This window comes from Artemia franciscana, chromosome 17, assembly GCF_032884065.1.
Source record: "Artemia franciscana chromosome 17, ASM3288406v1, whole genome shotgun sequence".
NCBI classification, from domain to species: domain Eukaryota; kingdom Metazoa; phylum Arthropoda; class Branchiopoda; order Anostraca; family Artemiidae; genus Artemia; species Artemia franciscana.
This window is the reverse complement of record NC_088879.1, coordinates 8706799-8850977: the sequence shown is the minus strand read 5'-3', so window position 1 is coordinate 8850977 and position 144179 is coordinate 8706799. Positions and strand designations below refer to the sequence as shown.

The following is a 144179-nucleotide window of genomic DNA, read 5'->3' as shown; positions in this document are numbered from 1 at the left end:
ATCATAAGGGAGAAAAGGTTTAAGAAGCCTGATCATACCGACGTTCCTTGCAACCTTTACCCTCAGGCAATTTATGTGCTCCTTCCAACTTAAATTCGAATCAACTATCACTCCTAGATACCGAAGATGGTGGACTCTGCTGATCGTAGTATCACATTTTTCAATTGTTAGGGAATTAAAAGTTGGCAATGCTTTTGAAATCCGAGAGAAAATCAGAAATTTGGTTTTAGATGTATTAATACATAAATTATTCGCTGCGAACCATTCAAGCAGATATGTAAAAACTTCTTTCATTTTTAAACGTAGTACAAGTTCAGTAGGACCACTAATATTGAGGGCTGTGTCATCTGCGAATAGAACCGTGAGGCCGAGATCTTTCATAGAATTATCAATATCGTTAATATAAATTAAAAATAAAAAGGGGCCAAGGATTGACCCTTGGGGAACTCCGACTTGTCCATCCAAAGAGATCAGTTCAGATCTCGTAGTATCAGCATCAACATACTGGCTTCTCTCAGACAGAAATGACATGATCAGGTTATTAGCAGGTCCTCGAATACCGCAATTCTCAAGCTTTCTCCGTAAAATCTTATGACAGATTGTATCGAATGCCTTTTTTATGTCAATAAATATAGATGCTGGAATTTCACTTCGATCAAGAGCATCATGAATATATTGCGTGACCGCTAGAATAGCTTGTTCCGTTGAATGGCTTTTCCGAAAACCGAACTGTGACTTACTACAGTATTTGTGTTTTTCTAGGAAATTATTTACTCTCTTGTAAATGCACCGTTCAATAACTTTCTCAAACGCGGAAAGGATTGAAATAGGTCTATAATTAGATGGGTCTTTAGGGTCTCCTCCTTTGTGCAGAACAATAACACGTGCAGATTTCAAACATGATGGGAACTTCCCGCTCCTGAAACAAATATTCACAATATGTACAAGGAGGTCAGCTACATTAGCAATAATTAGTTTTAACAGTCGGGTAGATGAACCGTCTATCCCTTCAGCTCCACCAGGTTTTAGAAGATTAACTATGTTTATCAGCTCTTCTTTTGAAGTCGGCGTTAAAAATAGCGAAGACAAAGAAGATGGAGGTAGGTAATCTTCAAACTTATTTCTTTGTTCAGAATTATTAGCAGCTACAGACTCCTTTACCGTACGTATACCAACATTAGCAAAATGCTTATTAAACACGTTTGCTATACCAGGTCTATCAGACACCAGTTCAGGACCATGATTTATAGATTCAGGAAATTTAGACATTTTTTTCTTTCCAATAATTCCATGGATAATCTCCCAAGATTTTTTGGGGGAACCCGAAGCTTCTGCAAAAAGTTTCGTATAATGTGACGCTTTTGCTGCACGGATCACTTTAGTTAAATTGTTTTTATAAAATCTGAATTTTTCCTTGTTATCTTCACTTGGGTTCTCTATTCGGATTTTATAAAGTTGATTTTTTATTTTAATTGATCGGACAATCCCTTTAGAGATCCAAGGTTTTCTTGGCTCTTGGCGTCTTGATTTACTTGTTTTCGCAGGACACGCACGATCAAAAGCCTTTTCAAATTCTTGTATAAAATAATTAGTTGCTTGATCAACATCCTGATTATCCAAACACGAACTACGGTTAATATTATTTAATTGGTTTCTAAGAGATTCAATCGATTTTGCATCAAGCTTTCGAGTTTTCCGTTCAGGATGTTCTACTTTTGGCTTATCAAGTGTAACTTCTGAAAGGATTAAAAAATGATCAGAATCATCATAAATAATCACATCACATGTTTTCAGATCCAGGCTGGTGAATAAGTTATCAATTAAAGACGCGGTAGTGTCTGTGACGCGAGTAGGGATACGGCATGCAGGAAGCATTCCAGTACTAAGGAATGAAGAAATAAATTCATTTGCTAAGCTAGAATTATTTTGAGCTTGTTTGAGTTTAGACGGAGCAAGGAGATCGATGTTAAAATCCCCCATAAATAGTAGTTTTTTATACCGACTTAGCATGGAAGATAACAGTTTATCGAGAGATTCCAAAAATTTGGCTGGTGACCCACAAGGCGGTCTATATAACACACAGCAAAGCAGAGTTTCACTCTTAGTTTCAATTTCCACAAGGATAAATTCAAAAAGCATTTCTTCATAAAGGTTATCAAAATCCGTAATAATTTTAGTTGCCAGTTCATGTTTAACAAACATACTAATACCACCGTGTTTCCGTGTTTCTCTGTTCTTAAATAAATGTTTATACCCATCTATACGAGCGAGGGGGGCAGACGACTCAGAAAGGAATGTCTCACAAGCCCCAAAAATATCAACTCCGTGATTAGCAAGGAACAACGACAATTGGTCAAGGCTTTTTAACAATCCCCTACAGTTAAGGGAAGCGATTCTTAAACTTCCAGGCGTAGGTCGGTATTTAGGGACTTTTTCCGGTAACAAATAATTATTTTCAGGGAGGTTATCAATAAAAAAATCACGATCATCTTTACTATGGATTCCCAGCTTTGAAAAATGCTTTGCAAGATCCAGGGGACTTTTTTGGAGACGGAGTAGTTTTTTAGCGGTATTTCCCAACTCATTTAAATTACTAAATATAATGACTTACCAAAGAATCCGGGGGTTTGAATCTGGATGGATGGTTACTTACACGAGACTGTGTACCAAACAGAAATACATGTGATGACACTGAAAAATAAGAACCAGGACAGAAACGGAACTTGATTATTTCTACTACTACTACTAGGTCTAGAAAAAAGCACAAAGAACGTTCAACAGAAACACCCATCACAGTGTTTAACTCAGTGCGTTTACTTCAATTCAACAGCTTTTGTTATCCTTTAAGATACAGCAACATCATCGTATGCAATCCATTGATCATTGCTAGCATTTCTCACTTCCAACTTTAAAGACGAACCATTTTGCTTAAGTCGAACGAATGCAAAAGACTTTGACTCGCGTATTTCTTTTGCTTTTGCCAGTAACAGGTTTCTTCGCGCGTTGAGTTCAGGAGGCAGGTCAGTGCATATCCGCATGCCCGATCCTTTTAGTTTCCCAACAGATTTTAGTACAGTTTGAACCTCCCATTCATTTAGGCATGAGAACATAACAGGCGGTGCTGCCTTTTTGGTGGAATTCGATGCACGAACGGACACATTGTCGAGCCTTTGTTTAATTCGGAATAGCCTTGTTATCTTGGGGCTGTCTTCGAGACCAAGGTTGTTTTTCATGACTTCTTCGAAATTAGCTTGTAGAGTTTCGCCATGTTTTTCTTTCGTTAGTCCGTGTAATATCAGGTTCAGCCTCCGATCTCGTACTTCTAGCTCCAAAAGTCTCTGGTTGGTCGAGTCAGTCGCTTTTATTTGAACATCTAGTGTAGATTGAAGCGCAGCGATTATTGTGTCCTTTTCTTCAATCTCAGACTTCAGTTTTACGATTTCCGATTTTAGCTGATTAAATTGCGACGCAATTTCCGCAGATAACTGATCTTTTGTTGCTGTCTGACTCACTGAGATTGCAGATAGCCTGGAATCAAGTTTAGCGACGGCCTCCTTCAAAATCTTTTCCACGAATGCCTCTGTTACCACCATTCTTGCTATAATAGCTGTTGAATTTGCTTAGAATGACATGAAACGAGACTTACTCGCAAGGGGGGCTTCTATCGGAATTCTAATATCGGAATTCTTCACCACTGAATAATTAGTTATTCTAATGAATAATTAGTCTCGCCACCTCTATCAGAGCGTGATTTCCTATAAATATCGGAATTCCTAATTATATTCTTACTGCTTGATGGCTAAATGAAGTGTCTAATTTCTTGCTAAAAACTGGACTTACAAATATCAAAGACGACGTAAAATTGCTGTGTTTCACTTGTGAACTGCTTACGAAGGTATTGGCAGATTTCTCCTGTAACATATTTGCCAAACACCTTGCTTTTCGCTTTATAAGGTGGAATAAAACAGTATCGTCAAAAACACTGAAATTGGCGGAAGGTTTCTCGGTTATAATTTCGGAAGAACAAGTTGTGAACAGAGCTACAATATTAGACTTCGTGCCGGATCTCAGATAACCAGGATCAGAGATTGAAGGAGGGAAAGGCTGGTTCTCGTGATCTAAAACTCTTCTTTTAAAACTCTGAATTGGCGTTCTTTCTTCAACCTTTGTCCGATACATAGCCTTTCGCGCTTTTGTGTGTAGAAGTTTTCAATCTGTTTGACTTACAAATGTCAAAGACGACGTAAAATCGCTGTGTTTCACTTGTGAACTGCTTACGAAGGTATCGACAGATTTCTCCTGTAACATATTTGCCAAACACCTTGCTTTTTGCTTTATAAGGTGGAATAAAACAGCATCGTCAAAAAGACTGAAATTAGCGGAAGGTTTCTCGGTCATAATTACGGAAGAACAAGTTGTGAACAGAGCTACAATATTAGACTTCGTGCCAGATCTTAGATAACCAAGATTAGAGATTGAAGGAGGGAAAGGCTGGTTCTCGTGATTTAGAACTCTTCCAAGTCAGTGCCTCTAGTGTTGCATCCAATATAGAGTTTGGAAAGTAGGACCGAATCCGACTTGACCATCTGAAGGATAGACTTCGGCTTCAGTATCGATGATGGAATGGGAGTTGAAAGTAATGACGTCTTGTTTTGGCCTATCGGTGAATAAATGAGCTTTGTACGTTTTACAAAGTGCTCTTCTAATAAAGTATCATACTGGAATCTGCGAACAATTTCTAGACTTTGGTAACTATTGATGGCAGGAGAAGGGGGTACTCTCCCGAAGTGGATAGAAACAAAGACTGTCTTACGTATTTTCAAAAGGTTTAACCCATTCTATTGTGGTATTCTCAAGGATTTTGGTATTTCCCTGGAACCTCTTCTGAAATACCGAGCCCATTTCGTGATGTTCTGTAATTCCTCAGTCACACTTACGATTTACGATGCTGCAATCTTGAGTCCCCTCATTGCAGGAGAGTAAGTTCATGCTCATGCGGGAGCAAGTATGACTCTCTTATTGGACAAATACTTGTATGTTAGTTTTTGGGAAGGCATGCCCGTATAGAGTCTCAGGCAGGTTGACCAAGAATTTAAAATCGACACAAGATCGTTATTCTGCCTAGGATGACAGGCAAACAAGGAAAGCCCGCCTTTGGTCTCAGGTTAGGTTTACCAAGAATTTAGAATTGAAACAGGGCCGTTAATTTGCCTGGAATTACAGGTGAACAAGCGTCCAAGGCCTTATTTATAAAAGCCTTACTCTTTACTATTTCTATTTGAAAAAAGGTTTTATCATCAAACCTTTCCCCAGAGTGTACTTTTCACCCTTTTGGCCAGGAAACGATACGAAGTCCAGGAAACGATACGAAGAATGACACCGATCTGAGTTCTGACTACTAAACGATACGACTAGGAAACGATACGAACGATTAAGTCCAGGAAACGATACGAAGAATGACACCGATCTGAGTTCTGACTACTACGCTGAAGTAATTAATTTACACGGAGATTTTTGGGATTTTTACGTGCTAAATGTGAGTGAAGTCTTCACTGTAACAGTCATACTTAACTTGCTTATTTTTAAAGCTTCGATTGCTTTAGTGTTCTAAAGAGCAATCGCTCGCCTTGCTACACATCATCATTAACGCGCTTTGACACGCAAACTGGAGCTACTTTTTGTAATTGCCCTACTTCTAGTACTCTAAACTATGTTTTTGCCAGTTTTTGTACTCCATGGAATTTGCGCTTTCATTTGGGCTTTACGCGCTTTCATTAGCGCTCTATTGCACGCTTCCGAGCCATTCTTTGCTTTTGGAAGTTTTGATGCTTTTGTAGCGAGGCTAGTAAACTTGCGCTTTTTTAGCACTTCGGGTATTTTATAGAGCGCCATAAAGCAATCGCTCGACTTCGTGCCGATTATTACTGGGTTCCCCATATTTCGTACTATATTTGCACTTTTTCCAGAGTTTTTCAAAAGTTTCATCAGTTTTGCGCTTTTCGTGCGCTTTCGAGCGCGCAAATACACGCTTGGACAGACAAGCTCGAGGTGCTTCTTGTAATAGTCGAACTTCTAGTACTCCAAACTATGTTTTTGCCAGTTTTTATATTCCATGGAATAGGCGCTTCCATTTCGTGCTATACGCGCTTGATTTAGCGCTACATTGCGCGCTTCAGAGCAATCTTTTGCTTTTTATTTAGCCACCATTGGAATATCCATATTTTAAAAAGTATTGTTAGAAGTTTTGATGCTTTTGTAGAGAGACTGGTAAACTTGCGCTTTTTTAGCGCTTCAGGTGCTCGTAAAGGTGCTTTGAGCTTTTGCTCGACGTGCTTCCCGTCACCATAGGATTCCCGGTGTTCTAATTTCTATCTCCACCAATTTTGGTGCTTTTTACTAGAAGTACATGATTCTGGTGATATTTTTTCGTTTAACGGCCCCACTAAAGTTTCACAATCTTTGAATGGGAACCATTAAAAAAAACGCAAGGCACAGTTCAGCTCTAGCTGATTAGCTTTAATATAGCAGTTTAGTGTCTTATTAAAAAACATAAAAATAATAAAAAAGGAGTTGGTTGAATTTATTCTTTGTTTAGTTCATTAGCTATAGCTTTTACTTATGTGTGTTACAATGCTCAGGCCTTAATTTACTAATACGCCCGGGCCTAGGGGCACAAAATGCCAGGGGGAGTGATTGCTTATCACTGAGCTAGATTTTTCTTACCAAAAAATGGACTGATGTGCTTTATTGTCCAACTGCATTCCGCCACAGTGCTGTCTATTCATAAAAAAGTAAATTTAAAATAACACAGTAATTTCAGGATATGGGGAAACCACATAAGTGAAAATGGGGGATATAGCAACAGTGTTACATTTCCATGATCTGAAAACTTTAGTGTGAACACTTTCAACTTTATGTAAGATATAGTATATGCCAAAACCATAGAAAAAAATAAGTAAGAAAAAATAATAGCACTCAGGAAAAAATAAATAGGAAAAAATAATAGGAAAAAAACAAATATACTACAAATATACATAGTAAAAAAAGTAAAAAAAAAATACATAAAAAGTAAATAGTAAACAAAATCATAGTAAATATACTATAAATATACATAGGAAAAAATAAATATACTCAGCTTCACTACAGGTTCAGATTTGTTGACGTTATTAAAGAACTAGAAGCCTCAGAAATCACAAGAGATTCAAGTGAGCTGGTGAGTGATTGAGAGCTATTTAGTGCAATTGAGCTAAGAAGTTAATAACTACATCCAGTATTTGATTGTTTTAGCAACTTAATGCGTATATTCCAACCTATTTGGTCTTTTAGTTCAATGCCCAGGGCCCTATCCATGATTTTTTTTTTCAGATGTGGAGGATATTTTCAAGGATGGGGTATCCAAAACAAATTTCATCAAAAACATTGTTTATCTATATTTTGTTACATTTTTACGAATCGAAAAAAATGGGGAGGGGAGGTAAACCATCCCCCAATTGAGGTACACGACCTTGTCCACACTCCGAAATACTACTAACTTGTATTATATTTTTTTAAACGTAGGGAAGGGTAACAAACACATTTTCTGTCGTGGAACTCTGTGGCACAAGTGGCATTTTGAGATATTCCCAAAGTAGTGGCAAGTGAGTGTTTCCTTGATTCTCCGTTTAAGTACCTGTATAATGTGTCTACTCTTTTTTAGCTGTGATTTTGAATCAATAAAATAGGCGGTAGTAACGTGCTGTAAGTAAAGAGCCATCCGTACTGATAGTAAGCAAAAGTGTAAAACTGTAAAATCCGGATTTTGGTGAAAGTATATGCATCAAAGATCTTGCGCTTTATTTTGATTCCAACGTCGTAAAATTAGTTATTTTCAAGTGTAAAACTTATATTAACGTTATCATTGTATTCCTTTTTTATTACGTTATTATTTTATTATTTTAATCATTTGACATTAACTGCCTAAATGTAGATTTACTTTCTAGCTATGGTTTCAAATGAATCTAAGTGTTCATGGTAACGAGCTGTAAGTAAAGAGCTACACGTGCCAATACCAAGTGAAATTCCTGCTCTCTAAGTAAACTGGATTTTGAGGAGTGTACCCAGTATGGTTTAAATGGTGCCAAGGGTGGCGAAACTCTGCAGCATATGTGCCACTCTGAGATGTATCCCAAGTGGCGGGGAGTGGGTGCCCCCTTGGAAACTCTCTTTCCAAGGCTGTTTCCAAAACTGTATACCTGTTAATTCAAGTATCAAAGTAAACAAAGTATCAAAGTAACAATAAGCACCTTGCATAACCTGATATGTCCCTGAGTTATAGTTCTTTGAAATTCGGACTGTTTTTAACAAAATAGCTATTTCAAAACTTTAAGCGGATGTATTAAGGAAAAAATATATTTAGGGTGACGGTCTGATTACTTTCGAAATAAAAAGGGCAAAAGAAAATTCAATATAAAATCCAATGGGTCTCTTTCAAAGTTTAAATTCGATCATAGTTTAATTTCTTTCAAAGTTTAATTTGAATTTCGAGGACGAAGTGGTAATTAAAAATAACACAAAATTATTTAATTGGATTTCTTGTTTTTTTTTTAAGAAGAGACTCTTTATTTGGTATTTATTTTTGTTTTAACCCCTATGTAACGGGCCATGGAGCCTTGTAGGGGTAGAGAGTTAATGTTGTCCATTTATTCTGATGTTAATAAACTGAACTGAACTATATATATATATATATATATATATATATATATATATATATATATATATATATATATATATATATATATATATATATATATGTATATATATTTTATGAGCTCATATGGCACTTGTGACGAGAGATCGATTCTTGCCCGGTTTTTTCAATCACGCGTCTAGAAGTTGTGCTTATCGTTGAACTCACCAAAGCACTAGAAATCCCCTCAACTACACCAAAGAGATCGGATCTGGTCCGGTTATGTCAATCACGTATCTAGAATTTGTGCTTATTCTTCCCATCAAGTTTCATCCCGATCTCTCCACTCTAAACTTTTTCCAAGATTTCTGGTTTCCAAGATTTTCTTTTCTCCCCTCCATCCCACAATGTGTCTGGATCCGATCCGAATTGAAAAAGGATTATCTGAGACATGTTTTCATCGTCCTAGCACGTCTTGAAGCATCGAACTCGCCAAAGCACTGGAAATCCCCCTCCCCCAACTCCCCCAAAGAGAGCAGATCCGGTCCGGTTATTTCATTCACGTATCTAGGACTTGTGCTTATTCTTCCCACCAAGTTTCATCCCGATCTCTCCACTCTAAGCGTTTTCCAAGATTTCCAGTTTTTCCCTTCAATTCCCCCAAATGTCACTGGATACAGTAGGGATTCAAAATGAGAGCTCTGTGACAAGATGTCCTACTAAATATTAAATTTCATCAAGATCTGATCACGTATTCGTCAGTTAAAAATACCCAATTTTTTCTAACTTTTCTGAATTAGCTGTCCTTCCACTCCCCCCTCCCCCAGATGGTCGAATCAGGGATTTTTAATCAATCTGGTCCTGTCCCTGAAACGCCCGCCAACTTTCAACGATGGCTATATTGATTACATATCTAGTTTCGGGTCTACTTTATTTAAAAATTGGAGTGTTCCGGGATTCAAGCCTGAGACCTCTCGCACCATATGCGAGAATCGTTCCAATAGAACAGCAAGCCAAACTTAAGAACAATAATCATCTGTGATATTGACCAACAAAATGCTTCTTAACTATCTCGTTCGGTCGCCCCTCCCCCCATATGGTCAAATCGGGAAAGCAACTATTTTAATTTCATCTGGTTTGGTCCCTGACATGCCCGCCAACTTTCTTCGCACTAGTTTATCCGAAAGTACTCGAACTAGCAAAACCAGAACCGACAGACGGACAGACAGACCGACGAAAAGAAATTGCGATCGCTATATGTCACTTGGTAAATACCAAGTGCCATTAATACCTTAAACTTGATCAATAGGTGACTAGGATAATTTATTGCCCTTTCCTCAAGGGATGGAGGGGGGGTTCAAACCTGATAAAATATTTATTTGACTTTGAACTGTTTTGAACAAAATGGCCATCTCAAAATATCAACACGATACATTTGAGGAAAAAAAGACATTGGGGGGCTGTGGACTCCAATCACTTTTGAGCATTAAAAAGGAACTAGAACTTTCAAAATCAAATCAAAATCAAATCTAAATTTTCAATCAAACCAGCTTCCTTCAAAGTTTATACGACCAACCCTTCCATAAGAACCTGATATACCACTGAGGCATAATTTACAACCCCTGTTCAGAGATCTGGGGATTGTGTCAACCCCAAAGGCATTTTTATATGAAATTGGGAAATGTTTGAACAAAATGGGTACCTCAAAAGTTAAATATCCATGTGGGGAAAAGAGAATGTGGGGGGGGGGATATGTTTGTCCTCTGATCACTTTTGGTTCATAAAATTTGGAACTAGAAATTTAAGTAGGCAATATTGACGAACTGGTGATTTTATATCCTCACCTACATCTAAAAGAATAAAATACAAGTTTGTTGCATTTCGAAGTATGGAGCTATTTAAAAGACCAAGAAGTTTTGAATACATGCGTAAAGTTCATAAGTCACATATTAGATGGTGTTGTTAATTGCATATTGTTGCAACTAATGTTAGCTTTTACTATTATCGGCCCCCCAAACTCCATGAGTATATTAAAGTGCCAAGACTTATTTTTACGATAAACTAGTCAGATTGATGAGTTGAGGAATAATTTTTGTCATTTATTTCAACACACTTTTGAAATCTTTTTGAATTTTCAAAATTGAGGTTACATCAAAGACGAAAGCTTTAAACCACAGTTTTCCTACAAATATGATATTAATATGTAATACTTGGAATAAAATGTTCTAGATGACAAAGGACTGATGTGAAGGAAACAGTCTGAACAGGACCCTATTTAGGCTCCTGCAAGAAAATACTTTCTTGTACCTTTCGTCTAGCCTACGTCTAAAACTAATTTTGTGGGATCCAACATTTTTCTCTGTCAAAATCTCATTTTATTTTACCTGCTACCAAGGCCGCATCCGTGGGGAAGATAGGGGGTTTGAACCCCCTGCAATGCTTGTCCGACTCGTAAAAACGTAAAAATTACATAAAACAAGTTTTTGGTACGTTTATTTGTTTCCCCCTCAGAAAAAATTCTGGATATGACCCTGTCTACAGCCTATTGTCCCGGTAAGAGTATTCTAACTCACTTAAGGGAAAGCTATAACTTATGGAGAAAAAAAAAACAAAGAACAAATTCAACTAACTATTTTCTTAACAATGTTTAACTAGTTTTATTATAATTCTTAATAAGACACAATACTACTAACTTAAAGCTAATCAGCTAAAACTAAACAGTCACTAGAATTGACGTTAAATGATTCCCATTCAGAGACTGGGAGACCTGGTAGATTGGATCTTATGCGATTGAGCAGGAAAAGACTGGAAGTACAACCAGCAGCTGCACTGGTAGATCTGTTTGTGGTAAACTTTAAAGATTGTTTTTATTTCTGATGGTCTATATTGAACCGCGTTTAAAAAAAATGCAAACATTTCATATTGAAAAAGATTTTGCTACATAAGACAACAATTTTAAACGTTATTTTTAAATATTAAGATGTTATCATTGTGTTAACAAAAAATTAAGTCTTTGTAAATAGTTGCTTTAAAAACCTATTTAATAAATTTACAGTTTCAACTGAAGGTCTGAAACTGAGGTCACTGAGAGACTAACTGAGGGTCACTCTTACCCTCCTTCCAGAGATTGGATTTGCACTCTTTTACAAAATGGTGATAGAAAAAGTGTTAGCGAAATAAAAAGTCAATTGTTTGAGAGCTAAAGATAGAACAGTTAGCTGGTAAGATCTCTGCCTATGCCGCCCCCCTGTCATCTTCCGGTGTTTCCAACCATTTACAAAGACAAAGTCTAAATAACAAGTGAAAATATGGTAAATAAAAATTGAATTTTATAGAAGAAAGTTAAAAAGCGGTTATGCGCAACCATTCTTCTTGGATATGGAAAAGTGAGTATGCAACTTGCAGTAAGGTGATAGAGAAGCAACAACCAAAACAAACATTTTCGAAGTCTACTCTCAAACTAATAAATGTTTGCAGACATTCGGTCTCTGCATTATTTTGAAGTGTGAATGGCCCACTCTCGGCTTGTGATAGCCATTTTCTGGAAAAGAATCTTATCTTACCAGCCATGGGCCCAGGAGTTTGCTTTGGTTGGGACCAATACTGTCAAAATGACAGCAAAGGATGCATTTTGAAACTAGCAAGTAGCCTAGAGCTGTAGTTAAGGCATTCTTGCTACCTTGGACGGTAGATGAGCTATGCGAATGACACGTGTTGAAATGAATTCAGGGCCGAAGATATTTGAGCCAATTGAAAATGATAATGAAAAATGAGCCATATGTACCAAAAAGGCAAAGGTATACTAAAAAAAAAACTGATGCTTTTCTGTGGATACTTGAATCATGCTGGCCTTTCTTAGTTTTGATAAGATTTTTTACGAACCTGGGCTTGAATGTAAGCACGCCGAATGTGCTGGTTTAGCTTATCCTTAGTAGGTGGAAGTCTGTCCATGGATGATTTTTTTGTGAACAGATACTTCCTTAACTCGATTACCGATTCTTTCCCAAAGGATCAGTCATATATTTTCAATCTGTGCAAAGGTGTTTTCAGTGAGCTCTTGAAGAGGAGAAGACAGGCGGTTGAAGACTAATATTATGGTGTTGTGTGTTTCCATTCTAAAGACCTCCTTTTCCATGCCACAGTAATGCGGACATAGTGTCGTAGCCACTAAGAGCTTGGAAAAAAAAAGCAGTGATTGCGCCTTTTCTTCGCAAAGTGCAGGTGCTTTTTTGTGAATAGGAATCTGGCAAAAACTTTTTCCTTGTCTGTAGGCTACATACAGCTGGTCAACTCCAATAAGAAATTACTTTGCGATGAGCAGAACAACAACATCTGAATCAACCGTTTTGAAAGTGATGAATTTCATGCTGCAGCATGAATTTTAGCCAAGTCAGTTGGAATAGTAGGCTAATTCTTGCACTATCACCTGAAGTCACGACAACTAAATGACTGGCAATAGTGTCGAATATTTGTTTACCAAGGACTCGAATAGGCTCTGCTTGTCGTCTGAACACTGAAGGAAACTAGTCCAGTGTTTTGGAATTGGCGTTCTTTCTTCAACCTTTGTCCGATACACAGCCTTTCGCGCTTTTGCGTGTAGAAGCTTTCAAGCTGTCGGTCTTACAAATGTCAAAGACGACGTCAAATCTCTGTGTTTCACTTGTGAACTGTTTACGAAGGTATTGGCAGATTTCTCTGTAACATATTTGCCAAACACCTTGCTTTTTGGCTTTAAAGGGTGGACTAAAACAGCACCGTCAAAAATCCTGAAATTGGCGGGAGATCTCTCAGTCATAATTTTCGAAGAACAAGCTGCGAACAGAGCTACAATATTAGACTCCGTGCCGGATCTCAGATAACCAACATCAGAAATTGAAAGAGGGAAAGGCTGGCTCTCGTGATTTAAAACTCTTCCAAGTCACTGCCTCTAGTGTTGCAGCCAATATTGAGTTTGGAAAGTAGAGCCGAATCCGGATTGGCCAACTGAAGGATAGACTTCGTCTTCGGTATCGATGATAGAATGGGAGTTGAAAGTAATGACGTCTTGTTTTGGCGTATCGGTGAATAAATGAGCTTTGTTGGTGCTACAAAGTGTTCTTCTACAAAAGTATCATACTGGGATCTGCGAACAATTTCTAGACTCTGGTAAATATTGATCGCAGGAGAAGGAGTTACTCTTCCGGAGTGGATGTTTCCACTCCGAAACATCCACGTTTCGTGATTTTCTGTAATTCCTCAGTCACCCTTATGATTTACGATGCAGTAATCTTGAGTCTCCTCATTGCAGGAGAGTAAGTTCATGCTCATGTGGCAGCAGGTGTGACTCTCTTATTGGAGTAATACTTGTATGTTGGTTTTTGGGAAGGCATGCCCGTAAAGAGTCTCAGGCAGGTTGACCAAAAATTTAAAATTTCACAAGATTGTTAGATTGCCTGGGATGACAGGCAAACAAGGCAAGCCCGCCTATGGTCTCAGGTTAGGTTTACCAAGAATTTAGAATTGAAACCTGACCGTTAATTTGACTGGAATTACTGGTGAACAAGCGTCCAAAGCCTTATTTATAAAAGCCTTACTCTTTGCTATTTCCATTTGGAAAAAGCGTTTGTCATGAAACCTTTCTCCAGAGTGTATTTTTCACCCTTTTGGCCGGTAAGTCCAGGAAACAATACGAATAATGACACCAATCTGAGTTCTGACTACTACGCTGAAGTAATTAATTTACACGAAGATCTTTGGGATTTATCGTGCTAAATGTGGGTGAAGTCGTCACTGTAACAGTCATACTTAACTTGCGGTCTTTTAGAGCTTTGGTTGCTTTAGTGTTCTATAAAGCAATCGGTCGCCTTCCTACCCATCATCATTAACGTGCTTTGACACGCATACTCGAGCTACTTTTTGTAATGGCCGGGCTTCTAGTACTCTAAACTATGTTTATGCCAGTTTTTGTATTCCATGGAATTTGCGCTCTATTGCACGCTCCAGAGCCATTCTTTGCTTTTTGTAAAGCCTCCATTGCAATCACCATATCTTAAAATGTATTTTCAGAAGTTTTGATGCCTTGTAGCGAGGCTGGTAAACTTGCGCTTTTTTAGCACTTGGGGTGCTTTATAGAGCGCTATAAAACAATCGCTCGACTTCGTGCCGATCATCATTGGGTTCCCAATATTTCATACTATATTTGAACTTTTTCCAGAGTTTCTCAAAAGTTTCATCAGTTTCGCGCTTTTCGTGCGCTTTCGAGCGCGCAAATACACGCTTGGACAGACAAGCTCGAGCTGCTTCTTGTAATAGTCTAACTTCTAGTACTCCAAACTAAGTTTTTGCCAGTTTGTACATTCTATAGAATATAAAAATAATTTATTAAATACATAGAAATGTTTCCATTTCGCGCTTTACGCGCTTATTTTAGCGCTCCATTGCGCGCTTCAGAGCAATCTTTTGCTTTTTATTTAGCCACCATTGGAATATCCATATCTTAAAAAGTATTGTTAGAAGTTTTGATGCATTTGTAGAGAGACTGGTAAACTTGCACTTTTTAGCGCTTTAGGTGCTCGTAAAGGTGCTTTCGAGCTTTCACTCGACGTGCTTCCCGTCACAAGAGGATTCCCCGTGCTCTAATTTCTATATCCACCAATTCTGGTGCTTTTTACTAGAAGTACACGATTCTATTCTAGTGATATTTTTCCGTTTAACGGCCCAACTAAAGTTTTACAATCTTTGAATGGGAACCATTTAAAAAAACGCAAGGCACAGTTCAGCTCAAGCTGATTAGCTTTAATATAGTAGTTTAGTGTCTTAGTAAAAAACATAAAAATAATAAAAAATGAGTTAGTTGAATTTATTCTTTGTTTAGTCCAATAGCCATAGCTTTTACTTATGTGTGTTACAATGCTTAGGCCTTAATTTACTAATAGGCCTGGGCCTAGGGGCACACAATACCAGGGGGAGTGATTGCCTATCACTGAGCGAGATTTTTCTTACTGAAAAATGGACAGACGTTCTTTATTGTCCAACTGCATTCCGCCACAGTGCTGTCTATTCATAAAAGAGTGATTTTGAAATAACACAGTAATTTCAGGATATGGGGAAACCAAATAAGTGAAAATGGGGGGTATAGCAACAGTGTTACAATTCCATGATCTGAAAACTTTCATGTGAACACTTTCAACCTTATGTAAGATATATTATGTGCCAAAACCATAGAAAACAATAGGTAAGAAAAAATAATAACACTCAGGAAAAATAAATAGAAGAAAATAAATAGAAAAAAATAATAGGAAAAAAGTAAATATACTACAAATATGCATAGTAAATAAAAAAAATAGATTAAAAGTAAATAGTAAAAAAATACATAGTAAATATACTATAAATATACACAGGAAAAAATAAATATACTCAGCTTCATCCAAAAACATTAATTACATCAAAAATATTGTTAATCGATATTTTTGTTACTTTTATACGAATCGAACAAACATTTTGGTGGAGGGGAGGTAAGCTATCCCCCAATACAGCTACACGACCTTATCCACAATCCAAAATACTACTAACTTGTACTATATTCTTTGAAAAGTAGGGAAGCGTAACAATCACATTTTCTATCGTGGAACTCTGTGGCACAAATGGCATTCTGAGATGTACCCCAAGTAGTGGTAAGTGAGTGTTTCCTTGATTTTCCGTTTAAGTACCTGTATAATGTGTCTACCCTTTTTTAGTTGTGATTTTGAATCAATAAATTAGGTTGTAGTAACGTGCTGTAAGTAAAGAGCCATCCGTACCAATAGTAAGCAAAACTGTAAAACTGTAAAAAACAAGATTATGTTAAAAGTATATGCATTAAAGACCTTGCGCTTTATTTTGATTCCAACGTCGTAAAATTCGTTATTTTAAAGTATAAAACTTATATTAACGTTGTCATTTTAATCCTTTTTTATTACGTTATTATTTTATTATTTTAATCATTTGATATTAACTACCTAAATGTCGATTTACTTTCTAGCTATGGTTTCAAATGAATCTAAGGGTTCATTGTAACGAGCTGTAAGTAAAGAGCTACACCTGCCAATAGCAAGTGAAATTCCTGCTCTCTAAATAAACTTGATTTTGAGGAGTGTACCCAGTATGGTTTAAATGGTGCCAAGGGTGGCGAAACTCTGCAGCCCATATACCACCCTGAGATGTATCCCAAGTGGTGGAGAGTAGGTCTCCCCTTGGAAAAACTCTTTCCAAGGCTGTTTCCAAAACTGTATCCAAAAGTATAAAAGTAACAATAAGCACTTTGCATAACCTGATATGCCCCTGAGTTATAGTTCTTTGAAATTTGTACTATTTTTAACAAAATGGCTATTCAAAAACTTTAAGCGGATGTATTAAGGAAAAAATATATTAAGGGTGACGGTCTGATTACTTTCGACTCAAAAAAGGCAAAAGAACTTTCAGTGTCAAATCCAATGAGTCTCTTTCAAAGTTTACAAGATCACATCTTTCATAACAAGAGCTAAGAGCTCATATGGCAATTCTCTTTGGGGTATTTGGAGTCTTTGGGAGAGTCCATCTCTCCACTCTAAGCGTTTTCCAATATTTCCAGTTTTTCCCTCCAATTCTCCCCAAATTCACCGGATCGGGTCGGGATTTAAAACAAGATTTTTGAGACGCAAGGTCCTTCTTAATATTAAATTTCATCAAGATTCAATCATCCGTTCGTCAGTTAAAAATACCTAATTTTTTCCAATTTTTCTGAATTAACTGTCCTTTCATTTCCATTAAAACTGTATACCTTTAAATCCAAGCATCAAGGTAAACAAAGTATCTAAGTAACAATAAGCACTTTGTATAATATGATATGCCCCAGAGTTATAGTTCTTTGAAACTAGGACTATTTTGAACAAACTTGCTATTTCAAAACTTTAAACGGATGTATTAAGGTAGAAGTGTATTAAGGGTGACGGTCTGATTACTTTCGAAACAAAAAGGGCAAAAGAAAATTCAAAATAAAATCCAATGGGTCTCTTTGAAGGTTTAATTTCGATCAAAGTTTAATTTCTTTCAAAGTTTAATTTGAATTTCAAGGACGAAGTTGTAAGTAAAAATAACACAAAATTATTTAATCGGATTTCTTGTTTGTTTTGAAGAGACTCTTTATTTGGTATTTATTTTTGTTTTAACCCCTATGTAACGGGTCATGGGGCCTTGTAGGGGTCGAGTTATTGTTGTCCATTTATTTTGATTTTAACAAACTGAACTGAACTGAACTGAATGCCTTTCATAACAAGAGCTAAGAGCTAATAGGGCACTTTTGACGAGAGATCGAATCTGGTCCGGTTATGTCAATCACGCATCTAGAAGTTGTGCTTATCCTCGAATTCGCCAAAGCACTAGAAATCCCCCCAACTACCCCAAAGAGATCGGATATAGTCCGGTTATGTCAATCACGTATCTAGAACTTCTGCTTATTCTTCCCATTAAGTTTCATCCCGATCTCTCCACTCGGGATGAAACTTCTGGTTTCCAAGATTTTCTTTTCTCCCCTCCACCCCACAATGTGACTGGATCCGATCCGAACTGGAAAAGGATTATCTGAAACAAATTTTCATCGTCCTAACACATCTTGAAGCACCAAACTCGCCATCCCGATTTCATCCCGACCTCTCCACTTTAAGTGTTTTCCAAGATTTCCAGTTTTTCCCTCCAATCCCCCCCCCCATTGTCAGTGGATCCGTTAGGAATTCAAAATAAGAGCTCTGAGACACGAGGTCCTTCTAAATATTAAATTTCATCAAGATCCGATCACCTATTCGATAGTTAAAAATACCTAATTTTTTCTAGTTTTTCTGAATTAGCTGTCCTTGTACTCCCCCCAGGTGGTCTAATCAGGAACGCGACTATTTTTAATCAATCTGTCCTGTCCCTGAAACGCCTGCCAACTTTCAACAATGTCTATATTGATCACGTATCTAGTTTCGGGTCTACTTCATTTAAAAATTGGAGTATTCCGGGATTCAAGCCTGAGACCTCTCGCACCATATGCGAGAATCATTCCACTAGAAAGTATAGCCACACTTAAGAACAAAAATCATTTGTTTTATTGACAAATAAAATTCTTCTCGACTATCTCATTCGGTTGCCCCCCCCCCAGATGGTCAAATCGGGAAAGCGACTATTTTTGATTTAATCTGGTTTGGTCCCTGACATGCCTGCCACCTTCCATCCCCCTAGCTTATCTGAATGTACCCGAACTAGCAAAACCAGGACCGACAGACGGACAGACAGCCTGACGGACAGATATTGCTATCGCTATATGTCAGTTGGTAAATACCAAGTGCCGTAAATACCTTAAACGTTATCAATAAGTAACTAGGATAATTTATTGCCCTTTCCTCGAGGGATGGAGGGGTTGTTTTTTAAACCCGACAAAATAGTTATTTGACTTTGAACTGTTTTAAATAAAATGGCTATCTCAAAATATCTATACGATATATTTGAGGAAAAAAAACCATTGGGGGGCTAGTGGACTCCAATCACTTCTGAGTATTAAAAAGGAATTACAACTTTCAAAATCAAATGATAATCAAATTGAAATCAAATCTAAATTTTTAATCAAATCAGCTTCCTTTAAAGTTTATACGACCAACACTTCCATAAGAACCTGATATACCACTGAGGCATAATTTACAACCCCTGCTCCGAGATCTGGGGATTGTGTCAATCCCAAAGGCATTGTTATATGAAATTAGGAAATTTTTGAACAAAATGGCTCTCTCAAAAGTTAAATATCCATGTGGGGAAAAGAGAATTTTTTTTTGGGGGGGGGATCTGTTTCTCCTCTGATAACTTTTGGTTCTTAAAATGTGGAACTACAAATTTCCATTTCCAATCCATAGATCCTCTTCCAAAGCTTGTACGACAATTCCCTTCCATAAAACCTTTTATGCCCCTGGGTAATAACATGCAACGCTTGACCTTAGGTCATACAAGGCTGTGTCCAGAGACTTTGTGAGGCTTTGTTATATGACACATGGATCCCAAAGTTTTGACTAAATTCATTTCGATAAAAAGTCTTGTAAGGGGAAGAGGGGGGTTGACTATTTGCCCTCGTATCACTTTTTACTCCAAAGTTTAAGTGACCAAACCCTCCAAAAAAACCTTATATGTCCCCGGTTCATAACTTACAACACTTTCTCCCAGCTCTGGGGTTTATGTTAACCTCGGAGGTTTCGTTATATAATCTTTGGTCTATTTTGAACAAAATGGCTATCAAAAAGTTTGATCGGATGCATATGGGGAAAAGAGGGCTTCGGAGACTAGTTAACATACGGTACCTTCTGACTCTTGAAAAGGGGACAAGAATTTTGATTCCCAATTGAGTGAGCACCCTTTATAGCTTATAAAGCCACTCCTTCCGTAAGTTCCTTATATACCTCCGGGGCATAATCTACAACACTTGCACCTGGGTTCTGAAGAATTGTGTAAACCCAGAGTTTTTGTTATATGATTTTTAGTATATTTGGAGCAAAATAATTATCTCAAAATTCAAATCAGATACTTTTAGAGAAAAGTCTTGGGGGAGGAGTTGCCATCCGATCACTTTTGACTTTAAAAGAGGAATTAGAAGTTTCAATTTCTAATCGTTTGAGCGCCGTCCGAAGTTTATACTACTACCTTTTACATATAAACCGTGTAGGCCTCCAGGTTATAAATTATAACCCTCCCCCTTAAGCGTTTCGACTCTTAAAAAGAGAACTAGAACTTTCAACTTCCAACCAAACGAGCCCCGTCTGAAGTTTATACGACTACCCGTTCCATAAAAGCCTTACATGGACCAGAGGTATAACTTATAGTACTTGCCCGTGGGCTCTGGGGGGGTGCGTCAACTCACGTGTATTGTTATCTGATCTTTGTACTATTCCTAACAAAATGACCATATCAAAATTTTTATTTGATGCATATCGAGAAAAAGAACTTTGAAAGGGATTCCAGTTCCCATCCGATCAATTTTGACTCTTGAAAAGGGCACTCAAACTTCCAATTTCTAATCGATTGAGCCCCACCTGAAGTTTATGCGATCATTCATACCATAAAAACTCTATATACCTCCAGGATACTACGTACAACACTTGCCCCAGGCTCTGGGTTTGTGTCATCCAAAAGGGTTTGTTATCTGATCTTTGAAATATTTTCGACTAAATGAGTATCTCAAAATTAGTATCAGATGCATTTGGAAAAAAATGTCATTTGGGGATAGTTGCGCTCCCATCGCTTTTGACTCTTAAAAGTGCACTTGAACTTGCGATTTCCAGCCGAATGAGACCCCTCCGAAGTTTATACGACTATCCATTCCAAATGAAGCGCCTCTAAAAAAAAAAAAAATAAAACATTGAAGCCTTATGGTGTTAAAGCTGAAATTTCACTTTCGATAATAATAATTAGGAGTAGGCCTAGGTTAGCTTGGGAAAATCTTGATAAGTTAAGCAGGCTAATTGACTTTAAGTAGGCGGTATTGACGAACTGGTGATTTTATACCCTCACCTACATTTAAAAGAATAAAATACAAATTTGTAGCATTTCGAAGTTTGGAGCTATTTAAAAGACCAAAAAGTTTTGAATACATGCGCAAAGTTCATAAATCACATATTAGATTGTGTTGTTAATTGCATATTGTTGCAACTAATGTTAGTTTTCACTATTATCGGCCCCCCAAATTCCATGAGTATATTAAAGTGCCAAGACTTATTTTTACGATAAACTAGTCAGATTGATGAGTTAAGGAATAATTTTTGTCATTTATTTCAACACACTTTTGAAATCATTTCGAATTTTAGAAATTGAAGTTACATCAAAGACGAAAGCTTTAAACCACAGTTTTCCTACAGATATGATATCAATAGGGAATACTTGGAATAAAGTGTTCTAGATGACAAAGGACTGATGTTAAGGGAAGAGTGTGAATAAGACCCTATTTAGGCTCCTGCAAGAAAATACTTTCTTGTACCTTTCGTCTAACCTACGTCTAAAACTAATTTTGTGGGATCCAATATTGTTCTCTGTCAAAATATCATCTTATTTGACCTGCTACCAAGGCCACATCTGTGGGGAAGTTAGGGGGTTTGAACCCCCTGAAATGCTTGTCTGACTCGTAAAAACGCAAAAAATTACATAAAACAAGTTTTTGGTACGTTTATTTGTTTCCCCCTCAGAGAAAATTCTGGATACGACCCTGTCTACAGCCTATTGTCCCAGTAAGAGTATTCTAACTCACTTAAGGGAAAGCTATAACTTATGGAGAAAAAAAAACAAAGAACAAATTCAACTAACTATTTTTTAACAATGTTTTTTAACTATTTTTATTATAATTCTTAATAAGACACAAAACTACTAACTTAAAGCTAATCAGCTAAAACTAAACAGTCACTAGAATTGACGTTAAATGATTCCCATTCAGAGACTGGGAGACCTGGTAGATTGGATCTTATGCGATTGAGCAGGAGAAGACTGGAAGTACAACTAACAGCTGCACTGGTAGATCTGTTTGGGGTAAACTTTAAAGATTGTTTTTATTTCTGATGGTCTGTATTGAACCGCGTTTAAAAAAAATGCGAACATTTTACATTGAAAAAGATTTTGCTATATATGACAACAATTTTAAAAAGTTATTTTAAAATATTAAGATGTTATCATTGTGTTGACAAAAAATTAAGTCTTTGTAAATAGTTGCTTGAAAACCTATTTAATAAATCAACAATTTCAACTGAAGTTGAATAGTTTGGTGTTTCATATTGACTCTGCATTAAACAATTTTTGAAGGGTTATTCCAGAAACTGGGGAACCCGAAAAATAAGTTGAGGACACCAAAGGTGTTTTCACGAAACTGTGTATGACATGACCATAAGACCCTTCCAATTCGTTCGAAAATAATAAAGCTTAGCATAGAGAAATCTGTTAGGCAGGGTTGTAAACTTGCGCACTTTCTGTCTCCACACTTTTTTTTATTGCACTCTTACCCTCCTTCCATAGATCGGATTTGCACTCTTTTACGAAATGGTGATAGAAAAAGTGTTAGCGAAATAATAAAAGTCAATTGTTTGAGGGCTAAAGGTAGAACAGCTAACTGGTATGATCTCTACCTATGCCGTCCCCCTGTCATCTTCCGGTGTTTCCAACTATTTACGAAGAATTAGATCAAAGTCTAAATAACAAGTGAAAATGTGGTAAAGTAGAAAGCTGTTAGGCGCAACCATTCTTCTTGGAAATGGAAAAGTGAGTATGCAACTTGCAGTAAGGTAATAGAGAAGCAACAACCAAAACAAACCGTTTCGAAGTCTTCTCTCAAACTAATAAATGTTTGCAGAATTTCGGCCTCTGCATTATTTTGAAGTGTAAATGGCCCACTCTCGTCTTGTGATAGCCATTTTCTGGAAAAGAATCTTATCTTACCAGCCATGGGCCCAGGAGTTTGCTTTGGTTGGGACTGATACTGTCAAAATGACAACAAAGGATACATTACAAAACTAGCAAGTAGCCTAGAGCTGTAGTTAAGGCCTTCTTGCTACCTTGGAAGGTAGAGGAGTTATGCGAATGACACGTGTTGAAATGAATTCAGGGCCGAAGATATTAGAGCCAATGAAAATGATAATGAAAAATGAGCCATATGGTACCAAAAAGGCAAAGGTATACTAAAAAAAAACTGATGTTTTTCTGTGGATATTTGAATTATGCTGGCCTTTCTTAGTTTTGATAAAAATTTTTACGAACCTGGGCTTGAATGTAAGCGCGCCGAATGTGCTGGTTTAGCTTATCATTGGTTGGTGGAAGTCTGTCCATGGATGATTCTTTTTTTCGTGAACAGATACTTCCTTAACTCGATTACCGATTCTATCCCAAAGGATCTGTCATATATTTTCAATCTGTGCACAGGTGTTTTCAGTGAGCTCTTGATGAGGAGAAGACAGGCGGATGAAGACTAATATTATGATGTTGTGCGCTACCCTTCCTTTCCAAAGCCCTCCTTTTCCATGCCACAGTAATGTGGACACAATGTCGTAGCCACTAAGAGCTTGGGAAAAAAGCAGTGACTGCGCCTTTTCTTCGCCAAGTGCAGTTGCTTTTTTGTGAATAGGAATCTGGCAGAAACGTTTCCCTTGTCCGTAGGCTACATACAGTTGGTCAACTCCAATAAGAAATTACTTTGCGATGAGCAGAACAACAGCATCTGAATCAACCGTTCTGAAAGTGATGAATTTCATGCTGCAGCATGCTTGATGAAGGCAGTGTAGGACTATTCTGTTATCTCCCTCCTCGTAGTTGAATTTTAGCCAAGTCAGTTGGAATAGTAGGCTAATTCTTGCACAATCACCTGAAGTCACGACAACTAAATGACTGGCAATAGTGTCAAATATCTGTTTACCAAGGACTCGAATAGGTTCTGCTTGTTGTCTGAACACTGAGGGAAACTAGTCCGGTGTTTTGGAATTGGCGTTCTTTCTTCAACCTTTGTCCGATACACAGCCTTTCGCGCTTTTGCGTGTAGAAGCTTTCAAGCTTTCGGTCTTACAAATGTCAAAGACGACGTCAAATCTCTGTGTTTCACTTGTGAACTGCTTACGAACGTATTGGCAGATTTCTCTGTAACAAATTTGCCAAACACCTTGCTTTTTGGCTTTATAACCCTGAAATTGGCGGGAGATTTCTCAGTCATAATTTTCGAAGAACAAGCTGTGAACAGAGCTACAATATTAGACTCCGTACCGGATCTCAGATAACCAAGATCAGAGATTGAAAGAGGGAAAGGCTGGTTCTCGTGATTTAAAACTCTTCCAAGTCACTGCCTCTAGTGTTGCAGCCAATATAGAGTTTGGAAAGTAGAGCCGAATCCGGATTGGTCATCTGAAGGATAGACTTCGTCTTCGGTATCGATGATAGAATGGGAGTTGAAAGTAATGACTGTCTTGTTTTGGCGTATCGATGAATAAATGAGCTTTTTTGGTGTTACAAAGTGCTCTTCTACAAAAGTATCATACTGGGATCTGCGAACAATTTTTTGGCTGTGGTAAATATTGATGGCAAGAGAAGGAGGTACTCTCCCGGAGTGGATGTTTCCACTCCGAAACATCCACGTTTTGTGATGTTCTGTAATTCCTCAGTCACCCTTACGATTTACGATGCAGCAATCTTGAGTCTCCTCATCGTTGGAGAGTAAGTTCAAGCTCATGCGGCAGCAAGTATGACTCTCTTATTGGAGTAATACTTGTATGTTAGTTTCAAACAGTTCGTGGTAACGAACTGTAGTAAGGAGCGACCCGGCTCAATAGTAACCAAAACTCTAAAAAATGGAATTTTGATACCAATACCCATCAAAAGTTACGAGCCTGAGAAAATTTGCGTTATTTTAGAAAATAGGTGGAAACGCCCCCTAAAAGTCATAGAATCTTAACGAAAATCACACCATCAGATTCAGCGCATCAGAGAACCCTACTGTAGAAGTTTCGAGCTCCTATCTACAAAAATGTGGAATTTTACATTTTTTGCCATAAGGCAGATCACGGATGCGTGTTTATTTGTTTTTTTGTTGTTTTTTTTTTCTTTTTCCAGGGGGTGATCGTATCGACCCAGTTGTCCTGGAATGTTGCAAGAGGGCTCATTCTAACGGAAATGAAAAGTTCTAGTGCCCTTTTTAAGTGACCAAAAAAATTGGAGGGCACCTAGGCCCCCTCCCACGCTAATTATTTTCCCAAAGTCAACGGATCAAAATTCTGAGATAGCCATTTTATTCAGCGTAGTCGAAAAACCTTATAACTATGTCTTTGGGGACGACTTACTCCCCCACAGTCCCCGTGGGAGGGGCAACAAGTTACAAACTTTGACCTGTGCTTACATATAGTAATGGTTATTGGGAAGTATACAGGCGTTTTCAGGAGGATTTTTTTGGTTTGGGGGAGGGGTTGAGAAGAGGGGGATATGCTGGGGGAACTTTACTTAGAGAATTTGTAATGGGAGAAGAAAATTTCTATGAAGGGAGAGCAGGATATAGGCTACTAGCATTATTTAAAAAAAAACAATTACAAAATAAAAGTGAAAAAGCTTTTTCAGCTGGAAGTAAGGAACAGCAATAAAACTTGAAACAAACAGAAATTATTACCCATATGAGGGGCTCACCTCCTTCTAATACCTCGCTCTTTACGCTAAAGTATTTTCAGTAATTTCAACTACTTATTCTACGGCTTTTGTGATTCAGGGGGTCATTCTTAATGAATTGGGATAAAATTTAAGCTTTAGTGTAAAGAGCGAGGTACTGACGATGGGGCGAATCCCCTTATATATGTAATAAAAACATGAGAATACAAAAGTTCTTTACGTAAGCTAATTTATAAGTTACATAAATCTTTTACCAATAAAAAGATTCGTAAAAAATTAAAAGTTCTAGTTGCCTTTTTAATTAACCAAAAAATCGGGGGGCAACTAGGTTTCGTCCCCCCCCCTTATTTCTCAAAATCATTTGATCAAAATTATGAGAAAGCCATTAAGCCAAAAAAAAAAAAAATGCAAATTTCGGTTTGATTATTCCTCTGCGGAGAGCCAAAATCAAAACATGCATTGATTCAAAAACGTTCAGAAATTAAATAAAAAAACAAGTTTTTTTAACTGAAAGTAAGGAGCGACATTAAAACTTAAAACGCACAGAAATTACTTCGTATATGAAAGAGGCTGCTTCCTCATCAACGCCCCGCTCTTTACGCTAAAGTTTTTTACTGTTTTAAAAAGAAGAATTGAGAGAAAGAGTCAAACTTTAGCGTAAAGAGCGGGGCGTTGATGAGGAAGCACAAATTCCCGAATGACATTTCCCGAGGACATTTTCGAGGATGGGGTATCCAAAACAAATAATTTCATCAAAAACATTGTTTATCTATATTTTTGTTACGTTTTTACGAATCGAAAATAAAATTGGGGGAGGGGAGGTAAACCATCCCCCTAAAAATAAAGCGCAAGGTAAGAACTTGCGCTTTATTTTGATTCCAATGTCGTAAAATTCGTTATTTTAAAGTGTAAAACTTATATTAACGTTATCATTGAATTCCTTTTTTATTACGTTATTATTTTATTATTTTAATCATTTGATATTAACTGCCTAAATGTCGATTTACTTTCTAGATTTGATTTCAAACGAATTTAAGTGTTCGTGGTAACGAGCTGTAAGTAAAGAGCTACACGTGCCAATAGCAAGTGAAATTCCTCCTCTCTAAGTAATCTGGATTTTGAGGAGTGTGCCCAGTATGGTTTAAATGGTGACAAGGATGGCGAAACGCTGCGAATATATGCCACCCTGAGATGTATCCCAAGTGGCGGGGAGTGGGTGCCCCCTTGGAAACACTCTTTCCAAGGCTGTTTCCAAAACTGTATACCTGTAAATTCAAGTATCAAAATAAACAAAGTATCAAAGTAACAATAAGCACCTTGCATAAAATGATATGTCCCTGAGTTATAGTTCTTTGAAATTTGTACTATTTTTAACAAAATGGCTGCTTCAAAACTTTAAGCGGATGTATTAAGGATAAATATATTACGGGTGACGGTCTGATTACTTTCAACTCAAAAAAGGCAAAAGAAATTTCAGTGTCAAATCCAATGAGTCTCTTTCAAAGTTTACAAGATCACACCTTTCATAACAAGAGCTAAGAGCTCATACGGCAACTCTCTTTGGTGTATTTGGGGTCTTTGGGAGAGTCCATCTCTCCCAAAGACCCAAAGAGTCGGATCCAGTCCGGTTATTTCAATCACGTATCTAGGACTTGTGCTTATTCTTCTCACCAAGTTTCATCCCGATGTCTCCACTCTAAGCGTTTTCCAATATTTCCGGTTTTCCCCTCCAATTCTCCCCAATATCATCGGACCCGGTCGGGACTTAAAACAAGAGCTTTGAGATGCAAGGTCCTTCTAAATATCAAATTTCATCAAGATTCAATCACCGAGGTCCTTCTAAATATCAAATTTCATCAAGATTCAAGGACTGAAATCGCCAAAGCACAGAAAATCCCCCTCCCCAAACTCCCCCAAAGAGATCGGATCCAGTCCGGTTATTTCAATCACGTATCTAGGACTTGTGCTTATTCTTCCCACCAAGTTTCATCCCGATGTCTCCACTCTAAGCGTTTTCCAATATTTCCGGTTTTCCCTCTAATTCTCCCCAATATCATCAGACCCGGTCGGGACTTAAAACAAGAGCTTAGAGATGCAAGGTCCTTCTAAATATCAAATTTCATCAAGATTCAATTACCTGTTCGTCAGTTAGAAATAGCTATTTTTTTCCAATTTTTCTGAATTAACTGTCCTTGCACTTCCACTAAAACTGTATACCTGTAAATCCAAGTATCAAGGTAAACAAAGTATCAAAGTAACAATAAGCACTTTTTATAATCTGATATGCCCCTGAGTTATAGTTCTTTGAAATTTGGACTATTTTGTACAAACCGGCTATTTCAAAACTTTAAGCGGATGTATTAAGGAAAAGGTGTATTAAGGGTGACGGTCTGATTACTGTCGATTCAAAAAGGGCAAAAGAAATTTCAATATACATTCCAATGGGTCTTTTCAAAGTTTAAATTCGATCAAAGTTTAATTTCTTTCAAAGTTTAATTTGAATTTCGAGAACGAAGTGGTAAGTAAAAATAAAACAAAATTATTTAATTGGATTTCTTGTTTGTTTTTTTTTTTAAAGAAGAGACTCTTTATTTGGTGCTTATTTTTTTTTAACCACTATGTAACGGGCCATGGAGCCTTGTAGTGGGTAGAGGGTTATTGTTGTCCATTTATTTTGATATTAATAAACTGAACTGAACTGAATGCCTTTCATAATAAGAGCTAAGAGCTCATATGGCACTTGTGACGAGAGATCGAATCTGGCCCAGTTATGTCAATCACGCATCTAAAAGTTGTGCTTATCGTGGAACTTGCCAAAGCACTAAAAATCCCCCCAACTACACCGAAGAGATCGGATCTGGTCCGGTTATGTCAATCACGTATCTAGAACTTGTGCTTAATCTTCCCATCAAGTTTCATCCCAATCTCTCCACTCTAAACTTTTTCCAAGATTTCTGGTTTCCAAGATTTTCCTTTCTCCCCTCCACCCCACAATGTGTCTGGATCCGATCCAAATTGAAAAAGGATTATCTGAGACATGTTTTCATCGTCCTGGCACGTCTTGAATACCGAACTCATCAAAGCACTGGAAATCTCCCCTCCCCCAACTCCCCTAAAGAGAGCAGATCCGGTTATTTCATTCACGTATCTAGGACTTGTGCTTATTCTTCCCATCAAGTTTCATCCCGATCTCTCCACTCTAAGCATTTTTCAAGATTTCCAGTTTTTCCCTTCAATTCCCACCAATATCACTGGATCCAGTAGGGATTCAAAACAAGAGCTCTGTGACAAGAGGTCCTACTAAATCTTAAATTTCATCAAGATCCGATCACCTATTCGTCAGTTAGAAATACCCAATTTTTTCTAATTTTTCTGAATTTAGCTGTCCTTCCACTCCCCCCCTTCCCCAGATGGTCGAATCAGGGACGCGACTATTTTTAATCCATCTGCTCCTGTCCCTGATACGCCTGCCAATTTTCAACGATGGCTATATTGATCACGTATCTAGTTTCGGGTCTACTTCATTTAAAAATTGGAGTGTTCCGGGATTCAAGCCTGAAACCTCTCGCACCATATGCAAGTATCGTTCCACTAGAACAGCAAGCCAAACTTAAGAACAATAATCATTTGTTTTATTGACAAACAAAATTCTTCTCAACTATCTCGTTTGGTCGCCCCCCCCAGATGGTCAAATCGGGAAAGCGACTATTTTAATTTAATCTGGTTTGGTCCCTGACATGCCTGCCAACTTTCATTGCACTAGCTTATCTGAAAGTACCCGAACTAGCAAAACCAGGACCGACAGACGGACAGACAGACCGACGAACAGAAATTGCGATCGCTATATGTCACTTGGTAAATACCAAGTGCCATAAATACCTTAAACTTTATCAATAGGTGACTAGGATAATTTATTGCCCTTTCCTCAAGGGATGGAAGCGGGTGGCTCAAACCTGACAAAATAGTTATTTGACTTTGAACTGTTTTGAACAAAATGGCTGTCTCAAAATATCAATGCGATACATTTGAGGAAAAAAAGACATTGGGGGGCTGTGGACTCTAATCACTTTTGAGTGTTAAAAAGGAACTAGAACTTTCAAAATCAAATCAAAATCAAATCTAAATTTTCAATCAAATCAGCTTCCTTCAAAGTTTATACGACCAAAACTTCCATAAGAACCTGATATACCACTGAGGCATAATTTACAACCGCTGCTCCGAGATCTGGGGATTGTGTCAACCCCAAAGGCATTGTTATATGAAATTGGGAAATTTTTGAACAAAATGGCTACCTCAAAAGTTAAATATCCATGTGGGGAAAAGAGAATGTGGGGGGGGGGATCTGTTTGTCCTCTGATCACTTTTGGTTCTTAAAATGTGGAGCTAGAAATTTCAATTTCCAATCTATAGATCCTCTTCCAAAGCTTGTACGACAATTCCCTTCCATAAATCCTTTTATGCCCCTGGGGAATAACATGCAACGCTTGACCTTAGATTATACAAGGCTGCGACAACTCCAGAGGCATTGTTATATGACACATGGATTATTTTGAATAAAATACTCATCCCAAAGTTTTGACTAAATTAATTTCGAGAAAAAGTTTATACGACCATTCATACCATAAAAACCATATATACATCCATATATACCATACCATATATACATCTAGGGCACTACCTACAAGCCTTGCCCCCAGGCTCTGGGTTTGTGTCATCCAAAAGGCTTTGTTATCTGATCAAAATGAGTGTCGCAAAATTGGTATCAGATACATTTGGAAAAAAATGTCAATGGGGGATAGTTGCCCTCCCATCGCTTTTGACTCTTAAAAGTGCACTAGAACTTGTGATTTCCAGCCGAATCACTTTTAAGAGTCAAAAGCGATGGGAGGGCAACTATCCAAAGCTTATGTGACCAAACCTTCCAAAAAAACCTTATATGTCCCCGGTTCATAACTTACAACACTTTCTCTCAGCTCTGGGGTTTCTGTCAACCTCAGAGGTTTCGTTATATGATTTTTGGTCTATTTCGAACAAAATGGCTATAAAAAGTTTGATTGGATGCATATGGGAAAAAGAGGGCTTGGAAGACTAGTCAACGTACGGTACCTTCTGACTCTTGAAAAGGGGACTAGAATTTGCAATTCCCAATTGAGTGAGTGCCCTTTATAGCTTATAAAACCACTCCTTCCGTAAGTTCCTTATGATTTTTAGTATATTTGGAGCAAAATAATTATCTCAAAATTCAATTAGATGCATTTAGGGAAGAGTCTTGGGGGAGGAGTTACCATCCGATCACTTTTGACTTTTAAAAGAGGAATTAGAAATTTCAATTTCTAATCGTTTGAGCGCCGTCCGAAGTTTATACAACTAACTTTTCCATAAAAACCGTGTAGGCCTCCGTGTAACCCTTCCCCTTAAGCGTTGGGGAGGTTTTGTTAGCCCCGAATTTTTTTTTATCTGATGTTTAGACGATTTTGAACAAAACAGTTTCCTCAAAAGTTTAACCAGATGTATTTGGGGGAAAAGGGCCGTGGGGTCTAGACACCCTCCAATTACTTTCGACTCTTAAAAAAAGAACTAGAACTTTCAACTTCCAACCAAATGAGCCCCGTCTGAAGTTTATACCACTACTCTTTCCATAAAAGCCTTACATGTACCAGAGGTATAACTTATAGTACTTGCCCCTGGGCTAGCCAGGGGCCAGGAGTTTACTTTGGTTGGGACCGATACTGTCAAAATGAGAGCAAAGGATACATTATGAAAATAGCAAGTAGCCTAGAGCTGTAGTTAAGGCCTTCTTAAGGATAGAAACAAAGACTGTCTTACGTATTTTCAAAAGGATTACCCCATTCTATTATGGTATTCTCAAGGATTTTAGTATTTCCCTGGAACCTCTTCTGAAATACCGAGCCCATTTCGTGACGTTCTGTAATTCCTCATTCACCCTTACGATTTACGATGTATCAATCTTGAGTCTCCTCATTGCAGGAGAGTAAGTTCCCGCTCAGGTGGAAACAAGTATGACTCTCTTGCTGGACAAATACTTGTATGTTAGTTTTTGGGAAGGCATGCCCGTGTAGTCTCGTACTCCTCGTATAGAACTTTCAGTACTCCAAACTATGTTTTTGCCAGTTTTTACATTCCATAGAATAGGCGCTTCCATTTCGTGCTTTACGTGCTTGTTTTAGCGCTCCCTTGCGCGCTTCAGAGCAATCTTTTGCTTTTTATTTAGCCACCATTGGAATATCCATATCTTAAAAAGTATTGTTAGAAGTTTTTATACTTTTGTGGAGAGAGTATTGTTAGAAGTTTTTATACTTTTGTAGAGAGACTGTTAAACTTGTGCTTTTTTTTAGCTTCAGGTGCTCGTAAAGGTGCTTTCAAGCTTTCGCTTTACGTGCCTCTCATCACCATAGGATTCTCCGTGCTATAGTCTCTATCTCCACCAACTTTGGTGCCTTTTGCCAGAAGGACACGATTCTAGTGATATTTTTCCGTTTAATGGCTTCACTAAAGTTTCACAGTCTTTGAATGGGAACCATTTAAGGAAAAGGCAAGGCACTGTTCAGCTCTAGCTGATTAGCTTTAACATAGTAGTTTAGTGTCTTCTTAAAAAACCTAAAGTAATAACAATGATTTATTTGAATTTATTCTTTGTTTAGTTCATTAGCTATAGCTTTTTCGTATGTGTGTTACAATTCTCAGACCTTAATTTACTAATAGGCCCGGGCCTAGGGGCACAGAATACCAGGGGTATGATTTCTTATCACTGAGCAAATTCTTTATTAAAGGAATTAAAGAATTCTATTATTAAAGGGCTGGAAGCCTCAGAAATCACAAGACATTCAAGCGATCTGTTGAGTGATTGAGAGCTATTTAGTACAAGTGATCTAAGAAATTAATTACGACATTTAGTATTTCATTGTTTTAGCAACTTTATGCGTATATTCCAACCTATTTGGTATTTTAGTTGAATGCCCAGGGCCCTAACCAGGATTTTTTTTTTCAGGGGTGGAGGATATATCCCAGGATGAAGTATCCAAAAAATTATATTACTGTTACTGTTACGTTTTTACAAATCGGACAAACATTTTGGAGCATGGGAGGTAAACCATCCCACAATGGAGGTATACGACCTTGTCAACACTCCAAAATACTACTAATTTGTATTATATTCTTTGAAACGTAGGGAAGGATAAAAAACACATTTTGTGCAGCGGACCTCTGTGGCACAAGTGGCATTCTGAGATGAACTCTAACTGGTGGAAAATGAGTGTCCCCTTGATTTTCAGTTTAAGTATAATGTGTCTGCTCTTTTTTAGCTATCATTTTGAATCAATAAAATAGGTGATAGTAACGTGCTGTAAGTAAAGAGCCATCCTTAATGATAGTAAGCAAAAGTTTAAAACTGTAAAAATAACTGGATTTTGATGGAAGTATATGCATTAAAGACCTTGCGCTTTATTTTGATTTGTAGTTTGTAAAATTTGTTATTTTAAACTGTAAAACTTAAGTTAAAGTTATCATTTTATTCCTTTTTTATGTTATTATTTTAATTATTTGACATCAGCTACCTGAATAGCGATTTACTTTCTATCTGTGGTTTCAAATGAATCAAAGAGTTCGTGGTAACGAGCTGTAGGTAAAGAGCTAAACGTGCCAATAACAAGTGAAACTCTTAATGTCTAAGTAAAGTGGATTTTGAGGAATATACAAAGTTTGGTGTAAATTTTGCCAAGGATGGTGAACCTCTGCAGCACATGCGCTACTCTGAGATGTATCACAAGTCGTGGAGAATGGGTGCCCCCTTGGAAACATGCTTTCCAGGACTGCATCCAAAACTGTATACCTTTAAATCCAAGTATCAAAGTAAACAAATTATCAAAGCACCAATATACACCTTTCATAACTTGATATGCCCCTGAGTTTTAGTTCTTTGAAATTTGGACTATTTTGAACAAAATGGCTATTTCAAAATTTTAATCGGATGTATTAAGGAATAAATGTATTAAGGATGACGGTCTGATTACTTTCGACTCTTAAAAAGGGCAAAAGAAATTTCAATATCAAATCCAGTCAGTCTCTTTCAAAGTTTACAAGATAACGCCTTTCATAATAAGAGCTGAGAGCTCATATGGCATTGATTGTGACGAGAGATTGGATCCGATCCGGTTAGGTCAAACACGTATCAAGAACTTGTACTTAATCTTCTCATTGGTGTTTCATCCCGATCTCTCCGCTCTAAGTGTTTTCCAAGATTTCCGTTTTCCAAGATTTTTGTTCCCCCTTCCACCCCCAATGTGCCTGGATATGATTCGAATTGAAAAAGGAGCTTTTAGGAAATGATATCTTTCTATATATCAAGTTTCATTAAGATCCGACCAAACATTCGTGAGATAAACATACCTCACGAATAAGCGTTTTCCAAGATTTCCGGTTCCCCCTCCAACTCCCCCCCCCAATTTCACCACATCTGATCAGGATTTAAAATAAGAGCTCTGAGACACGAGGTACTTCTAAATATCAAATTTAATTAAGATCCTATCACGCGTTCGTAAGTTAAAAATACCTATTTTTTCAAGTTTTTCTGAATTAATTGACCTTCCAATTCTGTCCTAAAATTCGTCTCAACTATCTCTTTCGCTCGCTCTTCTCCCGGATAGTCGAATCGGGAAAGTAATTATTTCTAATTTAGTCTGGGTTGGTCCCTGATAAGCCTGCCAAATTTCTTCGTCCTAGCTTATCTGGAAGTGCCCGGATTAGCATAACCGGGACTGACTGACAGACAAACAGACAGACATACCGACGGACAGAAAATGCGATCGCTATATGTCACTTTGTAAATACCAAGTGCCATAAAAATCTTAAACGTTAACAATAGGTAACTAGGATAATTTATTGCCCTTTCCTCCAGGGATGGAGGGGTGGTTCAAACCCGAAACAATAGTTATTTGACCTTTGAACTGTTTTGAACAAAATGGCCCTCTCAAAATATCAATGTGACACATTTGAGAAAAAAGGTTGTTGGGGGGATAGTTGGACTCCAATCACTTCTGGGTATGAAAAAGAAACTAGAACCTTAAATTCTTAATCAAATCAGCTTCCTTATAAGTTTATACGACCAACACTTCTATAGAAACCTGATATGCCACCGAGGCATAATTTACAACCCCTGCTCCGAGATCTAGAGATTGTGTCAACCCCAAAGACATTATTATATGATGTTTTGAAATTTTTGAGCTAAATGGCTATCTCAAAAATTAAATATCCATGTGGAGAAAAGAGAATCCAGGGGGGGTGGTGGTGGATCTGTTTGTCCTCTGATAACTTTTGGTTCTTAAGACACGGAACTAGAAATTTCAATTTCTAATCAACAAGTCCTCTTGAAAATTTTTTATAACCTTCCCTTCCATAAAACCTTTTATCCCCCTGGGAAATAACATGCAACGCTTGACCTTAGGTTATGCAAGGCTGTGTCAAGTCCAGAGGCGTTGGATTATTTTGAACAAAATACTCATCCCAAAATGTTGACTGAATTCATTTGGAGAAAAGGGCTTCTGACTCTCGAAAAGAGGACTAGATTTTCCAATTACCAATTGAATGAATACCCTCTATAGGTCACATGACCACTCCTTCCATAAGTTCCCCATGTGCCCCAGGGGCATAATGTACAACACTTGCACCGGGGTTCTGGTGAATTGTGTAACCCCCAGTTATACCCCCAGTTCGTTATATGATTTTTGGTATATTTGGAGTAAAGACACTTTTTCAAAATTCAATCGGGTGCATATAGAGAAGGAGGTTGGGGGAGGAGTTCCATTCGACCACTTTTATCTTTTAGGGGAATTAGAAAGGGGAATTAGAAATTTCAATTTCTTATCGTTTGAGCCCCGTCCGAAGTTTATACGACCATCTTTTCCATAAGAACCGTGTAGGCCTCCGGGGTATAAATTATGACCCTTCTCCTTAGGCGTTGGTGAGGTTTTGTTGACCCCAAATTTTTCGTTATCTGATCTTTAGATGATTTTGAACAAAACAGCTTTCTCAAAAGTTTAACCCGATGTATTTAGGGAAAAAGGGGCTTGTGGGTCTGAATTCCCTCCAGTTACTTTCGACTCTTGAAAAGAGAACTAGAACTTTCAATTTCCAATCAAATAAACCCCGTCTGAAGTTTATACGACTACCCGTTCCATAAAAGCCTCATTTGCACCAGGGTTAAAACTTATAGTAATTGCCCCTGGAGAGTTTTGTCAACTCTTGTGCTTTGTTATCTGACCTTTGTATTATTTCTAACAAAATGGCGCTATCAAAATTTCTTTTTGATGCATATCGGAAAAAAGACCTTTGGGAGGGATTTCAGTTGCCATCCGATCAATTTTGACTCTTAAAAAGAGCACTAAAACTTCCGATTTCTAATCGATTGAGCCCCTTCTGAAGTGTGTACGACCATCCATATCATAAGAACCCTATATACTTCCAGGGTACTAAGTAAACCACTTGCCCCGAGGCTCTGGGGGTTGTGTGAACCAGAAGGTTTTGTTATCTAGTCTGTAAAATATTTTCAACTAAATGAGTATCCAAAAATTGGTATCAGATGCATTTTGATAAAAAACCTCATTGGGGGATAGTTGCCCTGCGATCGCATTTGACTCTTAAAAGTTCACTAGAACTTGCGATTTCCAGCCAAAGGAGATCCCTCCGAAGTTCATACGACAACCCATTCCGTTTGAAGCTTTAAGTCTAACTGACTTTAAGTAGGTAGTATTGACCAACTAGTGGTTTTTTACCCTCCCCTACATTTAAAGAACAAAATACAAGTTTGACGCAATTCGAAGTATAGAGCTATTTAAAAGACCATAAAGTTTTGAATACATGCGTTAAGTTCAAAAATCACATATTAGATAGCGTTGTTAATTTCATATTGTTGCAACTAATGTTAGTTTGCACTATTATCGGTCCCCCAGGCTCAGTGAGTATATTAAAGTGCCAAGACTTGTTTATGCGATAAACTAGTCGGATTTTATCGGACTGGAAATACTTTTTACATTTATTTCAACACACTTTTAAAATAATTTTTCGAATTTTTAAAATTGAAGTTATTTCAAAGACGAAAGCTTTAAACCACAGTTTCTCTAGAGATATGATATTAGCATGCAATGCTTAGAATAAATTGTTCTAGATGACAAAAGACTGATGTGAAAGAAATAGTTTGAATACGACCCTATTTAGGATCCTTTAAGAAAATACTTTCTTTTACCTTCACTTTTCGTCTAGCCTACGTCTAAAACTAATTTTGTGGGATCCACTATTTTTCTCTGTCAAAATTTCATTTTATTTGACCTGCTACCAAGACCATATCTGTGGGGAAGTTAGGGGTTTGAACCCCTTGAATTGTTTTTTTCGACTCACAAAAATGTAACAAAGTACATAAAAACAAGTTTCTGGTACGTTTATTTGTTCCTCCCCCCTCGGAGAAAATTCTGGATACGGCCCTGTCTATAGCCTAAGTTTAGTTGTCCCAGTGAGAGCATTATAACATATTTGGGGGAAAGCTACAGCTTATGGACCAAACAAAACAAAGAACAAATTCAACTAACTATTTTTCAACAATGTTTTTTAACTATTCTTATTATAATGTTTAATAAGACACAAAACTACTAGCTTAAAGCTAATCAGCTAAAACTAAACAGTCCCTAGAATTGCCCTTAAATGGTTCCTATTCAAAGACTGGGAAACCTATAAGATTGAATATTAAGCAATTGAGCAAGAGAAGACTGGAAGTACAGCTAACAGCTGCGCTGCTAAATCTGTTTTTGGCAAACTTTAAGGATTGTTTTTATTTTTGATGGCTTGTATTGAATTGTTTTTACAAAACTGCAAAATTGTTATATTTAAAAAGATTTCGCTATATATAACAATAATCTCCAACGGTTTTTTCTATATATTAAGATGTTATCCTTGTGTTGACAAGAAATGAATCCTTTCTACATAGTTGCTTGAAAAAGCTAATTTTTAAGCCAACTGTTTCTATACAGTTTGAAGAAGTTCTAAAACTTGGTCTCTATTTAGAACAAATTTTGAAAGGTTGAGCCAGAAAATGGGGAACCAGAAAAAAGAGTTGAGGATGTTACAGGTGTTTTCACTTATCTTTATAACATGTTTATAAAGCTTTTCCGATTCTTTCGATAAACAGTATAATTTAGGTTTGAGAGGAGGGCTTCCACTTTTATGTTTCAATTTTCGCTATTTTTATATCATTCTTCCCTATAATGTTTTGTCTTTAGATCTGATCTCTCTCTAGAAAAAAGAGATATTTTGCCTTAGATTTCCATACAATCTACATGAAAAATGTAACGTTGAATCAAAGTGTTATTTTTTATTTCAAGTAATGACAAATATAAAATCTTTTATATTATCGAGAAAACATAAAAAAGTCTAAGTAAGTGTTATCTCCAGCACTTCTTCGCACGTAGCGTTTGCTTTCGTCTTGAAACCAGCAACAGCTTTCGATATGATGACAGTTGATGAAGCTTTATCTTCATTTTTCAACCAGTAATTGACTCGAATAAGTGAGACTAGTGTGACGTTCTCGAAACTATTTCGGATGTCTGTTTTGAATAATTTCAGGAGGCTAAACAAACGCTCAGCTGGCACATTACTAAAGGGTAACGAGAAGATCAGTGATATGCACTTCCGTAATTCTGGGTACTTGACTTCACCACTGCGAGTCTTCAGACAAAGTATCTTCATCCAACACTGCTCAACTGACAGGTCTTCAACTTGCGCATCTCCAACTGAAGCTCAGTGACGTAGGACATTGCCTGAGATCTCCATTCTTCGTCCGTTTTTTGCACACAATATTTTCTGTTAGAACAGGAAATCTCGCAAATAGTGGCCTTAGAGCTTTCGGCTTCAAATCTCTTGCATTCATTGGTTCAACCAGTGCCAAAAGGTCTAAAATTTCGTCTTCAAACTTGAAATGGTCTTGAATCTGCTCGATTAGGACTATATAATTGTTTCGACAAGACTGGTAAAAGAGATCAATATTATCACTTGGCTCTTGATCATCTACGAGTTCTTGCATTGAATCGGTTGCAGCTATTTCCACATGTGTTAGGTTTAAAGGCAGGTACTCACTTGAATGGTAAGGATTCAGTTCGGTAAACAAACAAAACTGCGAATATAGTCTAGTTCAATGAAGTTAAACGCAACATCATTCACAAGTTTGCTGACGCTTGCCTTTAGGGAATAAAGAAGTGGAAGCTCAGATTGAAAAACTGTGTTGAAATCATTTGAGATCAAGAGAGTAGTCCATAAATTCAAGGTGTGGCTTTCTCAACTTGCTTTGTAATCTTGACAAGATAAGGTCATTGGTTATAGTTGGGTCGTCAAGTGTGGTTTCTATGAAATAATGAGTAAGAGCAATCCGGTGCTCAATAAGCCTCTTTATGCAGGCCTGAAGGGACCAACAGGTCTGTCCTGGTGCAAGAATTGGGAGTGCTTTGTATTTGAAGAACTTCTGAAATTCGGCGTACTTATCTAGTCCGGAAGCACTCCTGGAAAAGTGGACGTATTAATTCGTGCCAAGTCTTCTAGTGTCTTGGGAAGTGACAGGCATGCATAGGATGAACATACGTGAATAAAATGGCACGAGCATTTCACATTCAAGATATGAGGAACCATGGCTTTCATTAGCGTGAAAGCAAATCTATTGGCTCCAAACATGACTTTAGTAGTATCTGCAAAAAAATCCAACAATATTTTGCCAGGGAATCGAGTTTTTTTTTCAATGACTTGTTTGATGCAGTTAGTCAGACCCCAAGCTGATCCATCACTACACTTAACCATGTCAAACTGTACACTTAACCTTTCAGTGAAAAAAAAAAACTTTCACTGAAAATTCTTGCTATACCCAAGATTTCCCTGAAAATCCTTACTTTACCCCAGATTTCCCTTTGTCCCTATATTCAAAATAAGTGTCCCTAAAAGAAGAGATTTCTCCCTAAAACAGGGTAATCTCCCTAAAAGTGGAAGCCCTATTTGAGAGTTCTGTTAGGCAAGGTTGTAAATTTGCAAATTCCCTGTCTCTAATTCACTCTTTTCATTATACTATCCCCCCTCCATAGATCAGATTTGCTCTATTTTACAAAAAGGCGAAATAAAAATGTCAATTCTTTGAGTGCAAAAGATAGAACAGCTAGCTGGTATGATCTCTGCCTATGCCGTCCCCCTGTCATTTTCTGGTTTTAAGGCTAATCATCTTTTAAACAATACATTATACATTCCGTTCGTTTTCAATAGTTCTTTCCAGTCACCTTGATTTTTATAGGGATTTTATTCTTTTTTTTGTCAGTATTTTGGAAACTGAAGCATACTGTGTTTCAGACAAATAGACAAATAGTTTCATTCGTTTCGGGCGAAAACTCCACCATCTTAGACGCCATTTTCGAGGGGCTTTTAATATATTTTTTTACGTCCATATATTTTTTGTACTTTTTTTCAAAAACTAACACAACTTTTTTGTACGAAAACTAAGCTTAGCTAGTGATATCTAGCGCAATGAGAATCCTAAATTTTCTGAATAACCTGGTAATATAAAGCGTAGAGAAACGAAAAAATTATTGCAAATACTTTTATGGCTGAATCGCATCATGCACGGAACAAGTGTCACAAGTGTGGCAGAAATGGGCCAAGTGTGGCTTAAGTGTGCCAAGAATAGCATAACTGTGCTTTTCTTGCACAGTTATGACTGCACCAAGAGCGGCAACACTGTTCGGCACACGTGGGGTTCCACGAGCGGCACACGTGGGGGACAATATGTCAAGCAGGTGTTGAAAAGTTGGCGCTCCTCGTGGAATAGTAACGGTACAAGTTCAGCCACTTCAACAAAGAATTTAACATGAGTTTAATTTAGCCAATCAACTGCACTATCTAAGATATAAACACTAATAAGATGAAAGCTATTTTCCTTATAATCAGATCAGGAATTAACATCATTTGTGTTAGGGCGAGATGCACAAGATTTTGGAAAGACACTTAATAACGCTTTAATTAAATACCAAAAATGAACGAATTGTACAAAAAAACGTAAGATTTGTAGAAAAAAAAATATATAAATCAAAATATTAAACCCAAGGAACATACTAGAAATTCATGAAAAACTAAAATTGTTTTTGTATTAAATGAATTTAATATACTTCAGACCAGATAAGAAAATTCATTATTTTTGCACATCGACGAAGAATAAGACAGAAATTTATGATGTTTTAGCATATATTTTTTTATCAAACACGAAGATTTATCTATTCCAAATACCAAATTATCTCTTCAAAATCACTGTTTCCGTGCATAGAATTCCTGGTAAATTCACAATTCTGTCCCGATCCCTTCCGTAAATTTTTTTTCTTGCTGTTGACTTCAACTAGACTCAACTTTCTTTTTCTCCTCTTTTTAGTTCTTGAGACAAGCTCGAGTCCTTCGATTGGTGGCCTGTTGTACATTTTACAGACACAGGCTCTCTGATTTCCATGTTCCTTGCAACCCTTGAGTCTAAAAATTTCAAGAAGTAAGGATTCATTCCAGAAGGCTTCAAGCTTCGGAAATATTTTTTCATAGTATTTTTTCGATCGGTGAATTGTAATTATTTCCCAATCGTCAAAAACTCTTAAGTGGCATATCATTTCATCCAGTATCTCGAGTTGGCCTTGTATCTGGGCGAAATACTTGGGATTTTTTTTTTGTTGAAGACCTTCACTGAATAATTCAAGAAAAAATCCATATCTCTATAGGTGTGCCATTAGGGAGCAATCCATCTGCAGATTCAGCAATATACTGATGCTGTAGATGCACACTGAGTCCTATTTGATCTCCCTTTATGGCTTTAAAGTTGAATTTGTTTTCAAATGCTTCTAGTGCCACTACTTCTAAATCTAACCCCTTTTTCATTAGGGCAGAGCAAGAACCTAGCTGCCTGAGGCCAACACAGCTACGCACGCTCATTTCCCATCCAATTTCCCATGAAATTTTCTATTTGACATCCCCTACGCCAGCCTTGGGAGAACTGCTCTGCAATTAACCATAGAGGGTTGGCCGAAAAGGACTGTCTTCGGCAATCTGTCATCCTTCATCTGCAGAACAGGTCCTAGTCATCTCAAATTTTCTCCCATTACAACCCCATAAAGCGGAATTGCACCGTGCTTCTTGTACAAACTACTGTTTAAAATACGATCAGTCGTAAATAAGTAAAATAAGGTCAGTTTAAAATACGGTAAGAACTACTCTGCGATTAGCCCTAGACGTTTGGCTAAAAAGGACTATCTTCGGCAATCTGCGATTCTTCATCTTCAGAACAGGCCTTAGTCATCTCAACTTTTCTTTCATTATAACCCTAGAAAGTGGGATTGAACCACAATTTTTGTACAACCTACTGTTTAAAATACGGTCAGTCTGGGTAGCCTACCTAGAACAATCCATTGGCAATTTCTCTGGAAAACATCCAGCAAATTCTCATGAACTTTCGGAGCACCCATGCTTTCAGAGCCATATTTGACCACTTTAATCACTGTAGCTTCCAACATACTAATCATGGTTTGCAGATTTGTCTTCCTTTTTTTCCAAACCTTTTTTTAACTGAGTAAAAACACTTTTAATCTCGTCTATTCTACTTTTAACACCTTCACTACTCCCACCGTCCTTACTAATGATACTACCAAGGCAAGTGAAGCTGTCCACCTGATCATTCTTTTCGTTATCCAACGTCACCTTCTCATCTTCACTTATTCCTAGTGTTAGTGATTTAGTCTTTCTAACATATATTTTCAAACCTATTCTTGCACCCTGAACTCGCATAACCTCTAAGAGTTCATTCATTTTTCTCACACTTTCATCTAGGAATCTTAAATCATCAGTATATCCTAAGTTCAGGGGAGTTTTTCCTCCCCATTTGATTCCATGGTCCCCCATTGCCTTCCCTTTACTCCTAACACAAAATCCATCAAAATTCTCCATGTAAAAGGGAATAGAACACAACCCTGACAACTCTTTATTTATTAGGAAACCAGCAGCTAACCAAATCTCTTACATTAGCCGCACCAGTGTTATTCTCGTACTTATCACAAATCACTTTAATGTATTTGTCTAGTATTAAACAGTTCGTGGTAACGAACTGTAGTAAGGAGCGACCCGGCTCAATAGTAACCGAAACTAAAGAACAGAATTTTGATACCAATAGTTACATCAAACGAATTGCATTTTTATGCAGATTTTAAATATATAAGTTTCATTAAGTTTAGTCTTACCCATCAAAAGTTACAATCCTGGGAAAATTGCCTAATTTTAGAAAATTGGTGGGAATATCCCCTAAAAGTCATAGAATCTTAGCAAAATCACACCATCAGATTCAGCGTATTAGAAAAACCTATTGAATAAATTTCACGCTCCTATCTATAAAAATGTGGAATTTTGTGTTTTTTGCCAAAGACAAATAAGGGATGCGTTTTTTTCCTTTTTTTTCCCTTTTTTTCAAGTAGAACTGTGACAAACTGTCAAGCTTTAGCGCAAAGAGAGGGATATTGAGGAGGAGACAGCCCCTTTATATACGGAATAATTTCTGTTCATTTTAAGTTTTAATCTCGCTCCTTACTTTCAGTTGAAAGAACCTCTTTTTTTTATATTTAAAACCATACAAGGATAAGAACTTCGCTAAAGCTTTTCTATAAAAAAAATCGAATGCATGGTCATAATCTACAAAACTGAGGACCAAAGGTGTTAGATTACTCAGGCACTTAACAAAAATTAACCTAAGAGTGAAAATTTGGTCAACAAATCCTCTACTTCTTCTAAACCTGCACTGTTCTTCTCTTGAAACTTCGTCTGCAGCATCTCTCAGTCTGCAAAGTATCAAATTACTAAGTAATTTTCTACCTACAGAGACCAGACAAATACCTTGAAAACTACCACACTCACTCTTATCACCTTTCTTATAGAGTGGTTTAATTAAGGTTTTTCTAAAATCACTAGGGGCTTCCTTTTTTCCAAAAATTATATTCATAATCTTCAATAGGTTATTTCTAATATCAGAGCCACCATATTTAAGCTCATATAAATTCATACAAGTTTATTATTGCAAATTCACAAAAAATAAATAAATTAAACAACACTTTCAAGCTGGAGAAAACCCTTGAGGGTTTGCGGTCGTGCGAAAGTCCACGTAATTACTTACCTATTAACTCGAAAATTTTCTTAAACCTCAAATATTTAATTAAAACTATTTTAAATAAACCACAAATAAATAAACCATAGCCTTTATATATATGAACTAAAAATAGATACATAAATAAATAAGTGAATTAAAAATAATAATTGATAAATAAAAGTACAAAAAAGAACAATAATAACAAATCCAGTCTCCATCACACTTCAATACTCAACTCCCCCTGCCCTCCGCACCCCACCGAAGTCCCTGCCCACTCTTACCTTCCCAGTCCCCCTTACCTCTCCAGCTCCTCTTCATCCTCTAACCAGCCTATTAGCCATAACAAAATTTTGCAATTCCCCCCCCCAAAAAAAAATGATAATCTTTTAAGTTATTTTTAAACTGAGGTATATGTTCCGCTATCCTAATGCTCAATAGTAGCTCATTCCATACAGATGAACCCGGTTGTTTCAATGAAAATGAAGACCTGGTACCACGACACAAATCAACAGCTATATTATCACTTTGCCTAGTTCCATAATTATGCAGGTCACTATTAATTTGGTAAAAAGTTTTAAAAACATCAGGGATTAAACCATTCTTACACTGAAACACAAATACTGTATCTTGGTAATCTCTTATCTGACCTATATTAAGGAGCTTCAGGGACCTAAAACAAGCACAGGTGTCATGTAAATCCTGGACATACCTACCGATTGCTCGAACAGTTCGTAGAACTTGCACTCTTCTATAGTTACTTCTCCATAGGAGGCAACCGTAGAAAATATTTGGATAAACCAAAAAATAATATATAGTTAGAATTGTTCTTTGAGTGGGAAAGTGCTGCAGAAGTTGAAGTATGCCTAGCTCACGGGCAATTTTTGATGAAATTGCGTCACTGTGATATTTCTATTCCAGATGGCAATCAAGATAAAAACAAAGGTAGCGGAGATAATCAACGGGCTGAAGTGGATTCCCACATAAACTTGCCTGGCCAGACACATCCAGTGGTGTACCAACTCTACAGAACGTTAGTAAAAATGTCGTGTGAACATTTACCCAAAATAGAATTAACGAAGTGAAAATCTCCAGCCTTTCCAATGCGAAATTCACTTTTCTCACCAGGCCCTTCAAAGATGAGGCAAACAAAATTAAACCGGTATCATCAACAAACGAGATAAGACAAACATTTTTCAAATAAAGACGCATGAGATCATCATAGATGAGTATAGGAGCGGACCTAACACTGATCCTTGTGGTATACCACACGTCGCTGGAATTGCTGCTGAGCACACATCATTCAATACTACTTTTAGGAATATCCCTGTGAGATAACTTTCAAATTTCTTTAAGGATTTTTCGCAGACACCTAACGACTCAATCCGACTTAGTATTGTTTGAAAATCAACTGTATCGAATGCTTTGCAAACATCTATGAATTTAAACAGAGGTGTTTCATCTCTGTCCATGCCACTGTTAATATATTCCATAAGCTGTTGCAAATCATTCGTCGTCAAGTGCCCTTTGCAAAATGCGAATTGGGTCTCACTCAGCAAACCGTTAGCCTGCAGGAAACTATATAGACGTTTATGAACAACTTTTTCTAATAGCTTCGAAAACAATGGAAGGATAGAAATCGGTCTCCAATTCCCAATTTCCTTTTTAGGGCCACCTTTATTAAGTGTCCAGCTTTTTTGGCTGATTATTCTACTTATTTTTGCTGATTTGTTGCACTATCAAAGGAAAGCTACACTGTCTGTAGCTGTTTGGTTCCGATTGTTTTCAGCTTTCTTGGCTGATTATTCTGCTTCTTTTTGCTAATTTGTTACACTATCAAAAGAAAGTTACAATTTCTGTAGCTGTTTGGTTTCGACTGTTTCCAGCTTTTTTGGCTGATTTTCCGCTTTTTTTTGCTGATTTGCTGCACTATCAAAGGAAAGCTACAATTTCTGTAGCTGTTTGGTTCCGATTGTCTCCAGATTTTTTGGCTGATTATTTTGCTTATTTTTGCTGATTTGCTGCACTATCAAAGGAAAGCTACACTTTTTGTAGCTGTTCGGTTCCGATTGTTTTCAGCTTTCTTGGCTGATTATTCTGCTTATTTTTGCGGATTTGCTGCACTATCAAAGAAAAGCTACACTTTCTGTAGCTGTTTGGTTCCGATCGTTTTCCGATTTTAGTCTGTTTAGTCCGATTTTTTCAGCTTTCTTGGCTGACTATTCTGCTTAATTTTGCTTATTTTTTGCACTATCAAAGGAAAGCTGCACCTTCTGTAGCTGTTTATTGTCAAATGTTTTCAGAATTTTCCTATGATAATGTTTTCAGCTTTTTGGCTGATTTTTCACCCATGTTTCTTATTTTTAGTTTCGCTGCCTGCTACTACTAAAAGCTCTTATCACTGCTACTGCATATCAAGGTCGTATCCAGAGAGGGGGAGCTTAGGAGTTTTGAACCCTCCCCCCCCCCCCGAAATGTTTGTCTTGCTCGTAAAAACGCAATAGAAATGAATATAAGGAATTTTTGATGCGTTTTTTGTTTAACCCGCATCCCCCCACCGAAGAAAACCTTGTTTAAAACACTGCCTGAAATAATCCTGTATACGGCCTTGCTGCGTATATAATTTTTTTTATCATTATTAAAAAGAAATTTCCAATTTTCCTATTTTCTTGAGATGTATTTATTTTATGTTTTTTAATTTATTAACTCAATTCAAACAATCAGATTTCATTTTTACTGTCCTTTGTACTTAAAAAAACTTCTATTTTCATGTCGGTAGGCAACATGCACGTGTATTTATGCAGGGTACTATAGTAATAATAATTTTAGAGTTTCTTAAATTGATAAACTAAAATTATTAACCCCTATAATTTGAAAGATAGCTCTTTTCTGTTTTAATATAAAATAATCCAGCCTGCTAGATTCCAAATACCTGTTTTTTACCTCTATAATAAAATTTTGCAGAATATCCCTGCCCTCACCCCTACATTGTGCTGAATTAGCATCTTTGGCCAATATAAATTTAAAAAATCGCAATAATCGTTATCATGCTGATTATATGAAAACAAGGTGGCAGTGCTAGGCTCATTTAGTTACCGCTGCAAAGTTCATAATAGGAGGATGAAGGTGATTGAACACGACAAAACGCTTTAAATATATTATTATATTTAATGTTATATTATACATTATATATTAATATTATGTAATTAATTATATTATATTATATATATAACAACTATATACATATATAATATATATATAATATATATATATATATATATATATATATATATATATATATATATATATATATATATATATATATATATATATATATATATATATATATATATATATATATATCTTATATATACTATATAAATTTATTATATTAAATATTAAGTATATAAATATTATTATATATTTATTGATTAATATTATATTAATTTCCCAATCTCCTCTTTATACATGCTCTTGCTAGCGTTTTGACTATCTCCAAGTTACCCCAAAGGGCACGAACTTCAGCACAAAACACAGATCGAAGATTTCTGTAAATATTTTGGGGAGACTCGTAGATATTTCTGTAAATATTTTGGGCGAAAGCTTTCCTAATTACCTGGATCGAGAGGTGACAATACGAAATAGAGGGGGGGGGAGCTAAAGACAGAAAAATTATGATTGTACCCTTAGCTTCGCCTTGTCGAGGTTAGGAGATCCATCTTTAGCGTGCCTGTCAGTTGTGAGGGATTTATAATTTGAGAGGCATGACTTGTTACCCGGTTATATGTTTGTTTCAATAATACACTACAATACTGATGGCAATTTGCGCAGAAACCCGAAAAAGGGTTCCGAACTTTCCATTGTTCAAGATTTATCTCTTGAACCTGTAAATACTGGCATATAGAATATTTCATACTATAATGTTTATTCCAATCGTCGCTTTACCACAAGTAGTTTGGCTTTTTCAAAAAAAAGAAAAAAAAGTGAAGTACTCCATTACAAACTGAACCTGTTATTTATTGAACTTTGCTGCATTATTTTACTGTTTTAAGCAAGATTGGCACATAGAGTGGCCGATGTTTACTCCCTAGGAAAAAAACCTCGAAAAGTACCCCCCTCCCCGGAAAAGACCCACCCAAAAATACCCTCTGTGGAAAATACCCCATCGAGGAAACTACCCCCCATGGTAAATTCCCCGTCAGAAAATACTCCACGGAAAATTCCATCTCCCGTGGCTCGTTGGCTCTCCAATCACTATGGACTTTAAAAAAAGGAATAGAACTCTCAATTTTTGATCTAATTAACATGCTCCGAAGTTCCTACGACCATGAGGTGGAAATGTGAATGAAGAAGGAGCAGTCCCCCTCCTATACGGACCAAATTCTTTTCATTTTATGGTTTAATGTTACTCTTTACTTTTATAATAACAGCGCACACCAAAAATATTCCCGGAATTCGTAAGAGAGTAGACATCAATTTCACATTTTTGATGAGTTTTGAAAAAGTTTCTTTTGTACCCCCTCACCTAAAAGATAACCCCCTACCCCCCTTCAAAAAAGATCCTGGATGTGAACCTGGGGATTATACATCAAAATCCACCTCATCTCTCCTTTAGAACTAACTCTGCATTTATCTGATGGCTCAATGAGACCCGGATATTTTGCCATTAAAATTACATTAAAACTCCTTCCCTAACTACAAAACAAACATTGTGGAATTTTAAGTGCTTTCTTAAGTTTTATAAGCTGTTCATTACTTACAAATAGTATTTGCTATTGGGAAACATACGGACATTATCTAAGTAGCATGCTCTTTTTACCATTCTTGTCGCGGGGGAGTTTTCTGCAGGGGGGATTGTCTGGGGGAATTTCAGCGGGGAGGAAATTTTTTGGAAAAATTTCTTTTGAGCGGAGATTAAATTGTCTGGAGAGAATTTTATCCGCCGGGGGGGGGGGGGTGTTTTCCAGGGCCATTTTTCGCTGAACGGTATTTTTCGTTGGGTAGGGTATTTTGCGGGAGGGCATTTTGCGGGGGAGGGTGGGGTAATCACCTAGAACCGGTATTTTGTTGATGATAAAGAAATCAATCGGTTTTTTTTTTCGTTTCAATCTATAACTCTTCTGAAACAAGTCCCAATGCATGTACCTGGACCCAAGCATGTATCCAGGATCAGCAATAAAATTTGTATGTAGAGGGTGGTAGGGGAGGAAAGAATTTAAAAGTGAATTTGATTGTATAAAATGAATAAGAAGTGACCGAAAATTCAAGAAAATTAACTATTAGGGTGGAACTCCCCTAGACCCCAAGTGTGCACGTACCTACATGAACCATCCTAACTGGCGTGGATGGACATTATTCGGGGGGAAAGCACAGCCGAAGAGGGGGGGGGGGGGGAGCAAACGTTTCATATTTTGTCAGAACTGTGTTTTAAATTTAATTTTGAAAATTTTTACGGTGGGGGATTCTCAAGTACCATTGCCCACCATTGACCTCTATCCAGGTATGTGCGTAGGTTGCCTTTTAACTATATCCACCTTCCCCAAAAAACTTCGAGATTTTTACAGTTTATCCTATAATATCTACCGGGCAACTATGAATACTCCAGTAAATCTTTGGCTACGTTAGGGACGTACATGGAAAGGCCCTGCTGCCTGGCCATTGGTGTCAATTTATGACAATTTAGTGGAAGAAATATAATTTTTCAGCTTCAACAGAGGGAGGCAAATTTGAATTTGTCGTTTTTCCAATTTTTCACTGAAAATACCAACTAGGGTATTTTACATAATCTAGGAAGACCAAAACTCTTATCACTTATGCCATTGGGCTCACCCCTCCCCCATTTTTCCTGTTAATTTGTGGGCCCCCTTAAAAATTTCTTGCAAGCGTACCTAATATGTTTGCATCAGAGTAGCCAGACACAATTTTCAATAATTGCCCGTCTTTCAAAATAACCAAGAAAGCCTCACAAATTTTCTGTTAACATATTATCATTCCAGATCGATCCGCGCTTCTTTCACGTAATAGATCACTGAATCATCATGTGTTTGTAGGTCATAGACTTGATCTATTGTTTACCCCATTAAGCACTGTTTCCCACAGGAAGGAAGTTAGGGGTTAACGACTGAACTTGGCAGTTACGTGTCAAAAGTGATAATCAAAAGATGAAAATTCATATAAATAAATCGCTTGACATGATTTAAGCGGTTCCGGGGGATTCAACGGGGGAGAGTGTCAAGCACGCAATTGTAAAGCTTTATCAGGGGATTTTTCTGTCGAAAGGTGTGATACTAAAGTAAAACTCTTCATCAATCGATAATAATATCTTGATGAAAATGCGGGGGGGGGGTATTTCTTGACTAAAATAAAAACGACTTTGTTTTCAAATATATCTAAGTACACGGAGTGCAAATGCAGAGGAATAGGTTCAGAGAGATTTCAAAGTAAAGTGTTCATTATCCTCGTTTTCCCCCTGAGGAGGTATCGACCCCTAGGCCTTCCTTGATGACATCAGTAGGGAAGAAACAGTCTATAATATGATTTTGAACTCTTTTTTAGAAAATGGTTTATTTTTTAGCTTGAATTTACAAACAAAGTCACATGAGATGTCATTCTAGAATGGTAGCTGCTTTGCGAACAGTTCGTGGTAACGAACTATAGTAAGGAGCCACCCGGCTCAATAGTAACCGAAACTCTAGAAAACAGAATTTTGATACCAATAGTTACATCAAAAGAATCGTATTTTAACGCTACTTTTTAATATCGCCTCGCTCTTTACGCTAAAGTTTTTTTTATTGTTTTACAAAACAGAGTTGTGACAAAGAGTCAAACTTTAGCGTACCTTTTTCATACATGGAACAATTTCTGTTCGTTTTAAGTTTTAATGTTGCTCCTTACTTACAGTTAAAAAAAACTTGTTTTGTATTTAATCCTAATTAAAACCATGCGAGGAATTACAAAAATCTTTTAATTTACTCGCTTCTTTTATTTTGTCAACATTTAACTATATTGTTTTATTTTAAATAATTGGATAATTACTGTAAAAGACAGTTTTATTAATAAAATTCTTATTCTGATAATTAAATAAATAATAGTGTTATAGTAATATCCTTAGGACGAAATTATCATCCTTATTCTTATTATTATAAAGAACTTATTTCTCTTTTTAATAGTAACGACATAATTGACTGGTTTTTAGTGCAAATAATAAGAAACAAAAATTAATAACTTTTCTATCATATTTTTGATTTTAATTTATTATATGATGGCTTATAAACAGAAATTATTCCGTATTTCTGGGCTGGCCCCTTGTTGAGACCTCGCTCTTTATGCTAAAGTCGTATAGTGCTTTACTGAAAGCATTTTTGAGAGCAAAGAAAAAGTTAACGGACAATCAGAAATATTCTATTTTCCAATTGCCTTAGAGTGAAATGAGTATTTTATTGTTTAAAGTAATGGCATATATCCTGAGGCATTAGGAACAATTCTGTTTTACCCGTTTGTGTTACCCTTTCGTTTGAGCAGTGACTCTACAGGTGTTGGGGACAATTCAAAATCTTAACATAAGGATCAGGATGGAGGAGTGGACAGCCCCTCTCATATGAGGAATAGTCAGTACACGTTTCCAGTTTAATGTCACTCTTTTCTTTCTTTTTTTATTTCTCTGCTTTTTAATACCAAACATAGTTACCCTTACTATGTAAACGCCTACCACACCCTCAAACCCAATTCTTTACATCAAAATTTACGTTTTCCAGAACAATTCTTCGACAAAAGAGCTCATTCAACTTATTTACTTTTCCAAATATAGTTTAAACTTGCATAATAAACTATCGCTTCTACAAACAGAAACTATATTTGTAGAAACCTATACAGATAGGAACCATTCTATTCATCTGATGAACCTTTTATAGAAACTTTGAAAATATGGGAGCTAGAACGCTTTTTTGAGGCTAAGTCCCCCCTCAGCCCCCCCATGCAAACTGGTGAGGGGTGGTGCCGGAAGTTGATTCGCCTCTCATCCTGGGAAGCGAAAAAACTATCGTTTCTACAAATAAAACTATATTTGTAGAAACCTATGCACATAGGAACCATTCTATTCATCTGAAAAACCTTTTTTGGAAACTTTGATAATATGGGAGCTAAAACGCTTTTTTGAGGTTTGAGTCCCCCCTCACCCCCACAGAAACTGATGAGAGGTGGTGCAGGAAATTGATTCGCCTCTCATCCAGGGAAGCAAAAAGAAACTATCGCTTCTGCAAAAATAAACTATATTTTTATAAACCTGTGCAGGTAGGAACCATTCCAATTATCTGAAGAACCTTTTATAGAAACTTTGAAAATATGGAAGCTAGAACGCTTTTTTGAAGTTTCAGTCCCCCCTCACCCCCAATGGAAACTGGTTAGGGGTGGTGCAGGAAATTGATTCACCTTTCATCCTAGGAAGCAAAAAAACTATCGTTTCTACAAATAGAAACTATTTCTGTAGAAACCTATGCAGATAGGAACCATTCTATTCATCTGAAGAACCTTTTATTGAAACTTTGAAAATATGGGAGCTAGAACGCTTTTTGAGGTTTGAGTCCCCCCTCATCCCCCACGGAAGCTGGTGAGAGGGGGTGCAGGAAATTGATTCACCTCTCATCCTGCGAAGCAAAAAGAAACTATCGCTTCTTCAAAAATAAACTACATTTGTATAAACCTGTGCAGGTAAGAACCATTCCAATCATCTGAAGAACCTTTTATAGAAACTTTGAAAATATGGGAGCTAGAACGCTTTTTTGAAGTTTGAGTCCCCCTTCACCCCCAATGGAAACTGGTGAGGGATGGTGCAGGAAATTGATTCGCCTTTCACCCTGGGAAGCAAAAAAACTATCGTTTCTACAAATAGAAACTATTTCTGTTGAAACCTATGCAGATAGGAACCATTCTATTCATCTGAAGAACCTTTTATTGAAACTTTGAAAATATGGGAGCTAGAACGCTTTTTTGAGGTTTGAGTCCCCCCTCATCCCCCACTGACACTGGTGAGAGGCGGTGCAGGAAATTGATTCACCTCTCATCCTGGAAAGCAAAAAGAAACTATTACTTCTGCAAAAATAAACTATATTTGTATAAACCTGTGCAGGTAGGAGCCATTCTATTCATCTGAAGAACCTTTTATAGAAACTTTGAAAATATGGGAACTAGAACGCTTTTTGGAAGTTTGAGTCCCCCCTCACCCCCAATGGAAACTGGTGACGGGTGGTGCAGGGAATTGGTTCACCTCTCATTCTGGGAAGCAAAAAGACGTTAAAAAAATTAATAAGAAGTTAGGAGGGGGAAAGTTTCTTCACTTAAACCTTGTTGAAACCATGGGATGCAAATCATTGTTACTTTCAGAAAACTTTTGCTATAAAATTGAATCTTTTTTCAAGTCTATGCACAGTATGATAAAATGTTTACAACTTTGTCTGCTACTTTTTTGTTACAAAATGCCTTTTTTGTCCAAAGTTGGTCAGAATACCGAGGGGTTGAACTTATGAGTAAAGCGATAGAGAAGCAACAACCAAAACAAATCTCAAACTGATAAATTTTTGCAGACTTTCAGCCTCTGCACTATTTTAAAGTGTGAATGGCCCAATCTTGGCTTGTGATAGCCAATTTCTAGAAGAATCTTATCTTACCAGCCAGGGGCCTAGGAGTTTGCTTTGGTTAGGACCGATACTATCAAAATGACAGCAAAGGATACATTATGGAAATAGCAAGTAGCCTAGAGCTGTAGTTAAGGCCTTCGTGCTACCTTAGAAGGTAGATGGGTTAAGCGAATGACACGTTATGAAATGAATTCAGGGCCAAAGATATTAGAGCCAATTGAAAATGATAATGAAAAATGAGCCATATGGTACCAAAAAGGCAAAGGCATACTAAAAAAAAACCTGATGTTTTTCTGTGGGTACTAGAATTATGCTGGCCTTTCTTAGTTTTGACAAGATTTTTTACGTGCTGAATGTGCTGGTTTAGCTTATCCTTCGTTGGTGGAAGTCTGTCCATGGTTGATCCTTTTTTTTGTGAACAGATACTTCCTTAACTCGATTACCGATTCTTTCCCAATGGATCTGTCATATTAAATCACAATGTACCTTTCAATCTGTGCAAAGGTGTTTTCAGTGAACTCTTGAAGAGGAGAAAACAGGCGGTTGAAGACTAATATTGTGGTGTTGTGCGCTTCCCTTCCTTTCCAAAGCCCTCCTTTCCCATGCCACAGTAATGCGAACACAGTGTCATAGCCACTAAGAGTTGAAAAAAAGCAGTGACTGCGTCTTTTCTTCGCCAAGTGCAGTTGCTATTTTGTGAATAGAAATCTTACAGAAACTCTTCCCTTGTCCGTAGGCTACAAACAGTTGGTCAACTCCAATAAGAAATTACTTTGCGATGAGCAGAACAACAATATCTGAATCAACCGTTCTGAAAGTGATGAATTTCATGCTGCAGCACGCTTGATGAAGGCAGTGTAGGACTATTCTGTTATCTCCCTCCTCGTGGTTGAATTTTAGCTAGGATGAATTTTAGCCAAGTCAGTTGGAATAGTAGGCTAATTCTTGCACTATCACCTGAAGTCACGACAACTAAATGACTGGCAATAGTGTCGAATATCTATTTACCAAGGACTCGAATAGGCTTACGAAGGTATTGGCAGATTTCTCCTGTAACATATTTTTCAAACACCTTGCTTTTTGGCTTTACATGGTGGACTAAAACAGCACCGTCAAAAACCCTGAAATTGGCGTTACATTTCTCAGTCATAATTTCGGAAGAACAGGCTGTCAACAGGGCTACAATATTAGACTTCATGCCGGATCTCAGATAACCAAGCTCAGAGATGGAAGGAGGGAAAGGCTGGTTCTCGTGATTTAAAACTCTTCCAAGTCAGTGTCTCTAGTGTTGCAGACAATATAGAGTTTGGAAAGTAGGGCCGAATCCGACTTGGTCATCTGAAGGATAGAATTCGGCTTCGATATCGATGATGGAATGGGAGTTGAAAGTAATGACGTCTTGTTTTGGCGTATTGGTGAATAAATGAGCTTTGTACGTTTTACAAAGTGCTCTTTTACAAAAGTATCATACTGGGATCTGCGAACAATTTCTAGACTGTGGTAACCATTGGTGGCAGAAGAAGGGGGTAGTCTCCCAGAGTGGATAGAAACAAAGACTGTCTTATGTATTTTCAAAAGGATTACCCCATTCTATTATGGTATTCTCAAGGATTTTAGTATTTCCCTGGAACCTCTTCTGAAACACTGAACCCATTTCGTGATGTTCTGTAATTCCTCAGTCACCCTTTCAAATTACGATTTAGCAATCTTGAGTCTCCTCATTGCAGGAGAGTAAGTTCCTGCTCATGTGGGAGCAAGTATGACTCTCTTGTTGGACAAATACTTGTATGTTAGTTTTGGGAAGGCATGCCCGTATAGTCTCGTACTCCTCGTATAGAACTTTTAGTACTCGAAACTATGTTTATGCCAGTTTTTACATTCCATAGAATAGGCGCTTCCATTTCGTGCTTTACGCGCTTGTTTTAGCGCTCCCTTGCGCGCTTCAAAGCAATCTTTTGCTTTTTATTTAGCCACCATTGGAATATCCATATCTTAAAAAGTATTGTTAGAAGTTTTTATGCTTTTGTAGAGAGACTGGTAAACTTGCGCTTTTCTTGCGCTTCAGGTGCTCGTAAAGGTGCTTCCGAGCTTTCACTTTACGTGCTTCTCGTAACCATAAGATTCCCCGTCCTATAATCTCTATCTCCACCAATTTTGGTGCGTTTTGCCAAAAGTACACGATTCTAGTGATATTTTTCCGTTTAACGGCTTCACTAAAGTTTCCCAGTCTTTGAATGGGAACCATCCAAGGAAAAGGCAAGGCACTGTTCAGCTCTAGCGGATTAGCTTTTACATAGTAGTTTAGAGTCTTCTTAAAAGACATAAAGTATAAAGTAATAACAATGAGTTAGTAGAGTTTATTCTTTGTTTGGTTCATCAGCTATAGCTTTTTCGTATATGTGTTACAATGCTCAGACCTTAATGTACTAATAGGCCCGGGCCTAGGGGCAGAGAATACCAGGGGTATGATTACTTATCACTGAGTGGATTCTTTATTAGAGGAATTAAAGAATTCTATTATTAAAGGACTGGAAGTCTCAGAAATCACAAGACAATCAAGCGATCTGTTGGGTGATTGAGAGCTATTTAGTAGAAGTGATATAAGAAATTAATTACGACATTTAGTATTTCATCGTTTTAGCAACTTTATGCGTATATTCCAACCTATTTGGTCTTTTAGTTGAATGCCCAGGAACCTATCCAGGATTTTTTTTTCAGGGGTGGAGGATATTTCTCAGGATGAAGTATCCAAAAAATTATATTACTGTTACATTTTTACAAATCGGACAAACATTTTGGAGGATGGGAGGTAAACCATCCCACAATGGAGATATACGACCTTGTCAACACTCCAAAACACTACTAACTAGTATTATATTCTTTGAAACGTAGGGAAGGATAAAAAACACATTTTGTGTCGTGGAACTCTGTGGCACAAGTGGCATTCTCAGATATACTCTAACTGGTGGAAATTGAGTGTCCACTTGATTTTCAGTTTAAGTATAATGTGACTACTCTTTTTTAGCTATCATTTTGAATCAATAAAATATGTGATAGTAACGTGCTGTAAGTAAAGAGCCATCCTTAATGATAGTAAGCAAAAGTGTAAAAAAATTACTGGATTTTGGTGAAAGTATATGCATCAAAGACCTGGCTCTATATATTATTATTTTAATTATTTGACATCAGCTGCCTGAATAGCGATTTACTTTCTAGCTGTGGTTTCAGATTAATCAAAGAGTTCGTGGTAACGAGCTGTAGGTAAAGAGCTACACGTGCCAATAACAAGTGAAACTCCTAATGTCTAAGTAAACTGGATTTTGAGGAGTGTACAAAGTGTGGTGTAAATTTTGCCAAGGATGGTGAAACTCTGCAGCAAATGTGCTACTCTGAGATGTATCACAAGTCGTGGAGAGTGAGTGCCCCCTTGGAAACAGGCTTTCCAAGACTGCATCCAAAACTATTTCGGATATCTGTTTTGATTAATTTCAGAAGACCAAACAAACGCTCAGCTGGCACATTACTAAAGGGTAACGAGAAGATCAAATTAATCAAAACAGACATCCGAAATAGTTTCGAGAACGTCACACTAGTCTCACTTATTCGAGTCAATTACTGGTTGAAAAATGAAGATAAAACTTCATCAACTGTCAGCATATCGAAAGCTGTTGCTGGTTTCAAGACGAAAGCAAACGCTACGTGCGATGAAGTGCTGGAGATAACACTTATTTCAGCTTTTTTATGTGTTCTCGATAATGTAAAAGATTTTATGTTTGTCATTACCTGAAGTAGAAAATTCTTATGTTTGTCATTACCTGAAGTTGATTCAACGTTTTTCGTGTAGATTGTTTGGAAATTTAGGGAATATATCTCTAATTTCTAGGGAGAAATCAGGTCTAAAGACAAAAAATTTTAGGGAAAACTGATATAAAAATAGCGAAAATTGAAACCGAAAATTACAAGCCTTGCCTTCAAACCTAAAATTTATTGTTTATTGAACGAATCGGAAAGCCTTTACGAGGATGTTACAAAGATAAGTGAAAATACCTCTAACTTCCTCAACTCTTTTTTTCGGGTTCCCCATTTTATGGGTCAACCCTTCAGAAAATCTTCAAAACAAAAACAATTTTAAAACCTTCTTCAATTTATTTAGAAACAGTTGGCTTGATAAATGGCTTTTTCAAGCAACTATGTAGAAAGGATTAATTTCTTGTCAACACAATGATAACATCTTAATATATAGAAATAACCGTTGGAGATTATTGTCATATATAGCGAAATCTTTTTCAATATAGTAGTTTTGCAGTTTTGTAAAAACAGTTCAATACAAGCCATCAAAAATAAAAATAATATTTAAAGTTTGCCAGAAACAGATTTAGCAGCGCAGCTGTTAGCTGTACTTCCAGTCTTCTCTTGCTCAATCGCTTAAGATTCAATTTTATAGGCTTCCGAGTCTTTGAATAGGAACCATTTAAGGGCAATTCTAGTGACTTTTTAGTTTTAGCTGATTAGCTTTAAGTTAGTAGTTTTGTGTCTTATTGAAAATTATAATAAGAATAGTTAAAAAACATTGTTGAAAAATAGTTAGTTGAATTTGTTCATTTTTTTTTCGTCCATAAGCTGTAGCTTTCCCCTAAATGTGTTATAATGCTCTCACTGGGACAATTAAACTTAGGCTATAGACAGGGCCGTATCCAAAATTTTCTCCAAGGGGGGAGGAACAAATAAACGTACCAGAACCTTGTTTTTATGTACTTTGTTACATTTTTGTGAGTCGAAAAAAACATTTCAAGGGGTTCAAACTCCTAACTTCCCCACGGATATGGTCTTGGTAGCAGGTCAAATAAAATGAAATTTTGACAGAGAAAAATAGTGGATCCCACAAAATTAGTTTTAGACGTAGGCTAGACGAAAGGTAAAGGTACAAGAAAGTATTTTCTTAAAGGAGCCTAAATAGGGTCGTATTCACACTATTTCTTTCACATCGGTCTTTTGTCATCTAGAACACTTTATTCTAAGCATTGCATGCTAATATCATATCTCTAGAGAAACTGTGGTTTAAAGTTTTCGTCTTTGAAATAACTTCAATTTCAAAAATTCGAAAAATGATTTTAAAAGTATGTTGAAATAAATGTAAAAAGTATTTCCAGTCCGATAAAATCCGACTAGTTTATCGCAAAAACAAGTCTTGGCACTTTAATATACTCACTGAGCCTGGGGGACCGATAATAGTGCAAACTAACATTAGTTGGAACAATATGAAATTAACAACGCTATCTAATATGTGATTTTTGAACTTAACGCATGTATTCAAAACTTGTTGGTCTTTTAAATAACTTTATACTTCAAAATGCGACAAACTTGTATTTTGTTCTTTTAAATGTAGGGGAGGGTAAAAAACCACTAGTTGGTCAATACTACCTACTGAAAGTCAGTTAGACTTAAAGCTTCATATGGAATGGGTAGTCGTATGAACTTCGGAGGGGTCTCCTTCGGCTGGAAATCACAAGTTCTAGTGAACTTTTAAGAGTCAAATACGATCGCAGGGCAACTATCCACCAATGAAGTTTTTTTTCCAAAATTCATCTGATACCAATTTTTAGATACTCATTTAGTTGAAAATATTTTACAGACTAGATAACAAAACCTTCTGGTTCACACAACCCCCAGAGCCTCGGGGCAAGTGGTTTACTTAGTACCCTGGAAGTATATAGGGTTCTTATGATATGGATGGTCGTATATACTTCAGAAGGGGCCCAATCGATTAGAAATCGGAAGTTTTAGTGCCTTTTTTAAGAGTCAAAATTGATCGGATGGCAACTGGAATCCCTCCCAAAGGTCTTTTTTTCCGATATGCATCAAAAAGAAATTTTTATATCGCCATTTTGTTAGATATAATACAAAGGTCAGATAATAAAGCACAAGAGTTGACACAACCCTCCAGGGGCAATTACTATAAGTTATACCCCTGGTGCAAATAAGGCTTTTATGGAACGGGTAGTCGTATAAACTTCAGACGGGGTTTATTTGATTGGAAGTTGAAAGTTCTAGTTCTCTTTTCAAGAGTCGAAAGTAACTGGAGGGAATTCAGACCCACAAGCCCCTTTTTCCCCAAATACATCAGTATAACTTTTGAGAAAGCTGTTTTGTTCAAAATCTTGTAAAGATCAGATAACGAAAATTTTGGGGTCAACAAAACCTCACCAACGCCTAAGGAGAAGGGTCATAATTTATACCCCGGAGGCCTACACGGTTCTTATAGAAAAGGTGGTCGTATAAACTTCGGACGGGGCTCAAACGATAAGAAATTGAAATTTCTAATTCCCCTTTCTAATTCCCCTAAAATTTAAAAGTGATCGAATGGAACTCCTCCCTCAACCTTCTTCTCTAAATGCTCCCGATTAAATTTTGAGAAAGTTTCTTTACTCCAAATATACCAAAAATCATATAACAAAAACTCTGGGGCTTACAAAATTCACCAGAACCCCGGTGCAAGTGTTGTACATTATGCCCCTGGGGCACATGGGGAGCTTATGGAAGGAGTGTTCATATGAACTATAGAAGGTGCTCATTCAATTGGTAATTGGAAAATCTAGTCCTCTTTTCGAGAGTCAGAAGGTACTATATATTAACTAGTATCCCAAGCCCTCTTTTTCCCATACGCATCTGATCAAACCTTTTAATGGCCGTTTTGTTCAAAATAGACCAAAGATCATATAACGAAACTTCCGAGGCTGACAAAACCCCAGAGCTGGGTGAAAGTTCCTCTCCTTCCCTCGATAAGCCCTTTTCTCCAAATAGATTCAGTCAAAATTTTGAGATGTGAATTTTGTTCAAAATAATCCAACGCCTCTGGACTTGACAAAGCCTTGCATAACCTAAGGTCAAGCGTTGCATGTTATTTCCCAGGGGGATAAAAGGTTTTATGGAAGGGAAGGTTATATAAACTTTTCAAGAGGACTTGTTGATTAGAAATTGAAATTTCTAGTTCCGTGTCTTAAGAACCAAAAGTTATCAGAGGACAAACAGATCCACCCCCCCCCCCTGCATTCTCTTTTCTCCACATGGATATTTAATGATTGAGATAGCAATTTTGCTCAAAAATTTCCAAACATCATATAACAATGTCTTTGGGGTTGACACAATCCCTAGATCTCGGAGCAGGGGTTGTAAATTATGCCTCGGTGGCATATCAGGTTTTTATAGAAGTGTTGGTCGTATAAACTTATAAGGAAGCTGATTTGATTAAAAATTTAAGGTTCTAGTTTCTTTTTAATACCCAGAAGTGATTGGAGTCCAACTAGCCCCCCAACAACGTTTTTTCTCAAATGTGTCGTATTGATATTTTGAGAGGGCCATTTTGTTCAAAACAGTTCAAAGGTCAAATAACTATTGTTTCGGGTTTGAACCACCCCTCCATCCCTCGAGGAAAGGGCAATAAATTATCCTAGTTACCTATTGTTAATGTTTAAGGTTTTTATGGCACTTGGAATTTACCAAGTGACATATAGCGATTGCATTTTCTGTCCGTCTGTCTGTCTGTCTGTCGGTCAGTCCCAGTTATGGTAATCCGGGCACTTCCAGATAAGCTAGGACGAAGAAATTTGGCAGGCTTATCAGGGACCAACCCAGACTAAATTAGATATAATTACTTTCCCGATTCGACTATCTGGGAGAAGAGTGAGCGAACGAGATAGTTGAGACGAATTTTAGGACAGAATTGGAAGGTCAGTTAATTCAGAAAAACTAGAAAAAATAGGTATTTTTAACTTACGAACGCGTGATCGGATCTTAATTAAATTTGATATTTAGAAGGACCTCGTGTCTCAAAGCTCTTATTTTAAATCCTGATCAGATCTGGTGACATTGGGGGGAGTTGGAGGGGGAAACTGGAAATCTCGGAAAACACTTAGAGTGGAGATATTGGGATGAAACTTGGTGGGAAGAATAAGCACAAGTTCTAAATATGTGATTGACATAGCCACTATCTTTGGGGAAGCTTGGGGGAGGGGATTCCCAGTTCTTTGGCGAGTTCGGTGCTTCTAGACGTGCTAGGACGATAACAATTGGCAGGCCTGTTAGGGACATGCACAAATTCTCTTGATAACAGTCATTTTCCCGGTTCGACCATCTGAGGGGGGGGAGGCTAGAGCAAGGGAAAATCGTAAAAATTGAGGTATGTTTATCTCACGAATGGGTGGTCGGATCTTAATGAAACTTGATATATAGAAATCTATCATTTCTTAAGAGCTCTACTTTCAATTCAGATCGTATTCCGGAACATTGGGGTTGGAGGGGGAACGAAAATCTTGGAAACCGGAAATCTTGGAAAACACTTAGAGTGGAGAGATCGGGATGAAACATAATGAGAAGATTAAGTACAAGTTCTAGATACGTGGTTGACCTAACCGGATCGGATCCAATCTCTCGTCACAATGCCATATGAGCTCTTAGCTCTTATTATGAAAGGCGTGATCTTGTAAACTTTGAAAGAGACTGACTGGATTTGATACTGAAATTTCTTTTGTCCTTTTTAAGAGTCGAAAGTAATCAGACCGTCATCCTTAATACATCTTTTCCTTAATACATCCGATTAAAATTTTGAAATAGCCATTTTGTTCAAAATAGTCCAAATTTCAAAGAACTATAACTCAGGGGCATATCAGGTTATGAAAGGTGTATATTGTTGCTTTGATAATTTGTTTACTTTGATACTTGGATTCAAAGGTATACAGTTTTGGATGCAGTCTTGGAAAGCCTGTTTCCAAGGGGGCACTCACTCTCCACAACTTGTGATAAATCTCAGAGTAGCACATGTGCTGCAGAGTTTCACCATCCTTGGCAAAATTTACACCACACTTTGTACACTCCTCAAAATCCTTGTTATTGGCACGTGTAGCTCTTTACCTACAGCTCGTTACCACGAACTCTTTGATTCATCTGAAACCATAGCTAGAAAGTAAATCGCTATTCAGGCAGCTGATGTCAAATAATTAAAATAATAATTAACTTTAACCTAAGTTTTACACTTTAAAATAACAAATTTTACAACTTCAAATCAAAATAAGGCGTAAGGTCTTTGATGCATATACTTTCACAAAAATCCAGTTTTTTTTTACAGTTTTACACTTTTGCTTACTATCATTAAGGATGGCTTTTTACTTACAGCACGTTACTATCACATATTTTATTGATTCAAAATGATAGCTAAAAAGGAGTAGACACATTATACTTAAACTGAAAATAGAGTGGACACCAGTTAGAGTACATCTGAGAATGCCACTTGTGCCAAAGAGTTCCACGACACAAAATGTGTTTTTTATCCTTCCCTACGTTTCAAAGAATATAATACAAGTTAGTAGTATTTTGGCGTGTTGACAAGGTCGTATACCTCCATTGTGGGATGGTTTACCTCCCGTCCTCCAAAATGTTTGTCCGATTTGTAAAAATGTAACAGTAATATAATTTTTTGGATACTTCATCCTGAGAAATATTCTCCACCCCCGAAAAAAAAAATCCCGGATAGGGCCCTGGGCATTCAACTAAAAGACCAAATAGGTTGGAATATGCGCAAAAAGTTGCTAAAACAATGAAATACTAAATGTCGTAATTAATTTTTTATATTACTTGTACTAAATAGCTCTCAATCACCAAACAGATCGCTTGAATGTCTTGTGACTTCTGAGGCTTCCAGTCATTTAATAATAGAATTCTTTAATTCCTTTAATAAAGAATTCACTCAGTGATAAGCAATCATACCCCTGGTATTCTCTTCCCCTAGGCCCGGGCCTATTAGTACATTAAGGTCTGGGCATTGTAACACATATACGAAAAAGCTATAGCTGATAAACCAAACAAAGAATAAACTCTACTAACTCATTGTTATTACTTTATACTTTATGTCTTTTAAGAAGACTCTAAACTACTATGTAAAAGCTAATCCGCTAGAGCTGAACAGTGCCTTGCCTTTTCCTTGGATGGTTCCCATTCAAAGACTGGGAAACTTTAGTGAAGCCGTTAAACGGAAAAATATCACTAGAATCGTGTACTTCTGGCAAAAAGCACCAAAATTGGTGGAGATAGAGATTATAGGACGGGGAATCTTATGGTTACGAGAAGCACGTAAAGTGAAAGCTCGGAAGCACCTTTACGAGCACCTGAAGCGCAAGTTTACCAGTCTCTCTACAAAAGCATAAAAACTTCTAACAATACTTTTTAAGATATGGATATTCCAATGGTGGCTAAATAAAAAGCAAAAGATTGCTTTGAAGCGCGCAAGGGAGCGCTAAAACAAGCGCGTAAAGCACGAAATGGAAGCGCCTATTCTATGGAATGTAAAAACTGGCAAAAACATAGTTTGGAGTACTAAAAGTTCTATACGAGGAGTACGAGACTATACGGGCATGCCTTCCCAAAAACTAACATACAAGTATTTGTCCAACAAGAGAGTCATACTTGCTCCCACATGAGCAGGAACTTACTCTCCTGCAATGAGGAGACTCAAGATTGCTAAATCGTAATTTGAAAGGGTGACTGAGGAATTACAGAACATCACGAAATGGGTTCGGTGTTTCAGAAGAGGTTCCAGGGAAATACTAAAATCCTTGAGAATACCATAATAGAATGGGGTAATCCTTTTGAAAATACGTAAGACAGTCTTTGTTTCTATCCACTCTGAGAAACCCCCTTCTCCTGCCATCAATGGTTACCACAGTCTAGAAATTGTTCGCAGATCCCAGTATGATACTTTTGTAAAAGAGCACTTTGTAAAACGTACAAAGCTCATTTATTCACCAATACGCCAAAACAAGACGTCATTACTTTCAACTCCCATTCCATCATCGATACCGAAGCCGAATTCTATCCTTCAGATGGCCAAGTCGGATTCGGCCTTTCTTTCCAAACTCTATATTGTCTGCAACACTAGAGACACTGACTTGGAAGAGTTTTAAATCACGAGAACCAGCCTTTCCCTCCTTCAATCTCTGAGCTTGGTTATCTGAGATCCGGCATGAAGTTTAATATTGTAGCTCTGTTCACAGCTTGTTCTTCCGAAATTATGACTGAGAAATCTCCCGCCGATTTCAGGGTTTTTGACGGTGTTGTTTTAGTCCACCTTGTAATGCCAAAAAGCAAGGTGTTTGGCAAATATGTCACAGGAGAAATCTGCCAATACCTTCGTAAGCCTATTCGAGTCCTTGGTAAATAGATATCTGCCAGAGTTTCTGCCAGATTTCTATTCACAAAATAGCAACTGCACTTGGCGAAGAAAAGGCGCAGTCACTGCTTTTTTCAACTCTTAGTGGCTACGACACTGTGTTCGCATTACTGTGGCATGGAAAAGGAGGGCTTTGGAAAGGAAGGGAAGCGCACAACACCACAATATTAGTCTTCAACCGCCTGTCTTCTCCTCTTCAAGAGTTCACTGAAAACACCTTAGCACAGAATGAAAGGTACATTGTGATTTTATATTACAGATCCATTTGGAAAGAATCAGTAATCGAGTTAAGGAAGTCTCTGTTCACAAAAAAAAGGATCATCCATGGACAGACTTCCACCAACGAAGGATAAGCTAAACCAGCACATTCGGTGCGCTTGCATTGAAGTCCAGGTTCGTAAAACATCTTGTCAAAACTAATAAAGGCCAGCATAATTCTAGTACCCACAGAAAAACATCAGGTTTTTTTTTTAGTATACCTTTGCCTTTTTGGTATCATATGGCTCATTTTTCATTATAATTTTCAATAGGCTCTAATATCTTTGGCCCTGAATTCATTTCATAACGTGTCATTCGCTTAACCCATCTACCTTCCAAGGTAGCACGAAGGCCGTAACTACAGCTCTAGGCTACTTGCTATTTCCATAATGTATCCTTTGCTGTCATTTTGATAGTATCGGTCCCAACCAAAGCAAACTCCTGGGCCCCTGGCTGGTAAGATAAGATTCTTTTCCAGAAAATGGCTATCACAAGCCGAGATTGGGCCATTCACACTTCAAAATAGTGCAGAGGCCGAAAGTCTGCAAAAATTTATCAGTTTGAGAGTAGACTTTGAAAAGGTTTGTTTTGGTTGTTGCTTCTCTATCACCTTACTGTCATGCAAACCATGACAAATATGTTGGCTATCTAATAAGTTCAACCCCACGGTATTCTGCCAAATTCGGACAAAAAAGGCATTTTGTTACAAAAAAGTAGTAGACAAAGTTGTAAACATTTTATCATACTGTGCATGGACTTGAAAAAAGAGTCAATTTTATAGCAAAAGTTTTCTGAAAGTAACAATGATTTGCACCCCATGGTTTTAGCAAGGTTTAAGTGGAGAAACTTTCCCCCTCCTAACTTCTTATAAATTTTTTTAACGTCTTTTTGCTTCCCAGAATGAGAGGTGAACCATCTGCATAGGTTTTTACAAAAATAGTTTCTATTTGCAGAAACGATAGTTTTTTTGCTTCCCAGAATGAAAGGTGAATCAATTTCCTGCACCACCCCTCACCAGTTTCCATTGGGAGTGAGGGGGGACTCAAACTTCGGAAAAGCGTTCTAGCTCCCATATTTTCAAAGTTTTTATAAAAGATTCTTCAGATGGTTGGAATGGTTCCTACCTGCACAGGTTTATACAAATATAGTTTATTTTGCAGAAGCGATAGTTTCTTTTTGCTTCCCAGGAGGAGAGGCGAACCAATTTCCTTCACCACCGCTCATCAGTTTCCATTGGGGATGAGGGGGGACTCAGACTTCAAGAAAGCGTTCTAGCTCCCATATTTTCAAAGTTTCTATAAAAGGTTCTTCAGATGATTAGAATGGTTCCTACCTGCACAGATTTATACAAATATAGTTTATTTTTTCAGAAGCGATAGTTTCTTTTTGCTTCCCAGGATGAGAGGCGAATCAATTTCCTGCACCACCTCTCACCAGTTTCTGAGGGGGTGAGGGGGGACTCAAACCTAAAAAAAAAAGCGTTCTAGCTCCCATATTTTCAAAGTTTCAATAAAAGGTTCTTCAGATGATTAGAATTGTTCCTACCTGCACGGATTTATACAAATATAGTTTATTTTTTGAGAAGCGATAGTTTCTTTTTGCTTCCCAGGATGAGAGGCGAATCAATTTCCTGCACCACCTCTCACCAGTTTCCGTGGGGGTGAGGGGGGACTCAAACCTAAAAAAAAGCGTTCTAGCTCCCATATTTTCAAAGTTTCAATAAAAGGTTCTTCAGATTCATAGAATGGTTCCTATCTGCACAGGTTTCTACAAATATAGTTTCTATTTGTAGAAGTGATAGTTTTTTTTGCTTCCCAGAATGAGAGGCGAATCAATTTTTTACACCACCCCTCACCAGTTTCTATGGGGGTGAGGAGGGACTCAAACCTCAAAAAAGCGTTCTAGCTCCCATATTTTCAAAGTGTCTATAAAAGGTTCATTAGATGAATAGAATGGTTCCTATCTGTATAGGTTTCTACAAACATAGTTTCTGTTTGTAGAAGCAATAGTTTATTATGCAAGTTTAAACTATATTTGGAAAAGTAAATAAGTTGAATGAGCTCTTTTGTCGAAGAATTCTTCTGGAAAACGTAAATTTTGATGTAACGAATTGGGTTTGAGGGTTTGCTAGGCGTTTACATAGTAAGGGTAACTACGTTTGGTATTAAAAAGAAGAGAAATAAAAAAAAAAGAAAAAAAAGAGTAACATTAAACTGGAAACGTATACTGACATGAGGATATGAGGAAACCTATTCCTCATATGAGAGGGGCTGTCCACTCCTCCTTCCCGATCCTTATGCTAAGATTTTGAATTGTCCCCAATACCTTTAGATTCACTGCTCAAACGAAAGGGTAACACAAACGGGTAAAACAGTATTTTTCGTAATGCCTCAGGATATATGCCATTACTTTAAACAATAAAATACTCATTTCACTCTAAGGCAATTGGAAAATAGAATATTTCTGATTGTCCGTTAACTTTTTCTTTGCTCTCAAAAATGCTTTCAGTAAAGCACTATACGACTTTAGCATAAAGAGCGAGGTCTCAACAAGGGGCCAGCCCAGAAATACGGAATAATTTCTGTTTATAAGCCATCATATAATAAATTAAAATCAAAAATATGATAGAAAAGTTATTAATTTTTGTTTCTTATTATTTGCACTAAAAACCAGTCAATTATGTCGTTACTATTAAAAAGAGTTATAAGTTCCTTATAATAATAAGAATAAGGATGATAATTTTGTCCTAAGGACATTACTATAACACTATTATTTATTTAATTATCAGAATAAGAATTTTATTAATAAAACTGTCTTTTACAGTAATTATCCAATTATTTAAAATAAAACAATATAGTTAAATGTAGACAAAAATAAAAGAAGCGAGTAAATTAAAAGATTTTTGTATTACCTCGCATGATCTTAATTAGGATTAAATAAAAAACAAGTTTTTTTTTAACTACATTAAAACTTAAAACGAACAGAAATTATTCCATGTATGAAAAAGGTTCTCCCCTCTACAACGCCCCGCTTTTTACGCTAAAGTTTGACTCTTTGTCACAACTCTACTTTTTAAAACAATAAAAAAACTTTTGCGTAAAGAGCGAGGCGATATTAAAAAGTAGCGTTAAAATACGATTCTTTTGATACAACTATTGGTATCAAAATTCTATTTTCTAGAGTTTCGGTTTTTATTGAGCCGGGTGACTCCTTACTACAGTTCGTTACCACGAACTGTTCGCAAAGCAGTTACCATTCTAGAATGACATCTCATGTGAGTTTGTTTGTAAATTCAAGCTGAAAAATAAACCATTTTCTACAAAAGAGTTCTAAATCATATTATAGACTGTTCTTTCTCTACTGATGTCATCAAGGAAGGCCTAGGGGTCGATACCTCCTCGAGGGGAAAACGAGGATAATGAACACTTTACTTTGAAATCTCTCTGAACCTATTCCTCTGCATTTGTACTCTTTGTACTTAGATCTATTTGAAAACGAAGTCGTTTTTATTTTAGTCAAGAAATACCCCCCCCCCTGCATTTTCATCAAGATATTATTATCGATTGATGAAGAGCTTTACTATCACACCTTTCGACAGAAAAATCCTCTGATAAAGCTTTACAATTGCGTCCTTGACACTCTCCCCCGTTGAATCCCCCTGAACCGCTTAAATCATATCAAGCGATTTATTTATATGAATTCTCATTTTTTGATTATCACTTCTGACACGTAACTGCCAAGTTCGGTCGTTAACCCCTAACTTCCTTCCTGTGGGAAACAGTGCTTAATGGGGTAAACAATAGATCAAGTCTATGACCTACAAACACATTGATGATTCAGGGATCTATTACGTGAAAGAAACGCGGATCGATCTGGAATGATAATATATTAATAGAAATCTGCGGGGCTTTCTTGGTTATTTTGAAAGACTGGCAATTATTGAAAACTGTGTCTGGCTACACTGATGCAAACGTATTAGGCACGCTTGCAAGAAATTTTTAAGGGTGTCCACAAATTAACAGGAAAAAATGGGGGGAGGGGGTAAGCCCAGTGGCATCAATGATAAGATTTTTGGTCTTCTCAGATAAGGTAAAATACCCTAGTTGGTATTTTCAGTGAAAAATCGGAAAAACGACAAATTCAAATTTGCCTCCCTCTGTTGAAGCTGAAAAATATTTATCCCGCTAAATTGTCATAAATTGACACCAATGGCCAGGCAGCAGGGCCTTTCCATGTGCGTCCCTAACGTAGCCAAAGATTTACTGGAGTATTTATAGTTGCCTGGTTCGCAGTTGATTTTTTCAGGGGGAGCATAATAGAAAATAGGCCAATAGATAATATAGGATAAACTGTAAAAATTTCGAAGTTTTTTGGGGAAGGTGGATACAGTTAAAAGGCAACCTACGCACATACCTGGGTAGAGGTCAATGGTGGGCAGTGGTAAATGAGAATCCCCCACCGTAAAAATTCTCAAAATTAAATGTAAAACACAGTTCTGACAAAACATGAAACGTTTGCCCCCCCCCCTCCTATTCGGTTGTGTCTTCCCACCGAATAATGTCCATCCACGCCAGTGAGGATGGTTCATGTAGGTACGTGCACACTTGGGGTCTTGGGCGCGTTCCACCCTAATAGTTAATTTTCTTGAATTTACGGTCACTTCTTATTCAGTTTATACAATCAAATTCACTTTTAAATTCTTACCTCCCCTACCACCCTCTACATACAAAGTTTATTGCTGATCCCTCTTAAGATCCCTGGATACATGCTTGGGTCCAGGTACATGCATTGGGACTTGTTTCAGAAGAGTTATAGATTGAAACAAAAAAAAACCGATTGATGTCTTTATAATCAACAAAGTACCGCTTCTAGGTGATTACCCCGCCCTCCCCCGTAAAATACCCTACCCAGTGAAAAACAACCCCACCCCACGAAAAATACCTTTCCGCGGAAAATAACCCTGGAAAACACCCCCCTCCCACCCCGCGGGTAAAATTCTTGCCAGACAATTTAATCCCCGCTCAAAAGAAATTTTTCCCAAAAATTTCCTCCCCGCTGAAATTCCCCCAGACAATCCCCCCTGCAGAAAACTCCCCCACGACAAGAATGATAAAAAGGGCATGCTACTTAGATAATGTCCGTATGTTTCCCAATAGCAAATACTATTTGTAAGTAATGAACAGCTTACAAAACTTAAGAAAGCACTTAAAATTCCACAATGTTTGTTTTGTAGTTAGGGAAGGAGTTTTAATGTAATTTTAATGGCAAAATATCCGGGTCTCATTGAGCCATCAGATAAATGCAGAGTTAGTTCTAAAGGAGAGATTAGGTGAATTTTGATGTATAAACCCCAGGTTCACACCCAGGATATTTTTTGAAGGGACGGGGGGGGGGGTTATCTTTCAGGTGAGGGGGTACAAAAGAAACTTTTTCAAAACTCATCAAAAATGTGAAATTGATGTCTACTCTCTTTATGATTTCCGGGAATATTTTTGGTGTACGCTGTTATTAAGGTAAATAACAGTTTCCTGGCCCTTCAGCCAGGAAGTGCAATGGGGGGGGGGGGGTTGGGGGCCAGCCATCCTGTGCTTTCGCACACCCTTCCTGTTTACCTTCCCCAGATTTCTCCAGGTACCCATTTAGAGCTGGGTCGACCCTGGCTAAGCTTACAGAGTCATGCCACTGACCCCCGTCCCAACTGAAGAATTGTGTACACTGTGATTCGAACCCGCGTCCTCTCAGACAAGGGATCCCGAATCCAGCGCACCAACCCACTCGGCCAGAGCGGTTATTATAAAAGTAAAGAGTAACATTAAACCGTAAAATGAGAAGAATTTGTTCCGTATAGGAAGGGACTGCTCCTTCCTCATTCACATTTTCACCTCATGGTCGCAGGAACTTTGGAGCATGCTAATTAGATCAAAAATTGAGAGTTCTATTCCTTTTTTTAAAGTCCATAGTGATTCTAGAGCCAACCAGCCACGGGGAATGGAATTTTCCGAGGAGTATTTTCTGAGGGGGAGTTTACCATGGGGATAGTTTCTTCGAGGGGCTATTTTCCACAGAGGGTACTTTTGGGCGGGTCTTTTCCAGGGAGGAGGGTCATATTCGAGGGTTTTTTCTAGGGGGTAAACGTCGGCCACCCAAAATACCAATCTTGCTTAAAACAGTAAAATAATACAGCAAAATTCAATAAATAACAGGTTCAGTTTGTATTGGAGTACTTCACTTTTTTTCTTCTTTTTTTTGAAAAAATCAAACTACTTGTGGTAAAGCGACGATTGGAATAAGAGGGATTCCAGTTGCCATCCGATCAATTTTGACTCTTAAAAAGGGCACTAAAACTTCCGATTTCTATTGGTAGCAATGATTCGTGCATCGTTTCAATCGGTACATACCATCTCTTATATGATTCAGCAGTTCAAGACGCGTCAAACAAGATGTCACACAAGGCTGTGTTGAATGACTCATTGACTCACTAGGCCTCTGAGCAGAAATTTTTTGTCAAGGTAGAGCGGTTTCCTGAATATACGTTATAAGATAGAAGATAGAATACGTTAGAAGTCTTTGATCAAAGTCAGTTGTTTTCGCGTCGCTCTTGAAGGAGCAAGTACATTGGTGTTATTGATGCTACTGAAAGGCAAAAGTAGTTGAGCTGTACAATGAAGTTGAGGCCCAAAAAATTTGAAGGGACTTTGAACATAGACCAATCAAAGACTAACTTTAAAGTTAGTTTTTGATCTAAGACAATTGCTTAGGCGGCGCTATTGAAGGAACAAGTAGACTTTTGCTATAGATGCGATTGAAAGACCAAGGCAATTTGAACTGTACAATGGAGTTGGGCCTGACAACATATGAAGAGGATTTGGACATTGACAAATCAAAGACTAATTTTAAATTAAGCCTTTAATTTAAGTCAGCTATTTATGCGGCACTATTGAAGGAACAAGCAGAATTGTGGTGTAGATCCTCTTGAAAGACAAAGGTATTTGAACTGTCCAATGGAGATGAGCCTGAAAATATATGAAGACGATTTGGACATAAATACACCGCTGAATCAGCTTTTATCATAAATTGCTGGTAAAGTGCCCCCAGTGGAATACATCGAACGACACACCATCTTTTCGGAAATCAGAAATGAGTGTGAGTCCACTGCTGTTTTGGCTTAGCTGATGAGCCAATAAATAAAGTCAAAAATTGTGGCTTGTGACAAAAGTGAAAAGTGACATTATAAGCCCCAAGTATATTTGACCGATAAAGGCGATGCCCCATGGACTGAAGAATCAATTCCCGCATAGGAGAATTAATCATTTAAAACTGTATGTTTCTTGGTGGCTTTCAACTTGATTTAAATGCCGGAATGGTCAACTAAAATATCAACTAAAAGGCTCAGATAAATGTGAGTCAAGTTTTGGCATTTATTTATTACCGATGGATGGAAATCAAGGAGATGTCCAGCTTACTCTCTTCTGTTTTTCTTTTTTCTTGTAAAAGATGTAATCAGCTTGGCGCTATTAGAATAAGGGAACGAGTTTGTTACCAAGAATATTATTTTACTTTAAAAAAAATCATTATGATATATATATATATATATATATATATATACTAGCTGTTGGGGTGGCGCTTCGCGCCACCCCAACACCTAGTTGGTGGGGCGCTTCGCGCCCCCCCAAGCCCCCCCACGCGCGTAGGTCGTTACGCGCCATATTAGTTACGCGCCATTGTAGCTCTGTCCCTGTGTCCCACCTGTGAATAGAGATAGATATAAATATATATTTTTAACTACGTAAAACATGCGAATATACAACATTCTTCGCTGTCCCATTGTCTGTGCATATAAATACCATTTATGTTTATATGTCTGTGCATATACAAAGTCTTATGTACTAATAATGACGTCATATGCAAACGCTCTTTTTACAAACAAACAAACATGCATACACACAACTCGCTTCGCGCCACCCCAACACCTAGTTAGTGGGGCGCTTCGCGCCCCCCCCCAAGCCCCCCCCCCCCCCGCGCGCGTAAGTCGTTACGCGCCATATTAGTTACGCGCCATTGTAGCTGTGTCCCACCTGTGAATAGAGATATATATAAATATATATTTTTAACTACGTAAAACATGCGAATATACAACATTCTTCGCTGTCCCATTGTCTGTGCATATAAATAGCATTTATATTCCCTGTGTCCCGGTCGTCATTTGTGTCCTAGTGTCCCAGTTTGTATTTTCTCTTTGAGTGTCCCGGTCGTCATTTATATTCCCTGTGTCCCAGTGTCCCGGCCGTCATTTGTGTCCCGGTGTCCCGGATTGTAATTTATATTCAAACAATCCCTGTGTCTCAGTCGTCAATTATATATCCCGCCTGTGCCCCCGGCGTCCCCGTTGTAGTTGTTTCCCTGCGTCTCGGTCGTCATTTATATTCTCGGTCGTGATTTGTGTCCGGGTGTCCCAGTCTGTAATTTTTCTTTGAGGTTCCTGGTTGTCATTTATATTCCCTCTGTGTCGGTCGTCATTTGTGTCCCGGTCTGTAATTTATCTTTGAGTATTTTTTCTTTTTAGTTTTTTTAGTTTTTTACATTTTTTCAGTTTTTTTTTCTTCTTTATTTTTCAGCGTCACTATGAAGTACATATCGCCGAACCTTTGTTTTTTAACTTAAATCTGGTAGGCATTGATGACCTTATCCAAGTCAAAATCCCAAACCCGATCATCATCGCTATCATTTTCAGTTTTGATATGTTTTGACTCTCGCTTTCCAGGTGGATTTTCATCTAACTGCGCGGTTTTGCGTTCTTTAGCCGCAAGCCTGTTTTCTTGCTGTTCTTGTGATTCCTCGGCACGCTTTCTTTTCTTACTTTCTCTATCAGCTGCAAGCCTGTTTTCTTGCTGTTCTTGTGATTCCTCGGCACGCTTTCTTTTCTTACTTTCTCTATCAGCAGCAAGTTTTTTGGCATAGACTCTTTGAGCAGCTTCCTCGGCTGTTGCCATTGTAGGTTCTTCAGTCATTTTACAATTAAACATTTTTCCGTGAACGCATGTCTTAAATACCATTAATGACGTCACCGTCATAGCAAAAATGACGACAACTAACTTCATGACGTCAGTCGACACAGAAACATGACGTCACCTGACACAGACAGACACACAGACAGACAACTTATTTATATATATATATATATATATATATATATATATATATATATATATATATATATATATATATATATATATATATATATATATATATATATACATATATATATATATATATATATAACCCTTTATGTCCGGATGTCCTTTTAAAAGGACAAGCACGTGTGATTGGTAGCAATGATTCGTGCATCGTTTCAATCGGTACATACCATCTCTTATATGATTCAGCAGTTCCAGACACGTGAAACAAGATGTCACACAAGGCTGTGTGACACTTGGTTCAGTTGCTAGGCGAAGATTAGTGAGAGAGGTCATGAAAGACCTCTATTTCATGAAAGGCTATTTCATAAAGAACAACGAAGGAAAATAATAGCTGTATTTAGTATATTTAAATATGTTTTGACGAATTTATATCCAAACTGTATTTCAAGATGGGTGACAAGTTTGAGAAGGCATTGAAGAAGTCACAAAACTTGCGCGCTCGGCGAGATTTTGCACCAGAACAAGCCCTAGAAATGTTTATGGAATTAAAAGATGGAGATGTTTCCGAGATGTTGGATCTTTCAGATTACAGTGATGAAGAGAGTGATAGCCAGTATTTACAGCTGAACCCCGAACTAACTGATTTCTACGAGTTAACACAGCTGGGACCGATATGATACAGCCCCCCTCCCGATAACTTTCTTGAGTCCCATGATCTTGAAGAAGCTGGGCCCCCTTCTAGCTCTTGGCCCTCTACTAGCTCTGACAGAGAAACTGAAGATCAGCAAACTTCAGCCAAAAAGGTGAACCGACCAAATAGAGGCGAGTACAAGTGGTGTTATAAGGACTTCGAACCTTATATTGAATATCAACATGTTACATGTGCATATACTTTCCCCACGAACAGAAACATGTCCCCAGCCGAATATTTTTCTATGTTTTTTTTTCTGATGAAATGAATGATAAGATATTGCTATAGACGAATGGCTATGCAATGAAGAAGGACAACAAATTCGTCGATGTCACAAAACAAGAGATTTACTCTTACCATTCAATAACTCTCTACATGGGAATCATAAGATTGCCTTGCTACAAGTTCTACTGGGAGAAAGAGATAAACTATACTCTCGTCTCTGTAAAGATGTCCTGAGACAGTTTCATATTGATCCAAAGGTACTTGTACTTCAATGACAACAGTAAGTGCAAGCCAAAAAGCAGATCCTGGACATGATCGCTTCTTCAAGCTTAGGCCCATAGTTGACCTGCTGCAAGAAAATTTGATGAGAACTGACCCTGAAGAAAGACACAGTATCGATGAACAGATTATCCCATTCAAGGGAAGATCTGCTATATGGCTGTATCTCCAAAACAAGCCACACAAGTGGGGGTTCAAAGTATTTACTCGAGCTGGAAGTAGTGGGAGCATGTATAACATCGAAATTTACCAAGGCCAGGGAACTGTGGAAGCTGGGACCTTCGGTCTTGGTGGAGATGTTGTTATGAGCTCTTGAGATCCCTGGAACCCAAAGCGGGGCCCAAGATATTCTTTGACAATTGGTTTTCAAGCGTAGACCTTGTCGTTCATCTGAAGGAGATTGGATATGATTGCGTTGGGACTATTCGTCAGAATCGTCTTTCAGGATACGAACTGATGGAAGAAAAGGAGATAAAACGGTTTCATATTGGGAAACGTCGACTTGAGAGTTGAAAAATCGACAGAAGTTGGCTTGGTGTGCTGGTATGATAACAAAGCGGTAAGTATTTTTCGTGGAGGAGTACCTTCGGCTTCCATAGATAATGGTCTACCAGGGCGCCTTTGGGGTGTGTCGGAGTATCCGAGAGAGCATGCAATGATGGTTTTGAACTTCAGTAGAGAAACATTGGATTGCCAGCAGTAGAGGAAGCGTTGGACTGCCGACGATGAAGTGACGACGATAAATTAGCCAGGCATTGACTACTGCACTGTCGAGAAAATGGTAGAATATGCGCATATACCACTGTTTTCTCTCCTACCACAGGAGGTGAACTCTTTTTTTTACTTTTGTAGTAGTTACTAGTTTTTCTGATACAAAAACACATGGTATTATTTGAAAAAAATTCTCCGCTAAGGACGGATGTCCTTTTAAAAGGACATGACGGATCTCGAACCCTGAACCAGATACCGAAAATGTGATTCCATATTCGAGTTCAGTCATTTTTTTTCATCTAGAAACATCCTTCAAATATATTTTTCCTATCGATTTCATAATTCAGTACTTAAAGGGATAAAAGATGCCAACAGCACCAGGTGTTCCCAAGCGGTCACCCATCCAAGCACTGACCGGGCCTGACGTTGTGTGATTTCCAGGATCTGAAGAGACTGGGTACTTTCAACGTGGTATGGCCGTTGGCTGAGAAATTTTGTAACAAAATGATTGTTGGTCTACAAACTGAAAAGAAATAAAATGCCTAGTTTTAGAGTCATGAACAAAGGTTTTTAGTAGACAAATATTTAAAAAGAATCAAAATATGTTGATTAATTCTTTTTCTTAAAACAAACCTTTATTCCTTCTGAGAAAAATGACAAGCCCCCCAAAATGTTTCTACCTTTGAGATGACTACCCTATGTCTTCCTAGGCTAATTTAGATCAGTCAAATAAGAGGGTCTTTGAAACTTTATTAATTGTAGCAAAATAGTTTAACCTCAAATACATATTTAGATTTTGTTGGGGTATAATTTAAAGATTTTTAAGGAAAATATCTCCCCAGCCTCCGGTAAATTCGTGTCTTGTCACTAGATAAATGTGAAAGTTTTTCTTTTCACATTCAGCATCCTTAGGTTCATAGCGTGATTCAATGAATTTGTAGCCCTGAACAGGGCTGTTGGTTAATTTAGGGTAGGTCTTGGAGCTAAAATTAGATTCATTTAAGCCTTTGCCGGTTTTTCACTCTTCTTTGGTAGAAGGACTGCTTGACGCCTCCATGGGCAAAACGCCTTCTTGGGCAAGGTTAATTAATGGTAAGAAGAATAGCTTCTTCAGTTCTCCATCGTTTCTAATGGCTAGCTGAAGGTGACGAGGAATGATACTAGTTTTGTTATCTCGTGCAGCATTACCAGCAAGCTCATCAATATTCCATCACCGCTGAAAGATAAACGGGTGCCCCTGCACCAACTCGCTCTGCATATTTGCCCTTTCCCAGAAGACGGTGGATCCTTCCCACTGAAAATTGGAGACCTGCCCTGTTTGAACGGGACTTTGTGTATAGGATATATTCCAGTAGAAATTAAAAATTTGGCTAGTTTGGCATCCTTCAAGGCTTCAACGAGGCGATTTTTCTTTGCAAAAGAATAGTAATGATACTAATGGCTAGTTTTTGAGTAGGGATTTTACGTAAGTATATGTGTTTTATGTACATAAAATGTTTCTCAGTTGTGTACGAGTTGCGATGTTGTATGGTTGCCACCTGCTGCCAACAAACTCATCAGGGTTTTCTTAATAGGTGCTGCATAATGTTTTGTATATTTGTGAAAAATAAACCAATCTAAAACTATTTTGCAACCATATTCTAGTTTTTCGGGGCGAAGTTCCAGCATGACAGATTGAATATCATCTATAGAAACTTGGTTTGAAATTATACTTACATAATGATTGATATCCTTCTTAAAATAGTCTTTACATTCTCATCATTTATCATTCCAGTTATATCAAAAGATCAGTCTTATTTATTATTCAGTTAAACGTTTTTCTGTTTGATGAGGAATTTTAGCCACTGTGATCTCCATTCCTTTAGTGTTCCTTACACTTTCCAACACATTCACCTTCCTTTATTTCAGTGTTCCTAACACTTTTCGTCACAGATATCAATTATAAAGGATGTTCGATATAATCTCTGAAAAGACCTTGATACCCAAAAACAAAACCATAATTATTTCAATCGTTGTTACTTTAATGGTAAATGGGCTTGAATCTGGTGGACGATCAATGTCTACGCCAGATGTTTTTTCAGGATTTGATAACGGAATTGAGATGCAATTTCTATTTTGGATTTTTGTCTCTACATTCTTTAGTAGACCAACGCAATATTTTTGAGTGGTGTTTCGCGTACTGCTGTGTTTGTGAACACGCAACTTAAGTTAGAGATGACGATTAATCTGAATCATTCCCCCTCACTCTATGGCAAATGCATTTAGCAGTTTATTTTCGTCACTTATAGACACGTGTAAATCTTGATTGATGGCTGTCTCAACAGCCCACTGTAACTATCTCGTACTGACGATGGTGTTAACGAGGAAATACTCATCACGGCTGCCGAAATCTAAAAGTAATCCAAGTCTGACTGAGATGTCGATGTCCAAACTGAACGTGCTACCCCTTTTGAATTCAATAATTTTTTTTTTCTTTTTTTTCCAACAAATTATGTAATTATGTAGTTATAGGATTCCATAGTGATAGTTCAATCTATCGTAAAAGAATTTTAAACCTTTGCTAAGAAACCTGTAATGCATAACAAGAAAGTTTGAAGTTATAACAGAGCCGTTCGCCTACAGTATCTGCCAGTTTTTTTTCAAGAGACTAGCGACGTGAAGAAGATAGCCCAACCAAGAAATGCATCTTAGCAACACAGTCAAAGTGATTTTATCGACGAAGAATATGTACTACAACCATTTTACAGTGTTAAAAAATATAGCAGAGTTATACTAGTTTTAGTCTTAAAAAAAAAAAAAAAAAAAAAAAAAAAAAAAAAAAAAAAAAAAAAAAAAAAAAAAAATGGTACCCCTGACAATACAGCTGGAAAAATGATGTTATTTAACAGTGATTATTTTTAAGTAAATGGTAAACTATACTCTTTTTTATAATACTCTATAGCTTCGGAATCTAACAAGAACTCTTGTTTTCAGATTTTTGAAACACTCTAAATACATAAAGGATTTTATTTTAGAAAAACAACCGAGGCACAGTATGGAAGCACTGACAGTAAAAATTTTTAGTTTTATTTATAAACCCCCATTTTACAAAAAAAGCTTCTGCTTCGGAAATGGTAGCATCACGAAATATAATATTTCCAAGGACTCTGCCTCACTACATGCAAAACATTCTGATATTCACTCTTCAACATGAGAAAATCTATACAGTGTTGCAATCAATAAAGAATAGAAGTCAATAAAAGAACCGGTTTTATCTCAGCAAAGCCAGGGGACATTATATATTTTCACAGATTTGTAGCAGAAGACTTGGAGTTTTTGATTAAATGATATTTTGTCTCTTCTGCTTTCGTCAGTTTTGCTATTGCCAAACTCTGCCAGATTGCTCTGTAATAATTCTTGTCTTCGAGATAATTTTGCTCTGAACATAAACTCTGAAACGCCCCTAACAACAAACAAAAATATAAACAACAAATAGTATTTTTACTGATTAAATATTAGATTGAATTCAATGAATTCAATGACTACTTAATTCTTTGACCAACATCAAAAAGAAAATTAGGGGCATCTAACTAGTATTCACGTTTAATTGTTTTTCAATGACGTTGATCCTACACTAAACGGTAATTGGACGACAGAGCTTACAATTAGCGGAAAACAAAAATAATTTAGAAAGAAATTTTCAAGGCCATGCAGATTCGGTTCAGATTTGACCCACCCTCCTTAACATGTAAAACTACTTAATTCTGTTTTCTAATGGCGTAAAAAGGTTGAAAAATTTCGTTTTCAACAGTTCCCCAAAAAACAGAATCCCCAAAAAACGGCCGCAAATTCCCCTGTCTTTTAATTCAAAGTCCATGGGTATGACGATAATTTCTCTTGTAACGAGACATTATTTTGCCTCGTAATATTTTAAATATTACACTGAAATCCAGCCAACATATGATTCTATTTTTATTTAGATATCAGCCGCACTCTCCTTTAAGCCTCCTTAGTACCCCGGACTTATTATTAAGACAGTTAAATATAATATGAAGATCTAAATGAAGTCAACAATTCATTTGATGTCCTGCGAAAATTTTGGTGTATTTTTGAGGTTTGGTATCCAAGAATTTAACTTTACGCGAACCTGAAATGATATTCTCATTCCAATGATGGGAGCTATTTTACGCCTCCACATTTTTCTAAGAACTTTCCAATTATATAATGTTTCATTTGCAAGAATGCTAAGCAGAGCGAAGTTTGGTTTCAATGGAACACAAATTTCTTTGAAAAACTAGAAATACAAAAAAAAAATATTAAAACGCTCCATTGGTTAAAAAAAGACAAAAAACTAGTATTTGGTATATATTATTCAACAAAAGCGTAAAATATTTGATAAACATCAAATGTTCACACATTGTCCGGACTAAAAACATGGGTTAAGTTTGTCTCATTTTTTTTTCTCAGAAGGCTCAAATGGCACTTCAACTTCTCAGCTTCAACTTTTCAAAAACAATTTTGTAATTTCACATTAACTTTGTAAAAAAATTAAATTACTAATGAAACAGAGCTAGCTTATCAACATCTTTGAAACTAATAGGCTGCTCATACGGATTCAACAAAGTGCATGAAAGGTTAATAATCATTTTCTCCAAATTCTCAGTATGTGTTTCTACTGGATGCTCAAAAGCTCTGAAGATATTTTAAAAAGATGACATAAAGACAATAGTAGCAGAGATAAGTGGTTAAACAGTCATGCCCAAACAAATCAAATTCTTTTTGTAAAATTGTTTTTCCAGTTAAAAGCGAAATGACGAGTGAACCAACGAGTTCAAGAAAAAATTCGCGTCAAATTCAATCAATTTCAGGAGTACTTTGAACGCAAGCTACTGAAGATGTCTAACTAGGGCTAAACCATTTTATTTCGCCTATAGCTTTAAAGGTAAGATAAAAAAAGGTAAAAATATGGCATTTTACTTTACAGTCCGTAACGGCGGTGCTGATCTCCGTTTCATGACTCTTAAGCCAGGAAGTGCTATGGGGGGTTGGAGACCAGCCATCCTGTGCTTTTGCACACTCTTCCTGTTTCCCTTGCCCTAGATTTCTGTAGATGCCCCTTTAGAGCCAGGTCGACTCAGGCTGAGCTTACAGAGTCAGGCCACTGACCCTGTTCCAAACCAAATAACCAACGACAAAGACCCGAACCACTGTCCTCAGGGACAAAGGATATCAAGTATAGCGTGCTAGAAGGATACATGGGTTGTTAACCCCAAAAGGAGATACTCAACCTAATGAAGCATGCAATGGTTTCACATTTTTGGAGACGAAATAGATTGGTTTTCCTTTGACACACAATTAAACGTAATACGTTTTTGAATTTTTTCGAGAGAAATCGCCAAGCTATTTAAAAAAAAAAAAAAAAAAAAAAAAAAAAAAATATTAGCCAGTAACTTTCACACGTCATGATTTTTGATACAATTTAGCATTTATTGAGAAACTCCTCTGTCTTTGCTGTTCTGACAAATATACTCTCCCCCGTCCCCTTAAATAGATTTTTCTGCAAGCATCTGAGCCAAGACATGCACAACAGCATAACACATTCCATGTTAAATACTCACTGAGAGAGTCTTATCACACTGAAATACTATTCAATACCACATTTATGTATATATGTTAAGCTTTAGGGAAATTCAAAATAACGAATTCCTAAAACTTTTGGGCGAAAATTTTCTCTCCGTGGACAGCCCCATTTTCAAAGTGACCACATTCAGGGATACAGTACGATAATACCAAAGTAGTAAAAATGTACAATTTTCTAAACTACAAGCAATTTCAAGTCGAAAATTTTAGTTTTGGAAACTTAACAAACAATTTTTAATTATTATTTCAAATTTTTAGCATGCTTTTACTCCTCGTTAATTTACTCTAATAAGTCAAGTGTACGTAAACAGATACGGTATATAGTGCACGACTGCACAGAAAATACTCTAATGAGATTTCTTTGCGAAAATTTAATAAAAACCTTAACCATGCGTCAGGAGATATCTTTCAATTTAATTCTCCACAGTACAGAACCTTCAAAATACAACATTTTGAATATGTCTCTTTTCTTTTTACAGGAGCTTCAGACCCAAATACCCTTCTACAACTGACATTTCGACATGAACAACTGATTTTTGTAACCATATAATCATACTCTTTTCTAGACTATTTATGACTCAACGTGAGTACTTGCAAAACTTCAATCTTAATATTCAACTGTGTCTCGATTAACTACTCTAATTCAACATTTCACTACTAGAACCACCAACTAGATTACTAAACACTATTTTTATCACTTGATTGGTAACTAGAGACAACTGTTCAGGTCTCTTTTATCATGAGGCGTTTCCACTACTTCTAGAATTTAAACTCCAACACTGTTACTAACACTTCACTGACCATAAGGATAAAATTATCCCAATTACTTGCTCTGTTGAGCCTTTAAATCATCACATATGGATGTAAGTTCTTTATTGGCCTTTTCCAGAGTTTCCTTTTTCGACTTGAGTACATTCGTTTGAACAGATAATCTCTGTATTGAAGTTTTTGCACGGTTTAGCTCTGCATGACTTTCTTCTATCTCACTTTTGTGCTTTGAAACTAACCTAAAAAGAAGAAACTAAAATAAAGTGTTAGCTATGTTTGTACACAGGAAAGAGGAGGTTGTTTATCCAAGGCGGATGTCCGAAGAAAATTTCCCTCAGTTAGCTTCAGCCAGTTTAGCTGGAGAGAGTTTCGTACCATTTTTTTTGCGAAAAGTAAGTTTCTCTACTTCTGTTTGAACCTAGCCTTCCCCTTCTGTTTGGCATGGATTTCGATGATTAAATTTGTATACACATAGAAATGATAGGACTAGAAGATAGTGGTATTTCTAAGGAGAAATCTTTCTCTGTTTTCGGGTCAGAAAATAAGTTTGACAAAATGGCGGCTGGGGCACCTTCGGTCAGTCCACGACGGGGCACCTTCGGTCGCTGACCGGAGGCACCCCAACCTGATGAATAACGTAACCTTACCAGTTTTAAGTTAAAGATAGGTCTCTCTACAATTCAATTGTGGTTAACATTGATGCTCCCAGCATAGAACTAAAGTAAGGTGTACCAAAAGAGTTTGTTACTTTCAGAACGAGAGAAAGGCAGTGATATTCCGCTGCATCAGCGAGTGTGTCCAAAAGAAATGAAGCCTGTAAATGACGCGCTCGGGCCACAGTGCATTTTCTTTGACGCTTGTTGGGTCGTGCTATTAAGTTCCACGAACTTATTACGCCGGAAATAAGTTCGTTTGTTTCTTCTCTTTTACTGTAGGTCATTTTTACACTGCCAAATTCGGTAAGTCTTAATTTCAAAGTTTCTTCCAGATCATTGGTTATGGTTCGGAACAGAGTTCCAAAACGCCCGAAGGGTGTGTCAGATGAGGCTATGAACATTGCTGTTTCCAAAGTTTTGATGGACAAAGCTTCAATTCGTAGTACTGCAACAGCTTTCGGAATACCGAAATCAACCCTTATCGACAACGTTCGCCGAGCAAAAGAACTACGCGAGCAAGAGCAAGGGGGCATACCAGTGCCTATTCAAGCTGGGGTCTCTAATTCTGGAACCTCTAGTGGTGGCACATTCAATAGTGCTTTTCTTCCGACAAGAAAAGAGAGACTGTCAACTGCAAAAGTTTTCACGGCCAATGAAGAGGGCCAGCTTGCTGTTTATTTGAAACATTGTTCAAAAGTCCATTATGGTATGACCCTGATGCAAACACGAAAGTTTGCATATGATTATGCAAAAAGACTAGATAAGAAAGTTCCTCACAACTGGGAAGAAGCACAGATGGCTGGGCCAGACTGGATGAAGGGCTTTATGATAAGGCAAGGTGATTTGTCTCTCAGAAAGCCAGAGAACACTAGCTTAGCTCGCAGCTCGAGCTTCAATCGTGCTAATGTTGACGGATTCCTTGACAACTTGGAGGCTGTCCTGCACAAATACAAATTCACAGGAGAAAGCATTTGGAACTGTGACGAAACGGGGGTCACAACTGTACTTGACAGCCCCAAGGTGATAGCACAAACCGGTACCAAGCAGGTTGGTCAGGTTACCACAGCTGAAAGGGGTGAACTTGTTACTGTTTGTTGCTTTGTCAATGCTATTGGTGGAACCGTGCCACCAGTCTTCGTATTCCCCAGAGCAAAGTTCAAGGATCATATGATGTTTGGGGCCCCTGCAGGAAGTCTCGGCCTAGCCCAAACAACTGGTTGGATGACTGCAACATTGTTTTACGAGGCGATACAGCATTTCAAGAAACAAGTTCGATGTTCCAAGGACAGCCCGGTCCTCTTATTGCTCGATAACCATGAGAGCCACATCGGTCTTGACGTTATCATGTACGCCCGTACAAATGGCATTGTTTTACTATCCTTCCCACCCCACTGCAGTCATCGTCTTCAGCCTCTAGATATTACTATCTATGGACCACTGAAGTCTGCTTTGAAAAGAGCATTTCATGATTGGATGACTTCAAATCCGTTTCAGAGGATCCAGATCACCCATATTGCCCAGCTTGTAGGAAATGCTTATCCAAATGCACTGACCATGAACAACATCATTTCTGGGTTTTCGAAGCCTGGCATTTGGCCCTTCAACCGCAATGCTTTTTCTGATGAGGATTTTTATGCTGCGTCTGTCAGCGACCGTCCTAAGGCAGAGCCGTGCCCATCAGCAACAGAGAGAAACCCACCAGTATCGGATCTACTAGATCCTTGCCCGTCACCGTCAACTGCACCGGCAACACCAGCTGCAGAGATTCGTTACTCTAATGCTTTGACCCCCGAAGATGTCCGACCGTATCCAAAGGCATTGCTAAGGAAACAGAGCAATAGGGGCGGAAGGAAAAAGGGTGCATCGAGAGTTTTGACAGACACACCAGAGAAAGATAAAATTGAAGCTGCTATGATGGCTAAGAAAGCAAAGCAAGATGAGAAAGATGCAAAAGCAAAAGCAAGATTGCTGAAAAAAAAATATGAAGAAGCCAACAAGTCAAACGAAAAGCAAGGGTCAGAAGAGGAAGCAGCAAACGTCTTTGTGCGATCAGTCGACTGATGAAGAATCTGTTGTTTCAGTTCATCTGGATGATGACACGGATGATAGTCTACATATCGGTGATGACGAGCTAACTGAGCCACTTGCACTGGGGACCCTTAGTATTGGCGACTATGTGTTGGTGGAGTTCGAAGGCAAGAACAGTTCACTGCACTACGTTGGATTCGTCAAAGAAAAAGATAACAGTGAAGTTTTTGTAAGTTTCCTTCGCAGAAAGGACAGTGATTCTAGCAAGTTTTTTTTCCCACAAGTAGTGGATGAAAGCTATGTCAATTTGGCGGATGTTAAGATCAAATTGCCCATTCCTAGCAGAAGTGGGGGTACGGCACGTGTCGCAGAGATTGAGTTCAGCGACGTCGATTTTTCACTTTTTCCAAGTCTCCGCTGAAAAGTGAAGTCGCTGAACTCAACCATCTCTGCCTCTGTATCAAAAGTGATGTCGAAAATTTCCTTCCGACAGTAATAAATGATGTGATTTTGTTACTTTGGCTTATTTTTACAAACAATAAACGAAGACATAAGTAAGCTTTGTATATTTAGCCATCTAAAGACAGGATAACGGAGGTAATTCGTATAATTGCAAGGCTGACCGAAGGTGCCCCAAGCCCGACCGAAGGTGCCCCGGGTTGGGGGCACCTCCGGTCAAAATGGGGCTTCAGCGGGATCACTTTTTTCTTACAATCCGGTTGAGTTCTAAGAAAACTACAAAATAGATTTGGTAGATCAAACGTTGCTCTTCCCTGCGTTCAGCAAGATTTTTCAAAATAACGAACGTAAAATTCTTGGTGGCTGGTAATCGAAAAAGTGACCGAAGGCGCCCCGGTCTCCCCTATGCTCCTCGTCCATAGAAAAAATCAGATTCCAATTATAAAACACTTTTCCGAAAAAAACCTTATTTTTCTGACGTATTTAAAAATAACATTTTAACAATGTTTCAAAAACCTTGTTTCCAGCATATTATTTTGAGATCTTGCTAATAGCGTGCCTTCTTCAACCTTATTATATTGCAAAAATTCTAGCCTCAATGAAATTTTATTAGTTTAAGATCCACCCGAAAAATTTTCCCTGATATTCCTTACAAAATGTTTGCTAATTTGTGCCTATAAAAGTCTCACAAGTCCAAGTCCTCACGTTCCAGCCTCATATGACTTCATCAAACAAGCACTGCTAACCAACAAATTTACATCATATAAAATATGCCCATCTACCTTTTCCTTCTTAGCCCACAGTCTGCTTGTCAAGGGCGCATTCATGACTTTTGTTCAGAGAGGGAGGAGGTAAAAAAAGAACCCATCAAAATTAGTTTATATTCATTTTTTTGAGTCTTTACGAGTCGTACAAAATTTGGAGGGGGGGGGGTTCAAACTCGATACCCCCACCCGATGGATACAGCCTTACTACTTGTTGTAATGTGTGGCTATTCTATTTCTTTTAAGTTCTGAATGTACATATCTCATTATTTAATTTATGTTTCTTTCCTTTTTAAATTAAGGTCTACCACATTTACTACCAGGTTCACATAGCCTGAACATTTAATGAGCTTTAACTACGGCACGGTTTTGACCACCTCGTCCAGGAGAGAGGGGAGGGGGATTAAGATAATAATCTAAGCTAGAAAATAGTTGAAAGTAACCTTACTTTTCAATCTTCTCTTCATATGCCTCTTTAAGTAATTTTGTCTTTTGTGTTTGAAGTTCCAACTGTTCGTTAAATTCAGCCAAAGCTGTTTTCAGAACCTAAAATATATAAAATTTATCAATGTCAATGTTAAGGTACTACTTGACAAATTCCAGGAAAGAGAATCCAAAATCAGCCCCTAGTCCTATTTTATTTTCCAAGTAATACTTACAACATTGAAACTTGGTGAGGATGACAGACTATGCCGTTCCGGACCAAATCTTAACTTTTTGGTAAGACAAAAAATATCTACAATAGTTATTATTGTAAAATAAATACATTAATTAATGTATAAACTGTAGTAATACGTTAATTAATTAATAATAACTAATTGATATTTTGCCTAATAAGACCAAGAAGACCCCTCCTCAATATATGTAGGTATCTTTTCATATAGTTCCCTTTAATTGCAAGGTCTACGACAATGTCAATCACTTCATGGCCATCAAAGTAGTTTGAAGGAGTAGTCAGGAGCAGATAAAAGAAGGAACAGCAGTGATAGCAAATTAAATAAGAAAGTTAGTAAAAAAAAAAAATATCACAAACGTTCTCCCAACAAAATACAAATACAAAGAAGAAAATGTGTATACACAGTCAACAATCTAAAGAAGGGAGGGGTAGACCCTGGCGGGTCAGGGTCTTTGCACAAATCTTGGGAGAGGATATTCCTATTAAAGTCTTTTTGTGTCCAGTCATTAAAAGTATCATTATATATATATATATATATATATATATATATACTAGCTGTTGGGGTGGCGCTTCGCGCCACCCCAACACCTAGTTGGTGGGGGCGCTTCGCGCCCCCCCCAAGCCCCCCCGCGCGCGTAAGTCGTTACGCGCCATAATAGTTACGCGCCATTGTAGTTGTGTCCCTATGTCCCACCTGTGAATATAGATATATATATATATATATGGTTTTAACTACGTAAAACTTGCGAATATACAACATTCTTTGCTGTCCCATTGTCTTTGCATATAAATAGATTGTCAGGTTATCCCCCTGTTTCCCCCGGTGTCCCCGTTGTAGTTGTGTCCCTGTGTCCCGGTCGTCATTTATATTCCCTGTGTCCCGGGTCCCGGTCATCATTTGTATCCCGGTGTCCCGGTCTGTATATACATTCGTTTTTTAGTTTTGTTTTTCTCCTTTATTTTTTTCCTTTTTTTTTCTTTTTTAGCTTATTTAGATTTTTAGATTTTTTAATTTTGTAGTTTTTGCCTTTTTTTAGTTTTTTTAGTTTTTTAGCTTTTTTATTTTTTTTATTAGTTTTTAGTTTTTTTTGTAGTTTTTGCCTTTTTTTTAGTTTTTTCAGTTTTGACGTCACCTGATCCAGTTTTTTCAGGTGACGTCACCTGATCCACGATCCACAGATCCACAGACAACTTATTTTTATATATATAGATAGTTTTTTTTTTTTTACTTATGTCCTGGTCGTCATTTATACTCCCTGTGTCCCGGTGCTTTGTTGATTGCTAATCGAACATTCCTTTTGTCCTGGTCGCTTTCTCTTTGAGTGTCGTCATTTATTAGTTTTTTCCTTTTTTTTTAGTTTTTTATTGGTTTTTACCTTTATTTTAGCTTATTTTTCAGTTTTTTCCTTTTTTTTAGTTTTTTTTTATTTTTTATTTTTTTTAGTTTTTTACCTTTTTTAGTTTTTTTAGTTTTTTTAGTTTTTTAGCTTTTTTACTTTTTTTATTAGTTTTTAGTTTTTTTTTGTAGTTTTTGCCTTTTTTTAGTTTTTTCAGTTTTTTTTTTAGTTTTTTATTGGTTTTTACCTTTATAGTTTTTTTAGTTTTTTAGCTTTTTTATTTTTTTTATTAGTTTTTAGTTTTTTTTTGTAGTTTTTGCCTTTTTTTAGTTTTTTCAGTTTTGACGTCACCTAATCCAGTTTTTTCAGGTGACGTCACCTGACACATCCATCCACACATCCATCCACACATCCACAGACAGACAACTTATTTTTATATATATAGATATATATATATATATATATATATATATATATATATATATATATATATATATATATATATATATATATATATATATATATATATATATATATATATATATATATTTTCTATTTTTCCAATTTTCCATTGGCTGTTTTCAACTCTACTTTTTTTTTCCCGCCCAGTGTCATCAGTCACTGCTAAGTATTCATATACACAAGGTCGCATGCATTCCTTTTCCACAAACCCTGTTTGACTGTTTTTTTTTTAAAGAAATTAGACATTACTAATTGTGAAATGCCTCATAATATTAACGACGTTGCATTTGACAAATTCTACGCCTATCCTTTATGACCTTTTCGAATAGTTGGTATAACTGTATCGAAGAAGGAAATGCCTCATAATATTAACGACGTTGCATTTGACAAATTCTACGCCTATCCTTTATGGCCTTTTCGAATAGTTGGTATAACTGTATCGAAGAAGGAAAAATTTTACCAAATATTTTGATACGGATCACATGAAAAAGCATCATTGTGTGAGGTGTTCATTCTGCCTTTTGGAGAAAATTTCACCAATGCTTCAAAGAATAAAACAAAAGGAGTTCAAAGTACATTCACTGAACTTGCCACATTTCCAGATGTGTATAAAGTATTAATAGGAATTGCCTCTTACGCAGACAGTGCCTCTTCACTCTCATCTACTCTTGTTAACGCACATAATGAAACTGCCAAATTGAAAGAAAATCTTCGTCAGGGTATTCACAAGCAGGTGATTGACAAATGTTCAGGGGACAAAATGTGATCAATGAACAAGTAATTAACACTAAAGTCACCGAGATCTATGATTCGATCAATCTAGAGTACAGTTCCAAGTATACTAGCGTTAAAAATGCTCAATGGGTTTCATGCTCAAATTATATCACTAAAAAACCGTATTGAGATTCTAGAATACGGCAACGACGGTTTAGAACAGAAAAGAAGGCCGAATGCTCTTCTAATCCACGGACTGTCTCAGAAAAGTGGAGAAACACTGACTAATAGTGTTTTAGGAATACTTGGTACTAAGTTGGGGATCAGTATGATTGCTACGGATATTAAGTCAACCGAGCGCTTACGTACTCGAGCAACTCTAGCGGATAATTTTCTCCCGTCTGTTCTTGTTACCTTTCATTCCACTGACTGTGCAAAGCGCAGGTTTGCAAATAAGAAGACACTGGCCCCATAAAAAGAATTTATATCTGAGTACTTAACACGAAAGCACAAACAATTGTTGAATCTGGTACGTCATGACTTGTGGTGGCCGCATTATAGCTAAACTAGAAAATAAATCAGCAATTTTGAAAATCGCGTCTCTTAATGACCTAATCACAGATGAATAATCCATTGTTGCTATATGTTGAATCAATATTCAGTTTTTTTTTGTGATTTGCAATTCTTTGTTTTTGTATCCTCAGTTTCTTTTTTTCTTTAAGTTTCTTGTTGTTTCACTGGTTAGACATTTAAGAATTACAACCTTTCAGTTGGTTAATGTTTTTTTTTTATGGATACTATGATCGATAGACTGTCAGATATAAAAAGTAGTAGGCTGTCTGTTAACCGTTTATTATCTACCTCCATTTCTAGTGATAATTTAAGTGAAGGAAATAATTTGCAAGCTATTACAGCACGTAATTATGTGAATAAACAATAGCTGAAAAGTTGGTCAGTTAAAGATGATATTGTTTTTTTCATTTTGGAATTTTCAAGGCCTTAGGACAGCATGTCCTACCCTGTATAACATTTTGAGTGATTTACAAGAATCCCCATTCCCCGTTAGTAATAGGACTTAGTGAGACATTTGCCTCAAATAGGAATATGTTAGTAAAAGAAAAGAAGGGCATGTTATGGAGCAAGGAGGTTTGGCATTGTTGATAAAAGAGGGAGTTTCATATTGGGTGAGGGAAGATCTTTCGCTGTGGCTTCAGGGAAGGATAGAGAATTATTTTTATTGAAATTGAAGGTAATTGTGATAAAAATATAGTTGTTGATTTAGTATATAACAATCATATAATGAGGATATTTTTATTAGGGAGAGGGAGACAAAGTGAATCTGAACATAAAGTGCTAATGGGATATTTTAATATTGGCCTCCTTAAAAGTTCAAATCGTCTAGATTTTCTCAATTTAATGATTTCTTCTTTTTTATATTCACTGATAACTATCCCCACACGAGTTACTGGGAAATCTGCAGCGCTAATTGACAATATCTTAGTCGAAGGAAATCTACTTGAATGTTCGTATGCTGATGTTTTAATTACGGATGGTTAGGACCACTTTTTTCTCATGAGTAAATTAAAGAATTCCTGTGAAATGATAACTAAGAATGATCATTTCCGTAATTTAAGAGAAGATAATAAAAAAAAACTGAGATAGAAATGGCTGATGTAGATTTTTCTCCAGTATTTGAAGAAGATGATCCATCGGCTGCGTATGATATTTTTGTTGGAACCCTTACAAATGTATGATATAAGAAGTATCCTCTTAGAAGACCTAAAAAGGCTAGGGAAAAATTCCCTAGAAAATCATGGATTACTCAGGCTATTCTAAATTCTATAAACCGAAAAAATCAACTTTATAAAGCATGTTTAGCTGATGAGCTATTAATTTTCAGTAATTTAAAACCTAGAGGAATATCTTGGATGGATTGAAACGATAAGCTAAAAAAACGTATTTACAAAATAAATTTATGAAGCATAGTTGTGACATGAAAACAACCTGGAAAACAGTAAATTCGCTCCTGGGTCAGAAGGGTAAAATAGAGGTTATCACTAAACTACAAACTGAAAGGGGAAATTTGACAACTCCGAATGGTAAAGCAAGCTATTTATATAAATATTTTTGTAATGAGGAGGCAAAATTATGTGAAGATGCTCGAAAAAAAAATAATAATAAACAGGTTCCCAAAATAGTTCAACCTGAAGTTCTAGTAAACACTCGTATGACTTTTAATCCTTGTGATGTAAATGAAGTGGTAAAAATTATCAATGGAGTGCATCCAAATTCAAGTGGTGTAGATGGGATTTCCCAGAAGATTGCAAAATCGGTTCAGTCAGTTATAACCCCTATTCTACGTCATTTGGTTAATAAATCAATGGAAAAGGGGCTTTTACTGGAAGCTTTGAAGGTCGCACCTTGAAGGTACACAAAGGGGGTAAGAGAGATGACCCTTCAAATAAAAGACCCATTTCTATTCTCTCTTCTTTGTTCTAGAATATATAGAAAGGTAATTGGATATAGGCTAAATGATTAGGTTGAAAAAAAAAATTCTTGCTAACACTCAATTCGGTTTCAGGAAAAGAATATCTACTGAAATGGCTACAATCAAACTTGTAGATTGAATAAATGAGGTATGCAAATTGGGTTTGATTTCAGATGCCTTATTTCTAGATTTAAAGAAAGCCTTTGACAAAATTGACCATAAAAAATTATTATTTGAGGTGCATGACTGGAAATAAAATCTTACGTTTTAAATCTACTTGAGTAGACGGAAGCAAATCGTGGTGAACGGGCCTTCAATTTCGGTAGCTAATGAGATAACATGCGGAGTACCCCAAGGGTCTATACTGGGTCCTTTATTATTTCGAATTTTTATCGATCAAATCAAATATTATTTGTCAGAGGCTGGTATAATCCTTCTGGCAGATGATACTCTTTTACTTGTTGCTACGCTGTCGGTTAATCTACTTTTTGATAAATTGAGAAAGGCATTGGTCTAGTTTATTGAGTTGGCAGATTTTAATCTTTTGACATTAAATTATACTAAAACTAAATACATTTTATTTTCTCAGACATCTAGTATTGAAATTAATTCAGAACTAATTGTAAATGTAAGCAAATAAAAAGAGTAAAGGTAACAAAATATCTGGGTTTTAGGATTGATGAAAATCTATCATGGAAAGCCCACTCTGATATTACAGCTTCAAAATTGTCAAGATCTCTGGGTGTACTTTACCGAGTCAAAAACTCAGTTTCAAAGAAAATTATTAGATTACTTTATTCTGCTATTTTACCCGTATTTTTCCTATGGTTGCTCTACATGGGCAAGTAATTTTGCGTCATGTTACAAAAAATTCAGGAAATTCAAAATAAAGCTGTTAAACTATTGTCACCTAAAATATTCATTACTCAAAATATTAACAAATGTTACTATTTCAACAGGTTGACTCTAGTTCGGCATTGTGGAGTGACATGCATGAGAGGAAAATTTTCAAGTATAGTTGAGAATTTTCAAGTAAACTACTGTCAACCAGCATGTGTTCCCCGGGGAGACCCTCCAACAAGGTTGACTCTAGTTTGGCATTGTGTAGTGACATGCATGGAAGGAGTAGCATAAGTGGGAGACAGTAACAATGGCAATCAAAGGGCTAAGATTGCTCTTGACTTGATGCCCATTTAATTTGAAAAATCAACTTCTTGATATTTCAAAAACTAGAGATCATCAAACGCGACTACAGCTACTCTGATGGCTATTAGAATGAATACTCACTCGACTACTTTCCCGCGACTAAGCCTGCTGTGACTACTACTTACTAAATACTTCGTGCAAAAATATCCTGGTAGTTTTTATCAGCTTGACAATTACTTGAAGGAATACTATGCACTACAATTCAAACAATCTGTCTTAAGGCTTTCTTTCATTTTGATTCAAGTACTGTATTTGCTTTGACTCATTTCCCCATTGAGCATTCTAATTAATTGATAGTAAAGGTAAAAAATTTAAATTTATCTTGGGAAATTCTCACTGCAGTTTACTTAAGCGTATGTTACTGGGGAACTGATTGACAATTTTGATTCACCGTAGAAACTGAATATCTTTATACGTATCCTTAGATCTGGACTGCGTCTCACGCCACGAGGATCATTGATATGTACAAATATCTATAAATAAAATCTGCATGGCGTTACATAATTAATATTATATAATAAAGAGTTCTATCCTATTTATTAGCATTTCAAGACCCTCAATCAGAGTTCACACAGAGGATACTCAACCATATCAACACAGAATAATTGGAAAATCTTCATAAAGTGTTGCCATCATCCCAATATTTAAGAAGACTAAAATTCTACGGCCCGCAATAGAGGTATTCGATTAATCTTTATCGTATAATGACAATAGGAAGTAAAGAGCCATGCCTTGCTCACGGTGTGGTACAAAGATAAAATAATTTTAACTTTTACATTGTATTATTATTTTCATTCATATGTATGAATGTCTTCTTTTTGTGCATGGATAAAAGAGCTACATGGATATTAACTACTATGCAAGAAGTAGGTTATCGGGGATGAACTTGGACAGACTTCAAAGGAGCCTTCATCACAAGTATTAAGCTTTCAAAAAGTGGTGGTTTATGGTCACATAAATTTGATTTGGGTGGTAGTTTATTTATAGCCTAAATACTTCCGCTGCAGGAGGTCAAGATAGATATAAACTTTGTGGAAACGTTAAGTCCAGTCTCTCATCTAAACTAATGATCGTTAGACCACATAGAATGTACCCCAAATTTTTCCAGTTCAAGTGATTTGGAGACTGTTTAAATTATAATATCCGATTCTTACCTCTTCGTTTACCTCAAAGACTTCGGCAGCCTCCCTGGCTCGTTCATACTTTTCAGTAGTATCTTTTAATGCTTTTTCTGCTTTTCTTAAGTCATCGGCAGTAAGTTCATATTGTTCCTTGAGATGGTTTTTCTCTCTTTCATGATCCATTTCAGAAGTTTCTGCTTTAGAAGTATACTCTTTGATAATTGCCTTATGTTCACAAACAATGGCTCTGAAAGGGTGTTGTTTAACAAGTTAGAACAATTAATACTGGTATAAAAGCCCTGAAACCGTTTCCTTCTTTTTTCTTTGTTATAAAAAAAAGGCAGCGAGTAGGAGTCAGAAAGTTTTTTTTTTTTTGCACATCAAGTAAGAAGGAATTCTTATGAAGTTTTTCATATTTGAAAAGAAAGAAGGCTGAAACCCGAAGCCTTAAGTAGGTAGGAAGAACTGGTATACGTAACAGTTCCCCGTTTTAGCCTAAATTCAACGAAAGGAGGACATTCGGAGATTTTCCTTAAATACAAAAGTTTGGGACTTCGAAAAAAACCTGCATTTAGACCAAAAAACTCGATGATTTTAGATATTTTACCGTTTCTCTGGAAAAAATTATGGCGGAAATGTGAATGATCATAGTAGGAGTTCCATCTTCACTATATTTGCGAGTGTGAGATTTTAAAGTATGTCAAAAGACAGGTGATTTATTTATGTGCACGAATAAAAAAAAAACGGAATTCAAATTCGAAAACGAAAAAAAAACAAACAAAAAAATAAACGAAAAAAAGGCTTACCTACGGTTAGGTTCATTTTATCCTCTCATGCCTTTGTTTTGGTGGATCCTATTTTTAATTTTGTCACAGAAAAAGACTGTTGTGACTGCCTTTTTTAAGTTAATTTCTGTTACTTATCTTCTTTCGTCATACAATGGATTAGAAACAAATTAATAAGATAAGCAATAATCTAAACCAGGGCTTCTTAAACTTTTGTAATTCCTGACCCCATTTATGATTGCGAGTTTCTTAGCGACCCCAGCAAATATAAAAGAAAAATAAATTAATATTTTTTGATGATATATTTATTAGGTAACAATATACATATGCATATGAAAATATATAAATATAGAATTCTTTTTGAAACATATAAAAATCTAAAATTGAAATTTGCACAAAATGTTATAGAAATATTTTATTATACTTTCAAAAACAAAAGTGAATTCTGACCGTCTCAATCAAACAGTTCGTGGTAACGAACTGTAGTAAGGAGCGACCAGGCTCAATAGTAACCAAAAGTCTAAAAAACGGAATTTTGATACCAATAGTTACATCAAACGAATGGCATTTTAATGCTGATTTTAAATATATAAGTTTCATCAAGATTAGTCTTACCCATCAAAAGTTACGAGCCTGAGAAAATGTGCCTCATTTTAGAAAATAGAAGGAAACACCCCCTAAAAATCATACGATCTTAACGAAAATCACACCATCAGATTCAACGTATCAGAGAACCTTATTGTAGAAGTTTCAAGCCCCTATCTACTAAAACGTGGAATTTCGCATTTTTTGTCAGAAGACAAACCACGGATGCGTGTTTATTTGTTTTTTTGTTGTTGTTTTTTTTCCCAGGGGTGATCGTATCGACTCAGTGGTCCTAGAATGTCGCAAAAGGGCTCATTCTAATGGAAATTAAAAGTTCTAGTGCCCTTTTTAAGTGACCAAAATAATTGGAGGGCACCTAGGCCCCCTCCCACGCTCATTTTTCCCCCAAAGTCACCGGATCAAAATTCTAAGATAGCCATTTTATTCACCATAGTCCAAAAACCCTATAGCTATGTCTTTGGGGACGACTTACTCTCCCGCAGTCCCCGTGGGAGGGGCTTCAAGTTACAAACTTTGACCTTTGTTTACGTATAGTAAAAGTTACTGGGAAATGTACAGACGTTTTCAGGGGGCTTTTTCGGTTTTGGGGGATATTTGAGGGGGGAAGGTTACCGGGGAGGATCTTTCCATGGATGAACTTCTCATGGGGGAAGGGACTTTCAATGGAGGGGGCGCAGGATTTTCTAGCATTATTTAAAAAAACAATGAAAAAATAAATATGAAAAGTTTTTTCTACTGAAAGTGAGAAGCAGCATTAAAACTTAAAACGAACAGAAATTATTACGCATATCAGGGGTTTACCTCCTCGTAATACCTCGCTCTTTACGCTAAAGTATTTTTAGTAATTTCAACTATTTATTCTACGGCCTTTGTGATGCAGGGGTCATTCTTAAGGAATTGGGACAAAATTAAGCTTTAATGTAAAGAGCGAGGTATCGACGAGGGGTGAGCCCAATCATATACGCAATAAAAACATACGAATATAGAAGTTTGCTACGTAATTTAATTCGTAATTTACGTATATTTATTACTTATGAAAACGTTCGTAAAAAATTAAGTTATAGTTGCCTTTTTAAGTAATCAAAAAATTGGAGGGCAACTAGGCCTCCTCCCTCGCCCCTTTTTTCTCAAAATCTTCCCATTAAAACTACGAAAAAGCCATTTAGCCCCAAAAAATTAATATGCAAATTTCGTTTTAATTATTTATGTGCGGAGTGCCAAGATCAAACCATGTATTAATTCAAAAACGTCCAGAAATTAAACAAAAAAAAACAAGTTTTTTTTAAATGAAAGTAAGAAGCGACATTAAACTTAAAACCAACAGAAATTACTCCGTATTTGAAAGGGGCTTTTCCTCCTCAAGGCCCGCTCTTTACGCTAAAATTTTTTACTGTTTTAAAATGTAGAGTTAAGAAAAAGAGTCAAACTTTAGCGTAAAGAGCAAGGCGTTGAGGAGGAAAAGCCCCTTTCAAATACGGAGTAATTTCTGTTCGTTTTAAGTTTTAATGTCGCTCCTTACTTTCATTTGAAAAAACCTGTTTTTTTTTTGTTAATTCTCTCAAATATATCCAAGTAGTTGCGTGGTAAATATTAAATTAAAGTTTATGTTAAAAACTTAATGAGATGGATGTGCCTATTTTTTATTGGATAAGAAATCAAATCTTGGTGTAATGTTTGAAACTGCTGGACGTAAGACCTCTTCAACATTTTTTATCGCTGAACGATATTGGGATTTAATGTGTGTTAAAGCTGAGAAAGTAACTTTACATAAATGTGTGGTGTTGAATGGCAGAAGTACATTCAACGCCATATCAGCGATTGTGGGAAATTCAGTTCTAGTTCAGATCCAGAATTCAGTCAAGGGCTTTTTTGGAATGGTAGTTTTAAGTTTGAGTGACACGAAAGCTCAGCAAATTCCTCTTGAGCTTTAAGTGGCAGATGATCAATCTCACTTAAGCCAATCCAAAACGGCTTTTGAATCCAAACTATTTTTTATAAATCAATATTTAATATAAAATAGGTCCGGAACTGTATTTCTAGCGCTTTTAAGTGATCTACAGTAATTTTTGCATTAAAAGTTTTACGATGAATTTTCTCAATTACAAAATTGTCGACACCGGAAAACATTTCGAACGAATTTTTTTCGACCCTACTTTTCCAAATGCTGATCTTTTTAATAAAACTTTCAATTTTGTCGTTTGAAGTAAATATATCGTAATTTTTTCCTTGAAGAGACAAGTTAAGATCGTTTAACTTCGCAAAAATATCTGACAAATAACACAGCTTGGATAGCCACAAGTCATTTTGAAAAAAAGCAGCAAATTCACATTTTCGTTCACATATTGAAAATATTTCGATCTCGTCCTTCAAAAACAATAATCTTTTTAAACTTTGACCTCTTGACAACCATCTTACTTCTGCATGTAATAACAAAGTTGTGTAGTTGGAATTCGTATCCTTACAGAGATCTAAAATTAAGCGACTGTTAAGGGCATGGTTTTTAATCAAATTTATGACCTTAACAGCATCCTGAAGCACATCGTTCAATTATGGTGCTATTAATCAATTAAGAAGCGCCATAGGAGTTTTATATGCAGGGACTGTAAGATCCTGCCGGTCGCAAAAGGATTAAATTGACTAATTCGAAATAACATGCACTTCGTTCACAATCATACAATGGCTAAATGAAAATAACACCAAATGTTTATATAGTTCCTTCAAAATAACACTTAGAAATTTCGTTGATAATATTTATCAGGATTATTTCGGTTTTAAGAGATTAACAAAAATAAATCGACAGTTTTTATAAATTTCTATAACATCTTCTGATTCATAGTAAATTTATACAAGATATTATAATGATCGGAATAGAAATACTGGTATAAACAGTCTTTCCGAACCAGAAGATTTTATGATACATTCATCTACGATGATTGTTATTTTTCTTTATAACAATAATTTTACAAGTTAAGAATTTTTTTTTGTTAAATTGTATTTTTATCACTCGCGACCCCATAATTTTGCTACGTGACCCCAAATGGGGTCGCGACCCATAGTTTAAGAAGCCCTGATCTAAACCAACCGAAGACATTTTCTCCCTGGAAACCCGGAAAAATTTTCAACTATAGACAAAACAGTAGAACAATAAATCAAAGAACTTAATTAATAGTAGTGTGAGGAAAACAAAAAATCTGAAATTCTAGGTTTTCTTGAAAGCACAGAGTAAATAAAAAAAAAACATGCGTTTCAAAGCTTCCAGTTTAAAAATAGCAAAACATTTCAGATTTTTTACAATAGCTGGTGAAACAATAAGTTTTTCAACACCTGTGTTCTCTTCAGGGCCTATTCATATATCTTTACTTCATTTTGGACATTAAATGGCTTAACAATGAGTGTAATAGCATAGAGCTATCTTTAGCATTATTAGTAAAACAAAAGAGTAAATCATTATTTCTCCTTAGATATGCATCATCTAAGTTACTTAAAGTTTATGTATCCTGTTTAAGTTTTTTATTATGTTATTTGCAACAATCCTGCAGTTTAATATCTAGCTTAAGACAAAAAACTTTCGATCATTCTATAGCCGAGATTCAGCTGTATCCATCTATTGAACTACATATGCAAAATTCTAGCATTTCTTTTTAGTTTTTTTTTTTACATTGGGAAATACATCAACAATTGGTTGAAATTAACTGAAAATAGAATATTGCCTGTTTTCGAAGTACGTTAAGATGATCTTTTTTATAAGAAAAATTCTACCGAATACGATAAAACAAACGGTGAAATTTGTTTAAACCTTAAATGACTGTTTCGACTCTATAACAAAGAGCCGTCCTCAGCCAAACACTTATACAAAAAAAAAAAAAAAAAAAAAAAAATATAAGACTCAATAGAATGCGATCTTTAAAACTATAATACAAAAATTAAAATAGTTGCAGAAGCATTAGTTCAACGAGGTTAAACCTGGAATTTTTGGCCTTAATTAACAAAATAGAAGATATCGTAGGTTAGCTGCTCCACACGAGCTCAAGAAATTTAACTATCTTAGATTCCCTATTATTTTGCCTGTTGTTTGTTTTTATGATGGAAAGACAATATGGTCTTTTGTCGTTATTTACATAATATCATAATTCTGGATCTTTGAATGGATACATCTGAAACTAATGCATCCATTGATACGAGTATCTTGTTTCTTTTTGTTTTTTGTTTTTTATGCAAGTTACAGCAGTAGACTGGTCGCACACTGTTTCAAAGAGAGCACTAACCTTAGCACTGAATATTTTGTGAGACTCTGTGTGAACACAACCGCAAAACTTAATGTGAGGGGGAAATCTCAAATGCGAAATAGAGGCATTTTAACCCAACGATTTCCTACTTTTGGCAAGGGGCCTCCTGATCAGGCTCAGGTGGGGAGGGGGGGATTTTCCACATTCTCTCCATGTACAGGTATACTGACAAAAACAATAAGCAAAGAGCAATAATCAAATTTCTGAAACCTTTACTTTTATAAAAAAACGAAAATAATAACTAAGACCATATTTAATCAAATTTAACAGGTTTTAACATTAACAGATAATATAAATATCGGATACACAATTAAAATATTTCGAGTGATATCAAAGTTCTTTTTTTGAGTGTTTTTCTTCGTTTAAGAAAGTAACTAAGGAAATTATTTTAGTAAGTAAAATTTTAATTCTATTTCTTTCTTGTGAGTCTTTTTTTAGGGGGGGGGGGTAAACTCTGGGATATTATTATGATAAATCATTATGATCGTTTATTTGTAAGGTTTGCGACCCGAAAGAGGGAATGAAACCTGCTTCGTTACCATGATTTTATTGTGGCAGTGTGTTTTATTTACAACCCCGTCAAATAAGTTTTTACTTCTTAGTTTGGTCGTTTAACTGATGCCGTATTTCCACCTATAATAATTTCATCTCTCTCTGTATAGTAGGGTACTTCTTTGCCTAGATGGCAAAAATCAGACTCTTGGTCTTTCTTTTACTTTGAAATGGATAAATGAGCTTAGTAACTATATTACTGGAAAACATCTTCTTCTTAGTGGATGGGCTTCCCAACACTGACATCCTCTCAGGTTCGTAACTTTTGATGGGTTAGACTAAACTTGATGAACTTATATATTTAAAATCAGCATTAAAATGCAATTCGTGTGATGTAGCTATTGGTATCAAAATTCCATTTTTTAGAGTTTTGGTTACTATTGAGCCGGGTCGCTCCTTACTACAGTTCGTTACCACGAACCACGCTTCCCAACACTGAACGGTAAAGCGTATGGATATAAGGATTGTTATGTGCTCAACTTACATCCACAATAAGAGGGAAGATATTAGCATTAATTTTGCCCATTAGTTGCTTCCATGGACATCTATTTACTAAATAATTTAGCATCACAAAATAACAATATATATTTTTTACATTTGGAGTTTTTTTCCCGGTTTTAAACGGATTCTCGATTTAGCATTAAGGTGTATTTTTGGCTAACAAGTAATTCTTTTTATATGTCCCTTTTTCACAGGAATAAAGGTATCCAGAAGCACTAGTAAATGTGTCAGATTGATGACTGCAATAATACCATCTATTGCACATAAAGATACGGATTAGTTTTCCGGTGCCTTTAGCGTATGAAGAAGAAGAAGACAAGGCTAATTTTCTACCAGTCAATATCCTAATTTTCAGTCTCGATGTTTGTTTTTTCTTTATATTGTTTTTTTTCTGTTCTTCATTTATTTTTTGTCATAAGTCGTATAGCCAATGTGGTCTCAATATATATTTAAGGTAGGTGTAGATGGTTTCTAATTTAGACACGGCTTTTAACTACGAGTAGATTGGCTCTTCGACTCTAGCATAGAAATCGTATTAAGAAACAACGACTTTCGGTATTGAGCTTTATCATAAAGCAAGTAAACGTACGAACTCTTATGTTGGTTGTTTACTTGGATCATTTCGGTATATTCACAATTCAATAAGTCAACTGTTGCTTCATCCTCACTGAAAAGATCAAATTACACATCGAAATGTTTAAGAAGAAAACGTTCATACAGGTTTAACTCTTGTCACAGCAATACAATAGCAACAAACATCTTGATAAAGACTAAACATTAACGAAATAGAAAATTCAACCGAGCTGAAAATTACTTGAAACATAACAGAAACATAACTAATAACATAAACAGAAACATAACAGAAACATAACAGAAACATAACTAAACATTAACGAAATAGAAAATTCAACCGAGCTGAAAATTACTTGAAACATAACAGAAGCCACTAATCCTATACCCGGCTCTCTTTTTAAAGAAGAGGGTAAGGGCTCTGAAATCTAATGAGCGTCTCAACGGATGGCTCAACCCCTTTAGCTCTAAAATCCAAAAGTGTACAATTTCTTATCGTCTTCTAGTCTACTCAGCTACAACAGTCTCGTTACTAAAACCCATTTAATTGTCATAAACAATTTCATTGTCAAAAACACCTTCATTTCATAAAAAATAGATTTCGAATTTATTACTGAAATACTCATCCAGTTAGAAGATGGGATTCAGAGTAAATTTCATGGTTGGATGGATCCTTACGCAAATCTCTGCAGAGACCCTCCTCCCTATCCCCCTATCTCGATGTGCTATCATGTACACCATGTGCCATGGGCCTATCTCCAGATTCTATTTGAGCATAAAGCACAAACAGATGCTAAATCATTCTAAAACTGCGTACAAATATCCCTATTGAAAGTTTCAATAGTGCCCATATTCGAGTTGAAATTTCAACTCCATCCTTCAGCCTTGATACAGGTCTTACAAAGCTACCTATAAAATATCTCTACTGAAAATTTCGATAGTACCGCAATAGTACCGCAGGCACGTACGCAGGAATTTTTCGAGGGGGGGGGCTAAACCTTCGAAACAGCAGATATAAAGTAGCACTTTTTATTTAGTAATGCAAAAAGCACGTATATCGGAAAATACAGATTAACTAAACCCGAAGGCACCCCTGAGTACGTGCCAGAGTACCCGTATTCGGGTTGAAATTTCAACTCGATCCCTCAGTCGTTATACAGGTTTTGCTTAACTGCGTATAAAATACCCCTATTGAAAGTTTAGTTTCAATAGTACCCGTATTCGAGTTGAAATTTCAACTCGATCTCTCAACCATGATACAGGTCTTGCTAAACTGCGTATAAAATATCCCTATTGAAAATTTCAATAGTACCCCGTATTTGAGTTGAAATTTCAAATTGATCCCTAAGCCGTGATACAAGTCTTGCTAAACTGCGGATAAAATATCCCTATTGTAAGTTTCAATAGTACCCGTATTCGATTTGAAATTTCAACTGGATCCCTCAGCCGTGATACAGGCAGTGTTGCCACATTGTCAGCGTAAAAAAACGCCCTGGGATTTTCAAAATAAGCCCGAACAAGCCCCAAAAAATTTTATCGAAATAATCCACTTTTGAGACTTCACTTTATAGTGAGCGTGTCCGAAAGCTTGTTCCACGGGGAATGATACAACTGGATGCAACATTAATGCTGAATTTTCAGTCCGAAAGCTATTCTCATCGTTTTTTCTTTAAACTTCAGGAGGAGTCGTAATTTCATTTATCTCACCTCAACATTCGTAGGGAAGAAGGATAAACCAACCCAGCAGACGGGAATACTTGACTTTTTTGTACCGCTTTTAAGTTTGAAATGTAAAAGAATTACCTTAAGCTGTGTGGCAGCTTAGTATTTTGAACTCAGTGTTTTTTTTTTTCTGAAGCTAAGCCTTTGCAATGAAAAACTTATGGTGCGAAAGTGAAAATGTCTACTTGGAAACAAATTCGTCCATGGAATTCTCAAACTCGAGACTTTTGAAATCAAAGAACATGTGCTCAGACGTAAGATCAAAATTTGGGCGATTTAATTGTAACCGCTGCTATTTTAGATGAAAGTAAAATAAAAAAACAAAAGGGCCATTTCCCAGCCGACCCCTCAAGGCAAATTTTAATATGTTAGTATTCCTTACAGTTTTAGTTTTCTCTCCAAATTTACACCTTTCAACAGAGTTGCCGCCTCTCCATACCCTCGTAAAAGCTATAGCCCTATACAAATAAAGCCACTTCCCCATGCCCTATCTCCCTAATACTGGATAAACTGGATAAATTGTTTTAATTTGTCACTAAATATTATATTTTCTTTATGTTTATCTCTTTAGAAACCTATTTTAAAACAAGATTATAATCTAAAAATTACCTTAAGCTACGTAGCAGCTAAGTATTTTGAACTTTTATGGTTATTTAAGACAAGAATTTTCACTGAAAACCTTCTTTTTTTCTTGTCACTGTTTAATGAACGCGGCTTTCAGCTAATTCTTAGTGCATTGACATTGTAATAAAACAAAAAAAAATTTCAGGAGTAACAGAAAACGCAATGAGATTTCTTCAATAAGCAAAATAATTTTAGTGAGCAAAACAGAATCATGACCAAATTATCACAACTAGAAATACACAGGCTTAATTACTTCTTTGGATGGAGTGGTAAAATGCAAAAAAGAAAATAATTGAATCTTGAAATTCTGTATCACAAAGGAAAAAAACTTCAAGAGAATCAACGTAATATTGAAAAGCTCTCAATACTTTTGGTACATTTTCTCAATACCTCAAGCAAGAAAAATTAAAAATAATTTCTAAAAAATGAAATACAATGTACAGCTTTTGACAAAAAAAAATGCTACAGCAACTAAAAAGCTATTTACAATTTAGAAATTCAGTGTCATCACCTTAAGAAAAATATACATATCAAAAGCCGATTATTTTGTAATACAGCATTTTGGTTTTTAGATGCAGCTTATCAATCGGTTTTTTTTACCTATCAGGCTCCAGTCCGAAGACTCCTAGTTTTGGCTCCACTGAAGGAGCTCATTTTTATATGAATTTCACAGAATCTGAAGAATTCCGACATTTGTTTTCCTTTTTAAAGAAACCGATGGTTTCTTATTAAATTCCTATTCGTACCTTGAGGTGCAAACTGAAAAACTATTAAAAAATAATTTCGTATCTTATTTTGAAAATTATTTGCTAGAATAATCAGGAAAACGAAAATATTAAGCTTTTTCGATGGATTTTCAACTTGTTTTTTGCAAAGTGCTTGGGGGTTAGGAAGTCTATCCCCATCTGTTTCAAATACAACTTCAAGGTATTGTTTTGTAGTATTTTGACTGTTACATGCTTGGGGGTTATAAAGTCCATCTTCATCTGTTTCAAACACAATGTCGTATTTGGCGTCTTACCTTTTGTAGATGATTAAATAAAAAAACTAGTTTTTTTAAACTGAAAGTAAGGAGCGACATTGAAACTTAAAACGAACAGAAATTACTCAGTATATGTAATGAGTTGTCCCCTCCGCAATCCCTCGCTTTTTACGCTAAAGTTTTTAATTGTTTTAAATAGTAGAATTGTGACAAAGATCCAAACTTTAGCGTAAAGACCGAGGTATTGCGGAGGGGACAACTCATTTCATATACGGAGTAATTTCTGTTCGTTTTAAGTTTCAATATCAGTCCTTACTTTCTGTTAAAAAAAACTAGTTTTTTTTACTTAATTTCTGAACGTTTTTGAATTAATATATCTTTGATTTTGGCTCTCCGCACATAAATTATTAAAATGAATTTCGCATATTACTTCTTTTTTTTGGCTAAATGGCTTCCTCTTAGTTTGGATCAGACGATTTTGAGAAATAAGAGGTGGAGAAGGAGGCCTAGTTGCCCTCCAATTTTTCGACTACTTAAAAAGGCATCTATAACTTTTAATTTTTAACGAACGTTTTGTTAGTAAAAAATATACGTAACTTAAGAATAAACTTTTGGAACAAACTTTTATATTTTTATTATGTACATGAGGGGGTGTGTCCCCTCGTCAATACCTCGCTCTTTAACATAATCTTAACTTTTGTCCCAATTCTTTAAGAATGACCCCTGAATCAAAAAGGCCATAGAATAAATATTTGAAATTACTAAAAATACTATAGCATAAAGAGTGAGATATTTTTCTCCTCCTAAATAAATACCCCGCTCTTTATGCTAAAGTATTTTTAGAACCCTCATATGCGTAATAATATCTGGTCGTTTTAAGTTTTAATGCTACTCCTTACTTTCAATTGAAGAACTTTTTCATGTTTATTTTTTCATTGTTTTTTTATAGTAATGCTTGAAAATCCTGCGCCCTTTTCATTGAATTTCTCTTCCCCCATGACATATTTCTCCAAGGAAAGATCCTCCCACATAGCCCCTCCCCTCAAACCCACCCCCAAACCAAACAAATCCCCCTGAAAACGTATGTACACTTCCCAATATCCATTACTGTACGTAAACAAGGGTCAAAGTTTTTAACTTGTAGCCCCTTCCCCAGGGACTGTGGGGGAGTAAGTCATCCCCAAAGACATAGTTTTATGGTTTTCGACTATGCGGAACAAAATGGCTATCTCAAAATTTTTATTCGTTGACTTTGGGGAAAAAATGAGTGTGGGAGGGGGCCTTGGTGCCCTCCAATTTTTTGGTCACTTAAAAAGGGCACTAAAACTTTTCATTTCTGTTATAATGAGCCCTCTTGCGACATTCTAGGACCACATGGTCGATACGATGACCCCTGAAAAAAAAAACCCGTGATCTGTCTTCTGGCAAAAAATATGAAATTCCACATTTTTGTAGATAGGAGCTTGAAATTTTTGCTACATGGTTTTGCCCTGATACGCTGAATGCGATGGTGTGATTTTTGCTAAGAATCTTTGACTTTTAGGGGTGTTTCCCCCTATTTTCCAAAATAAGGCAAATTTTCTCAGGCTCGTAACTTTTGATGACAAACATTAAATTTGACGAAACTTATATATTTGAAATCAGCATGGAAATTTGATTCTTTTGATGTATCTTTTAGCATCAAAATTCTGTTTTTTAGAGTTTTGTTTACTATTGAGCCGGGTCGCTCCTTACTACAGTTCGTTACCACAAACTGTTTGAAATGTCTCTATTCAATAGTTGTAACTAGTAATCTGCCGTAATAAACAGTTCTTTGTGACTCACTTTACTTATTTTCTTCTTCTTTTTTAGTGAATCGTAGGGCATAGTTAAACTTTTCCTTAAATCCGTTCGCTTTCTTTCCTCGAAAGTTTTGTAAAATAATGAACTTTAACTTGAAAAAAGAAATTCTTAAAAAAAAATATTCTTTTGAGTAGAAAAAGCCCAAAACAAGCCAAACTAAAAATCAATAAGCCCAGTTTCCCGCCCCAAGCCCGCGAAAAAAAACGCCCGCCGCAGCCCAATGAAACAAGCCATCGGGGCTTGAAACAAGCCAATCTGGCAACACAGGATACAGGTCTTACTAAACTCCGTATAAAATTGGTCACCCTGTAATGAAAGCTAATTTCCTTAAACTCTTCGCAATACTCACTTGCCTCCAGGCTTCAACCGTAAAAAACAGGTATACTCCCAATGGTGATCGGAAACCAGCTGACTCTGATTGTAAGAAATACTTGCATCATGCGTGACTAAACGACTAAAGACCTAATTAGACATTCTAGTAATGTACATGTTTCAGCTCTTCCAGGAGTCTTAATCATCACTAAAAGGAAAATCGTGCCTCTCTTAGTTAAAAAATTGACTTTCTTGCCCAGGGACAACTTTCTAATATCTCAACTAATAAAAGCGCAAAGGAAAACCCTCCAATTTCATTAGCAATGAGAAACCTATAAAAATTTCAAAGCTATATGTAATACTGATCCCCCATCTCAATCCCAAAAGTTGAAAACTCAACAAAACCCCAAAAAAGCCTTGTGAAAATAGATGACAGTACTTCCAGATCCGTGAAAATAAGCTCCTTTTATGAAATGCAATAACACTCCAAAAAACGAAAGCTTAGCGGAACGGCTTACTTTCTAATATAGACTATAAGCCCTCTCAAGCACTGTTGGCTCAAGCCTTAAGACAAGTGGTAACCGTTTTTTTCTGTCCCAAGCAATAATTACATATAGCTTTCCCAGATTTATTCTTCTATTCATAAATTCGGCCACAGGTTCACACTTTCCGCAAAAATTGCAGAGGTTAAACCCTTGATACTTGTCACAATGACCTGAAATCAATGACAGAGCCATGACATATCTTAAGATATTTTAAATCTTAATATGATTTGAATAGAAATTCAGACCTTTCTGCTTGAATAGAACTTTCCTTTAGAAAGCAGAAACACCGCTAAAAAAAGAAAGCTCAGCAGAGCAATTTTAGATTTTCAATCATAAACTATAAAACTTTCCTTCGGCACTGGCTCTAGCCCAAGGAAAAACAAACACCATCCTTTTAGGCCCCAGACAAGATTCACGAACCTCTTTCCAAAACTTACTGTTCTATTCATAAATCCGGCAAGAGGTCCACTCGTTTCCCAAAAAAAGAGGTTTTACCCTTACTATTTTTTCAGAATAAACTGAAATCGGCGACAGAAAAAAAAACAGGATAGCAATATAAAAATAAAATTACTTCTTCATTTATTAACATTGTCAGTCAAAATCAAAAACCAAGAAAATTATATGATATAACTACCAAGCCGGCAATCATGGATTTCTGTTAGTTAAATAGCCGAAAAACGATTTTCCGAAATACTCCCTCCTTAAAAAAAACAACAACAACATAAAAAATGCTCTCCTTGACCGATACTGTTCCCCCCCCCCCAAAAAAAGAAATCTTCGGCTGATCCTAATTACCACTAAAGTCTTATCGTTTAGTTTATGATCCTATGCGAAAAGGACCAGACAAAGGTGTGAACAAGAATGTTCATATCTCATAGCGTAATTGTCTATACGAATAGGTGTATACTTACGCTATACTTCCGGCCAGCTTATCAATCTTTGCTTCATATGCGATAAGCTGTGATTCAAATACGTTTGCTGAGTCTATTTCTTGGAGAATCCTTGGTGACTGTGGTCTATCTCGCCGATCAGGGGTAAGCCCAAGAAGAGAACGGATTTTTGTCGTCTCTTCATCGAGTAGACACAGAGGCTGTAACAAAGGGTAGATTTACACACATGCAATGATCAGCCCTGTTGGGTGCAGGGTCATTATCATAAATAGGGTTAAGCATCCGGATGGGTCCCTTCACGCTAGCATAATTTAAGACTTTGCGTTATATAATATCACGAAGCAAGTTTTTTGTAGTTTATGCAATTATTTTGTAGTTTATGTAGTTTTTTGTAGTTTATACAATTATTTTGTGGTTGTAGTTTTTTGTAGTTTATGCAAGTTATTTTGTAGTTTATACAAAGTTTATGCAACGCTGTGAACAAGTTAACATAGTTGTGACATAATCGGACTTTCGGATGATCAATTAATTAATTTTGAAAGTGCATTCATTAATTTTTTTTAGAAAGCCTTTCATTCTTGATCAGAGCTCAAATCTCGTTCCACATTTTTAATTTTTGAATATTTTGCTTATGATAATTTTGATGATTGTAGTTTATCATGTTGGTTGTGTGGATTTTTACATTAGCCTCGTAATGTGAAAGCTGCTTTATAGAAAACGCTGAGCGTAAAGGAATAACATTCTGAAGGATCTTACAATCATCTGGACAGTTAAAGGAGATTAAAATCCTATCTTAATTGTGCTTACCAATGAGGTGTGAGGAAAAGACGAAAAATAACCCCTTACAGTCAATAGCTACAACCAAAATAAAAATAATTAAGAATTACAAAAAACTGTTGTGATTATGCTTCGAGAGCAGTGACCTAGAGATATAACGGTATGAGTGATAAATTTGAATTCAAAGATATGCCAGCATAAGTATATTATAGTATAGCATATATTATAGCCACAGCACAACAAGACAGGATGAATAGGAAAGGCTGACTAACTCCAGGCGTTCCGTTAGCATTCCCAGCGTTTTACAGAACTATCAAGGCTTATCGGACGCGAAGCTGAATTGATCAAAGGAATGGAAAAGCTTTGTAAGGAATTCCTCTACTGTAAACTAAAAAAGGTAAAAACTACAAAAAAAACTAAAAAAGCTGAAAAACTAAAAAAAACTAAAAAAGGTAAAAATCTAATAACTAAAAAAAAACTGAAAAAAATAAAAAAAGGCAAAAACTAGAAAAAAAATAAAAACTAATAAAAAAATAAAAAGCTAAAAAACTAAAAAAACTAAAAAAAAACTAAAAAAAGGTAAAAAACTAAAAAAAACTAAAAACTAAAAAAGAAAAAAACTAAAAAAAAGGAAAAAACTGAAAAATAAAAGAGAAAAAGAAAACTAAAAAAATATGAATAAATATATTTAAAAATTCTATATATATAAAAATAAGTTGTCTGTCTGTGGATGTGTGGATCAGGTGACGTCATGTTTGTTCGCATATGACGTCTGAATTATTTCACACTAATACAAAAGAAGAAAAAAACTAAAAAAGGTAAAAACTACAAAAAAAACTAAAAAGAAAAAAAAAACTAAAAAAGCTGAAAAACTAAAAAAAACTAAAAAAAGGTAAAAATCTAATAACTAAAAAAAAACTGAAAAAAATAAAAAAAGGCAAAAACTAGAAAAAAAATAAAAACTAATAAAAAAATAAAAAGCTAAAAAACTAAAAAAACTAAAAAAAACTAAAAAAAGGTAAAAAACTAAAAAAAACTAAAAACTAAAAAAGAAAAAAACTAAAAAAAAGGAAAAAACTGAAAAATTAAAGAGAAAAAGAAAACTAAAAAAATATGAATAAATATATATAAAAATAAGTTGTTTGTGGGTTATGTCTGTCTGTCTGTCTGTCGAGTGACGTCGTGTTTGTCCGCATATGACGTCTGAATTATTTCACACTAATACAAAAGAAGAAAAAAAACTAAAAAAGGTAAAAACTACAAAAAAAACTAAAAAGAAAAACAACTAAAAAAGCTAAAAAACTAAAAAAAACTAAAAAAAGGTAAAAAACTAAAAACTAAAAAAAACTGAAAAAACTAAAAAAAGGCAAAAACTAAAAAAAAAACTAAAAACTAAAAAAAGGTAAAAAACAAAAAAAAACTAAAAACTAAAAAAGAAAAAACTAAAAAAAAGGAAAAAACTGAAAAATAAGAGAAAAAGAAAACTAAAAAAATATTAATAAATATAAAAAATATAAATATAAATATAATATAAATTAGCAATCAACAAAGCACCGAGACACAAATGACGACCGGGACACAGGGAGTATAAATGACGACCAGGACATAAGTAAAAAAAAAAACTAAAAAAACTAAAAAAATGGTAAAAACTACAAAAAAACTAAAAACTAATAAAAAAACTAAAAAATCTAAAAATCTAAATAAACTAAAAAAGATAAAAAAGAAAAAAGGAAAAAAATAAAGGAGAAAAACAAAACTAAAAAACGAATGTATATACAGACCGGGACACCGGGATACAAATGACGACCGGGACACAGGGAATATAAATGACGACCGGGACACAGGGACACAACTACAATGGGGATGCCGGGGGGCACAGGGGGATATAAATGACGACCGGGACACCGGGACACAAGGAATATAAATGACGCCTGGGACACTCAAAGAGAAATCACAGACTGGAACACCGGGACACAAATGACGACCGGGACACAGGGAATATAAATGACGACCGGGACACAGGGACATAACTACAAAGGGGACGCCGGGGTGCACAGGGGGATATATAAATGACGATGGCGACTCAGGGAATGGTCGATTAGCAATCACCATCAACAAAGCTCAAGGGCAATCATTAGAATCATGAGGTATAGATCTGAATACGGATTGTTTTCCCATGGACCATTATATGTTGCATGTTCAAGAGTCGGTAAACCTGAAAATCTATTTATATGCACAGACAATGGGACAGCAAAGAATGTTGTATATTCGCAAGTTTTACGTAGTTAAAAACATATTTATATATATATATATATATATATATATATATATATATATATATATATATATATATATATATATATATATATATATATATATATCTATCTATATTCACAGGTGGGACATAGGGACACAACTACAATGGCGCGTAACTAATATGGCGCGTAACGACTTACGCGCGCGGGGGGGCTTGGGGGGGGCGCGAAGCGCCCCCACCAACTAGGTGTTGGGGTGGCGCGAAGCGCCACCCCAACAGCTAGTATATATATATATATATATAAATATATAAATATATATATATATATATATATATATATATATATATATATATATATATATATATATATATATATATATATATATATATATACTAGTTGTTGGGGTGGCGCTTCGCGCCACCCCAACACCTAGTTGGTGGGGCGCTTCGCGCCCCCCCAAGCCCCCCCCGCGCGCGTAAGTCGTTACGCACCATATTAGTTACGCGCCATTGTAGTTGTGTCCCTGTGTCCCACCTGTGAATATAGATAGATTTATATATGTGTTTCAAACTACGTAAAAATTGCGAACATACAACATTCTTGGCTTTCCCATTGTCTGTGCATATACAAAGCCGTATGTACTAATAATGACGTCATATGCAAACGCTCTTTTTACAAACAAACAAACATGCATACACACAACTCGTTTTTATATAGATAGATAGATAGATAGATACAATACAAATTAACTGCGTAAAACTTGCGAATATACAACATTCTTCGCTGTCCAATTGTCGCTGCATATAAATAGATTGTCAGGTTTACCGACCCTCGAACATGCAACGTACAATTATCCATGGGAAAAAAAAATCAGTATTAAGATCTATACCACATTTTTCTAATGATTGACCTTGAGCTTTGTTAATGGTGATTGCAAATGCTAATCGAATTGGGAATTGCAATCTTTTAAATTGAAAAGGCAGATCCGTTGGAATCATGGGAATGCGAGGAATAAGAACAGCCTCACCCTCAAAAGGCCCTGTCAAGATTGTGGCCTCTATTAGGTTTCCCATTGTTTTTTTTTACGGCAAGTCGCGTGCCATTGCAAAGCTTTGGTGGGTTGATATTTCTTAAAAGTATTATTGGTACGCCTATTTTTAGTTGTAGCACGTGTGGTGGAAACCCTGAAGGATCTATGGAATTTAAAAATTCAGATGGATAATTAACCGCTTCATTTGGTTCCAAAACTGTGTCGACTGACTTGTAAAGGACTGCCTGGTCTCGAATCTTGGTCAAAACAATATTGTTGATTTCGTGGACGTCTATATTTTTGGGTGCGAGAATCGCTCTTTCACTTAGCCATTTATTATTTTTATAATTTTTTAGAATATTCGGAAATACTTTTTCAATCAATTCATTTTTGGACGTCACTAAATTACAGAAATCAGCAGGTAGTTTGTATACGTCCTGAAATTGAGTCTACTGGGAGCTTTCCGTTTCCAATTGCCAGCAATTGATCTGAGAATGTTTGACCAGAGTCATCGTTTTGCAATCGGACACGCATATTTGTAGTTAATTTTAATATTTTTACGTGTGCCCATAAATTAGAATTTTTCAGGCAAGCATTCATTTCGTCTGCAGGAGTTAAACTACGTAAAAATTGCGAATATACAACATTCTTGGCTTTCCCATTGTCTGTGCATATACAAAGCCGTATGTACTAATAATGACGTCATATGCAAACGCTCTTTTTACAAACAAACAAACATGCATACACACAACTCGTTTTTATATAGATAGATAGATAGATAGATACAATACAAATTAACTGCGTAAAACTTGCGAATATACAACATTCTTCGCTGTCCAATTGTCGCTGCATATAAATAGATTGTCAGGTTTACCGACCCTCGAACATGCAACGTACAATTATCCATGGGAAAAAAAATCAGTATTAAGATCTATACCACATTTTTCTAATGATTGACCTTGAGCTTTGTTAATGGTGATTGCAAATGCTAATCGAATTGGGAATTGCAATCTTTTAAATTGAAAAGGCAGATCCGTTGGAATCATGGGAATGCGAGGAATAAGAACAGCCTCACCCTCAAAAGGCCCTGTCAAGATTGTGGCCTCTATTAGGTTTCCCATTGTTTTTTTTACGGCAAGTCGCGTGCCATTGCAAAGCTTTGGTGGGTTGATATTTCTTAAAAGTATTATTGGTACGCCTATTTTTAGATGTAGCACGTGTGGTGGAAACCCTGAAAGATCTATGGAATTTAAAAATTCAGATGGATAATTAACCGCTTCATTTAGGTTCCAAAATTGTGTCGACTGACTTGTAAAGGACTGCCTGGTCTCGAATCTTGGTCAAAACAATATTGTTGATTTCGTGGACGTCTATATTTTTGGGTGCGAGAATCGCTCTTTCACTTAGCCATTTATTATTTTTATAATTTTTTAGAATATTCGGAAATACTTTTTCAATCAATTCATTTTTGGACGTCACTATATTACAGAAATCAGCAGGTAGTTGTATACGTCCTGAAATTGAGTCTACTGGGAGCTTTCCGTTTCCAATTGCCAGCAATTGATCTGAAAATGTTTGACCAGAGTCATCGTTTTGCAATCGGACACGCATATTTGTAGTTAATTTTAATATTTTTACGTGTGCCCATAAATTAGAATTTTTCAGGCAAGCATTCATTTCGTCTGCAGGAGTTGATCTAGGTATTATAGGTAATGTTTGCCTGAAATCTCCCGCAAGCAATATTAATGTGCTGCCAAAAGGTTTGGACTTCCCTCTCAAATCTTTCAAGCATTGATCCACAGCCTCGAGCGATTTTTTGTGTGCCATTGTGCACTCATCCCAAATAATAAGTTTGCATTGCTGCAATACTTTACCCATCCCAGATGATTTGGAAATATTGCACGTGGGAGTTTCTGTAGAATGCAAATTCAGAGGCAATTTCAAAGCGGAATGAGCAGTTCTCCCACCAGGCAGCAATGTTGCGGCTATTCCGGACGACGCAATTGCCAACGCTATATCATTTTTTGATCGAATTGATGCCAGAATCAGTTTTATCACAAACGTTTTACCAGTACCTCCTGGCGCATCCAAAAAGAAAATTTCTCCAACGTTGTTATCGACACAATGCATTATCGTATCATAAATGTCTTTTTGTTCCGACATTAACTTGGAAATGTTATTTTGTACATACGACAATAGATCACTCGTACTGTAACTTTGTTCACGATCCAATTCTACACATGTCGAAACAGCAGCGATACGGTTAGGTGAAGGCATTCCCAAATCCTGAAGAGGTTTGTTTGCCATACGTACGCACAAATCTTCTATAATAACTAAAAGTAGTTATAAATTTCTGATGTAAAATCAAAAGTCATATCTGACGTCTCTAACTGTTTTCGATGGAGTATATCTTCGGACATTTTTGACTTATATTTTTCCCATAACTCTGTAGGAGCTGATGGAGAGCAAGTTGTTAAAATGATGCCAAACAATGCACGAATTTGACTTGGGGTTGACATTTCGCACGCGTCATTGATGCAGTTATCCCAGTGTTGGTCATTCTCCAATAAATTCAGAGCTTGGCATACACTACGGTAAGTGTCATGTATAGTACCGTTTACAGTTCTCAAATACTCAAAGGATGTCGGACCGGGTACATTCACCAAAAGCAGGCGTAGAAAGAAGCATTCATGTTGATTGGGGTGAACGGTGTAGAGTCTTCCTATCGTGGTATCTTTGAAGATGGTAGGTTGGCCGTCGACTGACTTACCCTGTTTTCGACGTTCAAATACTTTATTTTTAGTATTCCACGTGTAATACGAAGGCACTTCAGTATACAGCAGTTTTTTTGCAAAAGAATAATTTTTGCAAAGCGAAAAAAAAGCTATTAATGTTGTATCCGGTGGATTCAGGGCTCTTTGTTGCACGTTGGTTTCCGTGAAATAAACACGTTGACCATCCTGTAAATGTACCGCTAAGTGAACAACAGCTGGACTACGTTCATGTATCGGAAATGAAAGAATTCGCCAAACAGCTTCATTACTGCTTATGTATCTTCCAGCCTGATATTGTACGATTTCGTCGAAATCTTTGATTTCGGGCTGCAAGCCAAAAACTGCCATGTCACTGCCTTTGTTGACGTATTTACATATGTATTTGATTGCCTTTATGGAGTTACAGTATTCAACGTTTATGTGTGCATTAAATGTTTTTGATAATAATGGGGAATATGGAACAACCCACTGGTTATCTACTTCGATGGTGGTACCGTTACGCTTCTTTATTATTGCTGTTTTACCGCCATCTTCAGTAGATCTTCTTCTATATTGTGGGTAACCATCATTGCCAGTAATTGTGTTTGATACTAAAAGTCGAGGATATTGCTTTGTGCACCTTCCTTTCGCCATACATGGTGAATTTTCGTTCAGTGCACCGCAAGGTCCATGTATCATATTTTTTACAATAATATCATGTAACCCCTTATCGACATTTTTATCAGGTATTTCAGCGGAAATCACATCATCAATTTCGTTCGAAGTAATTTTTTTTATGTAGCCAGATTAGTATATGTGTGTGTGGCAAACCTCGTTTTTGCCATTCCACTGAGTACATCCAGCATCGCACTGACCCAAACACTTTAAATTTTACTATGTAGTTTATCAGTGATTTCAACTTTTGCCGGAAGACAAGGGCCGTAATGTCATGCCTATGAACCGCCGATTGTCCTTGAAGTAAAAGCTGCAATATCTCGTCCCAAGATTGATTACATGTAAATGTAATAAATAAATCTGAACGACCATAGAGACGAACATACGCAATAGCATCTTGAGCATATTCATGCATATGACGGGGACTGCCAGCATATGATGAAGGTAAAATTGTTAATCTTCCAACGTTTGTGGTATTACCGTCATTTATAACTGCATCTCGCAAATGAATGTATTGTTCAGAGCGGAGCTTGGTCTGATTCAGGCGGATATATAGCAAACGTTCTGATTCAATTTTAGCATACATATCAACGACAAATTGGTGAAACAATTCACGGCATTTTAAAATATAATTTTCTTCATCCTGCCGAATCATTAGTCTATAGGAATAATAATGCATTGCACTGCATTTCTTATTCATTTCTTTGTTAGTGGCTGGATTCATCAATTTAATATTAAAGTGATAGCCGTCGGCTCCCTCCCAAAAAATGATGGGATATTGTAGGGCATCGTAGCATCGATGAGTTTCAGCAATTCTTAACAACTGAGCGTTTCGCTTATGAAGAATAATATCTCGAGGTAAAAACTGATCACCGACCATAACGATTGCCACTTCGTCGATAGTTGGAGCATTGTATCTACGCACATGTTGGGCAGGAGGCTTTTTGTCAGCGGAAATAACAATTTTATGCGTATCAGTAGGCATCAAATCGATGGCTGTTTTGAACAGACGCACTAAATTATTATTTTCGTGGAAAAGATGTTGCAATTGGGAAACGATTGTCCTTTCAACGTTGGGAGAAATTTCGCAACGTGCACTCAATTCAGAATTTCTATCACTGATGAAGTACAATTGTAAAAATTTATGATTCTCGCCTGAGAATGGTAGAAGGGACCCTGCTCTATGATAAATTTGCCCTTTTACTTTGAAAGTAGACATAAATTGATCTGGATTTTCGATTTGGGCTCCAAACGACGTCATTTGGAAACATGAGTTGTATTTTCTGATTTTTGACAAAAAACGCTTAGATTCTGACGTAGTTCCAGTAAGGAAAGTCTTCAATGGCTCTGGTGGTGCAGCCAATAGAGGAAGTTTAACTTTTCCTGAGGCGCAACACATTCCCATTGTTTCACCATTGAATTTCAATACCTTGCAATAGGGACAAATTTTAGACATTGTCCCGATTTGAACACATCTACTCAAGCTATAATCATCGACTGGGCTGTACCTGAATGCCAGGCGATAACTTTCAGGTTGCTCTGATTCCTCGGCACGCTTTCTTTTCTTACTTTCTCTATCAGCAGCAAGCCTGATTTCTTGCTGTTCTTGTGATTCCTCGGCACGCTTTCTTTTCTTACTTTCTCTATCAGCAGCAAGCCTGATTTCTTGCTGTTCTTGTGATTCCTCGGCACGCCTTCTTTTTTCACTTTCTCTTTTAGCAGCAAGTCTGCTTTCGCGTTTTTCTGGTAGTTCCTCGGCACGCTTTCTGTTCTTTCTTTCTCTATCAGCCTCAAGCCTGTTTCCTTGCTGTTCTTTTGATTCCTCGGCACGCTTTCTGTTCTTTCTTTCTCTATCAGCCTCAAGCCTGTTTCCTTGCTGTTCTTTTGATTCCTCGGCACGCTTTCTTTTCTGACTTTCTCTATCAGCAGCAAGTTTTTTGGCATAGACTCTTTGAGCATCTTCATCGGCTTTTGCCATTGTAAGTTCATCAGTCATTTTAAACTTAAACATTAATAGATTTCTACGTGAACATATATGTTTTAAATATCTTTAATGACGTCACCGTCATAGCAAAAATGACGACAACTAACTTCATGATTAAATATCTTTAATGACGTCACCGTCATAGCAAAAATGACGACAACTAACTTCATCACGTCAGTCGACACAGAAACATGACGTCACCTGACAGACAGACACACAGACAGACAACTTATTTATATATATATATATATATATATATACTAGCTGTTGGGGTGGCGCTTCGCGCCACCCCAACACCTAGTTGGTGGGGGCGCTTCGCGCCCCCCCCAAGCCCCCCCGCGCGCGTAAGTCGTTACGCGCCATAATAGTTACGCGCCATTTTAGTTGTGTCCCTATGTCCCACCTGTGAATATAGATAGATATATATATATGGTTTTAACTACGTAAAACTTGCGAATATACAACATTCTTTGCTGTCCCATTGTCTTTGCATATAAATAGATTGTCAGGTTTACCGACTCTTGAACATGCAACATATAATGGTCCATGGGAAAACAATCTGTATTCAGATCTATACCTCATGATTCTAATGATTGCCCTTGAGCTTTGTTGATGGTGATTGCTAATCGACCATTCCCTGTCCCGGTGTCCCGGTCGTCATTTACATCCCCCTGTTTCCCCCGGTGTCCCCGTTGTAGTTGTGTCCCTGTGTCCCGGTCGTTATTTATATTCCCTGTGTCCCGGTCGTCATTTGTATCCCGGTGTACATGTCCTGGTCGCTTTCTCTTTGAGTGTCGTCATTTATTAGTTTTTTCCTTTTTTTTTTAGTTTTTTATTGGTTTTTACCTTTATTTTAGCTTATTTTTCAGTTTTTTCCTTTTTTTTAGTTTTTTTTTATTTTTTATTTTTTTATTTTTTATTTTTTTTAGTTTTTTACCTTTTTTTAGTTTTTTTATTTTTTTTAGTTTTTTAGCTTTTTTACTTTTTTTATTAGTTTTTAGTTTTTTTTTGTAGTTTTTGCCTTTTTTTTAGTTTTTTCACTTTTTTTTTTAGTTTTTTATTGGTTTTTACCTTTATAGTTTTTTCAGTTTTTTAGCTTTTTTATTTTTTTTATTAGTTTTTAGTTTTTTTTGTAGTTTTTGCCTTTTTTTAGTTTTTTCAGTTTTGACGTCACCTAATCCAGTTTTTTCAGGTGACGTCACCTGACACATCCATCCATCCATCCATCCACAGACAACTTATTTTTATATATATAGATAGAAGATATATAGATATATATATATATAATAATTTTGCCATAATTTGTCAGAAGATGAATTGTGATATCTTAAAAAGGGAGTTATGCACAACTAATGTTTACGAAAAGGTAAATTTAGAGGATGAGAATTTAATTGAAAAGACTGAAGAAATACTTTTTAAAAATTTTAATATTAAAATAAATGACAATGATAAAAAGTTCCCTTTCCTATATTGGACTGTAAAATTTCATAAGAATCCCCCTAAACCACGGTTTATTGCTGGAGCAGCTAAATGTCCAACCCGCATTGCTGCTACTGACCTCTCTTTAATTTTAAAGGAAATTGTAAATAAACTTAAAACCTATAATTCTGGTATTAAAAAGTTTTCGAATTTTAATCCATATTAGAGTGTTAATAATTCACTGCAGGTGATAGAGTCTTTAACAATGGTTTCAGCTAAAAGAATTGAGTCTTTCGATTTTGCGACAATGTATACTATTTTATCACTTAATGTAGTGTTAGATAATTTAAAAACTGTTATCAAGAAATCTTTCCTCTTATCTAGTAAAAGGTTCTTAAAAATAGACACTTATAATAAAAAAGCTATATGGACAAATTGCTTTAATACTACAGTTAACTTGAGATGTTACACCTTGGATATGATTTTTGAGTTATTAGAATTTGTTTTATACAATACTTATATAAGATTTGGTGGTGATTTGTACAAGCAAATCGTGGGAATTCCCATGGGGGGGAATGCCAGCCCATTTATAGCTGACTTGTTTTTAAGTCAACTAGAATATAAATATATGATGAATAAGAATAACCCAAATAATTTAAAACATGTTTTGTCAAATAATAAAAGATATTTAGATGATATTTTGGTCTTAAATTGTAAGGATTTCATTGATATTTCTAAAAATATTTATCCATCAGAGCTTATTCTTGAACCTAGTCATGGCGCTGGTCATGAAGATCATTTCTTAGATTTAAATATTAATATTTGTGATAATAATAAATTAAATTTTAAAATGTATAATAAAACGGATGATTTTGATTTTGAAGTGATTAGTTTCCCATTCCCTGAAAGTAATATACACTCAAATGTCACATATTCAGCGTTTTTCTCACAGTTACTTCGTTATGCAAGGATTTGTAGTAATTATATTGATTTTAAAAATAGATGTAAAATCTTAAGCCAAAAATTGATATCAAGAGGTTTTTCTGCAAATAAATTAACTTGGCAATTTAAAAAATTTAGTTTTCATTATAACGAACTTTTAAATAAATATCAAAAGAATTATCTGGAAATACTTAAAGAAATTTTCAACTAATTTCGGAGGTTCGAGAAATGATGTTGCAGCGCCATTTATTTTGAATTGTGTTTCTAATAGAGCGGATTTTTAAAAAAATAGCCACATGGTAAAGATGAATTCTATAATTGTTTAGTTCATTCAGGTTTTTTGCAATGTGTTAATATTTGTGATTTGGTAAAATTTATCATATTTAGTTTACCTATTGTTGCTAAAAAGAGGCATATATTAACAGGATAAGCTTGTTTTGGTGTTACTTGGTTGTTTTACATTTGCTGTTTTTTTTCTTTCATAGGCATGTATTTTGGGGGTGATACCTGACACGGGGATGCCATGGATATTCTGTGGTAGCCACAACACTTGGCTGGGTAGAGAATTTAATGTGGCGAAACCCTATAGACAAGTGTATTCTCCTGATGAGCCCTTGTGTTGGGTTGTTGCCTCTGAATTATTTGTCTTTATTGTTTCTATTGTTTGGTGAATGACGACTTATACTTATTGACGATATGACTGCCTGTTCATGGATTATTCTTTATGGTTGATTGTGTATGGCTATGCTGTTTGACCTATGTGATTGTATGGATGAGTAGGGTTAAGGCCTCATTCAACTGCTGGTCTATATTAGTCACTAATTTAGGAAAACAGTCTTCCTTTTCTCCTTTTGTCTCTTTTTTTTTCTTTTTTTTATGTGTTTGTGCTGTTGCATTGGTGATTTCTCTTTTCATGACATATATATGTATATATATATATATATATATATATATATATATATATATATATATATATATATATATATATATATATATATATATATATATATATATATATATATATATATATATATATATATATATATATATATATTCACAGGTGGGACACAGGGGACACAACTACAATGGCGCATAACTAATGTGGCGCGTAACGACTTACGCGCGGGGGGGGTGCGAAGCACCCCCACCAACAGCTAGTATTGAATTAAGTTGTCTTTTACTTTAAGAGTTGCCACCCTTTATCACAAAGCGTAGAGGGAGTAGACCCCACCTTTGGCTGACTATACTTTAGAGCCTTAATTAAAAAAAAACAAAACATTTTTATGTAAATGACGTCACATTCACTTGCATTTGAAGAGAAAAAAAATACATGATAGTAATGAAATGACGTCATACATTGTATTTCACGTAAAATTTTGAATAACAAAACTTTAATATCAGGAGGGGGCATTGCGATTTTAGAAATGCCTATGTTGGCATGACTCAAAATCGGTTGGGAACCACAGCTCTAACCCTTATGTCCTTAGATAGTAGCGTTTTGTACCTCATAAGTGCTTTCTCAAAAAGTGTTTGACAACTTCATAAAAACAATTACAAGAGTAAAACTAAACTGGCATTTTAGTGTTAACAAAGTTTCATAGGTGTTTTAACCCCCAGAAAACAACTTTGTTCAACTTTATACTTGGATTTGTCGACTTTTTCTGTAACTCAGGAATCGAGAATTAATCGTAAAAATTATAAAGAATTTTAATAACGCCTCGATTAAAGCCCTATTCAGGATTGTAGAACAAATCATTTGGGAGAACTTAGTAAAGAGTCAAGTGTCTTTCATACATTTTTGTTCACTACTAAAATTGAAGAATCACTTTACTACAAACCATCATGCAAAATCACTACACAAGAGAAAAACCTAACCAACCACAAGAAACTCTAACCCTTATATTCACGGAAAGTAGAATTTGCAACTTCATTACTTTTCCATCTTTAAGGGTGTGCAGTAACCCAGAAAAAGGAAGCATCCCAACAAAAACTTCAAGAAGAAAATTACACTGGTATTCAATGTTAGCTAGGACTACCTATCCTATCTCTAAAAGTGTGCAACAACCTAAAAAAAGGAAGCAGCTCAATAGCAACTTCAGGAAGAAAATCTCATTGGCATTTCAATGTTAGCTAGACTCCCTGTCCTATCTTTAAAAGTGCGCAGCAACCTAAAAAAAAGGATGCACCTCAATAACAACTTCAAGAAGAAAGTGAAATTGGCATTTCAATGTCAGCTAGGACTCCCTGTTCTATCTCTAAAAGTGTGCAGCAACCTAAAAAAAAGGATACACCCCAATAACACATTCAAGAAGAAAGTGACATTTCAGTGTTAGCTAGGTTTCCCTGTCCTATGTCTAAAAGTGTGCAGCAAACTAAAAAAAGGAAGCGCCTTAATAGCAACTTCAAGAAGAAAATTGCATTGATATTTCAATGTGAGCTAGACTCCCTGTCCTATCTTTAAAAGTGCGCAGCAACCTAAAAAAAGGATGCACCTCAATAACAACTTCAAGAAGAAAGTGAAATTGGCATTTCAATGTCAGCTAGGACTCCCTGTTCTATCTCTAAAAGTGTACAGCAACCTAAAAAAAGGATACACCCCAATAACACATTCAAGAAGAAAGTGACATTTCAGTGTTAGCTAGGTTTCCCTGTCCTATGTCTAAAAGTGTGCAGCAAACTAAAAAAAAAGAGGGAGCGCCTTAATAGCAACTTCAAGAAGAAAATTGCATTGATATTTCAATGTGAGCTAGACTCCCTGTCCTATCTTTAAAAGTGCGCAGCAACCTAAAAAAAGGATGCACCTCAATAACAACTTCAAGAAGAAAGTGAAATTGGCATTTCAATGTCAGCTAGGACTCCCTGTTCTATCTCTAAAAGTGTGCAGCAACCTAAAAAAAAGGATACACCCCAATAACACATTCAAGAAGAAAGTGACATTTCAGTGTTAGCTAGGTTTCCCTGTCCTATGTCTAAAAGTGTGCAGCAAACTAAAAAAAGGAAGCGCCTTAATAGCAACTTCAAGAAGAAAATTGCATTGATATTTCAATGTGAGCTAGACTCCCTGTCCTATCTTTAAAAGTGCGCAGCAACCTAAAAAAAGGATGCACCTCAATAACAACTTCAAGAAGAAAGTGAAATTGGCATTTCAATGTCAGCTAGGACTCCCTGTTCTACCTCTAAAAGTGTGCAGCAGCCTAAAAAAAAGGATACACCCCAATAACACATTCAAGAAGAAAGTGACATTTCAGTGTTAGCTAGGTTTCCCTGTCCTATGTCTAAAAGTGTGCAGCAAACTAAAAAAAGGAAGCGCCTTAATAGCAACTTCAAGAAGAAAATTGCATTGATATTTCAATGTGAGCTAGACTCCCTGTCCTATCTTTAAAAGTGCGCAGCAACCTAAAAAAAGGATGCACCTCAATAACAACTTCAAGAAGAAAGTGAAATTGGCATTTCAATGTCAGCTAGGACTCCCTGTTCTATCTCTAAAAGTGTGCAGCAGCCTAAAAAAAAGGATACACCCTAATAACACATTCAAGAAGAAAGTGACATTTCAGTGTTAGCTAGGTTTCCCTGTCCTATGTCTAAAAGTGTGCAGCAAACTAAAAAAAAGGAAGCGCCTTAATAGCAACTTCAAGAAGAAAATTGCATTGATATTTCAATGTGAGCTAGACTCCCTGTCCTATCTTTAAAAGTGCGCAGCAACCTAAAAAAAGGATGCACCTCAATAACAACTTCAAGAAGAAAGTGAAATTGGCATTTCAATGTCAGCTAGGACTCCCTGTTCTATCTCTAAAAGTGTGCCGCAACCTAAAAAAAAAAGGATACACCCCAATAACACATTCAAGAAGAAAGTGACACTTCAGTGTCAGCTAGGTTTCCCTGTCCTATGTCTAAAAGTGTGCAGCAAACTAAAAAAAGGAATCGCCTTAATAGCAACTTCAAGAAGAAAATTTCATTGATATTTCAATGTGAGCTAGACTCCCTGTCCTATCTTTAAAAGTGCGCAGGAACCTAAAAAAAGGATGCACCTCAATAACAACTTCAAGAAGAAAGTGAAATTGGCATTTCAATGTCAGCTAGGACTCCCTGTTCTATCTCTAAAAGTGTGCAGCAACCTAAAAAAAAGGATACACCCCAATAACACATTCAAGAAGAAAATGACATTTCAGTGTTAGCTAGGTTTCCCTGTCCTATGTCTAAAAGTGTGCAGCAAACTAAAAAAAGGAAGCGCCTTAATAGCAACTTCAAGAAGAAAATTGCATTGATATTTCAATGTGAGCTAGACTCCCTGTCCTTTCTTTAAAAGTGTGCAGCAACCTAAAAAGAGGATGCACCCCAATAACAACTTGAAGAAGAAAGTGACATTGGCATTTCAACGGCAAGTAGAACTCACTGTCCTACTTCAGTTAGAATTAATTCAACGAATAAGATCTCTGTGCGTTTCGAGCCGAGCGAGAGTTTATTTCAGCTGAGAGAGTTAGTGTTACTGCAAAAGATTGATTAAAAGTATAGGAACACGTTTTTTGGAATACTGTTGGAGTTTTGAACGGCGTCTACCTTTGCAGGAGTAAGGTGTTTGCCGTGCCTAACGGCTGAATGTATTGCACACTGGCAACATCGTGGGTAAACAATCGCAGCAAATTTAGGTAAGATTTATTTGTTCAATTTTGTTGTTTAGGTCAGGTTAGAGATGGGAAGAAATGACAAAATGTCCAGACAAAATGTGGCACGTGATGATGAGTTTTCTACGTCATCACCATTGAATAAATCAAATATGACGATTTCAAGCCTGGCTATGAGTTTTAGAGAAATTTTGTCTGTCGATTGAATGTTTGTTGTTGATGAATAAACCCTTGCTTCCTTTAAAAAAAATAATAATAATAAACAAGAGCCATGAGCTCATATGGAAGAGCCAAAATTTCGCAATGTTATCGCGGTGATGTTTTTTTGGAGGCTACTATGATAAGCACCCCTGCGCGGGATTTCCACCTCTGAAGCTGAATGGCTTTTTCTGTAATTTTTTATCGCTTGATTTAGCTCCTCCTACGCTTGCTCGCCCACACTATAAAAAATTCCAGATTTAGTCACCATAAAACGTTATCCAATCTGATACTTTTGGTAAAAGTGCTAGTCGAGGCCAGACACTTTAAAAAAGGTTTTGAAATTAAACTAAAAATTAATGCTACAAATGGCAGAGCACGAAAAAAAATTATATAAGTTATCTTTGTCAGGAATTGAACCTACGATCTTCGGAGTAGAATACCAACAGCATATCCATTGCGCTATCCAGGCTTGCAAGGAGAAATTCTTTAAATAATTTTTCTAATTTTACCGAATTAACCGTCCCTCCAACCCCCCCCCCCCCAAATGGTTGACTCAGGGAAACAACTAGTTCTAATTTAATCTGATCCGGTCCTTGATACGCCTGGCAGCTTTGCCGACGGGCAAGTGCCATAAAAACAAGCTTCTAAACAATAAATTCAACAAGAAAATTACTCTAGCATTTATCGAAAATTACATTGGTTATTGCAATGTTAGCTAGGACTCACTGTCACATCTCTTTAATCGAATTCACTATCGATAATTCTGGATAATTACCAAGAAAAATACTGTATTCCAGAGTTATAAAAAAAAAGCACAGAAATCCAAGCTAGCAATTGAACGAGGAGTCTTTTGACGCTGAAGCAACCTATTAATTAATACATCATCACAGACGTTAGCCAATTGCAAAATATCTGACAGCCCAGAGACATGTCAACGAAATTGACAGCCCCAGAAATACGAAGATACTTAAAAATTTCTCTCTGAAAAACACCTACAATACAAGGAAAACGTCTAATAATAGACCTAAAAACGTATCCAATTGAAAAATTGTTTCAGGTATTATTAGCTAGATTTAGAATTGCTTACTTCAGCTGCGACAAGGCATCCTCCCTCGATGATGCAAATTGGAGGAAAACGTGCTTAAAGGACAGCAAAAAGGAAAACGTCCTTTTTTTCTAATTTCTTTTATCTATTTTTCTTTATTTTTAAGTGTATTTTATTAAAATATAAAATTAATCAATGAAAGGACTTCTCCTAGGAATTTATTAAGAAGGAAAATGCCCCCTTTCCTAAAGACGAAAATATCTAATAACAAAATAAAAATGTACCCAAACAACAAGACAAATATTACTTTTGATATTAGAATGAGGGCTTAGGTTTTAGAATTTCTTACTTTAGCTCCGGCAACGCATCCTTCCTCAATGATGAAAAAGAAAAAAAAAGTCATTTAAAAGGGAAACGGACTTTTTTACTTATAAAAATCAAGAATTTATTTCCTAAAGAAGAAAATGTCTAATAACAAACTAAAAACGTACCCAAATAAAAAAAAAATATTACTTTTGATATTAGAATGAGGGCTTAGATTTTGAAAATACTTAAAAGTCCTTCAGAAGGGAAGCAAAAAGGAAAACGTACTCTTTTGCCTATAAAAACTAAGAATTTATTAAAAAAGAAAAGGCCCTCTTTCCTGAACAAAAAACTGTCAAATAATAAACTAAAAACATGCCCAAATAACAAAAAATATCATTTTTGATTCGTCGACTAGGTAGTCCCCCACTATCCCCTAAGTCACTAGCCAATAATACTTCTTTTCAAAACTACAACATTGCCGAAGAGGAAACATGCGAGCGGTACTTTTACGAAGGATTGAGTCTTTCAAGTGTGATATGGATCAAGAATATTACGACTTAAAAACATTAAAGTTAAAGTCCTTAAGTGCTTATGGCTATATATATATCCATAACAGGCCAATTTCCTAAGAGAGAGGAGGGTTGCTTTTTAACCCCCCCCCCCTCAATATATGACGGAGAAACAATTACATAAATGTTAGATTATACTTTATTTAATTACATGCTATTTATTTTTATATATATCTCAGGCTTGTGAATCTTTTATTGATATATATATATATATATATATATATATATATATATATATATATATATATATATATATATATATATATATATATATATATATATATGTGCTGTTATTTGTATTACTTGCTTCTCCAACTTTTTCAATGTAGCCTTTAAGTAGATCTAATTGACCTTACGAGCACAGCCAAAATGTGCTCCTTCCTGAGGAAGCCAAATGTGCATCCTTCCTGAGGAAGGATGCCTTTTGGCATCCCTCCTCACTAATGAAAAAGGAAAACACGTCCTTTAAAAGAGAAACAAAAAGGAAAAGGTACTCTTTTACCTATAAAAACTAAGATTTTGTTAAAAAAGAAAGGCCCTCTTTCCTAAACAAAAAACTGTCTAATAATAAACTAAAAAAGTGCCCAAATAATAAAAAAAATATCACTTTTGATATTAGAATGATAGCTAGATTTTAGAATTGCTTACTTCAGCTCCGGCAAGGCATCCTTCCTCAATGATATCAAAGGCTTCTTGTGCATGCTTCTTCCTGTTGACTAGCCGTGACTTGGCCACCCAAAACTGGGCATATTTGGTAACTTTGGGGCACCTTTTTTCGATCCGTTCAAGCCATTCTGCGGTTCTAGCTTTTGGCATGGCCTTTTGAAAATAAAATTATGAATATAGATTAGTTTCTACGAAATTACTTTAAACACTTCTTCTTTTTTCACCAACTTTAAAAAGACATTTATATTAAAAAGACATTATTTTTAGCAGTCCAAAACAGGACATGCTTGGCAGTTGAGGGCTTCTCTTTTGGATACGGTAAAGCCTTTCTCCGGTCCTAGCTTTTAGTATGGTCTACTAGAAACATGAAAATAGATTAGTTTCAGAAAGTAATTTAAGCATTTCTCCTTTTTTTTTCACCACCTTTAAGATAACATTTATATTAAAGATTATTTTTAGCAGCCCAAAACCTGACATATTTGGCAACCAGAGGGCCTCTGTTCCCAATACACTCAAGCCATTCTCCGGCCTATCCTTTTAGTATGTCAAAAAAAATGTTAGCTACTTTGAAAATTTCAAATCAAAAACGACTATCATAAGCTCTTAGAAAACAAAATTTACTTCACAAGAAAAGGAAATCTAGGACAACAACTACATTAAACACATCTTAAGTAACAAACTACATAAAATAGCTAAAATTTTTTTTTTTTTTTTTTTTTTTAGTCCACTGTGTAATTTATGAACGGCTTTAAACAGTTTTGACATAATATGCACGATACTTATCTTATACCGCATGTATAATATGCACGTCAATTGTTCGTATCCATAACCTAATATGAATCTCAAAATCCCCCCTCGCAAAAAAAAAATGTTTGTCTGACTCGGTAAAAACGTAACAGAAATTAATATAGACAAATTTTAGATGCATTTTTCATTTTTTTGTAAGACCCCCAAAAAATCATTTTATACCCCCCCCCCAAAAAAAAAAAAAATCCTGGATACTACCCTGACCAAAATATAAAAATATTGTAAAATACAACATTATTTTCTCATAAATATTTACCTATAATTAGGCCTATTCATTATGAAAAATAAAATTTCTCAATGAAATTCAAAGTTCCGTCCGAATAAATTAAAAAAGATAAAAAAAAAGTTTTATAATCAAAATCTATTCCGATCTAGTTCACATCCACGAATGTTGAAGCTTCGAATCACGAAAATAACTCCGTGATTTTATATAACAGCTTTTTATGAATGTTTTTTTTTCTCCGTTTTTCGTCAGAAGTTCATGTGTTAACTGGCATATTGAGTGACCTTTAAGCCGGTCCAGAAGAAATCATCCTCACCAACTAGCATCTCTGAGGATTAACCAAGAACTTATTATAAAAAACATAGACTAAAATATTGGTTATGTTTATGATTGCGTCTAAAAATAAAAGCACAAGAATTGGAATGTGCACGTATATGTAAGTCACTTATAGTAAGTGTTCTTGGATGAAAAGTAAGGACAAAAAATTGTGCTGAAGGATGAAATCACTCATGAACATAAAGTAGGAAAAACAAAAAGGAAGAGAGAACAAAGACTAATAGAGGTGGCGTTGTTGTGTGAATGATTCATACAGAAAGTAAAATATGGAATTGGGTTTAACATACATAGGAAATGGTAGATGATCTACATGGAAAAATGGATGATGGTACATGGAAAACCCAAGAATAAATTGCAGAATTTTCAAAGCCCAGATAAACAAAAGAAACATAAAATGTTCATTACAAATATAACCACCAAACATAGAAACTTCTCTGATTCTTAAATTAAATAAAAAAAAGTTCTCCTGTAAAAATTAACAAGAGCTAACAGCTAATATGGCACTTGTGACAAGGTCGAAAGAGCCAAGAGCTCATAAGGCATGAGCTCTAACAAAATTCTAAGAATCAATAGATTGCTTTAAAACGAAAATCGGAGGCTTATTGCCGGTCGGTATTTAAAATAAGAGCTCTGAGACACGAGTCCTTCTAAATATCAAATTTCATCAAGATCCGATCACCCAGTCGTAAGTTAAAAATACCTCATTTTTTTCTAATTGTTCGTCTTCCTTCAGCCTCCCAGATGGTCGAATCAGGGAAAACGACTTTATCAAGTCAATTTGTGAAGGTCCCTGACATGCCTACCAATTTTGATCGTCCTGGCACGTCCAGGAAGACGGAAATTGCGAAAGAACTGGACGACCCCCCCCCCCCTAACTCCCCCAAAGAGAGTGATTCCATTCCGGTTGCGTCAATCACGTATATACGACATTTGCTTATTCTACCCACCAAGTTTCATGCCGATCTGTCCACTAAGCGTTTTTCAAGATTTCCGGTATCCCCCTCCAACTCCCCCCAACGTCTGGGATCTGGTCAGGATTTGAAATAAGAGCTCTGTGACATGAGTTCCTTCGAAATATCAAATTTCATTAAGGTCCGGTCACCAGTTCAAAATTAAAAATACCTGTTTTCTATTTTTTCCGAATTAACACTCCCTCCCCCAACTCCCCCAAAGAGATTAGATTCAGCCCGGTTATGTCAATCACGTATCTAGGACTTGTGCTTATTCTTCCCACCAAGTTTCATCAAGATCTCTCCACTCTAAGCGTTTTCCAAGATTTCCCGTTTCCCCCTCCAACTCCCCCAATATCACCAGATATTGTCAGGATTGAAAATACGAGCTCTGAGACATGGGTTCCTTCTAAATATCGAAGTTCATTAAGATCCAATCGCCTAGTCGTAAGTCAAAAATGCCTTATTTTTTAGTTTTACCTGTCCCTCCAGCCCACTCCCCCCAGATGGTCGAATCGGAGAAAAAACTGTTACCAGGTCAATTTTTCCAGGTCCCTGGCAAACCCACCAATTTTCAACGTCTTTGCACGTCCAGAAGCACCGAACTCACTAAACCACTGGAAGTCCCCCCAACTCCCCCAGAGAGCAGATCCATTCCAACTATGTCAATCACGTACCTAGAACTTTTTCTTATTCTTCCCACCAAGATTCATCCCGATCTCTCCACTCTAAGCGTTTTCCAAAATTTCCGGTTTCCAAGATTTCTGTTTCGTCCCTCCAGCCCCCTCTGTCCCCGGATTCAAATCGAATTGAAAACAGAGCATCTGAGACATAAGATCTTTCTATATATCAAGTTTCATTAAGATCTCATCACCCATTCGTAAGATAAAGATACCTAAATTTTCAAGTTTTCCAAGATTTCTGGTCTCCCCCTCCAACCCACCCCCCGATGTCACCAGATCTAGTCGGGATTTAAAATAAGAGCTGTGAAGCACAAGATCCTTCTAAATATCAATTTCATCGAGATCTTATAACCCGTTCGTAAGTTACACATACATCATTTTTTCTAATTTTTCCCAATTTCACCTCCCCTCCCCTCAGCTCCCCCAAAGAGAGCGGATCCGATCCGGTTATATCAGTCACGTATCTCGGACTTGTGCTTATTCTTCCCACCAAGTTTCATCCTGATATCTCCACTCAAAGCGTTTTCCAAGATTACCACCCCCAACTCCCCCCAATGACACTGGATCCAGTCGGAATTTAAACTAAGAGATCCGAGTTACGAGTTCCTTCTAAATATGAAATTTCATTAAGTTCCGATCACTCCTTCGTAAGTTAAAAAAGCCTCGTTTTTTCTAATTTTTCAAAATTAATCATCCCCTCAACTCCCCCAAAGAGAGCGGATCCGTTCCGGTTATGTCACTCACGTATCTAGGACTTGTGCTCATTTTTCCCACCAAGTTTCATCCCGATCTCTCCACTCTAAGTGTTTTCCAATATTTTAGGTTTCCCCCTCCAACTCCCCCCACAATGTTACCGGGTCTGACCGGAATTTTAAAAAAAAAGTGATCCGAGACACAATATCCTTCTAAATATCAAAATTCATACAGATCCGATTACCCGTTCGTAAGTTAAAAATTCCTCATTCTAATTTTTCCGAATTAACCGTCGCCCCACTCGCCCCCAGATGGTCAAATCGGGAAAACGACTATTTCTAATTTAATCTGGTCTGGTCCCTGATATACCTGCCAAATTTCATCGTTCTAGCTTTTGTAGAAGTGCCTAAACTAGCAAAACCGGGACAGACAGACCGACAGAATTATCGATCGCTATGTCACTTGGTAAATACCAAGTGCCATAAAAACGGAATTTGCAATTTAAAAAGGGCATAGACTAGCTTATATAACGTATGAAATGAAAAAAAAATTTACAACGAATAAAGAAATAAAGCCACAAAACAAACAAAATTACAATAAAATGAAGCCAACCTTAAAAACTATAAATTTACTACAAATAAAGGTGGAGAGTTTCAAAACGATCCCAAATAATCATGAGTCTAGAGAGGCTTAATATGTCATATTAATGAATTAGAGAGGAAGATCCCAAACTTCAAAACGATCCCAAATAATCATGAGTCTAGAGAGGCTTAATATGTCATATTAATGAATTAGAGAGGAAGGGGGGACACTCAGGGCCCTTCCATTACGTACACAGAAAAACATTGCATGATTTAGACACCCACAAGAGAAGCGTGATAAACACTGCAATAAATGTATCTACCGATTTATCATCCTTGAAGATGGGTACCTGAACAAATATTACAGTTTCAATATATGACAATTCGTCATATCATGTCAGGTCATATTCTTTTCGTGTCTTATTCTTTCAGCTTTATGGCCACTTTTATTAAAACACTTAACCTAAAATTATGATCCGATACAATTTGGAGTCAAGTTGCATCGGATCCAATGCCATTATTACCTATTGGCCCTGGCCGCCTGGGGCGTCGAAGGGCACAGGAATGACAGTTGGAGCACTCTTTGATCTGTTTCATCTCTGAAAAAAGGGATTAGCAAAAGGTATTTGCCATTAAACGAGTCCTCCTCCTACTTATTAGGAAAATTCGTTCTACATGACAAGGAAAGGGGGGTACACGAGAGGCATATCGCTCTAAGCTAAGTTTACACGAGCTAGTAGCTATGATTAGTTACTTAAGATCTCTTCAATATCCTGAGATATTTACTCGCTGTATTTTACTTTAAGACCCACAAATTGTGGTTTCACCCTTATATTTGTAATTAGTGACTTCAGGACCCTTGAATTCGAGTTGGGAGTAAAACAAATATCAATTATTAAATTAATTAAATTAACCGTTTCAAATATTACGCGAATATTTGATAAGAAAATTTGATGGAACTTCCATGTTGTAACGTTGATATTAGGTCGATAATCAGCGATCTCAAAAGCCTCTCTATACGGATTGTGGTGGAAACTGGACAACATTCGTGAAAAATAGATGATGCGTACACCATTTTTTATTAGGCGACTCAAATTGTAGTTTTCGCCTTATAAAGCTTGTAAGGCTAATTAAATAAAGCTTATTATGTTTGATTTTCTTTTTCATTAAAGAGAGATCATCCTGATCTCTCCACTCAAAGTGTTTTCCAAGATTTCCGGCCCCCCAACACCGCCCAATGAAACTGGATCCAGTCTGGATTTATACTAAGAGATCTGAGTTACGAGTTCCTCCTAAAAGATCCAATCACTCCTTCGTAAGTTAAAAATACTTCATTTTTTCTAGTTCATTCTAGTTTTCTAGTTCATTTTTCTCTTCAATACCCTGAGATATTTACTCGCTGTATTTTACTTTAAGACAAACAAATTGTGGTTTCACCGTTATATTTGTAATTAGTGACTTCAAAACCCTTGAATTCGAGTTTGGAATAAAACAAATATCAATTATTAAATTAACCGTTTCAAATATTACGCGGACATTTGAGAATAAATTTTGATGAAACTTCCATGTTATAACATTGATATCAGGTCGATAATCAACGATCTCAAAAACCTTTCTATACAGATTGTGGTGGAAACTGGACAACATTCATGAAACACGGATGATGCGTACACCATTTCTTATTAAGAGACTCAAATTGTAGTTTTCATCTTATAAAGCTAGTAATGGTAATTAAATAAGGCTTATTATGTTAGATTTTCTTTTTCATTAAAGAGCCATTGGTGAAAATGTTCACATGCGTTAATTTATTTCTAATAATCTTTTGGAATTATGCTGGTCAGTTATGATGAAAAGCAGTGTGTTGTTCCTATGAACGACACTTTTTAGAGATATATTTAAGTGAGATATAATCTCACTTAAATTTTTTGCCACCAATGATTGCACCCACAGAATCTAGGGTAGTATTTAACATCTGGGGACCGTCTAAACAAGCCCCCCCCATAATTCTGAAAACTAATTAAATTTACCGGTAATTAATCACAAATTCTTACTTGTCCCATTACCAAAGGCTTAAAGCTTCGTTTTAAGTCCCCCCCTCCCCCAACGAACGAGCATGCAGTCGACGTTTTATATTCCCAGTACATTTTAAAATAGCTAACGACGAACGTTAAGATTTTGCAATGAGAGGCACTGATGACGTAGCGAAAGAAAGAGTATTGAAGACAAAGATCAATCACATAAGACAGGGTATTAGGCTTGTTGTGTTAACAATTAAATAAAAAAAAACTAATTTTTTTAGCTGAAAGTAAGGAGCGACATTAAAACTTAAAATGAACAGAAATTACTCCGTATATGAAATGAGTTGTCCCCTCCGCAATCCCTCGCTCTTTACGCTAAAGCTTTTAATTGTTTTAAAAAGTAGAATTGTGGCAAAGAGTCAAACTTTAGCGTAAAGAGCGAGGGATTGCAGAGGGGATAACTCATTTCATATACGGAGTAATTTCTGTTCGTTTTAAGTTTTAATGTCGCTCCTTACTTTCAGCTAAAAAAATTAGTTTTTTTTTTTAATTTAATTTCTGAACGTTTTGAATTAATGCATGTTTGGTTTTGGCTCTCCGCACATAAATTATTAAAATGAAATATGTATATTAATTCTTTTTTTGGCTAAATGGCTTTCTCTTAGTTTTGATCAGACGATTTTGAGAAATAAGGGGTGGAGAAGGAGGCCTAGTTGCCCTCCAATTTTTCGGTTACTTAAAAAGGCAACTAGAACTTTTAATTTTTAACGAACGTTTTTATTAGTAAAAAATATACATAACTTAAGAATTAACTTACGTAACAAACTTTCATAACCTTATATTTTTATTATGTATACGAGAGGGTTTGTACCCTCGGTAATACCTCGCTCTTTACACTAAATCGTAAGTTTTGTCCCAATTCCTTAAGAATGACCCCTGAATCAGAAAGGCCGTAGAATAAATAGTTGAAATTACTAAAAATACTTTAGCATAAAGAGCAAGGTATTTATCTCCTCCTAAATACCTCGCTCTTTATGCTAAAGTATTTTTAGAACCCCTCATATGCGTAATAATCTCTGTTCGTTTTAAGTTTCAATGCTACTTCTTCTTTTCATTTGAAAAAACGTTTTCATGTTTATTTTTCATTGTTTTCTTATAGTAATGCTAGAGAATCCTGCGCCCTTGTCATTGAATTTTCCTTCCCCCATGACAGATTCTTCCAAGGAAAGATCCTCCAACATAGCCCCCTTTCCTCAGCCCCACCCCCAAACAAAATAAAATCCCCCTGAAAACGTCTGTACACTTCCCAATAACCATTACTATATGTAAACACTGGTCAAAGTTTGTAACTTGCAGCCCCTCCCCCAGGGATTGTGGGGGAAAATACAAAATTCCACATTTTTGTAGATAGTAGCTTGAAACTTCTACAGTAGGGTTCTCTGAAAAGCTGAATCTGATGGTGTCATTTTCGTTAAGATCCTACGACTTTTAGGGGGTGTTTCCCCCTATTTTCCTAAATAAGGCAAATTTTCTCAGACTCGTAACTTTTGATGGGTAAGACTAAACTTGATGAAACTTATATATTTAAAATCAGCATTAAAATGCGATTCTTTTGATGTAGCTATTGATATCAAAATTCAATTTTTTAGAGTGTTGGTTACTATTGAGCTGGGTCGCTCCTTACTACAGTTCGTGACCACGAACTGTTTGATCATAGACAAATGAATTGGGAATCAGACCTTTGAAGTAATATTTTCTATTTTTTAGGGGGGATTCAGTTACCTTTTGGCTTTCAATTACTAGCGTGGCTTGTTTTTTGTCTTGTCTCTTCCTTTTCAGCAATTTGCTTTCTTCATTTGATTTCTTTTTTTCCTTTTTTTTTAATTCACTTGGGATATTTAGTCTTTTGTTATTATTAAATAAAAAAAACAAGTTTTTTGAAATGAAAGTAAGGAGCGACATTAAAACTTAAAACGAACAGAAATTACTCCGTATAAGAAATGGGCTTTTCCTCCTCGACACCCCGCTCCTTGCGCTAAAGTTTGATTCTTTCTCGCAACTCTACTTTTTAAAACAATAAAAAACTTTAGCGTAAAGAGCGGGGTGTCGAGGAGGAAAAGCCCCTTTCATATACGGAGTAATTTCTGTTCGTTTTAAGTTTTAATGTCGCTCCTTACTTTCATTTCAAAAAACTTGTTTTTTTATTTAATTTCTGAAAGTTTTTGAATTCATGCATGTCTGATTTTGGCTCTCCGTACATAAATTATTAAAATGAAATTTGCATATTAATTCTTTTTTTGGCTAAATGGCTTTCTCTTAGTTTTGATCAGACGATTTTGAGAAATAAGGGGTGGGGAAGGAGGCCTAGTTGCCCTCTAATTTTTCGGTTACTTAAAAAGGCAACTAGATCTTTTAATTTTTAACGAACGTTTTTATTAGTAAAAAATACACGTAACTTAAGAATTAACTTACGTAACAAACTTTTACATTCTTGTATTTTCGATTATATATATGAGGGGGTTGGTCCCCTCGTTAATACCTCGCTCTTCACACTAAATCTTGTTTTGTCCCAATTCTTTAAGAATGACCCCTGAATCAGAAAGGCCGTAGAATAAATAGTTGAAATTACTTTAAAAAAATTTAGCATAAAGAGCGAAGTATTTATCTCCTCCAAAATACCTCGCTCTTTATGCTAAAGTATTTTTAGAACCCCTCATATGCGTAATAATCTCTGTTCGTTTTAAATTTTAATGCTTCTCCTTACTTTCAATTGAAAAAACTTTTACATGTTTATATTTTCATTGTTTTTTTTTTTAATAGTAATGCTAGAAAATCCTGCGCCCTTTTCATTGAATTTCTCTTCCCCCACGAAATATTCCTCCAAAGAAAGATCCTCCCATATAGCCCCCTCCCCTGAACCCCACACCCAAACCAAAAAAATCCCCCTGATAACGTCGGTACACTTCCCAGTAACCATTACTGTATGTAATTAAATGAAAAAAACTAGTTTTTTTAACTGTAAGTAAGGAGTGACATTAAAACTTAAAACGAACAGAAATTACTCCGTATATGAAATGGGTTGTCCCCTCTTCAACGCCTCGCTCTTTACGCTAAAGTTCGAATCTTTGCCACAATTCTACTTTTTAAAACAATTTAAAGCTCTTCAACGCCTCGCTCTTTACGCTAAAGTTTGACTCTTTGCCACAATTCTACTTTTTAAAACAATTTAAAGCTTTAGCGTAAAGAGCGAGGCGTTAAAGAGGGGACAACCCATTTCATATACGGAGTAATTTCTGTTCGTTTTAAGTTTTAATGTCGCTCCTTACTTACAGTTAAAAAAACTAGTTTTTTTTTTCACTTAATTTCTGAACGTTTTTGAATTAATGCATATTTGATTTTGGCTCTCCACCATAGGACTTGTCCAATCTTATTGAATTTTTTGTATAGAATCAGATTAACAGATTATTAAAATGAAATTTGCATATTAATTCCTTTTTTGGCTAAATGGCTTTCTCTTAGTTTTGATCAGACGATTTTGAGAAATAAGGGGTGGGGAAGGAGGCCTAGTTGCCCTCCAATTTTTCGGTTACATAAAAAGGCAACTATAACTTTTAATTTTTAACTAACGTTTCTATTAGTAAAAAATATACGTAACTTAAGAATTAACTTACGTAACAAACTTTTATATTCTTATATTTTTATTATGTATATAAGGGGGTTTGTACCCTCGTTAATGCCTCGCTCTTTACACTAAATCGTGAGTTTTGTCTCAATTCTTTAAGAATGACCCCTGAATCAGAAGGGCCGTAGAATAAATAGTTGAAATTACTAAAAATACTTTAGCATATAAAGCGAGGTATTTATCTCCTCCTAAATATCTCGCTATTTATGCTAAAGTATATTTAGAGCCCCTCATATGCGCAATAATCTCTGTTCGTTTTAAGCTTCAATGCTATTCCTTACTTTCTCCTTAATTGAAAAAACTTTTTCATGTTGATTTTTTCATTGTTTTCTTATAGTAGTTTTAGAAAATCCTGCGCCCTTTTCATTGAATTTCTCTTCCCCCATGACATATTTCTCCAAGGAAAGATTTACCCACATAGCCCCCTCCCCTCAGCCCCACCCCCAAAACCAAAAAAATCCCCCTGAAAACGTCTCTACACTTCCCAATAACGATTATTATATGTAAACACTGGTCAAAGTTTGTAACTTGCAGCCCCTCCCCCAGGGACTGTGGGGGAGTAAGTCATTCCCAAAGACATAGTTAAGATGATTTTCGACTATGCGGAAAAAAATGGCTATCTCAAAATTTTGATCCGTTGACTTTGGAGAAAAAATGAGCGTGGGAGGGGGCCTAGGTGCCCTCCAATTTTTTTGGTCACTTAAAAAGGGCACTAGAAGTTTTTCATTTCCGTTAGAATGAGCCCTCTTGCGACATTCTAGGACCACTTGGTCGATACGATGACCCCTGGGGAAAAGAAAAAAAAAACAAACAAACAAACAAACAAATTAACACGCACCCGTGATTTGTCTTCTGGCAAAAAATACGAAATTCCACATTTTTGTAGATAGGAGCTTGAAATTTTTGCTATAGGGTTCTCTGATACGCCGAATGCGATGGTGTGATTTTCGTTAAGATTTTGTGACTTTTACGGGGTGTTCCCCCTATTTTCCAAAATAAAGTAAATTTTCTCAGGCTCGTAACTTTTGATGACAAAGACTAAAGTTGATGAAACTTATATATTTAAAATCAGCATGAAAATCTGATTCTTTTGATGTATATTTTAGCATCAAAATTCCGTTTTTTAGAGTTTTGTTTACTATTGAGCCGGGTCGCTCCTTACTACAGTTCGTTACCACGAACTGTTTGAACATTGGTCAAAGTTTGTAACTTGCAGCCCCTCCCCCAGGGACTGTGGGGGGTAAGTCATCCCAAAAGACATAGTTAAGATGGTTTTCGACTATGCGGAACAAAATGGCTATCTCAAAATGTTGATCCGTTGACTTTGGGAAAAAAATGAGCGTGGGAGGGGGCCTAGGTGCCCTCCAATTTTTTGGTCACTTAAAAAGGGCACTAGAAATTTTCATTTCCGTTAGAATGAGCCCTCTTGCAACACTCTAGGACCATTTGGTCGATACGATGACCCCTGGGAAAAAAAAAACAACAAAAAACAAATAAACACGCACCCATGATTTGTCTTGTGGCAAGAAATACGAAATTCCACATTTTTGTAGATTCGACCTTGAAATTTTTTCTTTAGGGTTCTCTGATACGCTGAATGCGATGGTGTGATTTTCGTTAAGTGATTTTCGTTAAGATGACTTTTAGGGGGTGTTACTCCCTATTCTCCAAAATAAGGCAAATTTTCTCAGGCTCGTAACTTTTGATGACAAAGACTAAATTTGATGAAACTTATATATTTAAAATCAGCATAAAAATCCGATTCCTTTGGTATATCTTTTAGCATCGAAATTCCGTTTTTTAGAGTTTCGTTTACTATTGAGCCGGGTCGCTCCTTACTACAGTTCGTTACCACGAACTGTTTGAAAAAACCCTATGAGTATCCTCGATGATATTGCAGATGACGCTGCAGTCTCGGACATGAGAGTAAACCCCTCTAATCTATGATAATGACAATGTGTTTCTTTAAAACCTCACACCTATAACCCCAGATATTTCTCTGTATTCCTTTAAATTACTAGGGGTTACAATTTCTACAATTTAAAGTGGGATGTCCGCGTTAAAGATATTGTCCATAAAGCGAATACGTCCATGTCTCTCCTTAAGCTCTTGAATAAATTTAACATCCCCCCATCCCATTCTTTACGGATTTATACTTCCTTTGTCCGCCCGAATCTTGAATATGCGTGTCCAGTTTGACATCCCCCGTGATGAACCAGAAAAAATGGAATCCATTCAAAAAAGAGCCCTGAGAATATTTTTTAAAGAAGATAAGGTACCATACTCGCTCCTTCTAAAAAAGGCCAAGCTGGAAACTCTTGAGCACAGGAGAGGAACGTTGTGCCTCTGTTTTGCACAAAATGCAATAATAGACCTTCGTACGGAAAACATTTTCCCCAAAGACACTCCCCATCCAGACACTGCCTGCCACGTACTGTTTCTGAACCCGTTCCTATATTGTCCCCATCCGTTGCTTAACCTCACGGTATTAAAAACCTTTGTCCCCTTCATTACTGATAAAATAAACCGCTAGTTTAACGTTCTGACATATTGCCGTTTCATTTTTTTCTTCTTTTTTTTTGACAAATGAATGGCTTTGCCTTTCTGATTTAGTTGTTTTTGACATTGTTTAGCCAGTTTTTTAGTTGTTGTGCTATTTTTATGATGTGTTTTTATTTTTATGGTTTTATGACTCTGGAATGCGAATTCGGTCCCTCGGGGCTTGTGATAGTTATTTTTTGAAATCAAATATCTTATCTTAACTTAGTAGCATCAAAGACGGCTTGGTGGAATCCTTGCCAAAATATCTGTTTTTCTTTCTAGTTCCATTTCACTGGTTGGCAATTTTCCCTGATTGAATTTGTTCTCGCAACTTCATACGATGAGAGGCAAAGCGATGACAGTTTTTGCCATAAGTATCAACATCTTGTCCAGCGACAGACACAAGAATGAAGAGGATTTTTGTAATGACACTTTGAACAAAAACAGAAAAAAATGTTGACAAAATGGCTTTGTAGTGAACTGGTTGGTTAGCTAATAATAAATTTGTGTCATTAGTCGAATAACTTAACTGTTGATTAATTTGACTACTTTATTAATTTGATAATTGATCGCTTAATAGGTATTTTTATTTAAATAGCCGTCTGTTTAATTAATTAATAATTATTTGTAGTAGTTGATTTGGTAAGGATTAATCTATCGAATTCTTTGTTAAGATTCGTAAGTAGGAGTGAACAATTAAAATCAGTAATTTTATTTATAGTGTCATTACCCATTCTTTTTTTTTTCACTATATTGGCATCACAAAAATAAAAATTTCCTGCAAGAATTCCTGTCACTTTTTTCTAAATACTTTTAAAATAATTAATCTTCAAAATAAACAGGATGAAATTTAAACACTCACGTTTTGTAGCGCCAATGTCTCTTCCAACAATGCCACTATTTCTTCATTGTGGCTGTCATCCTCTTTTGGCTTTAGGTCTGTCTGTGGCACTTCTTTAAAGAAGAAGAGACGTGAAATTTTAGTATAATAATAAAAAATAAGATACGGAAATATAGAAATAAAAATATGACAAAGTATCAAAATTCATATAATTCACCCAAAAAGAGATACATATGTGATTATGTCCAAATTACAAGGGCACATCTAACATTTTTTCATGCCAAAAATTGAGTTCTTTAGCCCTTTAATGAATTTTTAGTCACCAATAATACTTGGCATTACTGCATTACTGTATGTAAACACTGGTCAAAGTTTGTAACTTGCAGCCCCTCTCCCAAGGACTGTGGGGAAGTAAGTCATCCCCAAAGACATAGCTATTATGGTTTTCGACTATGCTGAACAAAAGGTTATCACAAAATTTTGATCCGTTGACTTTGGGAAAAAAAGAGCGTAGGATTGGGCCTAGGTACCTTCCAATTTTTTTGGTTACTTAAAAAGGGAACTAGAACTTTTCATTTACGTTAGAATGAGCACTCGTAAGACATCCTAGGACCACTTGGTCGATATGATGACCCCTGGAAAAAAAATAAAAATAAAAAAAAGAAAAAAATAAACACGCATCCGTGATCGGTCTTCTGGCAAAAAAATAGTTCCACATTTTTGTAGATAGGAGCTTGGAACTTTTACAATAGTGTTCTCTGATACCCTGAATGCGATGGTATGATTTTTGTTAAGATTCCATAGCTTTTAGAGGGTGTTCACCTCTATTTTTCGAAATAAGGCAAATTTTCTCAGACTCGTCACTTTTAATGAGTAGAACTAAATTTGATAAAACTTATATATATATATATATATATATATATATATATATATATATATATATATATATATATATATATATATATATATATATATATATATCTATATATATAAAAATAAGTTGTCTGTGTGTGGATCTGTGGATGGATCAGGTGACGTCATGTTTCGGAAACTGAAAAAACTAAAAAAAGGCAAAAACTACAAAAAAAACTAAAAACTAATAAAAAAAATAAAAAGGCTAAAAAACTAAAAAAAGGTAAAAAACTAAAAAAACTAAAAACTAAAAAAAAACTAAAAAAAGGAAAAAACTGAAAAATATAAGAGAAAAAGAAAACTAATAAAATTAAGAATGAAAAAAAAAAAAATAAAAAAGATAAAAACTAAAAAAAAAAAGTAAAAAGAAAAAACGAAAAAAAACTAAAAAAGCTAAAAAAAAAAAGGTAAAAACCAATAAAAAACTAAAAAGGAAAAAAACTAAAAAAAATTTTCATCTAAAAAACTAAAAAAAACTAAAAAAGGTAAGAACTAAAAAAGAAAAAAATAAATGACGACACTCAAAGAGAAAGCGACCGGGACAAAAGGAATGTTCGATTAGCAATCAACAAAGCACCGGGACACAGGGAGTATAAATGACGACCAGGACATAAGTAAAAAAAAAAACTAAAAAAACTAAAAAGAAGGTAAAAACTACAAAAAAACTAAAAAGAAAAAAAAACTAAAAACTAATAAAAAAACTAAAAAATCTAAAAATCTAAATAAACTAAAAAAGAAAAAAAAAGAAAAAAGGAAAAAAATAAAGGAGAAAAACAAAACTAAAAAACGAATGTATATACAGACTGGGACACCGGGATACAAATGACGACCGGGACACAGGGAATATAAATGACCATACATAAGCCATAATGACCAGGACATAAGTAAAAAATATAAATGACGACCGGGACACAGGGACACAACTACAACGGGGACGCCGGGGGGCACAGGGGGATATAAATGACGACCGGGACACCGGGACAGGGAATGGTCGATTAGCAATCACCATCAACAAAGCTCAAGGGCAATCATTAGAATCATGAGGTATAGATCTGAATACGGATTGTTTTCCCATGGACCATTATATGTTGCATGTTCAAGAGTCGGTAAACCTGACAATCTATTTATATGCACAGACAATGGGACAGCAAAGAAGGTTGTATATTCGCAAGTTTTACGTAGTTAAAAACATATATATAATATATCTATCTATATTCACAGGTGGGACATAGGGACACAACTACAATGGCGCGTAACTAATATGGCGCGTACGAAAAAAAACTAAAAAAGCTAAAAAAAAAGGTAAAAACCAATAAAAAACTAAAAAGGAAAAAAACTAAAAAAAATTTTCATCTAAAAAACTAAAAAAAACTAAAAAAGGTAAGAACTAAAAAAGAAAAAAATAAATGACGACACTCAAAGAGAAAGCGACCGGGACAAAAGGAATGTTCGATTAGCAATCAACAAAGCACCGGGACACAGGGAGTATAAATGACGACCAGGACATAAGTAAAAAAAAAACTAAAAAAACTAAAAAGAAGGTAAAAACTACAAAAAAACTAAAAAGAAAAAAAAACTAAAAACTAATAAAAAAACTAAAAAATCTAAAAATCTAAATAAACTAAAAAAGAAAAAAAAGAAAAAAGGAAAAAAATAAAGGAGAAAAACAAAACTAAAAAACGAATGTATATACAGACTGGGACACCGGGATACAAATGACGACCGGGACACAGGGAATATAAATGACCATACATAAGCCATAATGACCAGGACATAAGTAAAAAATATAAATGACGACCGGGACACAGGGACACAACTACAACGGGGACGCCGGGGGGCACAGGGGGATATAAATGACGACCGGGACACCGGGACAGGGAATGGTCGATTAGCAATCACCATCAACAAAGCTCAAGGGCAATCATTAGAATCATGAGGTATAGATCTGAATACGGATTGTTTTCCCATGGACCATTATATGTTGCATGTTCAAGAGTCGGTAAACCTGACAATCTAT

General features: G+C 36.2%; 1 protein-coding gene and 1 pseudogene across 1 annotated transcript; both read right to left on the bottom strand.

The window, feature by feature from the left end:
• Positions 1–76499: 76499 nt before the first annotated feature.
• On the bottom strand, positions 76500–76618 carry LOC136038331 (5S ribosomal RNA; annotated as a pseudogene).
• A 3481-nt stretch (positions 76619–80099) lies between these two features.
• LOC136037791 (transforming acidic coiled-coil-containing protein 2-like) lies at positions 80100–141362 on the bottom strand. The gene is made up of 6 exons (XM_065720623.1): positions 141272–141362; positions 127878–128048; positions 108670–108848; positions 94465–94678; positions 86876–86973; positions 80100–82759 (listed from the first exon to the last, which is right to left on the bottom strand). The coding sequence occupies exons 2-6, from the start codon at positions 128043–128045 to the stop codon at positions 82576–82578; spliced, it is 843 nt and encodes a 280-aa protein (XP_065576695.1). The 5' UTR covers positions 128046–128048; positions 141272–141362; the 3' UTR covers positions 80100–82575.
• Positions 141363–144179: the final 2817 nt, after the last annotated feature.

Coding starts and splice junctions, on each gene's coding strand:
- LOC136037791 (XM_065720623.1), bottom strand. CDS start 128,045: ATGCCAAAAGCTAGAACCGCAGAATGGCTTGAACGGATCGAAAAAAGG. Junction 94,679..108,669: donor AAGCTGGCCGGAAGTATAGC/GTAAGTATACAC, acceptor ACACCCTTTCAG/AGCCATTGTTTGTGAACATA. Junction 82,760..86,875: donor TATGAAGAGAAGATTGAAAA/GTAAGGTTACTT, acceptor TCTTCTTTTTAG/GTTAGTTTCAAAGCACAAAA.